General features: G+C 32.2%; 8 protein-coding genes and 1 long non-coding RNA gene across 14 annotated transcripts; 4 read left to right on the forward strand and 5 right to left on the reverse strand.

Annotated features, from left to right (window-relative positions):
* The first annotated feature begins 7,698 nt into the window (after window positions 1-7,698).
* On the forward strand, window positions 7,699-13,655 carry LOC105779415 (uncharacterized). 2 transcript variants are annotated; one of them, XM_012603152.2, is made up of 9 exons: window positions 7,699-7,848; window positions 8,694-10,246; window positions 10,407-10,633; window positions 10,717-11,049; window positions 11,632-11,878; window positions 12,041-12,169; window positions 12,255-12,470; window positions 12,677-12,800; window positions 13,138-13,655. In XM_012603152.2, the coding sequence occupies exons 2-9, from the start codon at window positions 8,696-8,698 to the stop codon at window positions 13,380-13,382; spliced, it is 3,072 nt and encodes a 1,023-aa protein (XP_012458606.2). In that variant the 5' UTR covers window positions 7,699-7,848; window positions 8,694-8,695; the 3' UTR covers window positions 13,383-13,655. The 2 variants fall into 2 exon arrangements, with proteins under 2 accessions (XP_012458606.2, XP_012458607.2); XM_012603153.2 differs by having other exon boundaries at window positions 7,817-7,960.
* Window positions 7,699-29,096, forward strand: LOC105779416 (uncharacterized). Of its 3 annotated transcripts, none has more exons than XM_052629611.1 (9): window positions 7,699-7,848; window positions 24,152-25,704; window positions 25,855-26,081; window positions 26,165-26,497; window positions 27,080-27,326; window positions 27,489-27,617; window positions 27,703-27,918; window positions 28,125-28,248; window positions 28,565-29,096. In XM_052629611.1, exons 2-9 carry the CDS (start codon window positions 24,154-24,156, stop codon window positions 28,807-28,809), a joined length of 3,072 nt encoding a protein of 1,023 aa, XP_052485571.1. In that variant the 5' UTR covers window positions 7,699-7,848; window positions 24,152-24,153; the 3' UTR covers window positions 28,810-29,096. The 3 variants fall into 3 exon arrangements, with proteins under 3 accessions (XP_052485571.1, XP_052485572.1, XP_012458608.1); XM_052629612.1 differs by having other exon boundaries at window positions 7,817-7,960; XM_012603154.2 differs by lacking the exon at window positions 7,699-7,848 and adding an exon at window positions 23,183-23,323.
* A 27,241-nt stretch (window positions 29,097-56,337) lies between these two features.
* LOC105780818 (WAT1-related protein At2g39510) lies at window positions 56,338-60,103 on the forward strand. Its single transcript, XM_012605331.2, has 7 exons — window positions 56,338-56,639; window positions 56,727-56,789; window positions 57,064-57,180; window positions 58,422-58,659; window positions 59,001-59,162; window positions 59,356-59,507; window positions 59,598-60,103. Exons 1-7 carry the CDS (start codon window positions 56,446-56,448, stop codon window positions 59,812-59,814), a joined length of 1,143 nt encoding a protein of 380 aa, XP_012460785.1. The 5' UTR covers window positions 56,338-56,445; the 3' UTR covers window positions 59,815-60,103.
* Window positions 59,991-60,666, reverse strand: LOC105780819 (uncharacterized). Its single transcript, XM_012605334.2, has 2 exons — window positions 60,479-60,666; window positions 59,991-60,375 (listed from the first exon to the last, which is right to left on the reverse strand). Exons 1-2 carry the CDS (start codon window positions 60,563-60,565, stop codon window positions 60,274-60,276), a joined length of 189 nt encoding a protein of 62 aa, XP_012460788.1. The 5' UTR covers window positions 60,566-60,666; the 3' UTR covers window positions 59,991-60,273.
* A 17,943-nt stretch (window positions 60,667-78,609) lies between these two features.
* LOC105780710 (protein ALP1-like) lies at window positions 78,610-82,229 on the reverse strand. 2 transcript variants are annotated; one of them, XM_012605190.2, is made up of 2 exons: window positions 81,897-82,229; window positions 78,610-79,869 (listed from the first exon to the last, which is right to left on the reverse strand). In XM_012605190.2, exons 1-2 carry the CDS (start codon window positions 82,033-82,035, stop codon window positions 78,824-78,826), a joined length of 1,185 nt encoding a protein of 394 aa, XP_012460644.1. In that variant the 5' UTR covers window positions 82,036-82,229; the 3' UTR covers window positions 78,610-78,823. The 2 variants fall into 2 exon arrangements, with proteins under 2 accessions (XP_012460644.1, XP_012460645.1); XM_012605191.2 differs by lacking the exon at window positions 81,897-82,229 and adding an exon at window positions 81,556-81,765.
* A 6,436-nt stretch (window positions 82,230-88,665) lies between these two features.
* LOC105779719 (photosynthetic NDH subunit of lumenal location 1, chloroplastic) lies at window positions 88,666-90,337 on the forward strand. The gene is made up of 8 exons (XM_012603613.2): window positions 88,666-88,832; window positions 88,914-89,010; window positions 89,083-89,166; window positions 89,260-89,333; window positions 89,446-89,568; window positions 89,662-89,733; window positions 89,816-89,912; window positions 89,985-90,337. The coding sequence occupies exons 1-8, from the start codon at window positions 88,767-88,769 to the stop codon at window positions 90,086-90,088; spliced, it is 717 nt and encodes a 238-aa protein (XP_012459067.1). The 5' UTR covers window positions 88,666-88,766; the 3' UTR covers window positions 90,089-90,337.
* A 20-nt stretch (window positions 90,338-90,357) lies between these two features.
* LOC105779718 (ABC transporter B family member 20) lies at window positions 90,358-98,671 on the reverse strand. Of its 2 annotated transcripts, XM_012603611.2 has the most exons (11): window positions 98,091-98,671; window positions 96,603-96,657; window positions 96,325-96,500; window positions 96,005-96,205; window positions 94,926-95,185; window positions 94,538-94,848; window positions 94,195-94,415; window positions 93,780-94,120; window positions 92,852-93,639; window positions 92,520-92,761; window positions 90,358-92,290 (listed from the first exon to the last, which is right to left on the reverse strand). In XM_012603611.2, exons 1-11 carry the CDS (start codon window positions 98,487-98,489, stop codon window positions 91,061-91,063), a joined length of 4,224 nt encoding a protein of 1,407 aa, XP_012459065.1. In that variant the 5' UTR covers window positions 98,490-98,671; the 3' UTR covers window positions 90,358-91,060. The 2 variants fall into 2 exon arrangements, with proteins under 2 accessions (XP_012459065.1, XP_052485574.1); XM_052629614.1 differs by lacking the exon at window positions 96,603-96,657 and having other exon boundaries at window positions 98,091-98,206.
* An 11,800-nt stretch (window positions 98,672-110,471) lies between these two features.
* LOC105781062 (uncharacterized) lies at window positions 110,472-111,585 on the reverse strand. The gene is made up of 4 exons (XR_001129475.2): window positions 111,354-111,585; window positions 111,173-111,259; window positions 111,002-111,074; window positions 110,472-110,884 (listed from the first exon to the last, which is right to left on the reverse strand). It is a non-coding gene; the product is annotated as an uncharacterized LOC105781062 (long non-coding RNA).
* Window positions 111,586-134,305: 22,720 nt separating this feature from the next.
* LOC105780905 (receptor-like protein 15) lies at window positions 134,306-140,140 on the reverse strand. Its single transcript, XM_052629265.1, has 6 exons — window positions 140,044-140,140; window positions 139,796-139,939; window positions 136,399-136,850; window positions 135,444-136,324; window positions 134,798-135,356; window positions 134,306-134,362 (listed from the first exon to the last, which is right to left on the reverse strand). Exons 1-6 carry the CDS (start codon window positions 140,138-140,140, stop codon window positions 134,306-134,308), a joined length of 2,190 nt encoding a protein of 729 aa, XP_052485225.1.
* Window positions 140,141-144,179: the final 4,039 nt, after the last annotated feature.

The following is a 144,179-nucleotide window of genomic DNA, read 5'->3' on the forward strand; positions in this document are numbered from 1 at the left end:
AAAACACAATAAATTTTTTTGGTTGGTGTTAAGAAAAATAATTATCTAGATGCAAAATGATCTCTAATGCAAATTAATCCTAAATGTAATGTATGCAATAAAATGTATGAGATGAATTTAGCAACAAATTCATAAGCTTCAACAACAATAACTTGAATAGGCTAGAATAATCACATCAATTAGCTTAATTCATTTTCATCATGTTTAATCTTGCTCGGAAAATATTCCATGACTCCTTGATCTTTCATGAACTTGAAGCCAATATTAAGTCCTTTCAAAATCTTTTACTTAGAAAAATATGCATACTATCATGATCATATTTAATTAAGGGTTTCTTAGAATTCATGTGAAGTAACAAGGATTGGGTCGGTTTGAAATAATTTAATCACATAAACCTAAAAGCTATGCAAGGTAATAGAGCTTGTTCAAGTTATTACAAACCTTAATTTATTCTAGGTCGGATACAAATTAAGCATGCACCTTTCAATTATTGTGTCCATTAATCATCATATGGTTCGGATTAAGCAATTAATTCTAATGCATTTAGTCACATTTTAATGAATGAAATACATGCATGATTTTAATTGAAAGCATGAACGATTGAGGCACAAAACACCATGAACATGAATCAAAAGAACTTCATCAAATAGATGTAATTATTCTAGCTAAACAAAATTAAGATACCATTGATGATGAAAAAACAACAGAACAAATTGCAAACATGATTAATAAAAGTAAAACAAAGACAATGAAGAATAAACTCTAATTGATTTGGCAGTCCTCTGGAAATCGATCGTAGTGGCTTCCTCCAATCCTTGTGTTTGCTCATTCATAAAGTGCCCCCCCAAGGTGGCCGACCAAGAGAGTATTTTCTCAAGGAATTGCTAGCTAAGGGAAAGGGAAAATGGGAATGGCTTTGCGTGAAAAGAAGAGGAAAATGAAATGAGAGAAGAGAATGTAAAGTGAAGAATGATGGATGAGGGACGTAAATGGTAGTATTTATAGTGGATGGATGACTAATAGGTTTACTAAAAATAGCTTTGAAATCCCTTAGGTTTTTCTTTCCCATGGTCGGTCATGAATTGTGGAGATGGAAAGTTGTTGGTTGCTTGATTCATGCATGAAATCATGCAAATTGGTGGACGATTTCAAGGGTGAAAGTGATGTGCTGATTTTTTTTATTGATTTCCTAGTGTAAGGACCTTCGAATAAATCTCCCAAAAGTTGATTTTAGGCTGTTCATATGCCTTTGCTGAATTGGGCTTCTCTCCCCCTTGTTTGGATGATTTTGTGACCTAATTAGTTGTCAGACTTATCCTTCATTTAAACCATCTTTAATTGGATCAATGTGACATCTTCATGACCCAACTTGCATGTTTTTGCCGTCCAACTAGAGTAGGAATAGTCTCATGTCCATGAAAAATTTAAAATGAGCTTCTTACTTTATTAACTCCATGGTCCCACAGCACATTAAAATAGATGAAATTAATATGTAGCTTGAATTAATTAAATTATGCACAAATTTAATACATAAAAGCATAAAATTGTATGCTTTATTTAATCATGTCTATTATCGTAATATGAACAAAATTCACCCGATTAACTATCATGTTCTCAAGACTACATCATTTTTAAGTAAAAAGGTGTATCAAACTCTATATAATTAGAGTTTACAACGATAATGTACCAAATAATATTCTTTAAAATATTAAAAAACACACATGACAATTATTTAAGAGTACTAATAAAATAAAAAATTAATACTAACCTTTATAAAAATGGTATAATTGTAAAAAAATCATTATACTCAATTATTTCTTGTTCCTTCCCACTAACATAGGTAATTGTAGAGCATACATTAAACATGGGAGTTTGGAAAGCATCAAAGAAAGTTGAGACCCACGCAATGAAAGGTTTCATGCTGATGGATGGGGAGCCATGCCAAGACATGCCATGTGAAGTTATCTAAATTATTGAATTTTAAAACCAAGTAAAATTTATTATAATTTCAATTTCAATGAATTACTTGGCCAATTTAATTAAAAAAATACAATCACGTGGATTAATTTTACATAGTGCCTTTTTATTTTTATTTTTAATTTATAATGAAAGTAAGAATAAAAGGAATTACAGAAGAAAAATGAATATCATTCCCGAATATTTTCAAAGTAATAATGATTCTTACTAGAAAGCGTTAAACTAACGCGGACGTATATTGATATTGATTTTATACAATAAATCTCAAAATTATATATGTGTATTGGTTAAATATATAATATTATATATAAATTATGTTTTAATTTATTTTTCATAAATTATTAAAATATTTAATAATATAGTTCTCATATTAAATACATAAATAATATGAAAAGAAAATGGTGTATTTATTTCTTTAAATGTATACAGTTGAATAATCAAAAAATTCATGCATATTTTAAACTACAAGTCAAATTTTCATGTGTATAATTGGACCAAATCAAAATTTATGCCTACTTTGAGATTTATTCCAAAATTTTAAGATTAATACTTAAATTTATCATTATACTTTAGGTGGAAATTAAAATCTGTCATTATGTTTCATTTTGATTAATATTTGTCCTTTTAGTTATCACTTTATTTGGTTTGATTGAATTTTTTATTAAAATTTTATTTTATTTAATTTATCTATTTAAAATAACTTGAAGATAAAATTTAATAAAAATATTTTTATATTTTATTTTAATAATAAGTTAATCGATATTATATTCAATAAAAAGATTATTTTATAAAAAATCTTTATATATTATATTTTTCAAATATTTATTTCATTAAATAAAAATCATGTGTTAAATTATTATATTTTAATATTGTATAAATTATCTTATTCTTAAATAAAAGAATTTTTCTTATTGAATTTTGTTTTCAAATCATCAAATTTGATATTTATTGGTAAAATTTGATTTAAAACTCAGTGTCAATGGTGAAATTCAATAAAATTCAAACTATAGTTGAAAAAATTCAATCACACAAACAGTGAGCGATAATTTTATTCATATTTTAAAATTTAATGGCAAATTTCGATACTCACCTATACCTATAGTATAACAACAAAGTTACGTTTTAACTTGAAATTTTAAGAAGATATCTAAGAAAAAATATATAATTAATAAGTTCTTTAAAATAATAAGACTTAATATAGCATTTGGTACTTGAGTTTGACATTTTTTTTCTTAATTTGGTGCCTAAACTTTTTTTTGCCCAATTTGGTATTTGAACTTGACAATTTTTCTTAATTTGGTACCTAAGCTTCTCGGTCCTGTTTAGTACCTAAACTTGTCAAATGTTATACAAATTATAGCAAAAAACTAGTAGTGTTAGTTTTTTTCTTTATAAGGAGATAAAAATAGCTAATGTATGACCGACGTGTGGTAGGTGATATGAAAATTAATGACATTTGAAGTTTCATTTGTTTCGCTAAACAATATGCTTAAATTTACTTAACGAATGAATGTTGAAGAAGAAAATAATAGTTTTAAAACTCAAAATAAAATAAATTCATTGTGTTAAATTAAAAAATTAAACTAAAAGTAATGGAATATTTAAACTGTAAAAAGTAAATTCTATGTCACCTATCACTTGTCGGTTATATATTGATTATTTTGCTACCTAATAAAAATATATTATTAGTATATTGGAGTAATTTATATAAGGTTTGACAAATTTAAATGCCAAATTAAAAAAATTAAATACTAAATTAAGAAAAGAGTTTACAGACAAGAAAAAGAAATCCTAGTCTCAAATTAAAAAATTAAGTAAAATTCAGATGCCAAATAATTAAAGAATTCTATAAACCAATGAAATCCTCATGGCCACTTAATAAACCTTTTATGATTAATTTTACTTAAAATTTCCGGCTAAGTAAATAAAATGGAGTAATATTTAATGCATCTCATGCCTACTTAATAAATCGCAACAAAAAAATATTGAGTAAGAAAAATAACAGAAACTTCTAAATAAATTATAATTAATTTTTTATTATGTTTAAATAATTTTTTAATATATATATATTTTTCAAAAACAAAACATCAAAGTAAAACATAAATTTATCTGTTGTGTTTTGCCATTGAGTTGGGAACATCAGTCACCACAATATCATACATCGTCCAACAAGGTTCATTAAAGACTTTCCATTTAACATTCATTCTCATGGCAATGTTGGCCATACCGTCCACTATTTTATTCGTCTATCTTGATACATGTATCACTTGAAATTCTTCTATCCATTCTAATAAATCTTCACTCTCCCTCCTAACAAATTTTGGTCTCAAGTATGACCACTCAACAGGTTAATTGCCTCTATACAGTCCATCTCTAAGACAATCTTCTTGACTCTCTTCTCCCATGCTACCTTAACTCCCTCAAAAGCCTTCCACATCTCAGCTTCCAACACCGGAAAAACCCCCTTAGCCAACGTCCCCCATTGTCCCTGATCACTCCCCCCATTGCAGTAACAGACGAGTCCACTCCCACAGTTGCATCAATATTTACCTTTATCCACTCCCCTTCCGACACCTCCCATTCCATTGTTTATGTTATCCAACCCCTTTCGAAATAATATTTATTTGCAAGTAGAGAAATGGTGCATGAAATTGTACATCAAATACTATTTGTTTGATCAAGTAGGTTTAATTTGTTTAAATCCAACCTTCGATAAGAGTTTTATTATTTGGACTAGTTGGGTCAGCTAAGATATTTTTTTTATAAAAAATTAAAAATATATATAAATATTATATTAATATTTGGTACATTAACAAAGTATTTTTTTACTTTACAAGTAGTTTTAAAAATTGTCATGTATTCTTCTAATATTTGTTTATTTTAATATTTTACTGTACTTTTGTAAGACACTTGTCAACCTTAAATCCTATTTATGGAATTTAAAACTCTATTGATACTATGAAAAATATTTTTCCTAAATATTAATGTGAAATGATTTTTATATGTATTTATTTATTTATAATGAAACAAATTTGCCTAATTAGTTTAATGACTTAAAAAGCGAGACAAATTCGCTTGTTTCACATAAAATAGTAATGAGAGAAATACGCTTAATTCACGTAAAATAATGATTTATATGTCAAAAAAGCTCTTAAGAAAATATAACAAAAAAATCAATTAAGCCTCTATATTAAACTCTCATCCAATTAAACTCCAGTCGTTAGTTAAAATAATCAATTAAACCCCTCCATTTAGGTGTGTTCAAACGGTCGGTTCGATTATTAACAGAACCGAATTACTATTAATCGAATTACCTTAAATGTAAAAACCTTTAACCGTTAACCGAACCAAATTTTTTTCAAATACATTAACCAAACTGAAATATTTCGATTAATTTAGTCGATTAATCGAAATTTATATGTTTTTGCCTTTTGGTTAAAATAAGTATAAAATATATAAAAAAAATATTGCTAATGTTCATTTTTTTAATAGTTAAAAATATATTATATATAATATATATTATTTATTTCGATTAATATAAAAAATAATAGTTCAAAAATACATTGCTAATAAAAAATGTTATATATAATATATATTATTTATTTCAGTTAATTCAATTAATTACCCGATTTCGAACCGAAATAACCGATAATTGAAATTTTAAAAAATCATTAACCGAACCTCCAACCGAACTAAATTCGACCGCTGATCGATTAACTGAATTAGATCGGTTTAGTCGGTTAATTCAGTTTTAACCAAATTATGAACACCCCTACCTCCATTAACGGCTTCCATCATTGACCACGTTGACAATTAAAATAAATTAATGAACCAATCAAATGGTGACATGTGGTAACTTTCGGTTTAATCTAATATTTTCCTATAAAAATGATTAAAAATCAGAAAAAAATATCAAAAATATAAAAATTATGAAAATGGATATAAACTTATAAAAATTATAAAAATTATAAAAAATTATAAAAGTAATAAAATATATTTTAAATATTTTAATTTTTATAAAAGCATATTAAAATTCTATAAAAATAATAAATATTATAAAAATATAAAAAATATTAAAAGTTTTAAAATTGATATAAATTGTAAAAATTATAAAGAACCATAAAACTTGAACTGGATCAAACTGGTCGGTAGGAATGATCAGAGTGAAATCAATAAGGGTATCAGTCTGGAGAAAGTGATTAGATCAATTGTCCTATGAACCAGACGGTTGAACTAATTTTTTTATTAAATTGATTTGGATGGATCAATCGAATAGACAAATTGATGGCTTGATCGTTTTGACCATCGGTCTGGTTCTAAATACTTTGGCCAAAATATTTCATTCTAACATATACTAATAGTTGTATAATGAAATTTTGATTTGATAAAAAATATTAAAAAAATAAAAAATCGGCTCAACTGCCCGATTCCCAAGTCAATCGGTCTAATGGCTTTCCCCGGACTGGTACCCTTGCTGATTTCAGGTTAATCGATCTAGTTCAAGTTTTTATGTTTTTATTTTATTTTATAATTTTTACAAGTTTATATCAAATTTAAATTTTTAATATATATTTTTCATTTTTAAGAATTCTAATATGTTTTTTAATTTTAAATAAAATGAGTTTTATTAATTTTATAATTTTGATAAATTTGATAATTTATTACAATTTTATATTTTGTAATATTTTATAATATTTATAAATTTAATAAGTTTATATCAATTCTAATATTTTTATTTTAACAATTTTTTCTGATTTTTAATAAGAAAATATTAGGTTAACTAGAAGTTATCATGTGTCATCATTTAATTGATCCGTCAATTTATTTTAATGATCAACATGATCAATAATAGAAATTTATTTGACCGTTTTAATTAACGATAAAACGAATTTAATATTTTTTTTCTATATTTACTTAAACCTATTATTATGGTAGTGTTTGTCTCGTTAAGAGGTTCATATCTTCGTAATTATTCCTAAAATATAAAATTGGTTGGAAAAAAATAATTATTTCTTAAATATAAGCCGGAAGTTTATAAATTTTATCAAATATAATTTTTTAGTTTCATTATAACTTAAGTGATATACATTTTATTCTCGTGGTCAATATTTTAAAAAATACTTGCTTTTTATTATTATTATTTTCGTATATAATAAAAAATACCAACCCAACTTACGCTCCCAATAAAATATAATAAGAAGTCCTATGAAAATGAAGTTATTTCTTTTCATTCCATGTAAGTATTAAGTAATAAATAAAATATATCCACACTATTAATAAAATTTTAAATTAAACTGATATTACGAGTTAAAGGGACACCAATTAAATTAAGAAAGTTACAAGGATGTCATTTCATAATTAAAATAAATTATATTATTCAAAATATTTTAATATTTTTATTTTAACAAAATAAATAAAAATACGTATATAATGAGATTTAAACTCACACAAATTAAATTAATAAAACTTTATATTTATCATTCAACCAAAATTCAAATTTTTATTTTAATATTAAGTGTTTTCCACGAGGTCAACATATTTTTATTGGACATGAATCTAACCTCGACGATATAGTTAAAGAATAAAATGAGTAATACCGCGTCACAATGTTAATGTGATAGAATTTTTAGTTAGTAATAAATTCGTTATATGTTAGTAATAAATCTATTTCCGAATATTTTTTATATTCAAAATTTTTAAAAATTTAGGTATTCCATTATTTCTAGGGATGAAATTAGGAGAAAAAGCGAAGAATAAAATGGAAGAGAGTTGAAGACCAAGATTTTGGTCCTAACTTTGAAAAGTCTTAAGCCAACACACCCAACGTTAATTTCTCTCATAGGGTTTTTAATTTTCTCTCCTATTTTCCAGGTATCTTTTTATTTTTCCTCCTTCCCAAACTGTCCTTTAACTTCAGTTTTCATTTCTTTTTTCAATTTTCATCTGATTTCTCTAAGAGCAGATTATCTCTTCAGTTTCTATGGTAAATCTGTTTCCTTTCTGTTATGATAATTATTATTTTTTAAGAATTTCCGCCTGCTTGCATCTGTTGCTGACTTTGATTTTGATTTCTTTTAATAATTTTTGTTGGTTTCTGTGTGGATGAATATGCGGTCAACTAACCTGGCTCTTTTTTTTTTTTTTTTTAAATCTTTAAATTTTGTACCTTAGAAATATCGATTTGATCTGTTTTAAGGAAGTGAGGAGAACTTATGCTTTTGGACTTAATTTCTGTTGTTGTAAGCTTAAGAAGTTCTGATTTTTATTGAGAAAATTGTACATTGGTTACTTTAATTGCTAATGTTAAGACGGTTGAATTTAATTGTTTTCTTTATTCAGTTATTAGCTTTTGATCAATTATATTGTTTAGAAATTTTTATAACCTTGTTCTAGGCTAATTTTAATTTGAGCATAAATTCAAAGTTTTTATGTGTTTTGGTGAACTTGAACTACCAGAGCTCACTTTTATGGATACTAGATTAAGAATATTACTGAAATTAGATTATAAATTCAACACTTTTATGCATTTTCTTGTATTTGAGCTATTAATGTTGTTGAATTTTCATATATGCAACCTTTTTTTTCTTTAAATATATATGTTAAATAGGTTTCTAATTGGTGAAGTAAGAGTGTAGCGAGTGTTGATAGAGTTCTGAGTGTGGAGGTACGATACAATCTTTGAGAATTGTTGGCTCATAAATATTTTTGATTGATAGATATGGGGTGGCTTAGAGCTGGGTCAAGTGTGGCAAAGCTTGCCATTAGGAGGACTTTGTCTCAGGGTGGATCATATGCTGCAAGATCACGCATTGTTCCTTCACAGAGTCGATATTTTCACACCACTGTCTTTAAATCAAAGGCACAGACTGCTCCCGTTCCTCGCCCTGTTCCACTTTCTAAGCTAACTGATAGTTTCTTAGATGGAACCAGTAGTGTATACTTAGAGGAGCTTCAAAGGGCCTGGGAAGCTGACCCAGATAGTGTTGATGAGTCGTGGGACAATTTCTTCAGGAATTTTGTTGGTCAGGCTGCCACATCTCCAGGAATTTCAGGCCAGACCATTCAGGAGAGTATGCGATTGTTATTGCTTGTGAGGGCTTACCAGGTTAATGGTCACATGAAAGCGAAGTTGGATCCGTTGGGTTTAGAGGAAAGGGAAATTCCTGATGATTTGGATCCAGCTCTTTATGGTTTTACTGAAGCTGATCTTGATAGAGAATTCTTTTTAGGTGTGTGGAGGATGGCTGGATTTTTATCAGAAAACCGACCCGTGCAGACACTTAGGTCGATTTTGACTCGGCTTGAACAGGCTTACTGTGGAAGCATTGGGTTCGAGTACATGCACATTGCTGACCGCGACAAGTGCAACTGGTTGAGAGACAAGATTGAAACTCCAACACCAATGCAGTACAATCGCCAGCGGCGCGAAGTCATTCTTGATAGGCTTATATGGAGTACACAGTTTGAAAATTTCTTGGCTACCAAGTGGACAACAGCCAAGAGGTTTGGGCTAGAAGGGGGTGAAACTTTAATTCCTGGAATGAAAGAGATGTTTGATAGGGCTGCTGATCTAGGGGTCGAAAGCATAGTTATTGGAATGCCTCATAGAGGAAGATTGAATGTGCTAGGTAATGTTGTCCGAAAGCCACTTCGTCAAATATTTAGTGAGTTCAGTGGTGGTACAAGGCCTGTGGATGAAGTTGGGCTTTACACAGGAACTGGTGATGTCAAATATCACTTGGGAACTTCCTATGATCGACCAACAAGAGGTGGAAAGAGAATTCATTTATCTTTAGTTGCCAACCCCAGTCACTTGGAGGCTGTGGACCCTGTTGTTGTCGGAAAAACTAGAGCAAAGCAGTATTACTCCAATGATGAGGATAGGACCAAGAACATGGCTATTTTGATTCATGGAGATGGAAGCTTTGCTGGACAGGGTGTTGTCTATGAAACTCTTCATCTTAGTGCACTTCCAAACTACACTACTGGTGGAACTATACATATTGTAGTCAACAACCAAGTGGCATTTACAACTGATCCAAGGGCAGGAAGATCTTCACAGTATTGTACTGATGTTGCCAAAGCTTTGGATGCTCCCATTTTCCACGTAAATGGAGATGATGTTGAGGCAGTTGTCCATGCATGTGAACTTGCAGCTGAGTGGCGCCAAACCTTCCATTCAGATGTGGTGGTTGATTTGGTCTGCTACCGTAGATTTGGGCATAATGAGATTGACGAACCATCTTTTACACAGCCAAAGATGTATAAGGTCTGTAGCCTATTTACCTTTTTGGCTATTTATTTCCCCGTTAGGCATGTCTTAGTTGGTCCTACCCCCCACCCCCCCTTTTTTTAATATGTTCCTGAGAAATTACTTGAACTTCACATATGTAAATTCTTCCTTCTTTTTTTATTTTCCCCTTCAACAGATCATTCGGAATCACCCCTCAGCACTTCAGATATACCGAAACAAGTTGTTGGAGTCTGGGCAGGTGACAGATGACGACATTGGTAATATAAGTCAGAAGGTCAGTACAATTCTTAATGAAGAATTCTTGGCCAGCAAAGATTATGTTCCCAAAAGACGGGACTGGCTTTCTGCTTACTGGACGGGATTCAAGTCACCTGAACAAATTTCACGTGTTCGGAACACTGGGTATTTTGGCTTCTTTGTCAATTTCAACTTTCATTTTGGTATCTCTTACTTATACTTGCTGATGAAACTTGCATGTTATGCAGGGTTAAACCCGAGATATTGAAGAATGTTGGCAAAGCAATCACAACCCTTCCAGATAATTTTAAGCCTCATAGAGCGGTGAAGAAGGTTTATGAACACCGTGCACAGATGATTGAGACAGGAGAGGGCCTTGACTGGGCTATGGGTGAAGCACTTGCATTTGCGACCTTGCTGGTGGAAGGTAACCATGTTAGGTTGAGTGGTCAGGATGTTGAAAGGGGTACATTCAGTCATCGGCATTCTGTGATTCACGACCAGGAAACAGGGGAACAGTATTGCCCTCTGGACCATGTTATCATCAACCAAAATGAGGAGATGTTTACTGTCAGCAATAGGTAACCCTTTTAATGCTTTGGACTTTGTGTAATAGCTAATTTTTCAGTCCATATAATACGTGTTCTCTGATAGTGACTGTACAAGATGTGGTGATGTATTTGACTATTTGTCTTGGAAATCCTTTAAGAGGAAGAGAAGCCATCTATATTTTACGTTTTCAAGGAAAAATAGTAAAATAAAAAAGAAGAAAAAGATTCCTTTATTTGTGTAACTATTTGGTATTAAGGCTAATTTGGAATCTATTTATGTAGTTATTCCAAATTAAATATCAATTGTGCTCTGCATTATGGCTTAGCTTATTGAGAACTTTTCCACTTGACTGCACCTTATACCTGGAATTTGGTTTCTATGTGGTTCACTGTATGCAATGTGTACAAGTTCAGAATTTTAAGTTGATCTTTCACTTGCAAACTTACTGTTCTCTTCTTTATGTGGCGATATCTTTGCTTCTCCTGCAAATTTATGTCCCTGCTGGAGAATTGTTTGATTGTGCATTTTAATTTTGTGTGGCATTTTTACTTTTGAGCTTTTTGTTAATTTTGGATTTGTTTTTCTGAGCAACATGTGGTCTTTGAGTGCAGTTCTCTTTCTGAGTTTGGTGTGCTTGGATTCGAATTGGGTTACTCGATGGAGAATCCAAATTCATTGGTTATGTGGGAAGCTCAGTTTGGTGACTTTGCTAATGGTGCTCAAGTGATATTTGATCAGTTTATAAGTAGCGGGGAGGCAAAGTGGCTGCGTCAAACTGGTCTCGTAGTGCTGCTTCCCCATGGTTATGATGGACAAGGTCCAGAACATTCAAGTGCACGACTAGAGCGTTATCTTCAGGTATTCCCCATGAAATAGCATGCATTGTTCTTTGCATCATGATTTAGCTTCATCATCCTTTATTCAAAATCAGGCTGTGCTCCCTAGGATGTCATTTTCACATAAAAATAAAAAAGGGGACTCATGGTGCATTGATGACTACATCTTTATAAATTTTTGCAGATGAGTGATGACAATCCTTTTGTGATACCTGAGATGGATACAACTCTTCGTAAACAAATTCAGGAGTGCAACTGGCAGGTGGTTAACGTTACAACACCTGCTAATTACTTCCATGTTTTGCGGCGTCAGGTCAGAGCAACTAAAGGTTATTAATGATGTTTCAGCTTCGGGGCTAGTCTTGCCATTTCCTTATCATTCTTCTCTCCTATTTCAGATACACAGGGAATTCCGTAAGCCTCTTATCGTGATGTCCCCCAAAAACTTACTTCGTCACAAGGACTGCAAATCAAATCTCTCTGAATTTGATGATGTCCAAGGCCACCCTGGTTTTGATAAACAAGGAACCAGATTTAAGCGACTTATAAAAGATCAGAATATGCACTCCGACCTTGAGGAGGGTATCAGACGGTTGGTACTTTGTTCCGGAAAGGTATGCTATGCCCTTGGTTTCCGCTCTTTTCCCCCTTGTATGACATATAAAAGCCGTTTAATTCTGGAATTTTATCTTTTAGAGTGAAGCAGGCAACTAAGATTCAGAACGTGTGTTGTTTTGTTGGGCTTTAAGTGTAGTTCTCTGCAGGTTTAATGGTTCTGTGTCGTTTCTTAAGACCATAATCATGCTCCATCTGCTTTCAGGTCTACTATGAGCTTGATGATGAGCGAAAGAAGAACAATGCTACCGACATTGCTATCTGTCGTGTGGAACAGCTTTGCCCATTCCCTTATGACCTAATCCAACGAGAGCTTAAGCGATATCCAAGTATGTTGTCCAAGCTTAGACTAAAACTTGATATATAGCAATTCTAACTGAACCTAAAGACGCAACGGTAAACATTGTCTCTTTGGGAATTTAGTTGGGTCCGAATGCTAATTAAAAGCTTGCTGCTGAAAAAAATTTGTTTGATTTGTTAAAAATGTATATTCAATTTAGATACTCGTCTCTCTCCATCTCTCCCTCTTTTGTTTATAAAGAAACTTGATGTCCTAATGTATACTGATAGGTTTAGTAATTTTTCATGTTTTGCGACCCTTTATTTCTTTTCCTGCTTTTTTGTTTTTCCTGAAACTGAGACATGATTTTGGGTTTATACTTTCAGATGCAGAGATTGTTTGGTGCCAGGAAGAACCGATGAACATGGGTGCATACAACTACATCGCCCCTCGTCTTGCCACTGCAATGACTGCTTTGGGTAGAGGAACCTTTGATGATGTCAGATATGTTGGCCGTGCTCCATCTGCTTCCACTGCTACCGGCTTCTATTCCATGCATGTGAAGGAACAAGCGGAGCTCGTGCAAAAGGCCATTCAACCTGAACCGATCAAGACCAATACCACTATCTGAAGCTTTGCGCAAAATCATTGTTGAAAAACTATAGTATTAAAGCAATGCTCAAAAATAACATCCGGTGCAGAGCTGGAAAACTGTTAGGGTGTGTTGTTTCGATGAGTCATGTTTCCGCTATTCCTTCTCTGCTAAGGCACCGATACATGAAGGTGAACTGATTATCATAATTTTCATTTGTAATATTTTTTGGTTTTTTTAAACCCTAACAGTATAAACAATGCACCGGTTCCTTTTATAATGCAGAAATTAAACGACCTCTCAGGTTTCATATATTCTGGAAATAAGATTTTACTCTTTTTTTCCTCTAAATTTTTTAAAACTCCTATTTTCTGTATTAATTTGGATGATTTTCAAGGATTAATGGTTATATTCTAATTTTTCAAATGAAAAAAAATATAGATAGTTGATATAATCATTTTTAAAAGGTGGTACTAACAGATTGAGATAAGTTTTATTCATTTTCTTTCTGTATGATAAAAATTTGAGATTAGATGAAAATACACAAACACTCCTAAGGTTTATTTATTAACTAAACTTTAAGTTAAAAAATAAATTTGCCTTTTATCTTCACTTCCATTTAATAATATTCAATTAAAAATAAAAATATAATTATTTATAAAATTGTTTTAATTATTATTAAATTACATTATATTTTAATATAAACATATCTTAAAACATAGCATATTTTCAGTTAATACTAAATAATGACATGCTTACAAAAGGATAAAGAAAAAAAAGAAGAAAAATCTATAATCTAAAAATCTATAAAAACACGAATTCGGAAAAAAAATACAATTGTAGTGATCATCAATATATTGTATTACTGATTTCACAATTTAAATGTTTTTATTTATAAAGTTTTATCACATTTATATAAATATATATACATATATAAGAATTTAACCTTATTAAATTATTTGGTTAATTAAATTTATTTAATAAAAATACTTATCATAATTATAAATAATAATTTTAATTATTGTTAAAGGATTTTAAGTTTTAAAATGTTTATTAAATAATTTATATAGTAACATATAAAAATATTTATCATAATTAATATTGTATTTGTAGTAATTATTATTATTATCTACAAACTATATGGAGAATTTATTGATTAAGAAAATAAGAAAAATGGGAATGGAAAAGCAAGGACTATTAATTTATGATATGTCCCCAAAAAAAAATTGTATTGCACAAACGCTGCTTAATGATAATTACCAAACTTAAATATAAAAATCACGTGTAATATACACGACATTAGAAACTAATAAATATAAAAACACGAGTTTGACAATTTTCTAATATGGGATATATGCTTTAATTATAATTTGAAAACATTTTTATTATATTTGAATCGTTAAACTTATTAATATATTTTAATTATGTTTAACAATTAGAATAATAAATTAAAAGATAATTAAAAACTAATTATGGAAATAAATGAATAAAATAATGTTGCATGTGACATGAGAAATTAATAAATGAAAAAAGAGAGAGAAGTAACTACATATTATAATTGTTCAAGAGAGAGATAAAAATAGATTAATGATTAATGTTTGAATGAAAAAATAGTACCTAAGAAAATTGCATTTTGAATATATATATTAATTTTTTACATAAAATTTATAATATTATATAACTTTAATTTTAAAATATTATAATTGATATTACAATAAATTTTTTAAAAATATTTTGATTTTATTTCTAAAATATAAATACTATAATAGTAGGTTGTGTGAAGTCTATTTTTATACATAGTATCATACTTAATTTTAATTATATATTAGTGAATGTAGATTGATAATTAAAACTAAATATTGTGATCATTAAATAATTTATTGTAACATTATTTATATTTTAAATATTTATTTCAATTCTAATAGTATATTTAATTGGTAAAAATAGTGATAAACTTAAAATATTAAAAAAATTAAAATTTATCTTAAGCAAAATAGAATGACTTATTATGAAAAAATACATTGCAGAACACCATTAAGAATTATATAAAAAAGTAGAGGGGTTTTTGTTGCAAATTTTCCCTCCACAAGCGATTACGATCTCTCCTTATCACATGTCAACCCTTTATAGTGTGAACACACTAGAAATTTAATAACATTATAATATATAAAATCAGCTCCTAAGAGGAGAAATTAGGGTAAAAGAAAATTCTATTTACCTTTATTTAAAATTATTAAAAGGGACAATTTTGGTATTTTAATGAATTTAATAAGTTAATCCTTATATTTAAAATATTTAATTAACGTTTTTTATTAAGATTTTCCTATCTTTTAAACATAAAATTGAGGTTTTTCATTAATTATTTACTGTAAAATTTACCTAGTTTCGTGAATATTAATGTCATTATCTTATTCTAGTATTTATTTATTTATTTTATATTATTGAAGTAAAAATGATACGAGTCACAAAGGCCTTAGATGCATACACAAAAGAACGAGAAAATCAAGTTTCACTTTCTTGTTTTCAAGAAAATCAAGAAACCGAATCTTGGCCTAATCTTGCTGTTTGGAGCGATTTCAAGAATCAAGAAAGTCAAGATTTCAAATCTTGGAAATCTTGGTCCAAAAAACCAAATCTTGCAGCCAAAGCGCATTGGATCTCCGTTACGAGCATCAACGAATCAATTTCGGGAGAGAACGGATTACAAGCCCAAGTTCTTGAAGACAAAACCCAATAAGATGTTCCAAGCCCAATCTAGAAGTTTAAATTAGACTTAGCTGAAAATCAGGCCAAATTGTCAAAGTGGCCCAATTTAATTCTTTAAATACTTAATTTTAATTTTTAGACTTTATAAATAAATTTCTATGTAAAATTCAGTCCAAGAGGCCCATTTAAAGGCTTTGGACGAAATTCCCTTGAAAAGTCAACAAATTAGTTTTTTTTTTTGTTTTTTTTTAGTTTTCCTAATAGGGTTAGGAAAATAATTAGAAGGCCTATATATATGGCTTGACCAGCCACCCTTAGATACTTCTCAAATATATTCAAAATTTCAGATTTGTTTAAGTGCAGAATTCTCCTTGAGTTTTTCTCCAAGAATTCTCTCTTTATAGTGTGAACACATTAGAAATTTAATAACATTATAATATATAAAATCAGCTCCTAAGAGGAGAAATTAGGGTAAAAGAAAATTCTATTTACCTTTATTTAAAATTATTAAAAGGGACAACTTTGGTATTTGAATGAATTTAATAAGCTAATCCTTATATTTAAAATATTTAATTAACGTTTTTCATTAAGATTTTTCCTATCTTTTAAACGTAAAATTGAGGTTTTTCATTAATTATTTCTTGCAAAATTTACCTAGTTTCGTGAATATTAATGTTTTATTTATTTATTTTATATTATTGAAGTAAAACCTAAAATTGATTACATGGAAAAATTATTATGTATTTATGACATTAAAGAGTTGAAAATTAAATGAGAATCATCTACTTTAAATAATTAGGTAAACATTTTGTATAAATGATATGAGAGAGTGAATCACACTACTTTCTTTTATATAGCATTACAAACTTTATTTTAATTATAATGTACGTTTCCAATTTTTCATTGTAACTATTTTTTCTATTACACTTAGCAACATTTTCCATTAACATTTATGGTTATAAATTTTCTCATAAATTCTCTTTACCCATGAATATTTTAAATAAGAGCGTAACACCCTCATTCGTCTCCGTCACCGGAATCAAGTTACGAGATGCTTAATAAATAACAGAATCGGAACATGTAATTTAATTCAAGTACATATTCAAAACAATCTTAAATCATCAATTCATCAAACAAATCAAGTCTTCAATACAAATTTGAACTTAATTCGAGCTTACGAAAGCTCTAAAATCAATTTCAAAACAAACAGGAACTCATTTAGAACATTTCAGAAAAGATTGAGCAAAAGTGTAAAACAAGGTCACACGAGCGTGTGTCCAGGCCGTGTGACGAGGTCGTGTGGACCTAAATGTAAAATCTTACAAACATTCACACGACTGTGTTGCCAGGCCATGTGAGAGACTGTGACTTTGTTTAACCAAAACCACCTTGATAATACAGAGCACACGACCATGTCACTTGCCTGTGTGTTAGCCCCTATGTGCCAAAATATGCCTTTTAAATCAAGTCACACAATCAATTCTTACTCATGCCATAAACAAGCCTTTAACCATTCATTAAACCTGTTCAAAATATACCCAAAATACAACTTATAAAACTACCCTAAGTGCCTAACCAATATGCCACAATTGGCACCTCAATTCAACAATAAACAACACTTTCAATCAATTCTTTTATACTTGTACCAACACATAGCATTTAAACTACCTAACATACCATGCTTTAAATTCTAATCCAATACCCAAGATTCAACTAGAATTAAGTCATACTTGTGCTTAGCATGCAATATAAGTACCAATTTCTACCATGTTAAAGTTGACCATAATGCCAACCTAATAACCTATCATTTCACAATAAACATAAGCTTACTAAATAAACTATAACCTCCCAATATCTATCATCAAAATACCACACTATAGCCATAAACCAAATCATGTATTTCCAATTATTTCCATATGTAACATAATCTAACAAACCAAGTATCTATATGATTCCATCACATACCAAATTCAATGGTCACATTCAAAGATATTAATTCATGTCATGATTGACATGACGTTAAATGTAGTAGTTATTTCAGTCTATTTTCACACTTAAGAGGTTTGTTTTCTAGCCAATTTAGTATTTATTATTTCATTTTCGGTATTTAGTAGTTAGGATTAAAAGTTAATAAAAATATGTGTTTTTAACACATTTTATGAGTGTTGATGACCTATTAGGCTGACAAGGGCCTTAGGTAGGGTTAATTTGTGTATTTAAGTGTGCAAGAGGCTTAATTTTAGACCCAATTGACGTAGGAACTTGGAACGAATGATGCACAAGCTTCTCGAGCCGTGAAAGCACGAAAAAAACGTCCACAGCCATAAAAAGACTGTTGTGGCATGACACACAATGTCTCTGGCATGACACACACCCTGTGTTGAGCCATCACTTGAATGTGGGCCACAAGCAAGGATGACGTCGGCAACTGTATTTTGGCAGATTCTCATAGATTTTATTCTTTACTTGCACCTAAAGTATTAGGGGCATATCGAGCATAAAGTGCATATATTTTAGCCTATAAATAAAAGGCTTCTATATACAAATTAGGGCATCAATCAATCAAACCATCCATCCATCAAACACAATTTTTGGTTTTCTTTTCTTTTTGTTTAGTCGGAAATTTTCTATTCCGATGTGAAGACAATAGCGAGCGGAGATTGCTCCAGATCCGCGCTTCAATATATATATTCACAAGCATTCTCTCTACTATTCTATTTTATTATTTTATTTATATTTTGTTAGCCTGATCAACTAATATTTGTATGAATATTAGAATAAATCTTGTGCTTTATTTATATCATGCATGTTTCAATTATTGAACTGATTAATTAATCAAGTCGATTAATTAACAAAAGGATAAGGGTTCATAATCAGATTAGTTGATATATATACGTTCCTAAACCCCAGGCTTGACAACCCTAGGAAGTTATCATAGGGGAGATGAAATCGGGAGATAAGTCGAACTGAGTAAATCATACTTTATCCTGTTGGAGAAAGCGAGGTTGGGAGATAAATGAGTATCCGCCGATTAATCAATTAGTAGAGGCCGAGAGGTAATACTAGTTAATTAATAGCTAATTCATATTAAAACTCGAATTTTGAAATTAGTTAATCTATTTATTTACTAATTAGAGATTTAATTGATCATAGGCTAAAGGCTCACGTTGTCAACACTAGGAATATGAACTACACATCGATATAAACCATGTCAGTGAAGTACAAACTCAAGAATGGAAATGACTCAGTGTATGCACATATCTTATGTGTTTTATTGAGTCTATAATTTGGTTTATAATTTAAAGGGTAAGTGGTCATATAAATGAATTGGTAAATGAACTATAAAATATTAGTTAAAGATTTCATTATGGTTACTCTCTATTTAATTTCATTGAATATAATGTTGGTTGATTTAAATTGTAAGTTTAATTCTTGATGTATTTGCCAAGCTTTTGTAAGCTTAACGCGTAGGTAGGGACTCGAGTTAAAGCTCTAAAGTGAAGATACCATATCAACTCATCACATCTCAAAGCTCAGAAGAGAGTATGATTTTGATCTTTTGGTTATAGATTATGGCATGCACATAGTTTGATGCAAAGCATATGGACAAGATTTATAGTGTAAATACTTGAAGAATCTTGATCATTTTGTTAACCATACAAAATTAGTTAAATTTTGATTGAGTTATATGTGGAATCATATGATGTTTTAATGGAAATTTATGTTTTATAGTGTTTAAAAGTGATATGGAATGATTGATGATAGTTGGACTTGGTTTTTGATGTTTCAAACATGTTTTAGGTATTCTGCCTTCAGTGTCACAACATCAAAAATTAGTGTCACGACATTGGACATGTAATTAGAGTAATTTGTTTTCGATGTTGCAACATCAACATTCCAGTGTCGCAACATTGACCCTGTTTTGACCCGAATAAGCCCCGCTTGGTCCTTGTTTGTAACCAAACTTTAAAGAAAGGTTAGAAATGACTTGAATAACTCCAAAAGAGTCTATTTATGTTAAAACAAAGTTTTAAAATTGATGTTCGAGTTGAGTAGCTTTAATGTCCAAATGTGACATCCTTTGCTCGTGATATATTGGTTAACTCCGGGTGAGGAGTGTTACATCTACGATCTCGCCACTTCGCCTTTTAACGACCTTCAACACTCATGCTATTGTCAGCCTCCCCACCCCAATTTCCTCTAATCATTTTTGCTAATAGTATGCTAAAATAAACCCTCAAACCTACAATAGAAGAATCAAACTTACTAAAAATATGAACTACACATCGATATAAACTACGCCGGTGAAGTACAAACTCAAGAATGGAAAGGCTAAACTTTAAAAACTTTAGAAAATTTTCAAATCTAGTAATGAACAATAGTCTCCAAAACCCAAAGATTTATAGACTTTTTGGTCTAACGAAGCTTCTTGAACACTCTCTTTCAAAATCCAAAAAGAACGCTACATTTAGTAATTTCAAACATTTAATGACAAATAACAGTTGGAAGCATTTCTCGATAAAGTGTTGTAACACACAATCATTAATGCACGTTTATGCATGTGCATGTCCTGAAGCAGTATGGACTACACGTGCATCCAACACAGAAACCCTATCGTTTCAAATTTCGACCATTGCATGTTATTTCCCTTAAAATACCTCAAAGCACTAAATGCCTATAGCATATCGAGACAGACCACTATATAACCTCCCTCTTGGTTTGGGGGAGGGAAATTGTTATACCCTAACACCTCGGCACACCCCTCAGCTTAACACTCATGAGAGTTGCACTTATTAACCACCATCCATGCCTTCAACCATTACGTTTCATGAGATAATTGAAAGTATGTCCAATTGTCACCCTACCCAGGCTTATAGTGGCAAACCACTTGGCCACTTGCCTTTTACTCCTGTAGAAGCTCGACACGTGGGACCTCAGGACTAAAGCTACAAGTATATAAAGTCTGGGGCTCACATAGGGCAGAGGATCTCTCTCTCTACTCACATAGAGCAAAGGATCTCTCTCTCTCTCTCTTGTTCTTCCACTTTGAGTGGCGGCTCTCTGCCTTGCACCATACGAGGTGAACTGCCTATCCTCGCCACCATCTTTGCCTTGTTTGATCCACACATCAACAAATTTCATTATAAAATGATATAAATTTTTAATCTCGTAATCAATATGAAAAATTATCTATTACATGTTTTACTTACTTTTTATTGTTTTGGTATATAAAAAAAATGTAAATCAAATTTAAAATCTCACTAAAATATAATAAGTAAATCCTATAAAAATGAAGTATTTCTTATCATTAATTTTCATTCCAAATAAATATTAAGTAAATTTATTCATACACCGAGCTACCCGTTCAGGCTTAAAACCTGCCCGAAATATGAAAAGGTTTAGACAAAAATAATAAATTCAAAAAATAGGTTTGGATAAAATTTTGAATCCATTTTTATTTAGATTGAGTCTTGGACAAATTATTTTTAGCCCGAGGCCGACTTAGTTGGCCCAATTTTACATTTATTTAATATATTTATTGACATTGATATAAAATTATAAAACCATTAAGGCCAGATCCATATCTTCCCTACAACCATTAAAGTCAAGACCCACTAAGTTAAAGTCGAAAGCCATATTTACAAAAAGTCTAAATCTGTCCATTAAATTGAAATTTCATCCTTTCCTTTGTATAGAAAACCCCAAAAAGTTTGTGTCATTCTTCTGTTTTCAATTTCTCAATCCAATCATATTTGCTTCATGTCTTGCATTCAACTATAATTAGCGGATCTATAATTTCTCCACTTCTCTTCTTGTTGTTACCCATTAAAAACATGCTCTACATTTTGTTTAGGAAATTACCTATGTTTAGGAATACTTCTCAAAAGTGTTTCCCAGAAACACTTTTGTTACGGTCTTCATTTTTCTTAAAGCTTTTGTGCCCATAATCATGTTCAATGCATGATTCTCCAAAAGAAACACCCTTAAGACGTGAAAATCTTGGAAAACCTTCAACATATCTGTGCCTGATACATCGGATAATGGCTTGAGACAATTATTCAACGAGTCTAAGAAAATCTAGGCGGGCCGGGTTAAACCCAAAAAATACTAATATTGTTTGGGCAGATGGTCCCTTTGGATGAACGTTTACTTCCAGTGCGATATGTTTAGCTTTTTTTTTGTCTCACGCTACAATATCGTTATAGTATCTAATCTTATCGTCGCTGCTTTTTTTTTTACACTAATTGTTAGTAAATATATCGCCCATCTAAAGGAACCCTAAGTTTAGGTAAAATTCTCAACCCATTTTTCGGATCAGGTCTATGTTCTACATATTTAAAAATATCTTATCTCAACCTGGTCTGAATTTATTAAGTAAGAAACAAAATTTCTACATATATTTAATAATAACTCTTTATTACTTCAAAAGAAAAATAGTAATAAACTCTCTATGTAGCCTCGAATGTTTAAATTTTTTTATATCCAAAATTTTTAAAAATTTGCTGTTGTCTAAATTTAAGAAAAAAAGGAAAAATTGAAATTTAGGGACTTCATTCTGGATAAATTATACTTAAATTTATTAAATTATTAGTAAATTTACGTTTTAGTCATTCAACTTCAAAAAGTTATAAATAAGCATTGAACTGTTTGAAAGTTTCTATTTAAGTCACTAGATTGTTAAAATCACAAATGTATGTGCCCTTTTTGTTCACATTGCCTACTCCAATCGAAATCAATCATTCCCACTAACTTTTAAAGTTTAATTTTTTGTCATGAAATAGCTAAAACGTCACAAATTTGTATACCAAAATCTAAATAAATTTCTTCTCCAATCTCCAACATTAACTACTAGACCAACTTGGATATAATATATGTTATTTTATTCATCGATGAGTGTTGATCTATGATTAAATTGATACTTGAAGCTTGTTAGTTGGACATTTGAAAAGAAAACTTAACTACTGAGTTATTAAAACTTTTCTAATAGTTTAACGACTTAAATAAAAATTTTAAAATGATTTAAAGACTATTTTATATTTTTTTAAAATTGAAGGACCAAAATATAAATTTGGAATAGTTTAGCCTTTCACTATTTGAAGAAATTACGAGAAAAAGCGAAGAACAAAACGGAAGAGAGGCTTTTCTTTCGGCCGAAAAAAAGAGAGTTCAAGACCAATATTTTGGTCCTAACTTAAAAAATAAAAAGTCTTAAGCCAACACAGCCAACGTCAACTTCACTTATAGGGTTTTTAATTTACTCTCATATTTTCCAGGTAACCTTTTATTTTTCCTCCTCCCCAAACAGTCCTTTAACTTCAGTTTTTTTCTTCAATTTTCATCTGACTTCTCTAAAATCTGATTAACTCTTCAGTTTCTCTGGAAAATCTGTTTCCTTCCTGTTATCATTATTACATTATTATTTTATTCTGCTTGCATTCGTTTTTGACTTTGATTTTGATTTCTTTTAATAATTTTGTTGGTTTCCGTGTGGATGAATATGCTATAACAGGTCAACAGCTTGGCTTTTTTTCAAGCTTTAAATTTTGTTTCCAAGAAATATCGATTTGATCTGTTTTAAGGAAGTGAGGAGAATTTATGCTTTTGGACTTAATTTCTGTTGTTGTTACGCTTAAGAAGTTCTGATTTTGATTAAGATTGTACATTGGTTACTTTAATTGTTAATGTTAAGACGGTTGAATTTAATTGGTTTTTTATTATTCAGTTATTAGCATTTGATCAATTATGTTGTTTAGAAATTTTTATAACCTTGTTCTAGGCTAATTTTATTTGAGCATTAATTCAAAGTTTTAAGTATTTTGGTGAACTTGAACTATCAGAGCTTTCACTTTTATGGATATTAGATTAAGAATATTACTGAAATCAGATTATAAATTCAACACTTTTATTCATTTTCTTGTATTTGAGCTATTAATGTTGTTGAATTTTCATATATGCAACCTTTTTTTTTTCTTTAAATATATATGTTAAATAGGTTTCTAATTGGTGAAGTAAGAGTGTAGCGAGTGTTGATAGAGTTCTGAGTGTGGAGGTACGATACAATCTTTGAGAATTGTTGGCTCATAAATATTTTTGATTGATAGATATGGGGTGGCTTAGAGCTGGGTCAAGTGTGGCAAAGCTTGCCATTAGGAGGACTTTGTCTCAGGGTGGATCATATGCTGCAAGATCACGCATTGTTCCTTCACAGAGTCGATATTTTCACACCACTGTCTTTAAATCAAAGGCACAGACTGCTCCCGTTCCTCGCCCTGTTCCACTTTCTAAGCTAACTGATAGTTTCTTAGATGGAACCAGTAGTGTATACTTAGAGGAGCTTCAAAGGGCCTGGGAAGCTGACCCAGATAGTGTTGATGAGTCGTGGGACAATTTCTTCAGGAATTTTGTTGGTCAGGCTGCCACATCTCCAGGAATTTCAGGCCAGACCATTCAGGAGAGTATGCGATTGTTATTGCTTGTGAGGGCTTACCAGGTTAATGGTCACATGAAAGCGAAGTTGGATCCGCTGGGTTTAGAGGAAAGGGAAATCCCTGATGATTTGGATCCAGCTTTTTATGGTTTTACTGAAGCTGATCTTGATAGAGAATTCTTTTTAGGTGTGTGGAGGATGGCTGGATTTTTATCAGAAAACCGACCCGTGCAGACACTTAGGTCGATTTTGACTCGGCTTGAGCAGGCTTACTGTGGAAGCATTGGGTTCGAATACATGCACATTGCTGAGCGTGACAAGTGCAACTGGTTGAGAGACAAGATTGAAACTCCAACACCAATGCAGTACAATCGCCAGCGGCGCGAAGTCATTCTTGATAGGCTTATATGGAGTACACAGTTTGAAAATTTCTTGGCTACCAAGTGGACAACAGCCAAGAGATTTGGGCTAGAAGGGGGTGAAACTTTAATTCCTGGAATGAAAGAGATGTTTGATAGGGCTGCAGATCTAGGGGTTGAAAGCATAGTTATTGGAATGCCTCACAGAGGAAGATTGAATGTGCTAGGTAATGTTGTCAGAAAGCCACTTCGTCAAATATTTAGTGAGTTCAGTGGTGGTACAAGGCCTGTGGATGAAGTTGGGCTTTACACAGGAACTGGTGATGTCAAATATCACTTGGGAACTTCCTATGATCGACCAACAAGAGGTGGAAAGAGAATTCATTTGTCTTTAGTTGCCAACCCCAGTCACTTGGAGGCTGTGGACCCAGTTGTTGTTGGAAAAACTAGAGCAAAGCAGTATTACTCCAATGACGAGGATAGGACCAAGAACATGGCTATTTTGATTCATGGAGATGGAAGCTTTGCTGGACAGGGTGTAGTCTATGAAACTCTTCATCTTAGTGCACTTCCAAACTACACTACTGGTGGAACTATACATATTGTAGTCAACAACCAAGTGGCATTTACAACTGATCCAAGGGCAGGCAGATCTTCACAGTATTGTACTGATGTTGCCAAAGCTTTGAATGCTCCCATTTTCCATGTAAATGGAGATGATGTTGAGGCAGTTGTCCATGCATGTGAACTTGCAGCTGAATGGCGCCAAACCTTCCATTCAGATGTGGTGGTTGATTTGGTCTGCTACCGTAGATTTGGGCATAATGAGATTGACGAACCATCATTTACACAGCCAAAGATGTATAAGGTCTGCATCCTATTTACCTTTTTGGCTATTTATTTCCCCATTAGGCATGCCTTAGTTGGTCCTACCCTTTTTTTTTGTTTTTTAATATGTTCCTGAGAAATTACTTGAACTTGACATATGTAAATTCTTCCTTTTTTTTTTTTTCAACAGATCATTCGGAATCACCCCTCAGCACTTCAGATCTACCGAAACAAGTTGTTGGAGTCTGGGCAGGTGACAGATGACGACATTGGTAATATAAGTCAGAAGGTCAGTACAATTCTTAATGACGAATTCTTGGCCAGCAAAGATTATGTTCCCAAAAGACGGGACTGGCTCTCTGCTTACTGGACGGGATTCAAGTCACCTGAACAAATTTCACGTGTTCGGAACACTGGGTATTTTGGCTTCTTTGTCAATTTCAACTTTCATTTTGGTATCTCTTACTTATACTTGCTGATGAAACTTGCATGTTATGCAGGGTTAAACCCGAGATATTGAAGAATGTTGGCAAAGCAATCACAACCCTTCCAGATAATTTTAAGCCTCATAGAGCGGTGAAGAAGGTTTATGAACAACGTGCGCAGATGATTGAGACAGGGGAGGGCCTTGACTGGGCTATGGGTGAAGCACTTGCATTTGCTACCTTGCTGGTGGAAGGTAACCATGTTAGGTTGAGTGGTCAGGATGTTGAAAGGGGTACATTCAGTCATCGGCATTCTGTGATTCACGACCAGGAAACAGGGGAACAGTATTGCCCTCTGGACCATGTTATCATCAACCAAAATGAGGAGATGTTTACTGTAAGCAATAGGTAACCCTTTTAATGCTTTGGACTTTGTGTAATAGCTAATTTTTCAGTCCATATAATACGTGTTCTCTGATAGTGACTGTACAAGATGTGGTGATGTATTTGACTATTTGTCTTGGAAATCCTTTAAGAGGAAGAGAAGCCATCTATATTTTACGTTTTCAAGGAAAAATAGTAAAATAAAAAAGAAGAAAAAGATTCCTTTATTTGTGTAACTATTTGGTATTAAGGCTAATTTGGAATCTATTTATGTAGTTATTCCAAATTAAATATCAATTGTGCTCTGCATTATGGCTTAGCTTATTGAGAACTTTTCCACTTGACTGCACCTTATACCTGGAATTTGGTTTCTATGTGGTTCACTGTATGCAATGTGTACAAGTTCAGAATTTTAAGTTGATCTTTCACTTGCAAACTTACTGTTCTCTTCTTTATGTGGCGATATCTTTGCTTCTCCTGCAAATTTATGTCCCTGCTGGAGAATTGTTTGATTGTGCATTTTAGTTTTGTGTGGCATTTTTACTTTTGATCTTTTTGTTAATTTTGGGTTTGTTTTTCTGAGCAACATGTGGTCTTTGAGTGCAGTTCTCTTTCTGAGTTTGGTGTGCTTGGATTCGAATTGGGTTACTCGATGGAGAATCCAAATTCATTGGTTATGTGGGAAGCTCAGTTTGGTGACTTTGCTAATGGTGCTCAAGTGATATTTGATCAGTTTATAAGTAGCGGGGAGGCAAAGTGGCTGCGTCAAACTGGTCTTGTAGTGCTGCTTCCCCATGGTTATGATGGACAAGGTCCAGAACATTCAAGTGCACGACTAGAGCGTTATCTTCAGGTATTCCCCATGAAATAGCATGCATTGTTCTTTGCATCATGATTTAGCTTCATCATCCTTTATTCAAAATCAGGCTGTGCTCCCTAGGATGTCATTTTCACATAAAAATAAAAAAGGGGACTCATGGTGCATCGATGACTACATCTTTATAAATTTTTGCAGATGAGTGATGACAATCCTTTTGTGATACCTGAGATGGATACAACTCTTCGTAAACAAATTCAGGAGTGCAACTGGCAGGTGGTTAACGTTACAACACCTGCTAATTACTTCCATGTTTTGCGGCGTCAGGTCAGAGCAACTAAAGGTTATTAATGATGTTTCAGCTTCGGGGCTAGTCTTGCCATTTCCTTATCATTCTTCTCTCCTATTTCAGATACACAGGGAATTCCGTAAGCCTCTTATCGTGATGTCCCCCAAAAACTTACTTCGTCACAAGGACTGCAAATCAAATCTCTCTGAATTTGATGATGTCCAAGGCCACCCTGGTTTTGATAAACAAGGAACCAGATTTAAGCGACTTATAAAAGATCAGAATATGCACTCCGACCTTGAGGAGGGTATCAGACGGTTGGTACTTTGTTCCGGAAAGGTATGCTATGCCCTTGGTTTCCGCTTTTTTCCCCCTTGTATGACATATAAAAGCCGTTTAATTCTGGAATTTTATCCTTTAGAGTGAAGCAGGCAACTAAGATTCAGAACGTGTGTTGTTTTGTTGGGCTTTAAGTGTAGTTCTCTGCAGGTTTAATGGTTCTGTGTCGTTTCTTAAGACCATAATCATGCTCCATCTGCTTTCAGGTCTACTATGAGCTTGATGATGAGCGAAAGAAGAACAATGCTACCGACGTTGCTATCTGTCGTGTGGAACAGCTTTGCCCATTTCCTTATGACCTAATCCAGCGGGAGCTTAAGCGATATCCAAGTATGTTGTCCAAGCTTAGACTAAATCTTGATCTATAACAATACTCGGTGAACCTAAAGACACAATTTGAAACATATATGTCATTTTGAGAACTTACCAGGGTTTAATTGCTTCTGAACAAATTTTGCTCAGTTTGTTGAAGTCGTATATTCGGTTTGGATCCTCCTATGTCTCCCATCTCTCCTCTTTTGTTTAAAGAAACTTGATGTCCTAGCTATATATACTGTTAGGTTTAGTAATTTTTAATGAATTGTGATCCTTTATTTCTTTTCATGCGTTTTTGTTTTTCCTGATATTTTCTGTTGGTTACTGTCAGACGCAGAGATTGTTTGGTGCCAGGAAGAACCGATGAACATGGGTGCATACAACTACATTGCACCTCGTCTTGCCACTGCAATGACTGCTTTGGGCAGAGGAACCTTTGATGATATCAGATACATTGGCCGTGCTCCATCTGCTTCCACTGCTACTGGCTTCTATTCTGTGCATGTGAAGGAACAAACCGAGCTTGTGCAAAAGGCCATTCAACCTGAACCGATCAAGACCAATACTACTATCTGAAGCTTTTCGCAAGATCATTCTTGAAAACTACAGTATTAAAGCAATGCTCTAAAATAACATCTGGTGCAGAGCTTGAGAACTCTTAGGGTTTTTGTTATTTCGATGATCGTCATGTTTCTGCTATTCCTTCTCTGCCAAGGCACCGAAACATGAAGGTGAACCGGTTGTCAAATCGTTGATTTGATGCATTTTTTTTTTGTAATATTTTTTGGTTTTTTTAACCCTAAAATTATAAACAATGCATTAGTTCCTTTTATAATGCAGAAATTGAACTACCTTGCTCTTCATTAGGCTCGACTTCTCAGGGCAACTATGGGGAATTAAGGGTCCAGTTTCATATATTCCGGAAATAAGAAAGAAAAAGAAGAAAAAATAAAAATTTCAAATAATTTTCATGAGTTTTCAAGTATTAATAATTACAAAAGCCTTAAATTCTAATTTTCAGGAAGAAATTTAATCACTTTTAAAAGGTTGAGATTAAAATTTGACATCTACAAATTTGACTTTATCTTCAGACTTTGACTTTATTCAAATTCTTGAAGTACACTTACTTTTATCTCCCGAAGTTAGATAAAGAATAATAGGCTTTAAATTCAAAGATAAATACACCTTCTATTAATTTGCTTATTATTCTCTTCACTTTTTACTCTTATTTTTATTCAATAATATTCAATTAAAAAAATCTAATTATTTATAAAAATATTTTAATTATTATTGAATGGAACAATAAATTCCACCCTATTTTAATATGAACATATCTTATTTTCAATTTATACCATATAATAACATGCCTAAAATGAATGGAGTAAAGATTAATAAATGAAAAGTGAAGTGATTGCATATTATAATTGTTCAAAATAGGACCAAAAAAAGGTTTCGATTCATGTTTGAATGAAAAAATCAAGAATTTGATTCAAATTGACAAAGCTGAAACTTTGAAAACGTTTATATTTCAAGTTGAAGTCTGACCATAAGATAAGAAAAAAACATTCTGATAGCAATATTTGTTAGTTAAAGAATGAATTTTAACTCTTTTCTTAGTTAATTTTAATGTCTGGATAATAATTGTATGCGTATAGATTATTTATATATTTATAAAAAGTAAGATTGATGCGCAGGAAGTTTCCTTGTTTGCTGCCGTTATCTGTAACCACTCAGGGACCTTTGTTCGGGGAGTTTCTGCTTCTCTCCCTTTTGTTTCGGACGCATGCATGGCTATCAGAGAGGTGCTGACTGATGAGTGTTGTGATAAGCTGCTCATCGAGTCGGACTGCAAGCCTGTTATTTTGGCACTGAATTGTCCAACGCCAAATTTGGGGTCATTTTGCATGACTGTGTTTCGTTCAGCTCGTCCTTTCATTATATGTCCTTCCTTTGATTTCATTCAACAGCCAATAAAGCGACCATCAGCTTGCTCGGGTGGTCTTATTATCTTTTGGTCATCAATTTGTTAAACTTTAGATTTGGGTCCTTTTTATCTTTGTCCAATAACTCTTAAGAGATATAAGTTTAGGTGTACAGAGTAAGCTTATCGATTTGGGATTTAAAATTTCTCGATTGTGAGTTTACTTAAGTACTATTTTCGATTTTATTAATATTTCTTCTTTAAAAAAAGAAATAATAAAAAACTACTAAAAGAAATAATAAGAAATGTAGCTTTTTTAATTATATAAAATGTAAACTACTAAAACAATCTCATAAATACAATGTATTTAATTTATAATTTAATTTTAAGAAATTTTCTAATTTGGTGTAAGTGAGACCAAGCTCAACTAAAACCATTATATAAAAGTCTGATATGAATGATACTTATATTTTCTTTTATTTTAAATTAAAGGAAGAGTAAGAAAAAATTCTTTCATCATGGAGGATGATCTCTTTTGTTATAAACTCATGCTTGTTGGATAAAAATATGTTGGCTTGGTCAATAAATTATTCAAAAATCAACTTGAACAATTATGTTGAAGTCTTTATTGATAATATATAGGTTAAGAGCGTATTTGATGGCAGAGCTAGCAGACTGATAGATTTTTTATAATTTATAAAATTTTAAATTAATAATGGTAATTAAAATGGTTAGACTTGGACCAAGTATAGTTGAAAGCTAGAATAAGGCTATTTGTTCTTTTTTGTTGATGATAGCTAGAATAAGACTTTAAACTAGACATAATGTAGTAGGATTTGTTTGAACAATCGCATTTCAGATGGTCTTTTTCACCACAATCAACATTCATATTCTTGAAAAATCTTTCCCTTGCTATTACTTGAAGACATATCCAAATCAGCAAAAATAGGTTAAGGATAAGGAAGAAAATTCCTCACCATTAGCGCTTCTGTTTACACTCAAATGAATTAATTCCTCTTCATAATGAAGTTAATAATAATAAAAAAAAATCAAGTTTTAAAGGGCAAATTGTGAAATCTTCAAAAGAAAACAATAAACTTAAATGCTCTAAGAGGCCAGCCAAATGGACGATGTAATTTGTAATGTTAGGCCAAATGAATGAACGAAGTGCGCAATCTTTACAGTGGGTTTGGATGGGCGATGGAATGCGGTGTGTTTAACTTATTTTTTATCCATCGTTAAAGTATTTAATCTCACCGTCATCACTGTTTTTACACTAACCGTAAGTAAACGCATCGTACATCCAAACCCATCCTTAATTAATTTAATAGAAAGTAATAAAAGCAACAGAAAAAATCTCAACTCTAAAATCAAAGAAAGTTATTAAAATTTTTTTAAGAAAACTTGTGGCCAAATTTTAAAAAGGACGAGCTTTGGTACATTTAGGGTTCTAAAACTATTGGGGGCAACAAGACAAATATTTGACGAATAAAAATCCGATTTCTATTTGTCATGATTGGCCAACTTTTTAAAATAAACATACACTTGATAAATTTTAAATAAAAATAACTCTCCCAATACAGTAATATAAAATTTGGTTTTGCAAGTCTATATTTAGGGATTTTTACCAAAATATTACAAAAAAATAAAAAAATTACCAAAATATTATACTTTTTTTATTTATGAAAATAATACAAAAAAACAAAAAACATAAAAAAAAGCTGCAACGATGTGACAATACCCTGAAGGAGGGTATCCCATAGGCGGCACCAAATGTGCCCCTCCCATAAGCGGCACCGATGGTTCCCCTCCCATAGGCGGCATTGCCTATATATAATGGGCCACCCGGCTGGTGGGTGGGGAGAAGAGAAGGAGAGGAAAAGAAGAAGAAAGAAAGAAAGAAAAAGAAAGAAAAGGAAAGGAGAGAAAAGAAAGAAAAAGAAGGAAAGAAAAGGAAAGGAGAAGAAGAAAAAAAAAAGAAAAAGAAGGAAAGAAAAGGAAAGGATAAGAGAAAAATGAAAGAAAGAAGAAGAATAGGGAAGGAAGGAAAAGAAAGAAAAAATGTAATTTTTTTATTAATTTAAATTTTTTGTAATATTTGTGTGTAAAAAAATTATGTTATGTACATTGTACGTGTTTTATTATTTTATTTAGCATATATATATTTTATGAAATTTATTTAGCATGAAAAAATTCATGGTATGTACATTGTATGTTGATTAGGAATTTTTTATGAAATTTATTTAGGATATTGTAATTAGTTTTTTTATAAAAATAGCATTAAAAATAAAATGATAAAAAATATGTTTAAGAAAACATAAAATACGAAAAAAACAGAAATTGTATATTCACCAAAAGTAATAAAATCCGAAAAATGGTATATTTAATAAATTTCAAACATAATGCACTGAAATAATGTAAAATTATAAAATTAAAAATTATGATATTTTTAAAATAATAAAATGCAGAGAAAAAATACGAACAAATGACCAAAGTAAGAGTGTTTTACTAAATTTTTAAAAATTCAGAAATAATTAATACAAATATTTCAAATAAAATGTCTTTGAAACAATATAAAATAATAAAATACGAAAATAATATATTTTTATTGAAAGTAATAAAATTCGGAAAATAATACGAGTAAAGGGCGTGAATAAGGGTTTTTTTACACTAAATTAATTTAAAAACACACTAAATTAATAAATTTCAAACATAATGCCTTTGAAATAATGTAAAATTATAAAATTAGAAATTATGATATTTTTAAAGTAATAAAATACGGAGAAAAAATATGAAGAAAGGGCCGAAGTAAGAGTTTTTATTTCAATAAAAATGCATATGTCCACTATTTTTATTTCAATAAAATGCATCTTTGTGTCTCATTTGGAAAATATTCTTTTATTTTTTCCATTTCATTCGTACTCATACCACACAGATGATTATTCTTAAATTCATTTGTTCTTTTGGTCTTCCTTTATTCTTACAACAGGTCTCCGAAAATCAATGATACAAGCGAAGTTGCTGTTGACTCAGAGTCTCCTTTTGAGCAGGATATGTGTCCAAAGGAACCTCAGGACTTTGAAGATGATCGAGATTGTAACTTATCTCTTGATTTGTTAAGGATGGTAGAACAAGATGAAAAACAAATCATACCTCACCAAGAATCAGTGGAAATTGTGAGCTTAGGAGACAAACAAGAAAAGAAAGAGGTGAAGATGGGAGTTTGCATCACTGCAGAGACAATGCGAGACCTCATTGAGTTACTCTAAGAATTCAAAGATGTCTTCACATGGTTGTATCAAGACATGCCTGGTCTAAGCACTGATATCGTGGTACACCGACTTCCCATAAAGGAAGAATACAAGCCGTCTGAATAGAAACTTCGAAGGATAAGGCTCGAAGTCCTGTTAAAAATAAAAAAAGAGGTCAAGAAAAAATGTAATGCTTGTTTCCTACAAGTGGTTAAATACTCAGAGTAGGTAGCTAATATAGTTCTTGTCCCTAAGAAAGATGGGAAAATATGAATGTGTGTAGACTACAGGGATTTAAACAAAGCCAGCCCGAAGGACAATTTTCCATTTCTTCACATCGACACCTTAGTGGACAACACGATAGGTTATTCACTGTTCTCCTTCATGGATGGCTTCTCTGGATACAACTAGATAAAGATACATCCTGAAGACATATAAAAGACCACACTTGTATCCATGTGGGGAACATTTTGCTATAAAGTGATGTCAATCAGACTGAAAAAATACGGGAGCGACGTTTTAAAGAGCCATGGTAACTTTGTTTCATGATATGATGCACAAAGAAATCGAGGTTTATGTTGATGATATGTTCCCAAAATCTCGAACAAAAAAGGAGCATGTACAAATCTTTAGGAAATTATTTTTGAGGTTGAGAAAATTCCAGCTAAAGTTGAATCCAACCGAATGTACTTTCGGGGCTACGTCAGGAAAATTATTATGATTTATAGTCAGCGAGAAGGGGATCGAGATTGACCTAGATAAAGTTAGGGATATACAGGAGTTGCCTCCGCTGCGCACTCAAAAGGAGGTTCGAGGTTTCTTAGGAAGATTAAATTACATCACCCGATTAATTTCACAACTAACCGAGAAATGTGACCCCATATTTCGTCTCCTTAAGAAACATAATCCAGGTTTATGGATGAGGAATACCATAAGACTTTCAACAAGATCAAACATTACTTGTCCAATGCCCCAGTACTGATGCCACCTAGCCCAGATAAGCCACTGATACTGTATTTGGCAGTATTTGGGAATTTTATGGGATGCGTGCTTGACCAATATGATGAGTCAGGGAGGAAAGAAATAGCAATATATTACCTCAGTAAGAAGTTTACTGAATGTGAGACAAGATACTCACCAATTGACAAGTTGTGTTACGTATTAATCTGGACAACCCGAAGACTAAGACAATACATGCTGTACCATACAACTTGGCTCATCTAAAAAATAAATCCTTTAAAGTATATGATGGAGTCAACTGTGTTGAATGGAAGAATGGCTCGATGGTAAATTCTGCTCTCCGAATTTGATATAATCTATGTAAATCAAAAGGCATTAAAAGGGAGTTCAATAGTGGACTTTCTAGCTAGCAGAGCTCTAGAAGATTATGAGCCTTTAGATTTCGATTTCCCAAACGATGATTTGATGTATGTTGCGACCATTGAAGAAGATACTCTAGAAGAGTATCATTGGAAACTAAAATTCAATAGGGCCTCAAACGCAATGGGTAACGAAATTGGGGTAGTCTTGGTATTCCCAGATGGAGATCATTATCCTTTTACCAGTAAACTTGATTTTGATTGCACAAAAAACATGACAGAATACGAAGCATGCATTATGGGTATCCGTGCAACCATAGAACTTAAGATCAAGGTGCTAGAGGTATATGGGGATTTTGTAGTAATGATCTATCAACTCAAAGGTGAATGGGAGACGAGGGATCCCAAGATGATCGATTATCAAAGGCTAGTCCTTGAGTTAATTAAAGAGTTTGATGACATCACCTTCAGCTACCTCCCGTAAGATAAAAATCAGATGGCTGACGCCTTCGCTACTTTAGCTTCCATGGTTAATATAAATAAAAAAGAGGATGTAAAACCTATCTAGATGAGCATTACCCATTGTTACAACATCAAGGAAGAAGAAAAGGATGATCACCTTTGGTACCAAGATATACTGCAATATGTAAAGAACCATGGATACCCTGAGCAGGCAACCGAAAATGATAAAAGGACGCTAAGAAGACTGGCCAATGAGTACGTCCTAGATGAGGAGATCTTATACAAAAGAAGAAAGGATCAAGTGCTACTAAGATGTGTAGATGCTATTGAGGCCAAAAAAATCTTGGAAGAAGTCCATGAGGGTGTTTGTGGAACACATACTAATAGTTTTACAATGGTCAGAAAAATCATGAGATTCAGATATTATTGGTCCACCATGGAAGGGATTGTATCAATTACGCCAAGAGATGTCATAAATGCTAAATCTATAGAGACAAAATTCATGTGTCTAATTCACCTCTTCATGTTATGACTTCTTCATGGCCTTTCTCTATATAGGGCATGGATGTCATTAGGTCGATCTCACCAAAAGCTTCCAATGTCATGAAATCGGTAGTTAGCAAATTTTTAAGAAAGATATCATATGTTGATATGGAATTCCAGAAAGGATCATATCTGACAACGTATTGAATTTGAACAATAGGATGATATTGGAAGTCTGTAATCAATTCAAGGTCAAACATCACAACTCGTCACTATATCGCCCAAAAATGAACAGTACAATAGAGGTAGCCAATAAGAACATTAAGAAGATCGTGGGGGAAAATGACAGAGCCTTATAAAAATTGGCATGAGAAGTTACCATTTTCCCTTTATGCTTATTAAACGTCTGTCAGAACCTCTACCGGGGCAACGCCTTTCTCATTGGTTTATGGAATGAAGATGGCTTTGTCCATTTAGGTCGAGATTCATTCTCTCTAAGTTTTATCAGAGTCCAAGTTAGATGAAGCAGAATGGATCCAATCTCGATATGATCAGTTAAACTTGATCGAAGGGAAGAGGCTAAAAGCTATCCGCCATGGTCAAGTGTACCAAAAACGGATGATGTGAGCTTATGACAAAAAAGTTCGCCCCAAATAATTCCATGAGGGGGACCTGGTATTGAAAAAGATCTTGCTCATACAAAAAGACTTCAGAGGAAAATGAATATCGAATTAGGATGGACCTTATGTGGTAAAGAAAGCATTTTTTGGAGGAGCATTGATTCTCACCGATATGGATGGTAAAAACTTGCCGAATCTCGTGAATTCAGATTTAGTCAAGAAATTCTTTACCTAAAAAAAAGAAAAAAAATAGAGAGGCCAAGGGATTTTGAGTTGAAAACCCGGGAAATGACAATTCAAATTTAGATTGAGCATGTGGTAATTGTGTCTTCTCATAGATGTTGCATCTTGGGGAATTAATAAAGTACTCTAAACTTCTCAGTCACATATCAGAGTCAAAATGGTCGTCAAGAAGTTTGTTCAGAGAAGCTCATGTTGCGATATTTGAGGCACCTAATTTCATTTTACTCATTTTTTGTTTTAACAATGTTTGCTATTTTGATTAATCTTTTCATTTCGAGCTTTGTTCCCAATAAATTTCAATCTTATCCATTGTTACGACCTTTTTGAAGCATTTTTACATTGAAATAAAGATTAATGGACTAACAATATTCAACTAAAAGGATTTCTGCATATTACTCTGAAAGGTTTCTAAATAGTACAAGGACCTGAAACAAGGCCACTAGTTAGAATTAACCAAATCTAAGGGTTGGAAATATCTGGAACGAATAATTTAAATTGTGATTACTTCTTCGGGTTTTTTTGTCAAAGATACCAGATCTAAACAAGAAGGCATAGTAACACATCAGTGATAGAACCTTAACGAACAACGAGCCATGTCAACCTAAGCACTAAAAAAGGGATCATTCTCGAAAATGACATTCTGCATTCATACAAATATCATTCATAGACATCTAGTTAGGAGCATTTGATTCATTCTGATCATAACATCCTAATCTCTTGGCATAAATATAAGCCTATGAAATGGATTCTACAGGTCATATTCCTGGAGAACGGTGTAACAGATCAGTGAAACCATAAATCATATACCCTAAAGTTACAGTGGATTGGGTTGAAGTCACCATAGCAAATTTTATCTCCTTGAAGTTGCAGTAGAGCAGATTGAAGCTACAAATCCTATACCCCTGAAATTGCAGTGGGTTGCATTGAATCTACCATAGTAAATCTTATCTCTCTAAAGTTATGGTGGAGAAAATTGAAGCTATAAATCCTATACCCTTGAAATTTCAGTGGGTTGGAATGCAACTACGATGGTGACTCTTATCTCCCTGAAGTTGCAGTGGAACAAGATGAAGTTACAAATCCTATACCCCTGAAGTTGCAGTGGGTTGGAATGAAACTATGATGATGAATATTATCTTTCTGAAGTTGTAGTGAAGCTAGATGAAGCTATGAATCCTATGTCCCTGAAGTGACAGTGGATCGGATTAAAATGAATCTTATCTCCCTGAAGTTACAGTGGGTTGGTATGAAGCTGCAACAACAAATCTTATCTTCTTGAAGTTACAATGGAGCAAGACAAAGCCATGATATTAAATCATGCCTTCCTAAAGTTGTAGTGAAGTAGATACAGTAAAGTAGAGTAACCAAGGCACTAAAAGAGTGGGTTACTTAAAAAAGAGAAGTACTAGAGAAGTCAAGATTCAGCGGGGCCATACAGAATTAGTCCTCTTTTAAGGTTTTTGCTCCCTTCTCGTTACACGACAACGAGCAAAGAGGGGCAACTGTAATGGCCCAAATCTATCCGGCCCTAACACAAACAAACAAAAAGACCAAAAAATAAATAAATAATAACAAATTCTATTTACAAAAAAATATGTTGGCCCAAATTACAAGCCCAAACCAATACGAAACCCTAAAAGGCCAAAAACATAAAAAAACAGAAACCCTAGTTTCCCTAAGGCCTCTAGCGTCGCTCCCCCACCACGTCAGCATGCTCGCACCCCAAGATCTGCTTCCCCTGTCACCATTTCACTAAAACAGAAAGGGGTTTGCTTTTCCACCATCGTTGACTTGGCTCCTTGCCACAGAGATCTGCAAAAAAGAAAAAACAAAAATAGAAAGTATAAATGGCAGGAACAACGAAAAAGAAAAGAAAATATTATGTAATATATGGCTAAAAAAGCCATAACAACGGATGTATTGTTTACAGGCAAGAAATCGAATAAAAAAAGAATAGAGTTTTAAAAAGGTAGCTTTTATTTTTTTCTATTTTTGATGCAAATAAAAAAAAAAGGGAAACACATTTTTTTACCTGTTTTGTCGCGCCTCCGTCGTGAGGGTCCTCTTTTTCAACTTGAGAGGGCTCCGAATCCCTTGGGATTCGACGAAAGCCTCGGCGAAAAAGGGAGAAATCGAAAGGTTTCTCTACTTTTGGTCAGATTTTAGTTGAGATTTTGGGGGTTTTAACCTTATATTCTCGTTTTACGTGTTTAAAGGATAAAAAAGACTTTTGTTAAAAATTTCGGCCACCGGAGTCGGCGGTTGCCATTGCTGATGACCGGTGGCCATGGCAGAGTGCCGACGGCCTTGTGGCCGGACATGGAGGGCTTTAGTGAGCAAAAGAAAGAAGAGAATTTTTTTTTTAAAAAAAGTCTGAAATGTTGTTTTTTTAATTATTTTTGACTTAAATAGGATCATCAAAACAGTGTTGTTTCATCCAAGCCCTAAATGCCCCTAAATGATGTCATTTTGAGGGCCGACCCGATCCGGATCTACTAGGATCTGCGTATTTTCATGGGAAGGGTCTAATTGTCACCCTAGTCCTTCCGCCTTTAAGCCTTTCGCAATGTGGTCCTAATTTCGCCTTTTTTTTCTTTTTTAGATTATACCATTTAATTTTAACTTGCTTTCAATTTAGTCCTCAGTTTGCTGACCTTCTAGGGAATGACGCGTGTCTTGGGGTTTGAAATAATTACCCGTTTGGTCCCTATTTATTGTCGCATTTTTTATTTTAGTCATTTATTTATTTGTTTGTTTGTTTTTATATATAATTTAAGCTTTTAATTTCATTTAAATTTCAATTCAATCCTTCATTTATTTAATTTCACCCTTTATGAATTGTTTTTTTTTAATTTTTCTTTACCTTTTAAATACTTAAAATTTATGTTATTTATATTTCCTTTTATTATGCATTTTTACCCTTATTATTATTATTATTATTATTATTATTATGATAGTAATTATAAATGATTATCGCTATTATTACTATTAATTGACGTTTTACTATCATTATAGTTGCATTATTATTACTCACTAGCATATCATTTTTATTTTATCTTTTATTTATTGGTTCATTTATTTATTTACCTATCATTTTAATATCATCATTTCATTTTTACCCGCTACTATGTTACTTTATTTTGCTAATATCCATGTCGCGTATCGTGTTAAAACATATTCATCCATTTTATTACTAGGCCTAGACAAATTAAAAAGCATATCGTTTTAAAAGGTTGCATCCGTTCTAGCTAATGAATAGGAAATATTTGAAACCAAGACAATGTTCATTATTTTTTAGAATTTGGGGAGTCAGGCTCCTAACTTACGGAGTATGGCCTCTTTCTAAAACCGAAGTAATTGAATATCCATTTAAAAAAAACTAGATTTAAGTAATGATCAAATTGTGATTATTCTTACTTTCGAGGATTCAAAACATCGTGTCCTAACTTACGGGGCATGATCTTTTCTTCTCGATTAACTTGAAATAAGGCCTTTTCGTGAAAATTAATTTAGCTAAGCGGTATTTTAATAATAAAATCATGCAAAGAGGGATCATATGTTAAATTCTCTTCAAATTTTTAATTTTCGACATCAAAACATCAAACAACCAACTAGGTACCAATTTTGGGCGTTATGAGGGTGCTAATCCTTCCTCATATGTAACTGAGCCCCGAATTCATATTCTTGGATTTTGTAGGCTAAAAATTATCGTTTTGGTAAAATCTAATCTTTTATTAAGATGATTAAATTTTGAGGTGACCCGATTATACCTAATAAAAAGTATCGATGCGACCCCATCTTCGTTTTAAAAAATAAAAAGTCGATTCAAAAAAGGTTTCGGCAGCTATGATGGTTGTTGTGATTGTAGAAAGAAAGTTGCAAAGAGAGTTTTAGAGTGCTAATTTTGCCCAAAATATTAAAAAAAATTAGAAGTCCCCAAATGAAACTTTTAAGCCTTTATTTATAGTGGGAAACAGAAGTAGGAAAAGTTACTTGAATGTGGATAATGGAAGGTAAGTTATATGAATAATGGGTATAAAGTCAGTTACACCCTCTTAAAATATTTTAGCAAGCAAGGCCTTAAGTGCAAATGTATTGTTTCTTCAATAAAGACTTAAGGGGGAAACACTTGTATTCCAAATAAAGGTTAAGAAGTGAACTTCTTAGCAATATCCATGTCCGAGCATCCAAGTCATACTCTCCAAGACATCCCAAAAGTGAAACAATCCAGGAATCTTGCCAACCTTCTAAAGTTGTTCTCAAAGATGCTCGTGTGGAGAACAATATTTCTCAGTTAGAACAGTTTGTAACTAAAAACAAACATAATTGCAAATGACTATAAATGAAAAGTTGTAATTCAAGTTGTACCCTCGGCCAACTTTGCAAATTTAATCCAATGAGCTTAAATAAATTGTTAGGCAAAAGAATTCAACTTCAACTTTAATCCGCGTGGTTTGCTGGCTCTTGTAATTAGAAACCTAGACTCAAATGATTTTACCCATGGTATGATTGTTGATTATGGTGGATTGGACGTGCAATGTGTGTGGATGCAAGGTGGGTATACAGATGGTGTTAACTCTTCCAACCTTAAACGGAATCAACAAATAATAAATTCCTGATCATGCCAATGCGACATGATTGAAAGGCAAATTAGAGGTTATGAAGTATGATTTGGATTGCATTTTAGTTTATGCTTTAATTTAGAGCCATGAGTTTCTAACATTAATGCTTCTTTTTATAAAGATATCTTTCATCTAAATCCCATTGGCTCAAGTAGATAAAACATTAAACTATTTATTCATTTAATCTTTCTCATCCCACCATGCTTTATATATAATATTACAGAATTGACTTCCAATAGTTAAATAAAATATCATTTGCATCACAATCTATTAATGTAATCTGGTTATGATACCTGCTGAAAATTTAACTAAATTTTTTTGGTCAATACAACATCATATTTTAAATCTATGGAAATAATTATAAAAGAAATATAAGAGTTAAAGTATGAATTTGGTAATAATTTTCACATTGGGTTTTGATTTTTTTATTTAAATGAGTCTCTAAATTAGGTAATTATTTTCAAAGTAGGACCTCAATTTTTTTTTGTTTGTTAATCCATGAACTTAACAATTATTTCCACATTAGTGCCTGCATTTTTTGTCTAACTTTTTTTAAAAAAATCATGGTTGGACAAAAAAATTAAGGCTCTACGCGAGATCAATTGTTAAGTTCAATGATTAATTTGAATAAAAAATATTCAAGTTTCAATGTGAGAATAATTGTCTAGTTCAGGCCTCAAATAGTGCATTAACCCAATGCATTTATATTTGTATTAAACACATATCTATTTATATTAAATTGCTTTTTTTTTAAATTTTAGAAGAAATAATATCTATACTATTATTTAAGCTGTGATTGAGTTAGTGTCACAAGTCAACTTGTCATCAACTCAATTAAGAAAATTATAAAATAACCTTATATATTTTAAATAAGTTATATTATTACAATAACACTTTTATCTTTTTTATTTACAAAATAAAAATAAAAAGATGCAATTGTTAATATTTGAACCCATATCATCTTTCTTTACTACTTCAACCAAAACTTTACTTTAAGACTTTTTATTACATAAATTGTTTCACCCACATTGTTTGTATATATTGATAATATCTTGATTGAGTTGATGTCACAAGTTAACTCAAGAAAATGACAAACATTTGAAATTCATTTAATATTATTAATCTATTTAAATTTCTTTTTAGTTACAATTTAAATTAATTGTTTTTATTTTAATTTCGTACATATTGGACATGCGCTGTTGTTGTTATTATTTTTAAATATTAAGTTTCATTATTTATTGTATATTATTTTTAAACGCACGTTTGTGTTTAAAATAGGTCGTGTAATAGAATTTTTAATTATTATTTATGTTATTTTTAAAAGATAGTTTTCAACTATGAATCTTTGGTATATTCTACGTGTAATGATCCAATTTGTGGAGACGAAAGTGAAAGCGAGATACAAAGTTTAAGGATGTGGATTTGTTAATTGTCGAGTTAATGTTTGCCTTGCCTTGACGCGACGAAATTATTTTTGTAAAGGCACCAACTCACGTGGAAGTGTCTGCCAATATTGAACCATTGGCCTTATTCTATGCTCAATATGCGGTATTCATACATTCCCCTTCCCTACAAACATATTGCCTCATATCAATGTTCTCAAAGCCTTTTCGTTTTTAAAGAGATGCATACAGCAACCCCCAAAAGTATCTCCGATTTGAAAATTCTAGACATGGATTATATATATAATATAAAGAAAACCTTAAATATGATATGTGTAGACACTTAATTTTGTTAGGATTTTTTTATCCAAATTTCGTGGCAAGTGGTCTTTAAGTTTCTGAAATTAAATTTTAGACTTATTTGAATTTATGGTTTAATCTTAAAACTCAATTGAATTTCGGTTTGGTTTTATGGATTAGATTGAATATTTCAGGAGAGGTCTAATAGCATGATTTTAGAGTTTTAAACAGAGTTAATTGTCCCATGCATTCGTAAACTGTAACTTTTATTTTGAATTCATCCTAAACTTTAAAATATTCGATTACATCTCAAACTATTGAGGTTACATCAATAAAGCCCTCTCATTATTAAAATTGTTAATTTATCCGTTAAATGAGATGTTAAATCTTATGTGGCTTAGTTTAAAATAAAAATATTAAAGAAAAATGAATATTGTAAAAATCTTAGTTTTGAAATTTTTGAAACTTTTACAAAAGCTTTATCATTCACTCTACTTTTAAATTTTGTGATGGTGTTTTACTTTTCTTCAAATTTTTATTTTAAATTATGCCACATAATAATTTGAAGTGTTATTTAATGTTGAATTAACTATTTTAATAATAGAAGGATCGATTGATATAACATCGATAGCTTGATGATGTAATCGAATGTTTTAAAATTTGGGAACTAATTTAGAATGAAGGTCATAATTTAAGGATGTATAGTGCAATTAAATCTTTTAAATGTATTAGGATATTTGTAGTTTCATTTTATTTTATTAGGAATTTAAGTAAATTGATAATTAGGAGTTTAAGATTTTTAACATATAATAGCTTAGATAATTTAATAGGATAATAATTTAGATTATAGCATATAATGACTTAGATTTTGTATATTAGGATAATTGGAAAATTTATCTACATTAATTATAAATGAAGATTGTTGAGATTAATTGAGCTTCTAAGTTAATTTGATGTAAGAGACATGTTTTGGTTTTTTTTTTTTATCATTAATCTCATTATAGATTCTTATCGTATATGTTCTTTTTGATACAATGCCTATAACTATCCATAGTCCCTCCCCAACCCTTAAATAAGAGGATAATGCGCTTCAGTGCACTCGAAACCACATCCTCCTGCACTAACAACAATATTAATGTCAATTGAGCTAAGATTCAATCGACTTTGGTATATTTGAAAATGATGTGATCAGTTGTTTGTTATATTATATAACTATTTCAAATAATAAAATGTTTGGTAGGGTTGTTTTTCAACAAGTTAAGTGACATATTTTTGGCTAACATGGGTATTAGATTTCAGTTCTCACCAATGTGAGGTTGGGTTTTAAATATCACAGTAATTTTACTCATCTTTAATTTTTTTTTTCAACTTCAATAAATAAAAATTACAAGGAAGCCTGAATAAAAGAGAGGAGACTAACTACTTTCTCATACCGGCTCCAAGACCTTGGAAACTTGAGGAAACCCATTTTCTATCAAGATATTTGATTTACTAAACATTTCTTCTTCTTCTTTTTTCAGTTAATCATGTTCTTTACCTTTGTGTTTTTATTAGTTTCTAATTTATGCAAATACTAGCTTCTTTGTTTTTTTAATCTTGTTTGCATAATATATATTTTTTGTAATATAATTGAATAATTTGGATTTAGAAGTGATTATCTTTCACCTTCCATTCCTCACTGTTAATCCTTTGATTTTTCACTCAATTTTGCAAGTTTGATGCGATAGAAGGAAACGATATCGTGTCTTTGTTTTGATATGTACCATAGAATTTGGAAAAATAAAAATAAATAAATAAATCTCATTAGTTATCCTAAAAGTAGGTTGTTCCTATTTTGATTTTTTTTTTTAGTCATCATTGTTACTTACATTGCGCAAATTGATCACTCCTCCATTTTCTCTCTATTCCACATCATTGATTAATTTCCACCTAATTATCTTTTTCTCCTTTTCCACGTCAAATGTGTCTCTAAACCTTTCTTTCTCTCTTCTCTTCTATTTTTTTGTTTACATAAAGATCGACTTGGAAAAAGCTTATGATAGGTTAAGTTGGGACTTTATAGATGATACTTTGCAAGACATTCGGATTCTAGATTCTTTAAGGGTAATGATTATGAGATGTCTTAGCTCTTCCCGTATGCAACTGAGTTGGAATGGGCAACTTTCAAATCTGTTTTCACCTTCGCGTGGCATCCGGTAAGGGGATCCTTTGTCACCTCATTTGTTTGTTTTGTGCATGGAAATGTTGGCTCAAGTCATTGCATTGGAAGTGAATGATGGAAGATGGAAACCTATTAAGTTAAGTCAAGAAGGGCCGGTGATTAGTTATCTATTCTTTTTTGCAGATGACTTAATTCTTTTTGCAGAAGCTTCGATGGGTCAAAGGGGAGTTATTAATTCGGTTCTTCATTGGTTCTGTGTGAGTTCAGGACATAGGTTGAATCGAGATAAAACACAAGTCTTTTTTAGCAAGAACGTGTCAACTATGATGGCTATGAATTTGAGCAATGGGTTGAGGTTTCAGAGATTCAATGATCTTGGTAGCTATTTAAGGGTTTCCTTGTTGCATAAACGAGTTTCTAAAGAGATTTATCAATATTTGATTGATAGAATGTGCCATAAACTTTTGGGTTAGAAAGCAAAGATGTTGTCTCTTGCGGGAATGACCACATTGGAGAAGTCTGTTCTAGCTACTATTTCAACATATATAATGCAGACCATGTTGGTTTCCAAGAGAATGGGTTTAGAGTTGGAAAAGATAATACGTGGGTTTGTTTGGGGACCACGGATGCAAGGAAAGAAATTCGCTTGGTTGGTTTGGACTGGCTGTGTAATAATGTGAATGAGGGAGGATTGGGATTACAAAATATGGTGGATTTGAACCACTCTTTCCTAATGAAATTATGTTTCCAAATTGCTCAGAATATTGATCAGTTATGGGTCAAAGTTTTGCGCAACAAATATCAGTGGCAATGAGTTCTTCCGGAATCTATCGCACAAGGGGCTGCTTGTGCTTGTGGAGGGAAATATCTCAAGTTTGGGATTTTGTTAAAAAAGGTGTGTGTTGGAAGATCGGAAATGGGAGGGCTATTGATTTTTGGAGAGATGTATGGCTTTCAGGATCTAGCCTCTTTATTGAGCATGTCAGGGTCCCTAGGTTTAGCCCAACCAACTTCATTATAGTGAAAGATATGATGGATGAGGATGGAAGGTGGGATCAGGATCGAATACAATGGTTGTTGTCTGATGTTGGTATCTAAAGGATAGTTGCGGTTGTACTTCCATTTGCTATTGATCTGAATGATATGTTGGGTTGGAGGTGGGAATCAAGGAGATGTTTTAGCATCAAGACAACTTATGGTTTTTTGCAGGATAACTAGATGACAGTTGATTTCCTATGGAAGTTGGTGTGGTAATTTAAAGGGCCACAAAAGGTGATGTCCTTTCTTTGGTTAGTGTTGAATAATGGCCTTCTTATGAATGCAGAAAGAGTACGATGACACATTATGAAATAGGCTAGTTGTAACAGATGTGGATGTGGGGTGGAAGATGCGAATCATGTGCTACAAATTTGCTTCGGAGCAGTCACTATATGGTCTATTGTTATTCAGCCTTCAAAACTTAATGAGTTTCTAGCATTGAATATGAAGGGTTGGTTATTAATTGTCTTGGCCTAACAATTTTCCCATGGTAAGCAATAAATAGAAAGTACTTTTTGGGATTATATGTTGGGGACTATGGAATCGGTGGAATAAAAGAATATTTTATGAGGAATTTGAGGAGAATGAGGGGTTGTTGCAATGGTTTTTATGATTTGCTGATGGTGTTAGTGCGACTGGGTGGCTACATAGGCAAATAGAAGAGGTGAGAGAGTGAGGTGGGAGGTGTCTGAAGGGGGTGCGTCAAGGTGACTACTAATACGATAGAAGGAAATGATATTGCGTCTTTGTTTTGATATGTACCATAGAATTTACAAAAATAAAAATAAATAAATAAACCTCGTTAGTCACCTAAAAGTAGGTTGTTCCTGTTTTGATTTTTTTTGTTATTTTAGTTATCATCGTTAGTTACATTGCACAAATTGATCACTCCTCTATTTTCTCTCTATTCCACATCATTGATTAATTTCCACCTAATTATATTTTTCTCCTTTTCCATGTCGAATGGGTCTCTAAACCTTTCTTTCTCTCCTCTCTCTTTTTTTTTATATACATAAAGATCGACTTGGAAAAAACTTATGATAGGTTAAGTTGGGAATTTTATAGATGACACTTTGCAAGACATTGGGATTCTAGATTCTTTAAGGGTAATGATTATGAGATGTGTTAACTCTTCTCGTATGCAACTGAGTTGGAATAGGAAACTTTCAAATATGTTTTCACCTTCACATGGCATCCGGCAAGGGGATCCATTGTCATATTATTTGTTTGTTTTGTGCATGGAAAGGTTGGCTCAAACCATTGCGTTGGAAGTGAATGGTGGAAGATGGAAATCTATTAAGTTAAATCGAGAAGGGCCAGTGATTAGTTACCTATTCTTTTTTGCGGATGACTTAATTCTTTTTGCAGAAGCTTCGATGGGTCAAATGGGAGTTATTAATTCGATTCTTTATTGGTTCTGTGTGAGTTTAGGACATTGGTTGAATTGAGATTAAACTTAAGTCTTTTTTAGCAAGAACGTGTTGACTATGATGGTTATGAATTTGAGAAATTGATTGGGGTTTCAGAGAGTCGATGATCTTGGTAGCTATTTAGGGATTCCCTTGTTGCATAATCGAGTTTCTAAAGAGATTTATCAGTATTTGGTTGATAGAATGTGACATAAACTTTTAGGTTGGAAAGTGAAGATGTTGTCTCTTGCAAGAATGACCATATTGGCAAAGTTTATTCTAGCTACTATTCTGACATATATAATGCAGACCATGTTGGTTTCCAAAAGAGTGGGTTTAGAGTTGGAAAAGATAATACGCAAGTTTGTTTGGGGATCTACGGATGCAAGGAAAGGAATTCACTTGGTTGGTTGGTACTGGCTGTGTAATAATGTGAATGGGGGGATTGGGCTTACAAACTATGGTGGATTTGAACCACTCTTTCCTAATGAAATTAAATTTCTAAATTTCTCAGAATATTGATCAGTTATGGGTCAAAGTTTTGCGCAACAATTATAAGTGGCATGGAGTTCTTCCGGAATTTATCGTACGAGGGGTTGCTCGCGCTTGTGCAGGGAAATATCTCAAGTCTGTGATTTTGTTAAAAAATGTGTATGTTGGAAGCTTGAAAATGGGAGGGCTATTGATTTTTGGCAAGACGTGTGGCTTCTGGGATTGAACCCCTAAATTGAGCATGTCAGGGTGCAACGCCATAAAATAACTGCTACAACGCAACATAGCAAGTCTATAGTGCGGCACGACCCTTGTGTTGAGCCATAACAACCTATGTTGAGTTATAGTAGCTCCTGTGTTGAGCCATAGCCTGAACTTGGGTAACAAGTAAGGATGATGTTAGCGACCGTGTTTCACAAGATTTTAAGATATCGTTTGATATCAAGCATTTATTAGTATCGGGGGCATATCAGGCATAAATTGCACACATTTTGCCTATAAATAATAGGCTCATGTACACAAATTAGTGCATAGTCTTAAACGGAGACAATTTTATTTAGTTTTTAGTTTTCTTTCCTTTTATGTTGGCTTAGTCGGAAGATCTTGTTCCGCTGTGAACACAATTGCGAGCGAAGAGTGCTTCAGTACTGCACTTTAATATATTATTCATGAGCATTCTCTCTACTCTTCTATTTCATTCTTTTATTTATACTTATTTAACCTGATCAATTAACTATTGTGTGAATATTAGAATGATTTCTCATGCTTTATTCATATCTTACATGATTCGCTTATTGAACTAATTAATTAATTAAGTTGATTAATTAACAAGAGGATAAGGTTTCATAATAGAATTAGTTGGTATAAATTATGTGTTCTTAAAACCTAGGCTTGACAACCCTAAGAAGTAACAAAGGTTAAATGAGGTCGGGATACAAGTTTGTCGAGTAAATCATAATTTATTTCAATGGAGAAAGTGAGGTCGAGAGATAAGCGAGTATCTGCTGATTAATTAATTAGTAGAGGTTGGGAGTAGAGGTGATCATGGGCTAGGCTGGGTTCGGGTCGGGCTTAAGTAAAAAATTTAGGCCCGTTTGCTAGGCCCTAGTCTGATTCGGCCCGAAAAATTTGCCCAAGCCTGGTTCGGATAAAAATACTAAAACCCGGGCTCGACTTGGCTCACCTATACTAATTTTTTTATATTATATTATTTTTTACATAATTTTTAAATATATATAATACATCAAAAATACTAAAAACATTAAAATAAATATTTCTGAACAAATTGAAAATAAATTTTAAAATTTCTGTATATTTAAATAATACTAAGATAGATGCAACTTAAGAAGAAAATATCTCTAAAATAATAACAAAATTAACAATAAAACATGTGTTATACAATATTCAAACAATAACAACATAATAGTAGCAACATAATAGTGAAATGGTAGCAAAATAAGGAGAAAATATCATTAAAATGATAAAAAAATAATATTTTTTTTTCATTTAGTGAATTCGGGCCGGGCCAAGCTCGGGCCAAAAATGTCTTACCCGAGGCCCGACCTATTTTTAAAACGGGCCTTATTTTTCTTCCCAAGCCCATTTTTCGGGCCTATATTTTTGCCAAAACCCTCCCACTTTTCAGGTGGGCCTTCGGGACTGGCCGGGTGGCCCGACCCACGAGCAAGTCCCATGAGCAAGTCTAGTCGGGAGGTAATACTAGTTAATTAATAGATAATTCATATTAAAACCTGAATTCTAAAATTAGTTAATCTTCTATTTATTAATTAGGGATTTAATCGATCATAGGCTAGAGGCTCGCATTGTCAACACTAAGAATAGGAAATTTCATAGGTTAATTTAAGTTTATTGATTTAATTAGTTTAAGCAATATTTTAATTTGTATTAACACTTCTAATTTGTGACTCGATTAGACTAGTAATTATTTTCTGTAATTAGTTTAATAATAGTTTCTCCAATATGCAATCCCTTGGGTACGATCCTTGGAATACTTACCGGTGTTCCGTTGTAACACTTTTATATTACAATTTGACCCGTACGCTTGTGAACACCACCGATTTAATTCTATATATTTTTGGTGTGATATTTGTACTATAAACAATAACACGTTTATAGGCAGTCAATTACATTTACTTTTCATCTATCATGTAATGTCAATGAGAGGATATCATTTACCCATTTCTTGGGCTATGAATTCCACTATTGTGAATGATGCTACATACGACAAAAGTTGTATACCCAATGCACTAGCTTTTGGTCCTTTATCTATTTAAACTTAGGTTTTTACTTACATCAAAGTATACAAGTTACACATACGTAGTCCATCACTCATTTAAGATTAAGGTCTGTCACACAATAAATGTCACAAGTGAATGAATATATAAACAAATTCAAGATCTATTCTACTTGGGTCCTATCTGATGTACTGCTGGTCCACTCAGTCATATCTATGTCTCTATCTTCTAGGAGTCATCCGCTCCGATGCTCAATATAAAACATCTCCCCAATTGGACTTGATAGACGACATATTAGTCTTTCAATTGGTTTTCTCATTTTCGATTAGACTAAGGACATGTTTAGGCTCATCTACTAATATAAGTTGTATTTCCGTGTTACGATCCGACCATGTAATATCGCTTAGTATTAGTTAAACATTAGATAACCAGTGAGTCAGTATTTGTTTCCATTTTGCTTTGTATGCAAAAATCATTAAGGACAATCTATAAAAGGTATTAATGTAATTAATAGATATTATTATTAAACCAATTTGTTCGAAAAATACAAATGTACATAAAAAATATCCTACACTTAAGGCACCAGATCCAACAACCCAAACCTATTCCAAGTGATTCAACTAATGACAAGTGGAAAATCTTTAAGGTAATTAATTAAAAGCAACGTTATTTATTCAATATACATATTACTGATATTAGTTGAGTTAATTTAAAAATATTTGTGATTATATGTTCTTAGTATTGTTTTGGGGCATTAGACGAAACCCACATCAAAGTTTGACTGCCACTTGAAGAAAAACCAAGGTATCATATAAGGAAAAATGAGGTTGCCACTAATTTTTTAGCGATATGTACCCTTGACATGAAAGTTACATACATGCAACCTAGTTAGGAAGGGTTGGCTACTGATGGGAGAGTTCTTTGAGATGCTTTAAGTAGGAGAAATGGCTTAAAAGTGTCTAATGGTTGTTATTATCTTGTTGATGTGTTTTTCACACATTCAAAGGGTCATTTTCTCCTTTTAGAAGACAACAATATCACTTAAACAAGTGGAGAGGATATCAACCTACCAACCCTAAAGAGTTTTCTTCCCTATTTCAAATGAACAAAAAGATATATGGGTCTGAGGATTGCTAACCGAGGGAAATTACTTATCTTAAATTTCAAGTATATTAAATGACCTTTGTATTATATTTTGGCATTTGGACTATTGTAGGTAACTGATATGTAATGACCTTTTGATGGACGAATAATCTATGGAAGTAGCAGTAGATATGCTACTCAAGTTAAATGTTCTAACTTCGAAGTAGATTGTGAAGCTATTATTATGAATTACTTTTAAGTTGATCTAATCATATTTCTATAAATTTTTATTCGTGACGTTTTGGATGCCACGATTTAGGAATGCATATGGTTTTAAAACACAAAATTATGCCTTTTAATATATATATATATGTATATATTCAAGTAGGTAGTTTATAAAGGAAACTATGCCTTAGTTAATACACATACTACGAAAACTTGATCCAATGCAGGTATTTTCAAATTGAAAGTATTTGTTACTGATGTTCAGAAAAATGTACTTGCTAATATTGAAGAAGCCCTTTTTTATGATTGTTGAAGAAATATAGTTGAGGAAGAAATGGGCACATTATTGAAGTAGAAAACATGGAGTTTATAGAAATTACTTGCTAGCAAAGCCTGTTGATTGCATGTAGTTATTCAATATCAAACACAATTTTGATGGAAGTGTTGCTAGATATAAAGCTAGGTTACTGCCTTGGGGCTACTCACAAATGGCAAAGTAAGAATTTAAGGGAACTTAGAGTTTAGTAGTAAATGATAACATTATGAGAATTATCTTGACTGTTTCTTTCACTAAAGGATAGAGGCTTAAATAGGTAGACATTAATAACACTTTTATAAATAAGGATCTGAAGAAGGAGTTTTACATGTTGCAAACATTAGGTTATGAACTAGTTGATTCTAGTAGTGAACAACTTGTTTATAGATTGTACAAAGCTTTGTATGGTCTCAAACATGCTCCAAGAGCTTGGTTTGAGAAATTTAAGCAATATCTTACCTTACATGGTTTTCAACAATCACAAGCAAATGTAGCTTTGTTCATTCAAAGAAATGGTGACAAGAAAGTGTTTCTCCTTATCTATGTTGCGTAGTTATCATTGGAGATGATTCTGCATCTATTGATGAGTGGATAAAGTTGTGGATGAGCAATTTTATTTGATAGATTTAGGATATTTAAATTCCTATCTTGGGCTTGAAGCTAAATTAACTAATGGTAATGTGTTGTTAAATCAGAGAAAATATGTTTTAAAGCTTCTTCAAGCAACATGGATGGATGATTGCAAACCCTTTCCTACACTTATGACTAGTTCAACAAATCTCACTAATATGTATCGTGAACTCTTAGAAGATCATCATTACTAAAGAAGTATTATGGGAAAACAACAATAATTATGTCTTACTAGACCATCCATATCTTATACCGTGAATAAAGTTAGTCAATTTATGACTCCGCCTAAATATATACATTAGAGAGTTGCTAAGTGAATTCTTAAGTATCTCAAGCGGACTTGTGATTATGGTGTTGCATTTAGACTTGCTAAACAATTGAATCTAGTTGATTATCCTAACATAGAATGAGAAGTAGCATAGATAATAAAAGGTCCACTTTTGAATTTGTAGTTGTTGATGTGTGGGATCAACAAAGAGGAGACACAGAAGAAGGAATGATAGTGATGACGGAGGCCGATTTAACCTATCTAGGCAGAGAGTCGAAAAGTGTAGAGAGTGGAAGTAAAAAGATGAAAGCTGAGAGCAAAGTGGTAGAGTGTAGTCAAGAGTGTTAAAGAGTTTATCATTCTTCGTCGTCTTAAGGACTATTTATAGGCGAGGTCTTATGTTAGGTGGCATTAACGTCGCGGATTCGTTATTAGACCATCATTGTGGGACGCGTGGGGTGGATGTCCACGATGGACGAGGATGTTTATGGTGGAATGTATCCTATCATTTCCTTTTAATTCATGGTACGGAGTGGTTGAATCCACATGGGGTTTGGTAACCAAAAGGATCACATTCTTAATAAAAGATTGGGAGCTTGAAGGAACGAGTGGTGGTGCCCTTCCGGAGGGAATGGATGGCTAACTTCATTGAGCAACTTTCTCCTATTTTGGTCTAGTAGCTAAATCAAAAAGCAGAGCTTCTAATGGCCTTCCGGTCCTCAACGGATGGGGGTGCTCCTCAAGTGGCTTGCCATGCTGCCACATGTCCCAAATTATGGAGGGCTATAATAGTAGTATTTCTAATCAACAATTTAGTATCATGGAGTTCAAAGAAGTAGCTCGTGGTTACTTTATTAACCTTAGAGGTTGAATATCCCAATGTTGCAAGTAGTGTGTTAGAGCTAGCGAAGGGAGCAATCATTGTTGCATGAACTTTCTATAGTTTGTCAAATGTGCCTATTGTTTGGTGTGATAATGCAAATGTAGTTACAATATCAGGGAATCATGTGTTCCATCAAGATCAAAGCATGTGGAGTTACAAGTACACTTTTTAAGAGAATGTGTAGCTAAAAATAAGCTTGGGGTTAACTATGTCCTTGCATGTGAGCAAGTTGTAGACATACTGACAAAGCCATTGTCTGTTCTAGTGGTTAGTCATTTCAGAAAGAAGCTTGATGTATGTTCTGGTGGAGAATTTTGTTAAAAAAAGAGAAGTCAAAGGGGAACACTAGATTATAAGTTGGAAAGTTAGTCCTGTATGCTAAGTGGTTACTTGTTAGTTTGTTTGTTGTACCAAGAGGTTAAGTAGTTTACAAGCTAGATAATGTTTGAGTCCCTTATATAAAAGCATAATTGTACAAGTCAGAAATAGATGCTTCATCATATATCAAACTTCTTCTCAGTTTTCTTATCTTTTCTTCTTTGTTTTCTCTCTTATTTTCTTAATGATATAATCTCTTTTTATATTGAATCTTAAATGTTGTTTTGCTAATACTACCAATTATTGCTACCAATTTCTTACTTTCAAAGTTAGTTCATGTGTTTGAATTGATATGATTATTGGGTGTGTTGTTAATTAATACATTAGGTTATGTAATTAGTGCAATTAATTGAGTTAATTACATTGATAAATAAAATTTAGATTATTTTTACTATAAAATTAGATTAGTTTAATTTGATTACCCTTTAGATTAGATATAATTTGATTTGTATTTAGGTTAGATGTGATTTGATTAATATTAATTAGGGTAGATGAAATTAGTTTTAGGTTTAAGTTAAAGAAAATTTTAATCTACTTAAAAGTTTAGAATAGGAATAACTATGTTAGAATCTCAAAAAATTAAGTCTAAATAAATAAAAATCCGTTAAAATTATATTTTTTTAAATAATACTTTGAAAAAAATTATGATGAATAATAATCAATATCAATTCTTGTGCTCTTAAAAAACATTTTTTTTTGAAATAAACGCAAACCCAATTAAATCTCAAGCCAACATGCTTACTCTGTACACTTGGCCTTAACACTCTTCAACTTCGCTAGTACTCAAAGCACTTATGTGAGCAATAAGAACATCAAAAATAGAAACAGGACAAGAACTAAAGCAAGACATGACTGCAGAAGATAAGGCCACCCGAGCGATATGATGAGCCACCTTATTTGCATTTAGTTGAGTCCAACAGAAGTACGGATGTTGAAATTGAAGTCTCAATAGATAACAATCGTATAAAAGCAAGCCAAACTTGAAAAAGTAAAATTGCTGCAAATTTAAGGCTATAACGACCTCCAAACGATCCGGCTCCACCTCAATATTATCCAAGCCCAAACTTTTCAACCAAGTGATGGCCTCTCTAATAGACATAGCCTCTGCCAGCCGTGATTCCATTAACAGGAAGAAATCTTTCAGCTAGGTGCGGACCTCTCTAATAGACATAGCCTCCGCCAACCATGGTTTCGTTAACGGGGAGAAACCTTTCAGCCAAGTGAGGGCCTCTTTGATAGACATAGCCATCACCAGTCGTGGTTCCATTAACGAGGAGAAACCTTTCAGCCAGGTGAGGACCTCTTTGATAGACATAGCCACCGCCAGTCGTGATTTCATTAACGAGGATAAACAATGTGTGAAAGCCCTTACAAACCCATTGTTCAAGTTTTAATAATAACTTATATGTTTATTTTTAACAAATTAATTTTAATTTTAATTTTAAGAAGGTTAGTAAACTAGTTAAAGAGTTTCTGAAGTTAATCAATTTAGTCTTTGGATCTGTTATTTGATTTATTCAATTTGGTCTTCAAATGTGTTTTTATTTATTCAATTTGGTCTTCAAATGTGTTTTTTATTTATTCAATTTGGTCTTTGGGTGTGTATTCTGAATTATTCAATTTAGTCCTTAGACAAATTTTCTAATCTATTTAATTTGGTCCTGTTGATGATTTGAATATATTTGTCCTATGTTTGTTTGATTAATGCTCTTGCATGTTTAGTTTAGGCTTAGTTTATTTCCAAGCATGACCTAAACCTAATGAAGACAAATAATTATAATTAATTTGTGATATGTAATTAATTTGAAAATAATTTAATGATATAGGAAATGAGTTGTTGTAAAATTGATTTTAAAATATTTAAAATTGAATTAATTTAATTTTGTAGATACTAGAGTCAAATTTAAGAAAATTATAAATTTAGATAATAATGAATTAAACCCTAATAAAGTGTCACAAAATTTAAAAATATTAATATTTCCTGACACATAACTCAACACTCTACCCTGTAGAATTTTTTAACATAATTCTAAAATGAGTAGATTCATGATTAATCACATCTAACTCTTTTTAAAAAAATTAATGGTTACTACATAAATAAAAAGATCTTGTGAAAGTCATCTACTTGGATTCAACAATGTTTCGTATAGGCAAATACCACTACTTTTATTTTGCTTTTGCTTTGCTCTTAGTTGCCAATCTTTTTATGTTCGAGTTTTCTTTATGTGAACAAAAAGACAGTTTTTTTTTTTAATTATTATTATATAATCTTCAGAACAGTTGATTTTAGTGGAATCCCAACATTTACATATCTATAAATAATTAAACAGATTATATTTGCATGAGAAATAATGTGTATATAAGGAAGTTGAGATTGTGCTTCATTTTTTACACCAATATAAAAGCTTGTTGAAGAAAACAGAGATTTTGACAAAACCAAACCAAAAAAAAAAAAAAAAGCAACACTGTGAATGGGTTATCTGGCCAAGACTTTCGATCAAACTAAACCATTTGTAGCTGTAATCCTTTTGCAGTTTGGGTTTGCAGGCATGTCTTTAATCAGTAAGTATGCTTTAAACCAAGGCATGAGCCAACATGTTTTGGTCGTCTACCGCCACGCCGTCGCCACTCTCGTCATTGCTCCTTTCGCCCTTGTTTATGATAGGTTTCATATTTTTCGACCGATACTTTTAATCATGTTATATTTATTCATTGTGATTGTCCATCATTTAAATCAATGACTCATTTGCAGGAAGATTAGGCCAAAAATGACCTTGTCTATCTTTGTTAAGATATTCTTACTAGGGTTATTGGAGTAAGTACCAAGTTTTATGTTCCTAACCATTGTAGAGGTCTTTAGTTGACAAGTCGAGTAAGTTGCCGATATAGTAGGCAAAGATCGAGAATCCTTTGAAAAACAAAAAGGGTGTTAGCGGGCATCGGAATTCCGTTTTCCGTTATCCTTCTCACATGGTTCCTAGCCTTTATATACCGTGATCTCAATGACTTACTTGACTTGTCACCGGCCGACATCGATGATCTTATCGAATAATTGGTCTGAATATAACACCAATTCACTTGATTTTCAGGCCAACAATTGATCAAAACTTATTCTACAGTGGTATGAAGTATACTTCAGCAACTTTCACATCTGCAATGTGCAATGTTCTTCCTGCATTTGCATTTACCTTCGCCTGGATCTTCAAGTAACCGAATTTCCAATCCCCTTCGTATATGCAACTTCATAGTATTTCAAGGAAATGGCACCTTAAAACCTAAACATTGGTACAATATTTAAAAAAGTTTAGACAATTTTTAAGCTTTAAAAAAATCTAGGGCTGTCGTTTAACTCTAACGTTCAAAGTCACCAATATGATCAATTTTCCAATTTATAATATATTTATTTATTTTTATATATTAAATATAATATTATACCGTAAGTATTGTAAAATACGAAAAATTTTCTATGTTTAAAATTTCAATAAATATATATATAAAATTTGACAAAATTAAATATGTATATATTATGTGATCCTTAAAATGAAAGGTGTTGATTAGTCCAAGTAAATTTGACCGGGTCTATGTTGTTAACATCATTTATATTGACTCAAAAAATAAGTTTAAGCAAATATAAATAATGCTGAAGCCATACATAAGCTCAGTGCAAACCCAACCAACCGATAAACATATCTAATTTCATCTGTATATATATGTGTGTGTGCGCGCGCGTTTGGGTTTGGGTTTAGGTTTGAACAAAGTTTTAAATTTTACTTAACATTTTTAACTTTTGAGTTAAGCTTGGGGAAATACAAGTGATGTTGACGTTAATTATAGGTCAAATTTGAACTCAAACATCCCATTAGCTTCGTTCAAGAGTCGAGTTTTCCACTTAAAATCTAAAACCTCACCCGATTTTTAAGGGGTTTGGACAAAAATATTAAATTCAAAAAATAGATTTGAGTAAAAAGAAAATTAGGCCCGTTTAAACTATGTGTCAAGTTTAGATTCTAATATTCAAAGCTTGTTCAAGTTTATAATATGTATTTTTTAAAACTTTATTTTATATATTATGTATTATACATCATACTAAAATTAAATATATTATATCATAGGTAAATATTAAAAGTTATGTTATTTTTAAAAAATTGATAAAGGAAAATTTATATAATAGTAGCAAAAAGTACATATACATAAATATAATTACTATATATGACGTAAAAATAATTTTCTAAAGAAAATAATATGAGTGGACTTTTAACGGACTTGAATTATTATATTACATGTAAATATGGGTGAGTTCATATAAAAAAAATTTGAGCTTCAAATCAGGTTATACTTAGAAAATTATATATAATATTAATACCAGATATACTCAACTTAATCTAGTCTCTTTCCAACTCATTAATATCTTTATATGGTTGAATATATATATATATTTGTTTGGCAGGCTTGAGAAGGTTAATATAGGAGAAGTTCATAGCCAGGCAAAGATAATAGGAACCATTGTGAGTGTGGGAGGAGCAATGCTAATGACTTTGATAAAAGGACCAATGTTGCAGTTGCCATGGATTAAATCAGATGATGGCCATGCCTTCTCCAGTGCTGCAACTCACCAATATCCCATCAAAGGCGCTATCATGATCACCATCGGTTGTTTCAGCTGGGCCGCTTTCATCATTCTACAAGTAAACCTTCTACATTTACATTCATTTTCTCTTTTATCACGGCTGCGGTGATGGTTGTTGGTGTTCTTGTTTAGACAATATTGGTTAGTAGCGGTTTCAAGGTAAAATGAAAGGATATGAGTAGCATTCAGTTTTGGTTTCAATCTGTACAAGTCTGTATCAGTGAATACCAACATGTTACAAGATAAAACTAAAGGGTCAAAGCAAAAATGATGTACCTACTGGTATGCCTACGATACGGCATTTAACAGATGTTATGATTAACTACAGTGAACGTATGGAAGGTGGACAGTATTTGTTTCATTTGTCATAAAGATGTAATGCGTGGTTTTGTTTTGTAGGCCATTACGCTAAAATCATACCCTGCTGAGCTTTCCCTAACAGCTTTAATCTGCTTGGTGGGCACCATTGAAGGATGCATTGTAGCCCTAGCCATGGAAGCTGGTAATGCTGCTGTTTGGTCTATTCATTTGGATGCTAAACTATTAGCTGCTGTTTACAGTGTGAGAACCTCCCTCCGCGATTGCACCAGTACGGTCATATTATATGGTTTTGGTCTCTCTATCAATACTCAAAATTTAGAGATTTGCCCTCTAAAATTTGATCCCTCTTATCAGTCAAATTAGTTAACACCGCTAAGGTATGAAAAAAATTCAACATACCAGACACTCACTTGAATGTTTTGTGTGGTGGCAGGGAGTAATCTGTTCTGGAATTGCTTATTATGTTCAAGGGATGGTAATGAAAACCAGAGGGCCTGTTTTCGTGACTGCTTTTAGTCCCTTGAGCATGGTGGTTATTGCAATTTTTAGCTCATTTATCTTATCAGAGATACTCTACTTAGGAAGGTAAATTATCAGTTCCATTAAATTCCGCCATGGAAACTGCTAAAGAAAGCTTCATAATTTCTGTAATTATGGTGTCATTCTTTTTTATAGGGTTATTGGAGCCATTGTTATTGTTATCGGCCTTTATCTGGTTTTGTGGGGTAAAAGCAAGGATCAAACGTCATCAAATCAAGAGATCCAAACGGAAGGATCAAATGATCTGAAAATGATTCCCGCCATTGATGAGACAACAAAGGTTTCAAATCAAGAACTTGTTGTCCTGGATTTAACCTCCAACAAAGTGACACCTACTGATGAATATGTCTGATGATATGAAAAATCAGGAGAAAGAAACAGTTTTTTTTTTAAAAGATTAAAACAAGTTTTATGAACCCTAAATTCTCCAAGAATGCAAAGTAGAGATTAAGCTAATGAATGGCTATAATAACTAAAATCATTGTAAAGTGGGTTCTGGTGTTTAATCTTCTTACTTATTCACTGTCATGATCTAATTCACTCACAGTGAATCAAATATTATTCCACATAGAAATCAGTGAATATTAGCACTAAATAATGTAATCAAATCTCCAAAACTACAATCTATTAAGCTTATGATATCAATCCTCCTTCAACTTTTTGAGCATATTCTTCACAGACAGACGATGATTCATTTTGGGTATTTTAAGATTCAACTGAAGAAGAATCTTAATAACCTCTAGAACCCAAATATCCATCATTGTTCTACGAATCAAATCACAAAACAGCATTTAAAAACAAACCAATGGATTCAACTTTGGGACATGTTTTTTGTTTCATCATCATTGGATTGATTTGGTGTACCGAATTTTTGCTTGAAAGAGTCCTGCCTTTGCATCCACATCATATGCCCCTTCAAATCCAAAAAAAAATCAAATCCAATTAAACGATTGGGAACCCAGAAATGGGAGAATTTTTGCAATCAAAGGCAGTTTTTTTTTAAAAAAAAAATTTACCTGAAGAGCAGCGGCCCAAGCAATGAGGAAAGAAGCGAACCAGAACCTTTTGTCTTTGATGAGAGTTTGGACATCAAATTTTGCCATAAAACCCTAATCCAATAAAGCCTTTCGCTTTGTTGTATTTTTAGGGTTTCTGGATTTGGAGTTTTTTTTTTTTGGGGGGGGGGGGGAGGGGGGAAGAGGGGGCTGGTGTTATTTTGTTTGGATTGAGCTCTTCTATGTTTTCTTTCCCTGCAGTTTGATACAGTTCCTATGAGATGCTGCCACCTAACCAATGGGTTTTTTTTACCTATATATTATAAAAAAAAATAAAAACTAAAATGGTATGTTAAATAGATTATATATCAAAATGACACATCCAAGCTAGTGGAGGGTGGTGCATAGGTGACACTATTCTAAAATTTTGACACATTTGAGTTAAAAAATAATAATAATATTTTAATAGTGGTGCATGATTGATAAGTGGCACCACTTTGTCCAGAATGGTATATAAGTGATATTTTATACGAAAGAGGTATGGTGTCTATTTGATAGGCGGCACTAGTGACTCCTATCTGATAGGTGGCATTGGTGACCCCAATCTAATAGGCAGCACCAGTACCATTTTCCCCCTCTCCCCATCCAGCTCAATTTTAGTATCAGTTAAAAAAAAGTAGAATATAAGGAAGATGAGAGGGAGAAGAGAAGAAAGAAAGAAAATGTATTTTTATTTTTATTTTTATTTTTATTGTTATTGTTATTTTCAAATAGAATATATTATGATAAGAAAAAAGTATTTTGTTAGTATTATATAGTTTGTTTAGTGTAATTTTTATGTTTTGTTTTAAAGTTATTTTGTTTATTGTGATATGTTAGTAAGTTTTGTGTTTAGATTAATTATTTGTTTAAGGTTTATTGTGATTTGTTAGGTTATGAATGTTATGTTTTAATTTTTTTAATATATTTGAAAGTTTTTATGTCAAGAACTATTATAAAGTAATTGTTAGTTAGTGATAACAATAGAAAAAAATAGATAAATACTAAAAATATTTTTGTCATAGATATTCTTAGAAATGGCAATAAATTTGATATTGTCTGATGAGATAATAACTTCAGCACAAAGGGAGAAAGTTGATAAGATGATGAGAGAATTGCATGATTACAGAATGAAACCAGAAGAAGACATCGTTCAACACCTTATTACCGTAAATCAAAATATGCAAGAAGTGTTATGGAAGGGTCATGAACTAATTAGAAAGAATAAAGTGTAATACTTAACCCTTAAAGAGACATTAATAGAACGAGAGCATCAAATCATTTTAGACCAACTTTGGAAGACATTGGTACCACGAACCTATTGGAATCTAGTTATATACTTCATGAAGTTTATATTCTCTTGTGGAGCAAGGAAAATAACAAGACAAAGTGTAGGTTTACGAAAGTTGACTGTAACAGCCCGATTTTCAGTGGTGTCGAAAAACAGTGATTTGAGACCACCAAATCCAACGAGTAAGCTCGTAAATTTTATTATTTAGTATTTAAGAGTCAAATATGATTTTAGAAATATTTTTGAATTAGTGATTCTTGTTTTAGAATGATTTATTAGGTTAAGTGATTTTGAAAATGAGGTATCGAGACCTCAATTTCATAAACTAAGCCGTAAATATTTACAGAGTGTTATTAAGGTAGTATTAAGGTTTCATTAGAAAATTTTAACGTTTTGATAGTTAATTAATTGAAAAGGACTAAATTAAAAAGGTGCAAAACTTGCTAATTAAAGAAATAGTGATTAACTAGCTTAAGTGGTGAATAAGGGAGAACTAAAATGGCAATTAGACACACTTAAAAAGGTTGAGGCGGCATAAGTAGAGAGAAAACAAAGAAATTAGGTGATTAAAGGGCAAAATGGGAAATAAAATAAAATAAAATTTAATTAGATAAAAATGAGATTTAAAAGAAATCTAGACAATTCTTCATGAATCTTCAGCCAAAAACACCATAGGAGAGTCCCCTTAAGCTGGTTTTTCACATTTTTCTACAAGTGAGTTCAATTCTTGCCTTTTTCTTGAAATTTTTATATTTTTAAGCCTTTTTACAATTAGGTCCAACTATTTAATTCATTAGTTTTTTTTTATTTATTGGTAATTTTGAAAGTTACCATGGATGAATACTAGATTTTTTTTTATGAAATAACATGGTTTTAGAGTTTTAATTTTGTTATATGATGATTTTATTAAGTGATTTTGATAGATATTGATTTTAGGACCAAATTGTGAAAACATTAAATATTAGGGTTTGGTATTAATTTTTTTATCAAGGCCTGTATTATAGCTTAGAAAATTTATATAAATTGTCAATTGAGAAAAATTAGTTCATTTGATGGACTAATTAGTAAGGGACTAAATTGTAAAAATTGTAAAAATTAGGGTAATTGTGTAATTTTGAAAATTAAGGGTGTTAATTGTGAAGTGAATTGAAACTAAAATATGTGGTAATGAACGGAGAATTTTATATTTTAGAACAAGAGCCCGTAGACAATCATGAAAAAGGGAAATTAGCAGAATAGTCCATGAACTACTACAAATTTTACAATTTAACCCAAGTAAGTTAGTATGGTTAAAATTTAATATTTATTTATTAAATTGATGAATGGTATTATGTATTTATTCATAGTTATTGTTGAAAATAAAATTATTGTTAAATTATGAAATTGAATTGATTGTTCAAAACTAGTGGAACGCGGGATTGAGTACAATCGTTCTGTGACAAAGGATAAATTGACGGTAAATGCAAAGGATGAATTGATGGCAAATTACCCAAGTAGATCGAGGTTCAGCATTTGTTACGAACATTCGTGTTTACTTTCCATTTAGCTCACGCAAGCTTCTATTAACTCATATGAGTTTCTGTTCAACCCTAATGGGTTTTCGTTCAGCTCTTTTGAGCTTCAATTTAACCCTTATGGGTTTCTGTTCAGCTCCTATGAACTTTCGTTCAACCTTTTTGGGTTTTTGTTTAGCACTTATGTGCTTCTGTTTAGCCTTCGAGCTTATGAAAATGATGTACTCATATTCTTAAGTCGTTCTCCGATTCGGTAAGATTTGGTAAGTGACATAAGAAATTGATTTGGAAGAATTATTATTGTTATTGATATTGATCCGAAATAAGTGTATTCATCGATTGAAATTGTGATTGACAGAGAAATTACTTTAAATGAATTTATTTAATTTGATGTGTTGTGTTGTGTTGTTATTGATATTGTTCGGTAAGGTTTATGTTTTAAGCCATCGAACTTACTAAGTTTCATTAAGCTTACTTGTTTTCTTTAATGTCATTGTAGATTAACGTGAGGTTGGGAGATCGGATCAACACATCAAACCACACTATCCAATTTAATCCGGTAGCTTTTGTAACGTATACTTTGGTTTATATGGCATGTATAGAGTTAGATTGGTTTGTGTAAATGTTAAGAATTACATTTTGTTATATTCCCAACCAACTTATATATGTGTTTGGAGTACTTAGGTGATGGATGGTTTATAAGTATATAGGTGAATTGACTAATGTAGTGAATTAGAATGTTAGGATATATGTGATAATATGACAATATTAGAGCTAGGAATTGGTTGTTTTGGGGGCATTGTTATGGCCTATGTGTATGAAATTTGAGATGTTTAAGTTGAAATCAAGAATGGGTGAGAAAAGTAGCCTTGAAATGGCCTATTTTCGTCCACATGGGCAGAGACACAGGCGTGTGCCTCAGCTGTGTGTGACACACAACCTAGCACATGGGCGTGTGGTCTGGTCGTGTATCCTCTGCATCTATAAAATTTAGAAACAGAATAACCAAGTTTTTGCACTTGGACATGTGACTTGGCCATGTGACCCCTACACTCTATACATGGCCTAACACACGAGCGTGTGGCTTGGTCGTGTGGCCCAAGTCAGAGAGTTACACGGGTTGGGACATGGCCATGTGCTTCATATCGAATGCCCAGACGGCTTAAGACACGGGCGTGTCTCTTGGCCGTGTGATCCACACAGCCTGGTCACACAGGCGTATGACCCCTACTCCTAAGAAAATTTTGAAATTTTGGGAAAAATTCTCTGAGCTTCTGGTTTAGTTCCAGTTTATTTCTAATGCGTATTTTGGGCCTCAAGGGCTCATACAAGGGACAATATCTGTGATTTATAATTGGTTTTTGATATGTATATTAAATGTTATGAAATGTTCATATTTGACCTGAATAGCCTGGTAATGCTTCGTAACCCTATTCTGGCAACGGATAAGGGTTAGGGGTGTTACATTGACTGGGAAGCAAAATATGTTTGACATACCATGGATGGATAAATTAGTTAGAAAATTACCAAGAGAATTCATAAATTCAATACCCGTTATAAAGATTGAAGAGGAAGAAAATCTAAGGAATTTTCAAATTGGATCGTAGAAGATGAATTTGAAGATAATTTAGAATTTAATATAGAGAATTTCCCAGAGGAAGATACAAGATCAAAGATGGAAGAAAACGTAAAACTAAATTTTTATATAATTTAAAAATTGCATATTGATATAATTTTGGTCTCTTTTATTCATTAAATTTTTATGTAAGTATTTTTATGTTGTTCGAAATTGTTATGAGAATTTTTGTTTATTTTTTAACAGATTGAGTATTGAAAATGGATAATCAATTTTTCGTATGCGTTTATTACAATGGAATAATCTTGACAACAACCGTTGGATGTATATTTGAATGCTACCAATAAATAGCAATGAGATTTAATAGAAATGTCTCATTCAATGATATGAAGGAAAAGATTAGCACAAAAATTGTTAGACGTTGTGGGAGAAGGATCTCGAAACTTTTCTACAAGTTTCCAGTTTCGACAGATCCCATCAAATTCACCAAAATAGAACTTGTAGACGATGAAGACGTGGAGACAATGGTCACTATTTATTGTAGGAATCAGAATGACCAAAATGCACCAATTCAGTTATTTACTGAGTTAGCTGGTGTGGAGCCAACTGAAGATCTGACTGCATTAGGTGAAGAACATGGAGCTCAGAACCGTGTATGGTGGCTCCAATATCGTACGTTAAGAGTGAATCGACTATACGCGGGATCGATATCGATCATAATGTTGCACCCGATATTGATGTGGTTGGTGATGATGGATACATTTGTAGTGATCCTTGTGATCACGAGGTCGATAGTGATAGTAATCTCGATGTGGACGAGGTCCCCGATGATATTGACGACGAAGACGTGAATGATGATGGAAACATTAATGCGCATTCAGTTGGAACCAGATTCGACGTATTGTGCTACACAATAATCTTGGGCCACACATGTTGCTCATAAACCCCGATGTGGCACACGTAGTCGAGTTTTCGGAGTATCCTGAAATACTATCTGCTCACCAGTTGGCTCTAGATTTTGATCCTGAGGAGTTGTTCGTAGGCTAGAGACTCAAAAGTAAGGAAGAGTGCATATTTTCTATTAAGCTGTATAGCATAAATATATCAGTACACTACAAAGTCGTAGTGTCTAAACCGACATTATATATTGGGGAGTGTTGAAAGTCGGTAGACGGCTGCAATTGGTGGGTATGAACTGCATTTATCAGAAGTCGCAGATCTGGGAGATTGAAAATTTGTTGGGCCTCACACATGCACATCAATATGTATGACAGAAGATCATCGAAAACTTGATTCCAAAACTATCTGTACGTGTATCATGTCAATGGTGAAGGACATGCTGACCATTAAAGTTTCGGTTTGCCGAAATGCAGGCACAATTCCAGTATCGAGTATCATACCGAAAGGTGTGGATAGCTAAATAGATGACAATAGAGTAATTGTACGGGGATTTTGATGTGTCGTACAATAAGCTACAGGGATATATAGTCGCTATGCTGGAGTACGTACCAGGGACTGTCATTGAGTTACAAACACGACCTTATTATGGCCCGGATGACCAACTGCAAGCTGGAAAAAGAATTTTTTATCGAATGTTCTGGACGTTTGATCAATGTGTGTGCGCATTTCCCCACTAGAAGTCGTTTGTGCAAGTAGATGGGACCTGACTATACGGGAAATATACACAAATCTTACTTCTTGCGATTGCTTAAGACGGGAACAAGAACGTGCTCCCGATAGCATTTATCATTGTAGATAAGAAGGATATAGAATTGTAGGAATTCTTCCTTACCAGTCTGCGAAGGTATGTTATTAGCAACGATCATATTTGCATTATCTCCGATAGAGGGAAATGATTAATTGCCACTATTAGGTATTCTGGTGTGCCATGGAAATCTGTTTACTGCATCCGGTACATCGCGACTAACTTTTATCGAGATTATAAGAATGCAGACTGGCGGAGACAAGTTGTGAGAATGGGTAAATGATAACCTTATCTTTTCAATATAAGTTTTAATATTTTAGGGAAATACTGTAATTTATCTTTTCTTAATACATATACAGCGCACAAGCTAGAGCCACACATTTTCTGCCAAAGAATGACTCGACTTGATAGTGACATGAAGGGTCAAACGAACACATCTTTTCGACAGTGGTTGGGTACCATAGAGCCCTGACAATGGGCTCAAAGTTTTGACGAGGGCTTAGGCTATGGTCATATGACCACAAACTTGGTGGAGGGGATCAAATCTGTAATGTTGAAACACGACATCTTCTGATTTCATCTGTCTTCTCAGCTACATTCTACAGGTTGACTACCTTGATGCCAAGAATGGGTCAGCAACAAGTCAACCAGATGGAAGCGGGACACGTGTTTGTCAAAGATGTCAGGGATGCAGTGGTTACAAACCGTCGGATGGCGAGGTCGATAAATGTAGAAGTATATTTACAATGTCTTGAAACATTTCGAGTTACGAAGACTATCGGTCGTCAACCCAGTATACCACCTAGGTCTTATGGAGTTGATCTACAAAACAGACAGTGCGATTGCAAGAGGTTCCAAACACTTCATTATCCATGTGTGCATGTCGTGGCAACGTGTGCTAAAGTCTTGCTCAATGTTGAACAATTTGTCGATGATTTGTATACCCTCGAGTGCACGTTGCGTGTCTGGGAGAATGAGTTCCCCGTCCTGCCTGACCTGTCTACGTGGGAGGTGTCTTCGACGACTTTCAAGCTTGTCCCAGACAAAGGGTTGCGTAGGAATTCAAAAAGTCATTCGCAATCATCCAGAATCCATAATGAAATGGACATTAGGGAGAAATATGACGGTAAGCATTGTGGATTGTGCAGATTAGTTGGTCATAATCAGAGTAAATGCCTGCAACGAAACTACCATATTGGACAATCATCACAATCAGGTAGGAATTGAGCTTATGTAATCCAATGTACCTAATTTATATTACAAAGTTTGTTCCAAGTTTTAATGTTGTAATGTATTTAATTAATTAACAAAATTTATATTACAAAGTTTGTTCCAAGTTTTAATGTTGTAATGTATTTAATTTATATTACAAAATTTATGTTACAAAGTTTGTTCCAAGTTTTAATGTTGTAATGTATTTAATTTATATTACAAAATTTATGTTACAAAGTTTGTTCCAAGTTTTAATGTTGTAATGTATTTAATTTATATTACAAAGTTTGTTCCAAGTTTTAATGTTGTAATGTTATAATGTTGCAATTAATCTAATTTGTGACCACAAAGTTTGTTCCAAGTTTTAATGTTGCAATAAATCTAATTAAATAAATACAAAGATTGTCTTTTTCTTGATTTATATTTTTTCTTTTACGTTGTGGGTGATCGCGGCGATCAACATCCTCTTCAGTCGCAGGTAGGAGTGTGCGAAACACAAAAGAAAAATTATATGCCCCAAACACCATTGATAAACTTGAGCCAGAAGGAATGCTGTACTGCGGTGGATACGACCCAGGAAGATTGGAGTAATGCAGTGGATACGGGCCGAGAGGAGTGCTGTACTGTGGTGGTACTGGACTAAAGATATCAAACCCGAAATGATATCCGTGTCTTGACGAGCCCGAAAAATAATCATTCACCTACAACTCCGGATGATAAGAACTATCACTGAAATATATATGCGATCACTCGGGCTCGGGCTCGGGCTCTGGCTCTGGCTTTGGCTCTGGCTCAGCCTCTATATCGGGCATTGGCTCGTATGCCCCAAGTCGATGCATGAGCGGAGGGACTACAATCGATTGCCCACCAAGTAAATATGGTTTTCTTGTACTAGAGTACCATTGTATGTACTCTAACGATGGTTGCAAATCGAAAGAAATATCTATCTAAGGTCTCCGCGCCATCCGATTATCCCACACTGCAATATATCTCTGGTGCACAACCCCCCAATTATTTCTATGTTTTCTTCTCTTGTTAATCCCATGAATCTTCCCCAACTATATTGGCGGAGCCAGGATATACTGGATGCAACCAAACTGTCGGAGTACTCGGTCCCTGTTATACCACTCGACTATTTAGAAATTGATAATTTGTGCGTTAATGCACCACAAGTGAGAATGAATGTGGGCAGATGAGGGTATAACAGCCGCAATTTCTGGTCTCCGATGCGGCATCCAGATAAACTGCACGATTAATAACATGGTTAAAATTTAACACGGTTCGAGTAAGAGATACAAAGTAATTACATGCCATGAATATTGGAATAGCTTATCCCTTCTCCGGCATGTTGTTCAATCATCAGACGATATATCGGGACAGTGTATGACCTCCCGATACCCGGATTGGTACTCCATCTACGAAAATAAATTACATGTTTGAATAGTATCATTAGAAAAAAATGTCAATTAATTGCAGTAACAAATTAAATTTTATCACCTGTTCACTAGTGGAAATACGTATGCTTGGTGCTTAACTGATGCCAAGAATGGCATCCGATAAAGAACCCATTACTGTAGCAATATAAGGCATGCCCGCCTATGTCTACGGCATCAGGCTTTGTCGTCCAACAAAGCTCAATATACAACATAGCCAGAACTGCGGAACCCTAACTATACGAGCGAACATTCTGCAAATTAGTTAATAGAGGTAAATACATCAAATGAACCCTATTGTTGTTCACATCCTGCATCAGTACACCCTCTATAATATGCATAATGTACGCTCGAGCTGCGCACATCACCTCCTGCTCAGTGGCATTAATTGATAAATGTTCAAAATTGGCTTTCATCCATGAAAATCTCAAACTCGTAAATTTGGACTCAACATCGTTGGGTGAGACTCCTAGTAGGCTATAACAAAGGGCAATTGGCTCAGCTATCGTACTTACGCTCTTTACGGCACTCTTGTCGATTGGGAGCCCAAGTTGCAATGCAACATCCTCCAGAGTGAAAGTGCACTCCCCACACGGCAAATGAAAAGTGTGGGTCTCTAGGCTCCAACGCTCGACCAATGCGGATATTAAATCGTACCACAAATCAAACGTCCGGATCAATGCTACTAACCCGAATTCGGCTAACTCCAAGTATGACATCAGTCATTCATTCGGGGGATATCTTAAACCATTCACCCGACCCCTCAATGCGCGGTACGGGCCCTGACACTATTAAATTACAGAAAATAGTTATTATAACATAATTTATTTTCATAAATGACGTAGAACTTTTTAAGGGAACCCGTGATTAACAAATAACAATATATTACTATATTATTAACGTGTTTGATATGTGATCATCGTTCTTAATCAATGAACTCATTGCAATACCGCAATTTCAAAACAAATTTCGTAATTAATTTCTAAGTTTGATGCATTTTAGATATTTATCAAAATACCTAAATTTTATATATTGTCATTAATTACAAAAATACCAAATAGTTTTGTCCACATCATTTTTTTTGCTGTACTACATTAACAAAATAAATATATCTTATAAATTCTAACTCAAACTCCAACTCAATGGTCCCATTCACAAATTTCATCTCAATGGTTTAATCTTTTACCTACATAAAAATAAAAAATTATATTAAAATAATAAAAATAACATGCCAATAAAAAAATATAACATAAACTATCTCAACATAATAAATACGAATATTTTTATTATTATTTTAAAATGATAATAAGTAAAATGTATTGGTTTAAAATATAATATATATAATAACATGCCAACTTAATTATTGTCAAAAAAATTTTTTTTTTGCATAGAAGGATTCAAAAGAAATTTCATTTATAATATTTATAAAAACATAAAATAAAATTTAAAAACATAAACTCTTATTCTCAATTATAAAATCTTAAAAATTAGAACATGTAAACTATTATTCTTAATTTATCTCATAAATTCTAACTCAATAGTCCCATTCACAAATTCCATACCAATGGTCTCGTCTTTTACCTACATAAAAATAAAAATTTATATTAAAATAATCAAAATAACATGCCAAATAAATTACATAAAAATAAATCTAATCAACCTAAAACACACATAACAAATAAATTACATAAAAAATAAAACATCCTTTATACATAACATAAATAGGCTTTTTTCCTTCGATAAACCTTAAAAATAACTTATGAATGAATGAAAATATAAAATAAATACAAGCATACCTTAATAGCTCTTTTAACCAAATAATACCTTACAAAATAAAATTAAAAATTAAATCCGAATTAAATCAACAATAACAACAAAAACAAATTAACATTTATTTATAACAAAAAAATTACTAAATAAAAAAATATATCTTTTATGATTTTTTTTAAACATCAAATCTTCCCTAAATAACAAACTCTCATTTCCTTTTTTATTTATTTATTGTTCCTTCTCTTTCTCCTTCCCTCTCTATATTCTGTTTCTCTTTTTTTTTCCCTTCTCGCTCTCTCCTTCTTCTTCTTCTCTTCTTCAAAGATTTTATTCTCTCTTCCAGCAAAAAATGGGACATTGGGGACCTTATAATGGTCCCCAAACACACAACTCACGGGCATGCCATTTGACCCGTCCCATCGCTGACAAGTCGCAGGCTGGTGCCGCCTGTGGAAATGGTGTGACCAATGGTGTGCTGCCTCTACAGTAGGCGTGACCAGCCGGTGCCACCTCTCCAGCAAGCATGACCACTACTGCTCAGTTGTGCTGTCCCATCTATGACAGTGGGTCGAGTTTTGGGTCGGGTTTTATTCGTATTGGGTCGTATTTGACCCGTATTTTTTTATGTGCCTCATATTTAGTTGCCTTTACTAGTTTTTTTTTTTAATTTCAATCAAATTTATCAGAATTTTAGGGTGGTGCCGCCTGTGCACCACCCTCCACTTGTTTGGATGTACCATTTTGGTACATAATTTATTTAACATGTCATTTAAGTATTTTTATTTTATAATATATAGGTAAAAAAACCCAATAAATGTCCTTTCTCTATTATAAAAATTAAATTAAATTATTCTTTCTATTATTTCATAAATTAATTCAGTAATTGTATTATTAAAAAACTAGATAATATTTAACTTAAGTTGTGATTTATTTGTTTATTTATCCCATAAATAATATAGTTTGAATCATTGTTCTACCAAAAAAACCAAATAACATTAAGCTTTAACATAATTAACATTTATTGTTTAAAAATAGGAGGAGAGAAGAAATGGAGATGTTGATCGTGATTCCGGTGTGCTATTGTGGAAACTCAATCAATTTAAAGACTTATTGGTCCAATGACAACCCAGGTAGGAGGTTTGTTGGGTGTAAGAAGTATGAGAGTGGGTTTCAAAATCCATGTTGTTTTCTCGCCTAGTTTGATCCACCATTGACGCCCTATTCACGAATTGTGTTGTTGGGTCTTCTAAAAAAATGAAGAGGAGGGAGAGAAAAGCATGGTGTGTGGTGCTGTTATCTGTAATATTATTGTTTAAATGAAAAACCAGCTTATGTGATAGCTGGTATCGTTGTTGTTGTTGAAATGGAAAACCTATTTATGGTGATGTTATTTAGTTTTGGGTTTTAAGCTAAATTCTTTACATTTTCTCTAATGATATTGATTACATAAGAGTTGCAGTTATTTTCCAATATCATTAATAAAATTCATTAAGAATCCATAAAACAAAACAAGTGTAACCCATTGTCACTCAACAGTCGATTAAGTGATGGCCTAATATGAAGCAAGCGGCTTAACTAATACAACAATGGAATACAAATCCAACATCACCATAAGTTGCATTTTCAACTATAAGTATACAACAATATGACATCCACAGGAAAATGGGATAAAAGAGACGAAACAATATTCCATGCAATTTTGGCAATACTTACATATTTTGTACAGATGAAAGAAAAAGCATAAAACATTGATAGAAATTATACTTCATTCATTAATTAAGGCCAAACTGTTTACAAAAAGAAAGGTAAACTATTGTTAAATTTGCCTACAATTCAATACAATTGAACTCGTTTGAATTGTAGGAAAATTTACAAAAAAAATTCTACTATTTGTCTAAGTTTAGATATCAATGGCAATAATAGTCGAATTTACAAAAAAAAAAAGAATATGCCTAAGTTAAGAAATCAGTAGTAGTAATAGGCAAACTTACACAATAAGCTCAAAACAGTTAACAAAATAAACTTTCGGTTCACAGTCTCATCGATGGGTCTAAGATAGATGACTCTTGAGTAGAAGGCATCCATCTAACAATGTTTGGTTCTCTAACTAGTTTTCTCTTGAATGAAAGCTTTTCTCTTAGGGTAGCTTCTTGGTAAGTTGGGGTAGCTTCTTGATGAGTTGGGGCAACCACTTGGTTATGAACACCAGCTTTGTGTCTTGTGACCTACACGAATAAGTGAAATCCATCAAACACTTTGCATATTAAAAGTAAACTAATGAAGCCAAGGTATATGACTTACTGGAATGTTCTAGTCGAGTTTCCCTTGTAACTCTTCTTATTATGGCCTAATTTATTACATTTATTGCACTTCATTTCCACTCTTTTCTTGGTCAGCTTTGTTGTTGTTTGTAGTTCATCAAATTCTCTCCTTCTCATCTTAGTAGGTCTGCTAGGTGGCCTTCTTAGTGTAGGAGGCAGTATTGGCAGCATGTCCATCACAAACTCCCATTACTTAGGACTTTTTACTGGCCTGATGAAGTTGGAGTAAATGGCAAGCTGGGTTTCCTTGGTGTACCAAGTTTGTACATAAGTTTCAAGGTCCTCATCTTTTAAATGAATGACAACCACCACATGCATGCAAGGGATGTCAGTGATATCCCAATTTCAGTAGAAGTAAGAATTCTCAACTAGGTCCACAACATGCTGACTATCTAGACCACATTCAACCTAATATCTGTCCCCACCAGCACGTGATGGAACACACCTAAAAAATAGTCACTGAAACATATCATACTCAAGTAAAGACAACATGTGATGAGCCCCACCAGCATGTGATGGTAGAATAAATACATATAGATTAAAAATGATCTATTTACCTCAGCGAATATTTCATATTGACATTTAGATTTTTCTTGATATTTGGACACAAGTTTCCTTTAATTTCTTTCAGCTTATTGTTTCTTCTTGACAATCAACCTCATAATCTTGGTCCTAATTATTTCCATCATGGTCAGAATGGGCTTCCCTTTTGCTTCCAATATCACCTACCAATAGGTAACATAAATGATTATGAAACTTGCTCCTTAATAAACTGCATATAGAAAATAATAGGGGTTTACCTTGTTAAAGCATTCACAAAGATTATTCACCAACATGTTAGACTGACTCGTAAATGAAAAGTGGGACCTTGATCAGTGAGCAAGGTTATTTCCCTTCAACCAATCATAAGCATGTTGATTGGTATTCTTCAGTTCAACTATGACATCCTCAAAATCTCTTAGAGTGCTTGCTCTGGCAGCTTTCCAAAGCAAATCTTCCAATTCCTTTATTTTGAAACCAACTTTCTTGAAATTGGCATGTAGGTGTCTAACACAGTGTCTTGTTTTTGCATTAGGAAACAACATGGATATTGCTTCTACAAGTCACTGTAAATAGAACATAAACAATTTAATTCTTTGGCATACATCCTAAACAGAAAAAGCATACAACAAAAGAAACAAATAGAGTTTTACCTTTTGTTTGTCAGACATGAAAGATATCTGATATGAGTCTACAATTTCCAAGTCCAATGTGAGCAACTCCAAGAACCAGCACCATGATGCTTGATTTTCACTTTCAACAGCAGCATATGAAATAGGATAAAGTCCATTATTTATATCTAACCTAGTAGATTCTAGTAGGTAGCCACCAAAGTAGCCCTTCAAGAAACATACATCTAAACCTATTATCCTCCTACAACCAGCCTTAAACTCATCTTTGCATGCCTATATACAAACAGACATCCTTTGAAACAACTTGTTATCTAGATAACAGATTGTTTTTGTTCCAACATTTTGGGTCCTAACCTCCAACAGATGCTCATATATCTTCTCATATTGTGCCTTATAACCTCCTTCAAGTAAATCCACTGCCCGAAGTTTAGCCTCCTACATTTGGTTAGTAAGGCAAGGCAAAGAAATCTCTTTTGACATCTTGTTGCAACGATGTCAAAGAATAATCAGGATCAACAATGAACTTGTCTTTATAATGTTGAGCTAGCCAAGCTGAGGTTATATTCTTATTTTTATAGACCTTAGAACAAGTATGGTTGGAGTCTAAACTCCTAATTTGCCAAGTCTGGGCATTAGGGTGTAGTCTAGAGACCCATATGTACCAAGAACAATTTGACTTGTAAATTGCCTTTAACCTCTTTTGATAATTTATTGGGAACTTAATAAATAACTATTCAGCCTACCATACTGCTTAACAGCTTCTTCTAGACTGTCTTTGGTCAAAAATAACAGTCCAACCTTAAGTTTTGGATTATTCATGTCACTTTTTAAGATAAACTCAAGCCAATTTTGGCTATCTGAGTCAGATTCATGTGCACTATTTAAGGTTTCAAAATCATCACTATCAGACAGTTCCTTTACTTCTATATCATCCATGTTTAAGCCATCTCGATTAACCCTAACCTTATCTCTTACATTCATTCCAACATTATTTAATGTTTCAGAATCATCACTATTAGACACATCAAAATCAGACAATTATTCTTCACTCTTATTAAATTCATAATCAAGTAAACCTTCCAAACAAATTTATCAATGAAGGCAGTGACAGACAATAACCAAACACTTTAATACAACCTAGGCAATGGCAGATAATAACCAAACACTTTAATACCAAAAAAAAAATCAATTTCTGACATGTACAATAAGCAAACACTTTAAAACAAACAAATCCATTTCTGTCATGCACATGTCATACACTTTAATACAAACAAATCCATTTCTACCATGCACATAGCAAACAATAATCATAATCAACATTTAAAAATATTTTGACAACTAGGAACCGATTTGTCATATTTAAATCCAAATAAACTTGATATTGTTGGTCATAAAATAGGAATTGATTTGTCTCTTTCCTAAGGATATATATATGCACATGGCACACAATATCTTTATAAAATCCAAATCATCATACACTTTGATACAAACAATAATCATATTTGAATCAAGATTTAAAAATGTTCTTGAAAATTAGGAACTTATTTGTCATATTTGAACCTAAAGAAGCTTGATATAAGTAGTCATAAAAATATGAATTAATTTATCTATTTCCTAAAGCTATATGTATGCACATAGCAGATAATAACTTTAGAACAATCCAAACCTGCCATACACTTTAATAACCAAAGAAATCAAAATCTGCCATACACTTTAATACAAACAATAAGCATACACATTGCATAAACCCCATGCAAATGCAACATTTTCAACAAAGAAATCCAAAAAAACCTAAACTCAAATCCCCTTAAATCCAAAAAATCATAAACCAACAAAGAAACTTACCCGTTACAGTGGATGAAACAACATTGGTTGCTTCTCTTCTATTAACCATTGAGGCCCTAAACCCTAACCACTAATATCATTTGTTGCATTCTTTTCTCCCTAAACTCGAAACCCAAAATATCAATCCTTCAACCTTCAATCGTTCAATCTTACTCTTACTTGAAAGTTTTAACCCTTCAATCATCCAACACTAAACCCTAAAATATTAATCCTAATCGATTTTCTTTTTTCTCCTTAATCCCAATCGATTCTTTTTTTTCCTTAATCCCAATCTATCTTTTCTTTTCTTTTCCCTAAATTTGTCCAAACCTTAGACCATTCGGCTCTTTGTCCAACGTGGAAAGTTAATTGGCCACGTCACCTGTCCTGTTAGGCCTGTAACGGAAAATGTTAATAGGTGATTGTTTTGTTACTTTTCGATAACGTTAGTAACTGATTTATTATTTTTTGAAAGTTGAGTGACTGAGTTGAAAATTGAGTGACTATTTTATTATTGAAATCAATAAATTAAGATAATTACATAGATCCCCTTAATATATTTAAAATTTAATAAATAAATTAAACACATATTATCATTTTAATTCTACTTGTGAATTCTTTTTCATTTGCTCTTTTAATTTTATTTTCATTTGAAAATCTAAGGATAAGGTTTAGGATATTGAATTTCCACATTAAAGTCACACTTTATGTAAACAATGCATTAGTTTCATTCACATTTTCATTAATCACATCTTATTAAAATCTGAAACTTGAAAATTACCAAACACCACTTATCAATGTACTTCCATTCTTTCAGGAAAAAATTACTTTTTACGTAAAAAGTTAATTTCTTTATTTAAAGGATTAATATTTTTATCTATGCTTCAATTATTTATTCACATCAAAATTTATATATATTATTTATTAACAACAAAATTTATGTATAGACAAGTGTGATATTAAGTTCATAGGCCGATGCAGCAAAGTATATACTATAGCTTAAATACAAGATGATAAATGAGATAAATTTATTAAATATCATTTATTGAAGTTGTCAATTTTTAAGTTTAGAAAATTAGTTGATTTGTGAGGATTTTTTGATAGGATTTAGATATTTCTGGGTTGAGATGTCTTTATAGCGTTCGAAGATTTATCTTTTAGTTTCGAAACACACTTCGAATCACTCGATTTCGAGTTTGATATCTTAAGTTATGATCGTTTTAGTAAATACTGCGCAAGCAGAATTTTTGAATGGGATTATTACGGAAATTATAAGTTTCAGACTTTTAATTCGAAGAGTTTTATGTTAATAAAAAAATTTAGTTTAAATTAGATTAATTAGAGTTTCAATATACTTGAGAGTTTTATTTGGACATACGTAGTTAATTTATATAAAAGCATCTTCAATTTAGATAATTTATTATTCATTCAAAGCATCTTCTTTGAGTTTTTCTCTTCAACAATTTCTCTTGAGTTTTGTTTAAGAAGATTTTTAATGATCGGATCATGTTCAAACTTTTTCTTGCCAAATTTTTCTTTGTTGGAGGGAAAATTAAAGTAGTTTGAAGAGGTTGTAGATTTATCTGGTTTAAAAGACTCCTAAACACTTCTACACGCCACTTTTCATCTTTTCCATCTATTTTATTTCGTTTTTTTTTCTTATTTAATTGTTTCTAATCTTTGATTTGGATTCTTTGTTATTTTTATATCTTTTATTACTTGTTTTAATTGCTGCCATTTTTAATTCTTAGATCTAATTTGAATTTGTTTGGTGTGTCAAACGAAAAACCAACTAAAAAAATCAAATGAAAAAAAGTAATGAAATTAACAAAAGAAATTGTATGAGCAGCCATTCAAAATGCGTCAATAGTGCTTGACAAAAAAAAAAAAACTATAAGGACATTAGAAGCTCCAATAAAAAAACCCAAAGAACGACCATATGCTGATATGCTAAATATATATAGATAGATATAGAGTTGTCCTGGTCCAGAACAATTGCCTAATTCCTTCACAATCATCTCCTGAAAGACATCTCCTTGCACCCTGATTCACGAACCGAAGGCAAAAGTTGTCCATCTTAAATTCCAGAAAATTCTTTATTTCCTTTTTAAGTAATTGCATTTGATATGGTGTCCAAGACAATATGACTGTCCATTAATCCTTTAATTATATGAAAAATCTTTTAAAAAACACTCATGCTAAACACAAATCTATATCCAACATTCACTCCCGAGTGCGAGTAATATAGAATCCGGCAGCTGATGTGGAGAACACCAGATAACATCAAACAACCTATACTGTCAAAAATGAAAATAGATAAGCTGCTCCAAATATTAGTCCAAATTGTTCAACTAACAAAGGCAAATGAATGGAAACTAATACCACGGGACTCATTTCGTTCGTAGTCAAGCTACATAACTGTTACATGCATTACAACTATGTCGGACAATCAGTTTTTCTGAGTGTAGAAATCAAGAATACAATGCGGAGGGACAGCCAAAGGATTGTTTCAAGATAGCAACTTTCCAGTTATGTAGAGAGAGAGTTTATCTCTCATGATCATGGCGGACTGGTCAAAATATTCACAATTTTGTCGACGATAACCAGTATCGTGGTGATGGGATAATGACATATCATCGAAAACCTCGTCCTCCATATCAATAAGAATATTGTGTAACAAGCAGCAGACAAGAACAATTCTTGGCAATCTGTTCTTATCAGGCATCCACATTACCCCGTGTATTATTCTCCACATCTCCTTGAGCCTCGCCAGAGCCATCTGCGCGACCATTCTGGTTGCAGCATGTCTTTTATTGAACTCGATTTGGAGATCCGAAAGGCCTTTCCCTTGATACGGAGTTAAGAGCCACGGCAATAGCGGAAAGCCAGCATCCCCTATTATGTATTCTCCTATTTCCATTCCTTCTGAAATGTTTAGCTTCTTACCAGTTAGTCGTTTTCCTTCTTCAGAAAGTCTGAAGAAACCTGAGCTCCGGAGGACAACGGCATCGCTTAAACTTCCAGGCCAACCAGCAATCACATCACGAAGTCTCATTTCCGGGTCGACAACTGCCTGCAAAATCATGCTGTAGTTCTTCTCTCGGTCAAACCAGACGTTATTTGACGGGTCCATTGTAGGTAGAGTCATAACAACATGTGTAATATCTATTGCCCCGCAGCAATTAGGAAGCCCCCGGATTTTTTCGAACTTAGACTTTATCTGCTCCATCTCTGCTTCTGTTAAAGGCCAAGTGAGATGGTGCAGCCCTTTTTCCTCCATTGCTTCCACAAACCGCCAGGTTATTTGTGAAACAGTTGACTGATTCATCCCAAAAGTATCACCGATGACCGATAACGATTCACCTGAGCTAAGCCTTCTAAGGGCGACAGCTACTTGATCATTTAGAGACAAAGGCTTGCCGTTTATATCGGTGTAGCTTGATTGCCGAGCCATCATATCTTCCTTTACCAAGGAACATATGTAGTTGAAAGTCTTCTTTGAAATTCTGAAAATTGATTCAAAACTTCTCGAACCTTTTGATTGAGATAAAGGACCTAAAAGGTGACATGAAAACAAGGTTATATCAGTGTAAGATCATTAACTTTTGAAACTCAATCACTAACAACATATCAGCCTCGACATTACTGTTTTACAATGCCAAGCCACCAAAAATCTGTTATTCCAATCACCACAAGGCTCACTGCGTATCAATGACATTGTATTCGGACTATTGAATTTAAACAAAATCACATGCCCCGAAGGAAAATTTTCAAAACAAGATTGAACTGCACATACTTGTTATGTTTTCATCAAACATGCTGAGATTAATCAGATAATTCACAATGTTCTAATTGATTTCCAGTCTATCCTCAAGTTCTCTTCTTGTTAACAACCAAGAATTTTAAAGCATGTTAGCGACTAAGAGAAATTGATGAATTGATGATAACTAAATCATTGTACAAGCTGTTTTTGTTGTCGATACATAAGTGCAAAAGTACCACATATATTGAAATTTCATATTGAAGGTCAAGTTCTGAGCACAATGTGCATGATCAGGTAAGATCAATGCAAGCAGTCTTTGCTGTCAGAACCAACATTGATAGGCAAAAATCCCATTAAAGTCTAAGAAACCATTAATTTCGTAACATTTCAGCAATTATTGGTAGAACCTACTTTGAAAAGCCAAACTATGCCACGGCAATGCGATTTACCCAACCTCTAGCTCTGCCTGGCTCTTAAACTTGGTTTAATGTCATGTCTTAAAGCAAATTGTTTGTCATTATGGTTTCTCTAAGACCACTCTATCTATACAGCTGAATCTCCCTAGTTTTAAGATGATTGAAATATGTGTAAGGTCATTCCATCTTTGTAGAACACTTCATTGACTACTTCAAGCAAACAACCAGTTTTAAATCTAAAACAACAAGTTCAAGCAAACAACCAGTTTTAAATCTAAAACAACAAGATGTTCTGTAATACGAAATCATTTGAACATGGCAACGGCTCATCTCAAGAAACAAACATCCTTACATGCAAGGAACATCTAAAACATATGTTCTGTAACTCCCAAAAAAAAGAAGTTAATCCAGGACTTTCTCAAATTTCTTTAAGCATAAGGGAGTAAAACAAGTAAAAACGAGCTGAGGAGACCGATTGACAAGTGTTTCTAGATGCACACGCCAAAATTCAGGATCAATTTGTTAGGGTCAAATTCAACTCTCACCCAGCTGATAAAATGGTAATACTGATACAGGATCCTATTCTGATGACAATAAAAATGTGGACATGATCTATGTTGCTCCGACTGTTCATTTTTCTTAAAGCACACATGTCCAGAAATCGTGCCTACCATATAACCAGACATGGATATAAGGAGTATGACCGTAGACACAAGTTATCAAGCCTTGTACCCATATTTTCACATGCAGTAGACATGAGTACCTTACTATGACCCTTAATAAGGACCCTCTAAATACGTAAGAAAACATAGAAAAAACTTTGTGTACTCATGTTGGTCATATATCCGTATCACACCCGAGTTCAAGTAATATAAGATCTGATTCATATCCAGTTGCCCTTAAAAAAGGCCTCTGCCAACTTATCAAGTAATATTTACTAAGAACAACATATCCGAACTACCACAAAACATCAATTTACTCACTAAATCTGTAATTTTAACCCATGTTATAAATCTGAAATTTTATCAGAAACAGTTTAAAACACAAAACCCAACAAATTACCTCGTTGAAACTGCATAGGAAACAGGCACCGACGGAATGTAAAAGATAACCCAATGCCTAGCAATGCAAACAATCTAGAAAATGCAAAAAATATCGAATATATAAAGGCATTTTCAAAGTTCAAACTTGCAAATAATGTAAAGCAGACATATTATTACAAATTCAACCAAATCAAAAGAAACCTATTCGGATCCAAGTCATGAAATTTCATCGAACATAAAGTAAAACCAATAACAGCCCTTGTAATCACCATAACAAAAAGTATAAAAACTGAAGATATCAAAAGACAAATGCTTAAACAATAGGAACTGTTGAGAAAAAAGGAATGGTACTGTAATAACCTGAAATCCTTTTAGAGAAGTCATCCCACCAATCCAAAGGCTGAAGTTGAGACTCCAAAGAAGAAGAGAAGACATTGTGGTCAACCACTTTCTTGTCTGCTGTTTTCTTTCTTCTCTTGAAACCTCTAATGGGTCCCATTGAAAGAAAACCCAACAATGAAACACTAAACTCTGAGATGAGTTAAGGAACTTTAAAGAAACCAACAATCCGAGAGTAAGAGATTTGAGGTCGGGTTTCTGGTTTGGGGTTCCTTTAAAGCATGCAATGATATATTGTTGAATGGAGTAAAAACTAATAGGAAAAGAGATGGTAAATAAGTGAGGAACTGTGACGATGGTGGAGGAACTAATTTTCCCCCCTTAATTGAAAGACGGGCCATGGTGAATTTCTTTTCATTAACTCAACTACCCTTTGCTTTTTTTACTTCTCTAACTTTTAAAACTTTCGGAATATATAAATACATAAATATTTTCAAAAAAAATATAATACCATATATAAATTACATCGTATTTTATATAAAATAATAAAAAATACATATACCAAATAAAAATTTACTCAAATTTTATACTAAAATCATCAAAAGGATTCTAAAATTTCCTTCAAAAAATTTCCTTTTGAAAAAAAAAAAATCCACAACCCAGTTTCTTTCTTTCCAAACACATCTAGTTTTCTCTACCTTATATTTTATCCATATTATTCTCTTCAATGCTTGATATAAGCACTCTCTTACTTCCGAGTTCCCAACAAACCATGAAATCAAATAATGTAAAATTTTGAAACCCTAAAACTTACTATTTCTACTTGAGTCATGAGATTTTAAGTGTCTTATGCTCTCCATTTATGCATCACTCTCTTATTCTTCATTTTAGGTTAAAAGTATGTTATAAGTCTCAATACTTTTCATAAATTTGGAATTTAATTCATGTATTTGTTAGGAATAAACTATATTAAGCAACGAACAAGTAAAATAACGAAGAAATTGAAAAGATCGAACACAAATATTTTACGTAGAAAAACCCTCTAAAGAGGATAAAAAATCATGGGTAAAGATGATTTTACTATAACGGCAAAAACAAAGAGTACAAATATGGAGATAAAATTAAACCCCAAAACTCAAAATAATAACTCTCAAAACATAAACACAAAATTCTCTGAAAGCTTGTAAAAGCTAATACCTAAATGTGTAATGAGTTATTTTTCTAGGGTGGAAAAATGGTCTATTTATAGGCTAAATTCATAGGTCAAATAATATTAAAATAACTCTCACTAATCAGAGTTTTTAACTGGAAAAAAAAGCCAAAAAAATGCGAGGCATAACTCCACAAATCTCCACATTAACTCATATTTCCACCACGTCTTCTTTGCCAAAGCCCGCCACCGGCTTATCTCGAAGCTAGAAGACTTCTAGTCTTCGGCTTGTGCACTACCAAATTAAAACTGACCTGAGTCTGATTTCTACGAACACAATACCCTATCTTTTCAAAACCTACATCCAAAAGAGAACCTCTCTTATACAAAACGATCATATCTTTTCCATCATATAACCAAGTTGTCTTCGCTTTAAACAAGTCGACTTCGACTCATTAACAGATGAGGGACGTCATGTTTCACCGGTCATCATTGATCCTTTCAGAATATAAAGATTGTCAATCTTTTTACCTTTCATCAAAACGAGAGCCTTACGGGATACCTTAATGCCGCTTGACTCAATGTTAATTCTACAACCCTTCGAGTCCAAATTTCCAAAGGGTATGAAATTTTTCTTTAAGTCAGACACATATTTGATATCTGACAGTGTCCTAATTGTCCCGTCGTGCATCCTTCTTTAAACAATACCAATATCGGTTACCTTACTAGGTGAACTATTCCCCATGCACACAACTCCACCTTCAATTGTATTGTATGTGGAGAACAAGTCCCTGTTGGGAAACATGTGGAAAGAACACCCTGAATCCAAGATCCACTCGAATATAAGCTTGGAGCTTTCACTTGTTGACACCAACAAGAAATCATCACCCTTGTCATTGGCCAAATTAGCACTAGCTAAATCTTCCTTGCTGCTTTCAACAACCCTTTTATTTTGTAGTTTATAACAATCTATCTTGACATAACCTAACTTCTGACAATAGCGACATCTCTTATCTCGCTTCCTTGATGCTACCAAAATCGAGGCTTGTCTATTTGACTTACGATCCAAACCAAACTCATTGTCGAGTTTTCTTTGCTCAATAGATGTCCCTTCACTTCTTTGAACGAGAGTCTATCTCTACCATAAATCAAGGTCTCCCTAAAAGACTTGTATAAATGGGGTAAATAGCACAATCATAGCATAGTTTGGTCTTCATTGTTAATCTAAATCAAAAAAATTTTAAAATCATTCAAAAGAGTAAAAAAGTTACTGATGTGACCTCTAAGATGCTCACTTTTGTCCATGTGAAACGTGTATAGACGTTGTTTCAACACCAATCGGTTAGCTAGAGACTTTGTCGCATATAGGGTTTCTAACATTTTCTATAAGATGTATGCCATTTTCTCCATTAAAAGCTCCTGCAGCACATTATTTGTTAGACATAATTGAACTGTGGATAGAGTCTTTTTATCTAACCTATCTCATTCTGATTGATCCATGTCTGCAAGCTTCTTTTCTGTAAGGACCTTCTCAAGGTCACTCTGAATCAGAATTGTCGTCATCCGAACTTGCCACAGATTGAAATTTGTGATGCCATTGAATTTATCAATATTAAACCTTGTTGTTGTCATTTCTAAACGAGTTGATTGCGGAAATTGAACTAGCTCTAATATCAATTTGTTGGGGATAAACCCGATTAAGCAACGAACAAGTAAAAGATTGAACACAAATATTTTACTTGGAAAAACCCTTCCGAAGATGATAAAAAATCACAGGTAAATATAATTTCACTATAACGGAAAAAACGAAGAGTACAAAGATGGAGATAAAATTAAACCTTGAAACTCGAATTAAGAACCCTTTAAACGTAAACACAAAATTCTCTAAAAGCTTGTAAAAGCTAATACCTAAATGTGTAATGGGTTATTTTTCTAGGGTGGAAAATGGCATATTTAGAGGCTAAATTCGTAGGTCAAATAATATTAAGATAGCCTACACTAATCAGAGTTTAAATGGAAAACTAAAAATAGAGTTTAACTAGAAAAGAAAAAGATGAAAGAATGTGAGCATAACTCCACAATATTTTTTTATACAATACCTAGAGTTATCTATAAATCATCCTAACCCGTGGTGCGATCATATCATAAAAAAGTTGATCTTGCAAAAAGATCGAAAAGGTCCCGTCAAAATCTTTGAAATAATCACATTAGCAATTAAGATTAAAGAAAAGAGAATTGAAGATGACAAATTGAACAGAAATTATGATTTATTTTACCCAACCATGTTTGAATTATTCACTTCATACAAGATTGATGTTTCTCTAAGCTCTCGTTTGGTCAAATCCAAAGCTTGATTTAGTGTTGATGTCTTGAGAAGAGCGTCCTTATTGTTAATCCGATCATGCACTCGATACACATGGTCTTAAAGAAGAAGTCTCTAGATTTCATAATCTTCGGCACAATGGAAAGTTATACACATTTTAGTAGGATTTATAAGATTTTTGGTGTTAGCATTTGGATGATACTTGTGGGAAATGCCATTTCCCATTGCTGCCTTTTAGTCCAATGAGAATTTCAAACTACATTTAGTAGTTTGACTTCCAATTTCACCCCTTATTTTTCTGTTTGATAACCAATTCAACATATTTTAAAAAATAACCAACTAAATAGAAATACTTTTATATATAATTCAAGCAATGGTAGTCAAGATTAATTGTGTAACCTCCCCAACCCGGCTTAGACATTAAGCTCAAATTCGGAATATTACATTGATCATCAAAATGGCCCAACAGAACTATCGGAAATTAAAAATAGTTGTTTAAAACATTTGCTTTAATTTATGAAGCAAACTTAGTGTGTTTCAGAAGTATTACACTTTAGTTTCAAAAATTGGTTGATATTAATGATTGTTTTGCAAAAGTCGTATTCCAGTATTATAAATGAATATGTTTTTCAAACCTCACTTACTTAGCCATGCAGCGGAAAATTGATATCTCGTCATAGTTTTAATAAAAACCATATTTCATGCATAGATAATTAATATCCATATTTCAACATCCTATAATTAAATTAAATGTCATGCATGTTATATAAATCCCAAAACCTAAGTCCCATGCCACAGTTCAAAACACATAAAACAGTACAACTTTTGAATAACGGGAATTTCAAATAATAAATCCAAAATACTCTCATAAAAAAATCTGAGCCGAGACCTTCCGGATGTCGTGTCTGCGTCCTAACCTGATGGGTTATCTGAAAAGATAGAAATTAAAAGGGGGTGAGCTTATGAAGCTCAGTGTAAGTCCCATCATAAGTAAATCAGTGCAAACAGTAGTTGACTCATACAACATAGCAATTTTCAGAACAAACACACTCATACAACGATCAGAGTATCAATTCACTAAATCAACACATCAATATCACAATATTTCAGAATTCATAATTTATGTATGCACATGCTCATGAATGGTGATGTAGTTTCAATTTATCATGAAAGCATGATATTTAGTTAAAACTCTGATATTTGCATGCTTTTCTGTTTAGAAAACTATTACTTTAAATGTTTCCACTGCTTTGCAAAATATTTAATGTGTTCATCAAGTCTTTTCTTAAATACCTAAAAGTCATTTTTCTAAAACTTCACATTAATAGTATTGTAATTGAATTACTAAGTAAAGTTGGTTCAATGAATGAATGTTTTTTCTAAAAATAAAATAGCGATATTTTTTCATACAAATCATCACAAGTAAATAAGAATAGCTTTACAGGATCACTTCGGTGATAAATAACGTCTTCAACTTAACTGAAATTCTTAGGTCGGGTCGGGTCGGGAGTAATAGACAAATACTATAAAAGAGTTGTATTGAATTCTTTGTAAAGCTTGAATATGAGAGCTGATGTTTGCTTACATAATTTTTTTTTTACATTTTGATGTGTAATTTTTATGGGTTGATATAAATAAGAAATCACTATTTAGATTTTCTTTTCTTGATGAATGATTTTATAATATGAGCTCAAGATCTTAGCATTCCATTTCAGGATATATTCTATGAAAGGCTTATGATCACCTTCTACTTTTTAACACAGTAAAGAAAAAATTACTTGTAAATTTTTAAAATAATAATTTTTAAAGAAATATTTAACATAAAAAATAAAAACAGTACAATGCCTATGAAAGAAATGAAACATATATAGGTTGATTATGAAAAGGAAAATTTTAAATTTCATAAATTACAAAATATAATAGCTTTTTTAGGCTATGTTTGATAAATTAAAAAATTTAAGTGTTGAATTTAATTTATAAATTTTGTTTGGTATATTAATTAAAATTAAATATTGAATATAATTAGATTGTTTGATAAATGATAATATAATTGTAAAGAAATATAATAAAATAAAAATAATTTAAATTGTTTTCTATTAAGTGATAAGTGGTTCCACATTTTTCTTGCAAAAAAAAATCTAACAAAAGAACATGTTTAAAAATTAAGTTGCTGAAATTATTAATTTTGAGTTGATTAAAATTTTTATCACTTGGCTTTAATTTCAGTTTATTTTGGGGTTTCAATTGAGCTTTGTTTAGATTAATTTTATGGATAGTGCTTTTGTAATAATAAATTATATAACATTAATACAAAAATATTATAATTTAAAGTTAAATATGTATAATGATTAGTTATCTTAATTAAAATATTTATGAGATTTTTTATATAATTAAATATACATTTTAATTGCTTCAGCCATTAAAATGTTTGTAAATTTGATTTTTTTAAATTTAATAACGTGACAAAATCCGAATAACAAACACAATTAGCACAACTCAATTCATGTATTTATTTATAATTAAATCTAATATAAATAAAAGACGAATTCCGCAAAGCGCAGTTATATTCTTAGCATATAATATAACAAGGTATATGTTATGTTATTTTAGTAAATTTATATATTTTTAAAGATAATTTTAAAACTTTTGTTATCCATTAAATTAAAATGTTTAATATTTTATAAAATTAAAAATATTTTGTAATAATTAAACTTTGATTAAAGGTTAATTTTAAAGGTTAAAAGAATTCCATGCTGTTAAGTTATAAATATAATATTTTATATTTTTCAATGATTTTGAATAAAAGTTAAATATAATAATTTTAATTTCATTTTTTAACAAAAAAGTCATTTATTTCAAATTTTAATTTTAAAACTAATCTTATTATATGTTCATATCATAATCGCTCCTGCATTGATAATAATGTCGATGTCAATTCGCTTAGGACTCGATAAACAAATCAAATTCCCATCTAAAATCAAATATCGATCCATTAGTGATAAAGTAGTTATCAACCTATTTATTTTATTAACCTTTTTTATTTTTGGAAAATTTTGTATTACTTATTTTATTAAACATAAAAATATTTCTTTTTCAATGGAATAAAATATTTTATAATTTATCAAATACACTCTTAATCTAAAACAAAAATCATTCAAGTTCTTTTTTGATTTGCAGATTCTAACATTTGAAGTTGTTTTGTGAAAAAAGAAACTGAATTGTAAAAAAAAGTTCAATGATCATTTGTAAGTGACCAAAATGTAAATTTATTAATAGTTTAGCGACATATTGTGCGATTTACCCAAAAGGGAAAGAAAAGTCCCCACACATCCATCCAATAGGAACCAACATATCCAAAGGCTGTTTTGAGAGGTGGCTGCTTCCTCTTCTTCACATAGTCATCCAAACCTCAAAAACCATGGCAGTGGCAATGGCGATGAATTCAGTTTCATTGAACTGGGTTCCACCTTCCTTTACAAAGAAGGTTCTTCTTATTCTTTCCATTACCTTCATCTGTTTTTATGTCTCTCAAACTTGATTCTATTTAATCGTTTCTATTTTGCAGGCAAATTATGTGACAAACTCCACTGAGCTAGCCCCACCTGCTTTTTCTTCGCAAAACTCACTCACGTACACCAAAGAAACCATTTCCAATGAAGAAAGTAAGATAAACCCATTCATAATTTTTCTTTACTAACTCAATCACATGGCATTTACCTTTGCTTCAATTTCAGACAATTGCAAGAGAAGACTGTTGCTCTTGGGTGTTGGAGCTATTACAGCTAATTTACTCCCTGCAAATTCCCTTCTAGCAGAAGGTAATGTATAAATCATTTTATAACCTTAATTTTCGTAAATAATTTTTGTAACCTTTTTTTTTTCTTTTTCTCTTGTTTTTGGTCGTTTGACAGAGATACCACAAAACTATCGAGCTTTTGTTGACATTCCAGATGGGTATTCTTATTACTACCCATCAGATTGGAGGGTAAGTTGGTTTTTTTTTTTTTTTATCATGGATCCAAATAGAGCGACCACAACGTGATGTTATGATTTTTAAATGATTGCATGACCAAAAATACTGTCCTGGTTTTTGTAAGGAATTTGATTTTAGGGGACATGATTCAGCATTCAAAGACAGGTTTCTTCAACTGCAAAATGTAAGGGTGAGATTCATACCAACTGATAAGCAAGACATCCATGAGTTGGGGCCAATAGAAGAGGTAAAAAAGAAAATTGGATATTGGTTTCCTTCACTTTTTTATCAAGGGAAAAACATAAATAGGGGGTTTTACTAAATTTTGATTTGTTTACAGGTTGTTTACAATTTGGTGAATCATGTTTATGCTGCACCAAATCAAATGGTCAATATACTTGATATGCAAGAGGTTTGTTCATAATAAATACAACTTTTATTTGGGTTGTTAAATTAATCAGAAAAGAACCTGACATGTTTTGAAAAAAATGCAGAGAACAAGTGATGGGAAAAACTATTATACCTTTGAATATGAACTCACCTCTCCAAACTATGCTAGTGCTTCTTTTGCAACAATAGCTATTGGAAATGGTAAATTCTATTTACCCGGATTCTTCATTTCTGTTAAATTTTCTCATGGACTTGTATTTTTGTTACTTACAGGGAGATATTACACACTGGTTGTTGGAGCACTTGAAAGACGGTGGAGAAGGCTTCGAAACAAGCTGAAAGTGGTGGCCGACTCCTTCAAGGTGCTTGACATCTGAAGACCCCCCAACTTATCTTTTCATTGTATATAAACCCCGAAACATACCATTGGTTTTGTTTTAGTTGAGCGTCATCGTCAACCTTAATTATTTCTCCTTCTTCCATTATTGCGTACCATTATTTCTTCAATTTTGTAATTGAGGCTACCACGAAGCCTCACCATGTATTATTGCATCTCCTCGACATGATACGAGCAACATTAAAATAATACGATTGCAGATAATCGGATCTATTTCGTGCACATGAAATGCTTTTGCAGAGTGTGAAATATAGAAAAAGAGGTTCAACTGAACATTTATTTACAGAGATTACAGCAATTTTTACCTCCTAAGCTTTCTTTAAGTAATCAAAAGTTGAAAATTTTACAACTAAAGTACATACAGCATTCAAGCTTTGGAGGGATCAGAGTTGCAAATTTTCATAGAAACGAGGGGGAAAACCTGAAAATCCCACAAACACACCTAAATGCATATCAACCTTTCTTTCTGAACAATAAACAAAATTTAATATACCTTGGAGGCAAAACACAGCCTTAATCTAATGCCTGCTTTCCCCTGTAAAGAATATGTGGATCTATCCCTCAAAAGCTACCCGAATTCCGAAACCCCTAATTCTGAATTGTCATACTCGTGAATGGTGAGTAACTATGTATTGACAAGTACCAGACAGAAAAGTGGGGGAAGTGAACCACACTCTACCTTCAAACAATGTAACTACAGCTACCGATCTACCTACCCACTGGAGTAAACATTGTTATGATGCTTCAACAATCCGGACATGCTCTTGGTTCACCCACTCGTAGAGAACATCTTTACAAGCTGCATCATCCCCGTTTTCCCTTCTGATTTGGGATTTTTTCAACCGAGAGAAGTGAAGCTCACAGATCGGTCATAGTTCCAGCAATTCAAATGAGTGAAATGAGTAATATACAGAAGAACTGATGCAAGTCACAATCAATTGCAAAGTCAAACCTAAACCAACCGATGCTGACGCAAACCTTTCCCGAAATGAGGTTGCGTTAAACGAACATACAAGCCATTTTTTGCTAACAAAGAATCATGTGTCCCTTCCTCAACAATTCGACCACCGTTAAGTACTACAATGTTGTCAACATGCTTCATCATTGCAGCTCTATGGGCTATCAAAATGGTTGTTTTGTTTCCCATTATCAATGTGTCAAGTGCCTCCTGCACCACTCGGCTTGACTCAGATTCGATGGACGAGCTAGCTTCATCCAATAATAAGATGGGAGCATTCTTCAGCACCACTCGAGCAATAGCAATTCTTTGTTTCTGTCCTGGAGTCAAATCCACACCCCTCATACCCACATGTGTATCGTAACCATGAGGCAAGCTGCTGATAAAATGGTGAGCATTAGCTATTCTTGCAGCCTCTTTCATCTCGGATTCGCTAGCATTGTGCCTTGCATATATAATGTTTTCCCGGATTGTAGTCGAGAAAATAATTGGCTCCTGTTGAACAAGACCTAAGTGGTTCCTCAACCACCTCAAATTGTAGAGCTTCAAATCCCGTCCATCAAGTAGAATCTGACCTGCAACTGGATCATAAAACCTCTCTATTAGAGATATTATGGTACTCTTCCCAGATCTTGAAACTCCAACAATGGCTACAGTTTGTCCCCCATTAACTTTAAGACTGAAATTGCTCAATACCAACATTTCCGGACGAGTGGGATAGCAGAAATCAACATTTTTCAGCTCAATGCTTCCATAGACGTTCGGTGGCTTCAATGCTGAGTTTTCATCTGGCTCAATTTTAGGGACTCGGTCAATAATTTCAAACACTGAAGCGAGAGATTTCCGCCTTTTAAGTATGTATGGTGCCAATCCAAATGGCTCCACCAGTGCAAAAGTTGCAAAAGAGAAAACCATGTACTCCTTAAGCGCTGTAGGCAGATCTATATAGCTTCTTTTAACAGAGAGTGCGGTGTACCAAAGGAGCAGAGCATTGCAGGCAAAAAGAAGAAACTGTGAAAAGCCAAATGCAAACCCTATTGCCATTCCATGAAAGAAACTCTGTTTCAATATTTTCTTCAACTGTAGCCTGTAGAGGTCCATTACCTTATTACCAGCACAAAATGCTACAACAGTGTAAATGTTCCTCACTGCATCCTCGAGGACCAATGATGCCTTCCTATGCATCTCCTGGATTCCCTTTGAAAATCCAGCGAGCCATAATTTCTGCAACATTTAAGTAGGCAACGATTAAGAAATTTGGATAAGGACAATCTTCCCTCCAAATTCAATAAGAAATGAAAAGGCAAAAGTATAGAGGAGAAAAAGAAGAAAAGACAATACATGGAACAGGAAAATTTAAGAAGCACAAAAATCCAGAAGCTCCCATGTTTTTTCGATAATGAAGTAAATAATAAATATATATGTATATATGTGTGGATACATATATGCAAACCTGTGCAAAAGCAGAGACAGCTAAGACTGGAAGGGTTGCAAATGCCACAAGTGCCAACCGCCAATGTAGCAACATCCCAATTAGTATAGCAACAATAACAGCAGCACTATCCTGTATAAATATTGAAAGCCGATTGCTAAAAGCAGCCCTTACAAATGTAGCATCATTTGCCAATCGCATGGACAAGTTATCAGGGCTATTCTCTTCGTTATCAAACCATCCAATTTCGTTCCGCAGCATTGCTGTCACATGACAGACAAAACAAGCTAAACAAGATGCATAAAATTCAGCATTCAAAAAAATTTGGAGTATTAATTTCTAGATTCAGATACCTGAGAACATCATTCTGCGCACCCGTTCAGTCATTTTCTCCCCCATAATGCCAAAGTAGAAGTGTTGCAAGAAGTTGGCAACAACAGTCACTATACCCATACAGGCAATTATCAAACACCACCTGTCTACTTCATCTTGTAAATGATGATGTTCCTGACGCCTATAATATGCCGTTACTATCAGTGCAATAGCATATGCAAGAAGTGGATTGAAAGAGCCAAAGATTGCTGCACCAATGCTTCCCAAGACAGCATAGAGCCACTCCGCAAAACTAAGCTGTGCCAACCTCCAAAATGACGGAGCTTCCCCATGATGCACATCCTTTGCTTCCTTAACTTCCATTGGGATATCATCAGAGTAACTGAGAGGCCGACTAAAAGTCTGAGAATGCGAACGTTCATTCTTAGGATCAGATGTCAGAAGGGGTGATACAGGAGATTCTGGGTCCGAATCATTTGATTTCTGCTGCTGGGCAGACTGAACATCAAGTTTAGGCAACTCTGGAAGTCTCCTTTCAAAACTATCCTGCCTCCTAATTGATGGTTCCTTATCACCAGCATCCACTGATAAGCCATTTTCCAGCATCTTCTCTGGTGGTGGACTATGAGCTTTAGGTGATTCTTGTGAGTTAAAAGCACCATCTTGGGGCCGAAATATACCATGAACTCTTTGGAGAGAAGGTGATTTGACAAACTTTGGAGATGAAGATTCTTGGAAGCTGTGAACTGATGAAGAATCCTTTTCAATTTGGAATGTTGACGTCTCCTTGTAATTCCTAACTGGCATCCTGAAAGAAAATAGAAAATAAACCGTTGTAGAAATAAAAGAGCATCCTTTTTCAATCAAAGAAAAACCACTAACAAGTAATTAGAATTCCAAACATATGATTTAAGCCTTCTTAGTAAAAGCACCTATAGACTTAATTACCTCCTTGGAAGTTTTGCAGCCTCCTCACATCTGAGGAGCTCAGCATACAACCCATCAAGGGCTAGTAACTCATCATGTGTACCCATTTCAACCAGCTGACCGTCCTCCATCACAGCTATATAATCAACATTTCTTATGAGACAAAGCTGCCGAGCTATTATTATAGTTGAACGTCCCAACATGAGGAGATCTAGAGCTTCCTGAACAGTTCTTTCAGCTTCAAAATCAAGTCCACCAGTAACTTCATCAAGCAGAAGGACTGTTGGGTTCAAAAGCACCGCTCTAGCAATAGAAAGTTTGATTTTCTGTTCTTCCGTTAATGCTAAGCCAGCCCTCCCCACCTTAAATTCATAGAAAATGGTTTCAACAAAATGTGCCGCAAATGAGAAATAATCAAGACGGTAAGATGTTTCACCTGTGTCTCGTACCCTCTCTCAAGTGAACTAATGAATGTATGTGCCCTTGCTATTTTTGCAGCTTCTTCAATCTGATCAAATGTAGCATCTCGCCCATAAGCAATATTATCTTTTATGCTCAAACTAAGCAAGGCAGGTTCCTGAGTAACGAGTCCTATTTGGCTTCTCAGCCATTCCAGCTTTAGGTTTTTAATATTCTCACCATCTAGAAGAACTTCCCCTGCATGATGAAAAATAATCATTTAAGAATCATGAAGGTTGACTGACCACCCAGCAATGATTTCAAAACTTTAAATAACATGCCACTGCAATGTGAAATATAAAATCATATGGCCATCATACCTAAGGTAGGATCATAAAACCGTTCCATGAGTGGGATAATACTGCTTTTCCCAGAGCCATTTCTACCAACAAGTGCCACAGCCTTTTTAGCAGGTACAGTGAGATAAAAGCCACTCAGTATAGGAATTTCAGGTCGAGATAGATAACTAAAATACACATTCCTAAATTCAATATTTCCTTGAATGGAAGCTAGGATGTTTCCCTCCTGGTTCAAACCAGAGGATGAACGGCTAATCATCTCAAAAAGTCTAAAAGCAGCAATTCGACCTTGGTCAAAGGAATAGAAATTTGTTGCAGCTTGGTTCAGCCCACTGTACAGCAAAGAAAGGATCGGTAAGTCATAGAGATTAAATGAAGCAGGAAAAAAGAGGAAGAAATAGATGCTTACAGGCCACTTAAAATTACAGCAAAAAGAGCTGCTATGATTTCACCACCATGAGCTTTGTGATTTGTGACAAGGAACCTTCCAACCCAAAGTTGTAAGGCACAAGAACATATCGCAAGCCCATATGTAAATCCAAGCCCAAGCCCTTGCACAAGACTAATCAATATACCATATCTCAAAGTGGCTTGTAATGAGGTTGCATATGAATATTTGGCTAAAGTTTCATTTGTAAATGCATACAAGGTCCTGACATAAGAGACTGCCTGCAAATAACAAGAACTCTATGTATATTAGCATCACTTCCACACTGTGATTCTATGTAGAAAGTGAAGTTCAAGTAAGAAGCCGAAAAACAGTGTCACCATTTCAAGAAATTCGACAAAACACAAAAAGGCATCATATTTTAATCAAGTTCCATCTACATTTTGATTCACCTTCTTTACTCCAGAAAGCAGAAGGCGGGTTCAAATGAAATTTAGATAAAATTGTTTTAGCTACTATAGAAACTGCAAATGAGCTTTTGCAGGTTAAAAGCAGAGGCCCAAAATTTGGATCTTTGGACAAGAACCTCTACAGAAAAGCTAATTGACAGGTTCGATAGAAACTCCAAATAAACAAAAGATGATGTGTATATACACATATATGTATATATAAAATTTTTTAGCCCCAATAAAAGTATTCAGTTAATTCAATTTGACAACAATTGTCAAAAGCAAGCAGCAATTTTCCCACAATGCCGTCTGGCCAAACACTCAAAAAAAATAAGCATCTAAAGCTCCCTATAAATATTATATCAAGTAAGCATTGGTAAGTAACTTTGCCGTCATTTCTGTTTTGAATACAACTAACTAGCAAAGCTTAGTTTAGTACTCCACTCCTGAAGTGATCACACATTTCCAAAGAACATAACCATAGGTCCCTTGTATTAGCAGCCAATTCAAACAATAACAGCATTTTTAGACCAACATATATCATTTGGACAAGTCATTCCAAACAAATATTAAGCAAGTAGCCAAATTTTCATTCACTAGAGATCGATATTAACAAAAATAAGTCAGGAGGGGGGAGAGAGAGAGAGAAACCTGTTCAGCAATGCTAGCTGCCTCAGCATAAGCATCTTGAATATTCTCAGCAAGCCTGTGAAGAAATATATTGGATATGCCTCCAGCAGCAACAATGAACGGACCAGTAGCCAGAGTTATGAGCGCAATTTGCCAACAATTGACAAAACCAATAATTAGACCACCGAAAAATGTAGCCATGTTATGAATGTAATTCCCAACCTGTATCATTAAAGGAATACTAGGATTAGAGCAGACATTTATAACAAAATCCAACCCAAGATTAAGTTAAATTACAAAAGGGAAGAACCACAGGTGAAGCAACATGTGGCTGAACATACTTTTTCACTAAGAGCAGACTGGATGAGCAGCACATCACTCAATACTTGACTCACTATGTCTCCATTATTCCCATAAGTATCAAAAAAGCTCATATCTTGGTTCAATAATACTTGAACATATCTTGACCTAATAACAGCAGTCTGTCGCTCTCCCGTCAGAATCCAGCATGAAACCTCTATTTCACAGAACAAAGTCAGCAAAAAATAGCAGAAAAGTTGCACCAATCAGAAGAAAACAAAAATGAAGCACTAACTGATTTGGATATGAACCAACCTACCTATCCAGCCAGCAGCGAAAACACCCGCAGCAATATAAACAATAGTTAAAGAAAGCTGCAGAACAAGAATGAACTAGTTGGTGACACATGCAATTACAAAACAGCAGGCCCTCAAGGAAACTAAAAATTATAGTTGATTATAGCAAGCAAAAAGCAGATAAACTAAACAGAAATTCAAGAGTCAAAACACGATTTTTCTTTTGTCCATGTGATTTGCACTTATATTAATAATTAATATCTTTAAGAATAAAAACAACCTAGAGTTAACCTAGTAGAAAGCAAGTTTCTAAATCTTCATAGTAACGATTAAAAACAAATATTGTTCACAAACAAGCAGAGAATACTTATATATACTCAATTTACATGCATGAATAAGAAGACATCTACATGAGAGAGAGAGAGCAAGTGAGTGCCTAATTAACTTGAAGCACCAGCAGAATCTAACTAGTACTGCAACCAAAATCCGGTGGTTTGATTTGAAATTAACTAACTCATTGCATTAACAACTCCTTTCTTTATGTAGTTCACTATCCATCCAATCCCCGTCCCTTCCTTTTACCTTTCCACAAATGTACAAGTCTCAACTGGTCTAAAATAAATCACATCCTTCACTTTGGAATAATATGCTAATATTCCATAGTGGTGTCTAGCATTTCCAATGTGAAAGAAAGACCCTGCCCCAACCTAGAGGGAAGAAAATGAAGTTAAAACATCCACCCATAATATCAAAACAGCAATGCCCGATGGTAAGAATCCCATACAAGAAATAACCATTAATCTCAAATAACAAAGTTTACCAATATAACATGCTCTTTTACATCAGAAATGTTTCCAGACAATTAACTTCAAAGCTAACTCTCAGCCACCATCCCCTCAAGCTTGATGTGAAATACTGACCTCAATTAGGTGTCAAGTAGTAAACAACAAGCCATCAATATCCTAACACTACCATTCTGTAACTAAATAAACCAAGTCGAATATGTAAAACTAATAAAACAACTCACTTCATTGTATTTGCCACCTAAATAGAAACAAGTAATACTCAAACTTTCGCCTTTAATATTGAATCATAAACATTACGCCCCACCCCCACCCAAAAAACAAAACAAAGTTTCTGCCATTTGCAAACCCCAGAAACCTAAAAACCAGAACTTCAGGTACCTTGCCATTTCCAAACCACGTTCTCAAGAATCAAACAAATATATAAGAAACAAACAAACAAACAAAAAAGCAAAGGAATTGCTTAAATTCAGAATCAAAGGTTCCATCTCCCCTAATTTTCGAAGCTTTCTAAAACTAAAACATAATAGTTAACTAAATTCCCAAAAGTTTGGAAAAAAGAAACCATAAAATCCAAACATTTTGTTACACAAAAGTCATCAGTACTTCACTCTAATTATCAAAATTATTAACTAAAGAACTAGCCTAAACCTTTAAAATCCCTTCCCAAAAAGGGTAAGGTTTTTACTTACTAAAAAACACACTAACCTCTTTGAACCTCTCAAACTGCTCATCCATTCTGTCTTGCCCCTGTTCTGGTGGCCCAAGTCCAAGAACCTGAATGATCTTCGCAAAACAATGTAAGTAAACAACAAGTGCAGTCCCATGAGCTGCAGCAGCAAGGGATCCAACGATCATGAGAACCCAATCAAGCCTGTCAGCACAGGCAAACAATCCAGAGAAGGGCACAGCGGCAGGGGGCGGTTCGATCTCTTCTTCCTCTTCCATCTCTTCATCCGCCTCCACCTGTGCCGCTTCACCAGAAGCTTCCGCTGTTGTATCCAAGTACGGAGACGGAGATTCCGGCGGCTCCGAAACCTCCGAGACTGGTGTCAAAGGTTGTATGTGGGGTGGTGACCACCCAAAAAAACCTCTTGATACCATCATCTTTAACGAAAACCCAAACCCTAACCCTAACTATCCTTTTCTTCTCTAAATTTAGCAGAAATTTCAAGCGGATCTGCTAAATTAAGAGAGTGGTTTTTAAAAAAATCAGATATTTTCCTCGTTGGGTAAAAGTTGGGGGGAGGGGTTTTATTTAATTTGGTTTTTTAAGTTAAAATGACGACCAGGTCAATAAAGGCAGATGAGAAACAAGAAAAATGGAGACAGCCATAATGAAAAGGAAAATAACATATTATATTAATTTATTTATTTTATTTAAAATTCTATAAATACGAAAATAATATAATTATTATTTTTATACAATACTTAAAACTATCCTTAAGACCCAATTAACTATTATTAAATTATTTTTAAATTTACAATATAAATAAGAACATCAATCATAAATATATATAAATAATAAAATCTAACCACACATAATTAAATTAAAAGTCTAATTATAAAAATATTCAAATCTAAATTTTAAATATTAAAATAATTATACATAATAAAACTCAACAACAGAGGATTTTATTATTAAATTCATTTTACCTTTTGGTTCTTGATGATTCTATATATTTTCAACGGTCAAGTGCCGGCAAGAATTTTTATAAAATTATATTCCATCATATAATATATATTAGGTTAATCCAACCAATCAACATAATTTACGTAATTTTTCCTTAAATAATCACATTTCTATTTTTTAATTTATTGTATTATTGTTTTCCTTTCTTTTATGTATTATTACTTTTTAATTTATGTTTTCCTTTTTATATTTTATTTTAAAAATATTTTTATTGTTCATTTTCAGTTTATTTTATACAAATAAACAAAAAAGGGAAATCATAGTTCGTGTATTTAATTTAATTTTAATTAATTAATTAATTATTAAAATATATTAATTTACATTACTTTGTAAATATATTTTTTCTCTTTTCTTTAAAATCTTGTAAAATAAATTATTCATGAACTTTTAATACTCGTTTTATTTATTTCATAATTAAATTGGTTCAAATAAAATTTATATTAACTAGAGTGTCATTTTATAAACTAAAAATTAAGTGCTTAAAAATTAAATATGTTTATTAATTCATTCAAAAATTAAATAAGCGAAAATTAATATTTTCGATGCTTTACTTGTTAAGCGTGTTTGATAATCCCTAATAAAAAACAAATGCTAAAATCATAAAAGAAAATTATATTTAATAGTTTCTTAAAAAACAAGTGGGACATTTGTGTTTTTATTTAATTTTATAGTTTCTTAAAAGATAATTTTAATAATTAAATGTAATGTTTTTACATTTTAAATTTAATCCTAATTTTTAATTATATTTTAAATTTAAAATAAAATGTTATCTTTTTTACTTATTTTTTATAAAAAATAAAAATACTTCGAGTGTGGGCTCGAACCTATTGAATCAAAACACATAACTAGAAAAAGTTTTCTTTTTGGGGTGAAAATAAAAATTCTCTCTTCTTTAATACAAACTAGAGGTGTTCATGGGCAGGCCCATAAAAAATTTTTGGCCCGCGTACTAGGCTCGGGCCCGGCCCGGCCCTGCCCGAAATATGGGCCTGAAATTTTGTCCAAGTCCGGCCCAGGAAAAAATTCTTAGGCCCGAGCCCAGCCCGGCCCGGCCCGTTTTTTATAAAATAAACACCAATTTTAAAAAAAATTAAAATATTTTTAAAATATTTTAAAATATAAAAAAATATATTTTTTATTATATATTCGGGCCGGCCCGGGCCCGCCCGAGGCCCAACCCGTTTTTTAAACGGGCCTCATTTTTTTGCCCAAACCCATATTTCGGGCCTATATTTTTACCCAAACCCTCCCATATTTCGGGCGGGCCGTTGGGCCGGGCCGCCCGGCCCATGAACACCTCTAATACAAACCGATAAAATTGTTATTCTGAAAAATATGTTTATAAGTTGAGAATAAATTCTCTCTATTTTTCAGCAGAGTAGCAATCTCTTAAAAGTTGTGTTAATAACTCTACCAGTGTCATCTATTTATAGAAAGAGAAGGTAGAACCCTTATAGAATTGTAGAGGTTTATTTTAAATAGAAAAACAACATCCTACTTAAAGTAGAAGAGAGATGAACAACTCACTCTTATATTTCTACTAGGGTTGCTGCCCCTTTCATCTTATATGAGAGGTTTTGGGTCTCTCTCACATCGCCTTCAATTATAAGTGTTTTCTAGGTCTTTTTAACCTAGTACTCTGTAATATGATCCAACTAGATTCAATTTTTTTATTTCTCAAAATAAACTTTAATATCTACATATTAAATAATTTTCTCACCCCAATTTTACTCAATTAAATTTTTGATAAAATTTTGATGATTTTACCCTTAGTAAAATTTCGAGAAAATTCATTCAATATGTCACAACTCGACATGTTCACTATGGAATGATTTATTTTCATTTTCGAGCTTCAAAATAGTCCAAAAACATAAACTCATTCTTCCATCATTTTTTAAGTAATTCTATACAATATTGCAAATTTCCAATTCCATTTTTGGAAACTTACTTTCATTTTCAAATGATTCCATTTCTCCATTTCGGGGAAAACCATAATCATTCATGAATGTTTCCCATTTCTCCTTTTTTATTCATTTCATTCATTTTTATTCAAACATGCAATTCATTTCTGATTTCAACAAGCTAGCAGAGGAACTGATTAGACATATAAAGTTAAAGCTCAAATCATTTATAATTAAGTTTCGGTTTTTTGCCTATTAATTATAAACTCATTTAGTCATGAAGTCATTCCACTATAGTATCGTAACTGAGCTCTCCCAACGACATACCATTACGAAAGCAACTACTTAGTGTCCGTTTAATGACCTTTTATCATTAGTGTGTTACTCTCATAGGATATCATTGATCTCTTTGGGATAATATTCATTCTCCCAAGATGATCCTATTTTATCTAATGGTAACATTTACATATTCTTTCATGAAAAGTCAATTACTATTAATTAGTGATCAAGTCATCCATCACAAAGACGGACGACCCGTGGCCACATTTACTTTTCATCAACCATGTAATGCCCATGAGAGGATATTATTTACTCATGTTTTAGGCTATGAATTCCACTGTTGTGAATGACGTTACATACTACAGAAGTCGTACACCCAGTGCACCAGCTTTCGATCCCTTATCTATTTGAACCCAGACTTTTACTTACATTAAAGTGTACGAGTCACGCATACATAGTCCGCCATCCACTCAGGATTTAGGTATGCCACACTATGAACATTACAATTGAATAAACCCATAAACAGATTCAAGATCTATTCTATTTGGGTCTTACCTAATGTATTGTTAGTCCAGTCAGTCACATCTATATCTCTATCTTCTAGGAGTCATCTACTACGATGCTCAAGACAAGGCATCTCCCAAATTGGACTTGATAGACGAAATATTAGTCTTTCAGTCGGTTTGCTTATTTCCGATTAAACTAAGGACATATTTAGGTTCGTCTACTAATACAAGTTATATTTTCATATTACAATCTGACCGCGTAATACCACTTACTATTAGTTAAACATTAGACAACCAATGAGCAACATTTGCTTCTATTTTGCTTTGTGTGCAAAAACTATTTGAGGACAATAATACAAAGTATATTAATCGAAATCAATAAATTTATTTTATTAACCTATTTGTTCTAATAGCACCACATGGATGGTCAACGCTGATCAACAGTGATCAACAGTCGGTCAATAGTTAGTTAAATTCAAAGGTATTTTAATTTAAATTTAATATTTTTATTTAAAATAAACTTAATTACCACGTGGCACATTTGTGATTGGTTTGATGTGCCATGTGGCACATTATGATTGGTACCATGTGACAACTGGGTTTTTTAACACCGTTACAAAAAAAAAAAGATGCTAAATTGAGTAACATAATGATAGTTTAGGTACCAATCTAAAAAAAAAAGTTTAAATACCAAAATAGAAAAATATGTATAATTCGAAAGCGAAATTCAACATTAAGCATAAAATAAAAGAGATAAAAGGTGCGGATAATTTTACATATACTTATCATATTTAAAAGTTATTATATGTATATAAATTTATTTTGATACAATATATTTATATAAATTTGAAATGCAAATAAGTCTGTTTGATTGTTAGTAAAATATTTTCCGTAAAATGATTTCTGGAAAATGTTTTACTTTTCGTAAAATGATTTATTGGAAAATATTTTCTAGTGTTTGATTGAATCATGTAAAATATTTTTTTTGCTTGATGATTTTTGAAAATATTTTTTGGAAAAGTTGTTTTTACATATATTAATATATATTAATAAATTTTATATTTTAAATTATTTTTACATTTATTGCAATGATTTATTTATAATAATACTCAATTATTAAGCTACAATATTAATCGTTATAAATTGAAAAAAACTAATATCAAATAAATTATTTGTAATTGTGTTAAAAAACAAGTATTGAATAATTAAAAAACAAGTTCTTGGAAAATCGATAAATGTAAGCGTTTTCTAGGAAGTGAAGGAAGGAATGAAGGAGGCGATAGAGAGGAGAGCACGGAAAATGTCTTACGGAAATTGAAAGGGTAAGACATTTTCCCTAAAATATAACCCATTTTTCCTTGTTTTGGAGTTCATTTTCCAAATGGAAAATATTTTCCGCCAATCAAACGCTGGAAAAGTTGGAAATGATTTTCCGGAAAATCAATTCCGTCAATCAAACAGACCCTAATTTGTATAAATTTGACTTTAGATATTTGTACATACTTATGCCATATTTATATTATTGATTAAATTACACTAGTAGTCCTCTAATTATTAATAAATTTTTTTGGCCACTCAATTATGAAAATTATAAAATGGTCACTTAACTATTAGTAAATTTCTTTTTTGGTCACCCAATTATAAAAAGTTACAAAATGGTCATTCAACTATTCAATTTTATCTTTTTTGGTCACCAATGGCTAATGGATGTAGCTTTTAAAATTGGCATAATAGCAACTTTAACCCTCAATATTAATATATTGCGTCAATTTAGTCTCGATTCTAAAAAAATCCAACCCTCAACATTTACACATCGTGTAAGTTGGTCTTTTTTGAAGTTTTGCTTTTCTTTGTGTAATTTGGTCTTGATTTTAAAAAACAAGTTTATCAGCTAAATTTGATTGAAAATATACAATAAATGGAAACATAAAAAAAATCCAAGATAATAATTTTTATCTTTTCTTATTCTTTTAAATTTAACCCCCAACGTCATAAATTAAGAAAAGCAAATCTGCAAAAAAAAAAAAAAGGATCAGATTACACAATGTGTAAATGTTAAGGGTTAATTTGTTAGAATCAAGATTAAGTTGATATAATTTATAAATGTTGATGGTTAAAGTTGCTATTATGTTGATTCTAAAACCTACCATCGTTAGCCAGCTGGTGAAAAAAGAGAGAGATAAAATTGAATAGTTGAGTGTCCATTTTGTCACTTTTCATAGGTAAGTGACAAAAAAAAAATTAATAATTAGATGACTACTAATATAGTTTACCCTATATTATTTTATGGTATTGTATTTTAATTAATGTTATCGTTATTGATAATATATAATTATATGATTTACAAAGTGCATTTCATGCCTCGTAGACAGACAGAAGGAGAGGGAAAACGAAGCTGGTTTCCAAGCGTTGAAAAACAAAGAGTGGTAAGGAACTAAGGATAGATTGGGAGACAAACAAAATCTAAAGAAACATGGGCTTAGATAAAATGGTTCAACTAATTCCTACAACTTTTCTTCCTTCACTTTGAATCTATTTTTAAATTAGATTATGTTACTTCAATAATATTATCTTGTGTTTAGTTCAGCGGTAGAAAAACCTTGAAAATATCGGTTAAAGAATTTAGAGATAATAAATTATTAGTTTTTTTTTTTAAGATAATAGATTATTATTATAAAGTATTTGATACTATAGTCTTGAAATCGGATCGATTAATTGGTTGCATTGAAAATTAATGATTCAATAAATTCAACCGATATAAAAGTTTTGGAAGAAGATTGAATCGACACAAATTTGGTAGAACCAAGTACAAATAATAATTTCTAAAACATTGTCTGATCATGAGACATGTTTAACAAATTGATATATATCAATTTTTCTAAATGTAACACTTGGTAACTTTTTTTTTTTGAAATTAGAAAAATTAAGTAAAGCTCTTGTAAAATTATTCATTCTCTTATTTAAAAATAAATTATGGGAGTGATTAAATATTATCAATTGATTTAGTTTATTGCTAACTTATATACTAAAATGTGCGTAAGATATAATACTCCTATCAAACGTAACATAAATTTATTCTATTAACAAAATAATGAGAACTCAAACCAGTAATTAGTAATTAATTTTACCAAATCAACCCTAAAACTTAATTAAACACTAAAAGTCAACATTTATAACTTTTGTTAGATGTAGGTACCATATTGGATAAAAATTATATAGATACCATATTAAAAAATGTCAAAAGTTTATGTTTTTCTTTGTCAAAAGTTTCTCTTTTTGTTACATTCATAACGATATGTACTGCTTGCTCTTTTGATAGTGATTCTCACCATGGAAAAGGATTTAGAAGGTCTCAATATAGATGATGGGGAGGAGGAGGAGGCTGTGGTTCCACTACTCATTGATACGGCTTTACAAAAGGCAACGTATGAATACTGTTTGGTGGGATGTTTTCTGACATCGAGTGTGGTTCATTTTTCTGCAATGAAAACCAGAATGGCAAATCTGTGGCATCCTCTGAGGTAGGGGTGAGCAAAACTCGATTCGACTCGAAAAAATTGAAAAAAAATCGAATTTCGAGTTAAACGAATCGAGTTATTCGAGTTAATCAAGTTATTCGAATCAACTCGAATTTTTTTTTCAAATTTCAAGTTCGAATCGAGTTGAGTTTTCAAATTCGAATAACTCGAATAATTCGAATATCAAACTATAATATTTTACATTTTTGCCCCAAATTCCCAAACCTTTTTACTTTTCTCTCAAAACTTTTACTCCTTCCCACTTTCCCTCCAAAACTTTTACTCCCCTCCCTTCCAACCCCCCAATCTACCCAAAATCCATTTCCGACCAAAATTTTGCTCTCCCATTTACTTTTTCTCAAAATTTTACTCCCAAAAACCCTCAAAACCTTTTATTTTCCTCCAAAATTTTTACTCTCTCTCCCTTTTCCCCTAAAACTTTTATTCCCTTCCCATCCCACCTCTCATCTACCCCAAATCCTCCCCCCTCCAATTTTTTTTAATATTTTCCCTCTAAAATTTTACTCCCCCCTATTTACTTTCTCTCAAACTTTTATTCCTCAAAATTTTTTATTTTCCCCCTAAACTTTTACTTCTCACCCTTTACTCTCAAATAAAAAATCAAAATTATCCTAAAAAAATCACTAAATCTACTATTTATATTATTAAATTAAAATTTACATTTTATATTATTTATATTATTGAATTGTTTAGTCATATTGAATATTTATATTAAAATCAATTATTAATTATGCCATAAATATTCGTGTTAAAATTTTATATTTGTATTAATTTCACATTTTATTTTTAAAATAACTTTTATTAAAAAATCATATTTTTACATTTAATATATTTTTAATTCCAAAATACATAGTGATAAAGAATATGAAGATAATTGAAACAACTAAGCAATCAAAGAAGCTAACCAGTATATAAAAAATTAATAAATAAATTATAAGGTGATTAAAGTTAATAAAAAATTTGATTAATGTGGACAAATTTTATTACGATGGGTGACAGTGGTTACAAGGACCCAAAATTATTTTTTAAAATTTAACTCGAATAAATATATTCGATTCGATTCGATTCGAATTCCATCTCACTCGACTCGATTCGAGAAAACTTCAAATAAAGTTAGGATGATAAAGTGAGATTCGAAAACTCGATTAACTCGAAAATTTTCGATTCGATTGATCGAATGCTCACCCCTACTCTGAGGGGTGTTCAAATTACAGATCTTGGGGGAATATGATATTTGTTCAAGTTTTTCCATGAAGTAGATGTAGATCGAGTGGTGAATGGATGTCCTTGGACTTTCAATAATCATCTTTGATTATTCATAGGCAGAAAGATGATGATGATCCAAAGTTGGTGCCATTAGTTTTTTTGGCTTTTTGGATCCAAATTCATGATTTACCCCCAGTTTTTTTACGTAAGCCGTTGCAAAGCAGCTAGGCAATTTTGTGGGTAGATTTATGGAATTCGACTCGAAGTAACTGAATAGGGGGCTCATGAGTTATCTGAGAGTTCGTATAGAGATAGACATCAGAAAATCATTAAAAAGAAAGAAGAAAATTATGCTTCACTCCTTGAAATTCACTTATGCAAATTTTTGGTACGAAAAACTTAAATTGTTTTGTTTTTTATGTGGATGTTTAGGTCATAGTGATAAGTTCTGCCTTGCCAGATTAAATTTCAAAGATGAAATCATGGAGTTTGGGTAGAGTATTTCTTTAAAAGCAGTAATAGGAAGGGGCCATTACTGCAAGAATTGTTTGGCTGCGAGAGGAAGGGGATGATGCACCTAAGGAAACAAATTAGTTAAAATATGAGTCAGGGAGTAATTAGTGGGAGGAATGGAGGATTGGATTTGGAAATCATATCAACCTGATTCTAGGGTTTAATTTGGAAGGATGTCATAATATTGATTTGGCTAATCAGATTGGTTCCTTTAGTGCAATGGGTTGAATCCATATAGACCATGATGTTGAAGATGATCCAATAGTGCCTGTTAATAGGAAGAAAAAGCTCATAATTGAAATGATAGTTCCTAATGTTTCTATTTCTACTTATTCATTTGAAGCTTTAGTTGAGCAAAATAATGCTTACCACAATCAGATATCGGCGGCTGCCAAGGGGTAAGCCGGCTGAACGCAATGAAACTTTTATCATGGAATGTACGCGAATTGGGGAGTTTGCAGGTTGTTCAAAGGCTTCGATTTATGTTGAAGTCTATTAATCCTCAAACTGTCTTCTTAATGGAGACAAAGTTAGATGGGATGTGAATGGAGAAAGTGTGTAGAAGGTGTGGTCTCACAAATAGGATAAACGTCCATGCGAAAGGTTTTAGAAGAGGTCTTAGTATTGCATGGAATGGAAATGCACTGGTCAGCATTTAGAGTTTCTCTAAAAATCATATTGATGTTGATATTCAAGAGGAAGTTGGAAGTTAGAAATGGAAGTTTACGAGTTTTTATGGAGCCTCAATCGTTAGATATAAAGAAGACAGTTGGAGTGAACTTCGACGCCTTGGGGAAAATTGTGAAGTCCCTTGGTTGGTTTGTGGTGATTTTGACGAGATTCTGTGTGCTCATGAGAAGGTAGAAGGAATACCAAGGGAAGAAAGGTGCATGGAGAACTTTCGAAATGTGCTTGAGGATTGCCAGTTATTGGATGGAGGTTTCTCGGGTTCTTAGTACACTTGGGAGACAGGTAATTTACCAGAAACAAATATTAGAGAACGGTTGGATAGGGGAGTGATGAATATAGATTGGTTAAACTTATTCGCTAATTATTTTATTGATCATTTACCTCACTCTTTTTTGGACCATTTTCCATTGTTAATCCAAACGAACCAAAGAGAAAATGAAGGAATATGTAAAAAATTCAGATTTGAAGCATGGTCTTTTCTGGAAGATTCATGTGAGGTGATTATTCGAAAGGTGTGGGGGTCTGAATCAGGTGATGTCTTATCTAAATTGGTTTATCTTAAAGTAGCCTTATAGGAATGGGAGAGGAATATAACAAGGAAATGGGACGAGGAGGTTAAAAATCTAAACAACAGGTTGGGATTACTTTTGGAAGCTGAGAGAGGTGATGCAATGCTTGTGGAAATTATTGGCATTAAAATGCAGTTGAATTGGGAGGTGAACAAACAAGAATTATACAGGGAATAGAGGGCCCAAGAAAATTGGTTGAAAATAGGGGACAAGAACACGACGTTTTTTCATAGATTTGTATCTCAAAGGCGACATGTTAATCAAATTAGAGGCTTGGAGAATGAAATGGGCGTGATCCAGCATGAAGAAGAAGAGATGGAAACAATTGCTCGCAATTATTTTATCGATCTTTTCTCTTCAAGAGGAGTGGAAAATATAGATCATATCCTTTTTGGAGTGGAGAGGAAAATCACTGAAGAAATGAATCAGATGTTAACGACGCCTTAGTAGAGGAAGAGATTTTTGTTGCTGTTAAAAGCATGGGACCAACGAAGGCAGCGGGTACTGATGGTTTCCCTATGATTTTTTTATCAACAATTTTAGCATATTATTGGACGAAATGTAAGTGAGTTCTATCTAAGTATTCTGAACAAAGGTATGTCTTTAGAACCTTGTAATGCTACTAATATTGTTCTTCTTCAGAAAACTGCTTAGCCAACGAATTTATCAAATTTTAGGCCTATAAGTCTATGATTAGTCCTTTATAAGATAATTTCAAAAACGGTAGCAAATCGCTTCCAAAAAGTTCTAGATTGCTTTATAGATGAGGCTCAAAGTGCCTTTGTCCCAGGCAGATTGATAACTGATAATGTATTACTTGCTTATGAGGTTCTACATACGTTCAAGAAAAAAAGAATAGGGAAGAGGTTTTTTACGTTAAAATTGGATATGAGTAAAGCGTACGATCGTGTTGAATGAGATTTTTTTACGTCAAATGTTATTAAAGATGGGGTTTGCTAGTTCGTGGGCAGTCTTTATTATGCATTGCATTGGTTCAGTCTTATATTTGATTGTGGTGAATGGGTGTGATGGTGAGAAATTTAAGCCAACAAGAGAACTAAGGCAAGAGGATCCTTTGAGTCCCTATCTTTTTTTGGTGCGCATTGAAGGGTTATCGTCTTTAATGTGCTTAGCCGAGAGGGAAGGAATGGTGAAGGGGGTTAGAGTAAGTTGAAGGGCCTCCCTGATTTCCCATTCAATCTTTGTGGATGATAGCATATTGTTTGGGGAGGCTTCAAATCAAGGGGCACAAGCATTAAAGAATATTCCATAGGAGTATAAAGAGGTTTCAAGTTAGTGTGTTAATTTGCAAAGTCTATGATCTTTTTATAGCACAAATACAACTGATTAGATCAAGAGCTCAGTTATGCAATTGTTGAATGTTAGAAATTCTTCAAATCCAAAAACATATTTGGATCTCCCTAATATGGTCCGACAAGGGGAAAAATTGGCGTTTCAAGGTTTAGAAGATCGTATGAGACAAAAAATTGCCAGTTGGAGCACTAAATTTCTATTGCAATGAGGTAAATTTTTTTTCATAAAATCAGTTCTCCAGGCTATCCCAACTTATTCCATGGCTTGTTTTTTATTGCCAAAATCGTTATGTTTTGAAATGGAGAAAATTTGCGCATCCTTTTGGTGGCAGAAAAATCATGGAAAGAGGGGGATTCATTGGTATGCTTGGAGACAGCTTTGTGAGCTTAAGGATGATGGTGGATTGAGCTTTTGTGGTTTGGATAAATCTAATCTTTCATTACTTGCTAAACAGGGTTAGCGATTGATTAATTATCCTAATTCATTAATTATGTGTACCTTGAAAGCGAAATATTATCCGAATTCAAACTTTGAGAATGCAAGGCTAGGAAATATACCTTCGTATACCTGGAAGAGCATTTGGGCTGCGAAGGGAGTGCTTCAGGAAGGGTTTGGCTGGAGAGTAGGGAGTGGGATCAGAATTCCAGTTCGTGATACAGCGTGGGTTACAAGAGTTGAAAATTACAGAATCTAAAATAGCGAACGATATTGGGATAATCTTTTGGTAGTGGACTTGATTGATAATATTAGCAGAGAATGGAAAGTGGACTCAATAAGGAACACCTTCAGTGACATTGATGCTAGAAGGATCCTAAATATCCCAGTGTCCAAATTCCAGCATAAAGACTACCAAGTGTGGCGAGGGAAGCATCTGGAGAATTCACAGTCCAAAGCGCATACAAAGCTCTATTACAGCAGAGTAAAGAGGTTACACATGTATACAATAAGGCAGAAATAGGGGATTTTTACAAAAAAAAAAGAAAAAGTGAGGCTTAAAATTACCCTCTAACTGAAAATTACAATATGGCGAATCTCAAAAAGTTATCTTTCTACCCTATGTAATCTACATTATAGAATAGTTACTAATTCTAGTCTCTGTCCGAGATGTGCAGGTGGAGTTGAAACCAGTATCCATGCGCTGCGTGAGTGCCCTGAGACAAAAGATATATGGAATCATTTAGGCTGGTCCTGACCAGAAAGGGTGTCAAGTATAGAGATATTGGAGTGGATTACCTGGTTCTTTGAGCATAACACCAATAACTAGTGTAGAATGTTCGTATCTGCTCTATGGTCTATTTGGACAGAACGGAATAAGTAGATTCATGAGGGTCAGAAAAGATCTGGGAGCACTATTGCAGCTTCAATAAGAAATTATGTTCGAGAACTAGATGGGGTACAGATTCCCTTACCTGTTCAGCGTGTGGAGTCGGAGAGTTGGCAACCATCGAAGCCCCCGTTCGTAAAAATCAATTTTGACGCAGCCTATAGAAAGCATGAGGAAAAATCATGTTCTGGGATAGTAATTCGAAACTCTAAGGGACTTGTACTATGCTAAAAAATGGTCACTAATGAGAACGTACCTTCAGTCTTTGCGGTAGAAGCGATTGCATGCATTCAAAGTATCCAGGTGGGACTAATGGATACGGAGGTTGAAGGAGATGCACTCTCTGTCATAAAAAAGCTGTTAAACGAGAGGGATGATAAATCCGAAATAGGGGCCTTAATCAGAGATGGAAAATGTTTGGGTAAGCAGTTTTGTACCTGTATATTCAAATATTGCCCTAGAACGGTGAACGAAGTCGCTCACTTGCTGGCTGCCGAGGGATTGAAAACAGGAGAACAGTGGTGCCTAAGAGATGGGGTTCCTGAGTTTGCTAGAGAAGCGTTGGAGAGGGATAGGAGAGGTCTGAGTTGTGAGGGGTCTCTAGTGACTGAGTAGCTTTGGGGGAGAGGAAGAGAATGATGAAGAGTGTCTTTAATGTTTTGTTTTTAGTTTTTCGGCTGAAACAAAAATGTTTCTAGAGCACCCTATAGCTGGAGTGGGCTCGTTGTTGGGCCTTCTTTTGTTTTTTCTTGTCTGCAACTTTGTTGTTTTATTTTAGACTGTTTGATCTTGAATACAAATCCAGCTTCTATTTAAAAAATAATATAACAATTAAATAATATTTTTTGAAGTTATAATTCTACTAATTTATGAAAATCTTATTTTGTATTTTTTATTCTTAACTTAAAAATAATATAATAATTAACTAATATTTTTTCTATAATTCTTCTGCATAATGCTTAATTTTTATATATTATAATTTAATTTATCTAGTATTTTTTGATGATATTTGTTTCTCTTATTCATATATTAGTGATTTATGTCATATATTAAACCAAGTAAATTGGCAAGTGGTATTGATATGACCATGAAAGTTAAATTTTCAAGGGTTTTTGGTATAATGAGTTATTTTTCTTCTAATTTTATAAAAAAATATTATTTTAGTCATTTATTTAATTTTTTTGTCTTTTTAACTCTTAAGCTTGCGTTGTTTGTCAAATCACCCCAAAATAGATGAAAAAGTTAATGTTTATTAACTTTGCTGACATACGTGGCAATCCACGTGTATGTCATGTTAGCAATTAATTAAATTTTAAAATTTTAAAACATCAAAAAACTATTTTAAATAATTATAATTTATTAAATTTATAAAAAAATATATTTTTAATATTTTTAATTTTAAAAAATTAATTAATTGCTAACGTGGCAATCCATGTGTATGCCACATCAACAAAGTTAACATTTCCATTTATTGTAGAGCGATTTGACAAATAATGTAAGTTCAAGGGCCAAAAAAATTATTATGCATTTTTTTCACCGTGGGTACTCTTTAAGGAGGTAAATGAGTAGCCATGAAATGTGCTTCATTCCACCATATAATTAAAAGATAAAATACACTTCACAAACTTTAGAAGGGTTAAATGTTTTAAAAGATAATGAATCCTAACGATAATGAAACTCTAATGTAACGAGAGAGGATACGAGTGAATTTTACATTAAGTTAAAAGAAAAAATTGAACATAAATTTGAATAGTAATATATAGGGTATATTTTCATTGAATCCTTGGCACACTTTTAATTTTTAATTCAAATTCATTTACTTAAAGAATATATAGTTTCTCTTTTGGTGAATTTTTTAATTTAAATTTTACAAATAAAATTAGATGTACAGCACATGTTTATATATACATATATCTATATTAAGATCCTAAAATATACGTACTACCCTTTTTAACTCTAATTATAGTTACAAAGCAAAGATTTATACAAGTTGTGTCACCATGTCATTACATTCTCATCGCTTAAAACAGCTACATAATGAGGTAGTAAATTACCCCTTTTCTGAAATCAAATACCCCAAGCTTAACACTATACCACGACTTCCTATAAAGAACTTGACAAAAGTTAAACAATGCTTTCCACCATGATTAAATGAATACTTTTGATGTCATAACCATTGTAAGCCAAGTACTCCAAAAACAAATTATCTCCCACCAATGTAACATCTTTATACCCGATTCGATCCTCTGAACTCGATATAAAAATATTACATTTGGTGTCAAAAGCAATCTTGACTAAACACCGAGTCACTTGAGCAATTAACGGTAAAATTTTAACTTATACAACTTGATATTATCATTACGGATGTTCGGGTACATTACCAATTAACCGATTACGTTTGAAAATGTAATAAATATGGTTTCACTTAAAACAGAGGGCAAGTATCAGTACTAAATCATAAGGTATCAGTACCTAAAACAAGGTATTTATACCCCTAACAAGTATCGATACTAAAATTGACCTCTGAAATTCAAATATTTTGAAATCAATGTTCAAGTATCGATATCTTTACCTCAAGTATTGATACTGGGCCTTAGGTACCGATACCAAGATGTGGTATCGGTACCAAATTGACATTCTATTTTCGAAAATCTTGAAATCAAGCTCCAGGTATCGATACCTAATCCTTAGGTATCGATACCTTGAGTTAATTCAGTCAAAAATACCTTGAAAATTTGCTAAAACCCCCTGCAAAGTTATCAAGTCAGTCCAACAACTTAAAATCATTTTAAAACAATCCAAAACATTCCAACATGATCCAATTTATCCATAATTCATAACATATTCATTTTCATAAGCATCAAACTGGTGGAATTAGACTTTAAACATACTATAATTTTATATAAATTCAACTTAAGCAAAGTTCACACAAATTGGTCAAACTGCTAATTAATCCTCTATCCTTACATCTTTACACTTTGACCCTTAATCATGACATCTACAAAATATCTAATTCATTCTTTTACCATTTTATCCCTACACTTTCTTAGTAATACCTTATATGAATCATGACCTATTTAGTATAAATTGCACCTTTAAACCTTCTTCTTTATTCACCAATTCCATGCCACCATATTTAAACTTTTAATTTCACACTTTTTGCCCTACTTCATTTCATTTTCCTACAAATTAGTCAATACTTTGAGTTAACTTTTCTTGATTCAAAACACTCCAAACCCTCTTTCGATTCCAACTAGATTCCACACTATCACATAGATATTCCTAATAAATTTATTTCCAAAAAAATTTCTCTAATATTGTCGACCTAATATGCTACTGTACCACCTACGGTACCTTGAGGATATTACAAGCAATACACAACTATATGGCTGCCAAAAATTACCTTTAACCACTGTACCAATACCCATTCGCCAATTTGCACCACCCAGCCGGTGGTTCAATCCATCTAGGAACCATTATATCAGAATTAAAATTTATCAATGGCAGCTTAGTAGCAACTGTCGAATCAGTAAGGAAAATCACTACAATAATGCCTAACAAAGCTAAAATTTGGGATGACTTTAGCATGATAATATTGATTGCGAATGTACCATATTCGTCAACCCAATATTATAGATTATGACTCGACATGATGTAGGTTGCATCCTAAGGGTATAAACTACAACTTGTGAAGCTGAATACCATGACTAAAAATATTATAGCAAGTAGGCAACAAATTATTAAATAACTTCTAATCAAATATAAGGATTTTAGTTGGTAACCGAAATCGCCACAATAATCTAAAAATTTTTGCATCCAAATCATAAGACTACCGAAAATTCTTGATCTTATTTTTGAACTTCCTAGCAAGTTCAACTGGATAAGTAGATTTTATTTAAAAGATTTAATTTGGTTCACGAATCCAAAAACAATTATCTGATTTGAACTAACAATGCAACTGAAACCATATCAACCAAATGCAAACCTTGCTCATCCACTACGAACTAGATGAGTTCCTCATTCCAAGATCATCGTATCCAAGTAAGAAGGGGCGGAGCCAGGGGCTGGCAAGGGCCCTGTCCCAATAAAATGCAAAATTTCTAATTTAGGTCCCTTTATAATTTATAAAATTTTACATTAGTAATGGTAAAATTGCACTTTGGCCCCCCAAAAAATGATAAAAAATTTAAATTAGTAATGGCACACAAGACCTAGACAAACGAGCATGTTGAGGCTAGTGTGAATACTAAAGCTACTTTTTCAAAATTTTTATGACACACACGGTCTGAGTGGATTCACATGGCCTAGCGACACAACCGTGGGAGAAGTGAATGACAATAGCACATAGCTTAAGTGATGACACACTGCTTGGACACACGGGCGTGTTCTTGGCCGTGTGAACACTGGAGAAAGGTTTTAAACATTTCTAATAGGCCACACGAGCACATTGAGTTACACGGGCGACTCACACGACTATGTGGCCCAACATGGTCCTCACACACGCCCGTGCCATTCTTTTTAACTTGAATTTTTTCTTTTCACTTCCTCTCCCTTTCTCCTCACTCACGTCGCCGTTCGCCTATTGTCTCCCTTCCTTTTTTCCCCGTCCTTCAACCCCTCTCGTCGCCCTTTCCTCGACGTCCTCTAACCCCTCATCCGTCCCTCTCGTCGTCAACCTCCTCACAAATCGTCGACCATCGTTTTTTCCCTTCAAGACCTCATGCTCGCTAGCGTCATCCTAGCCTATTGTCGATTGTCCTTACCCCATCATTTTTAGCCACCAAAACCCTTAATCATCCCCTCCTTTTCCTTCCGCCATGCCCAACCACCTCCTTCGCCCTTTCCCACTTACAATCAACCCCTTCTCTCCCCTTTTTCCTCACACCACCATCCTTATTGGAGTTCCGTCGTTTCTCACCAATTGTCCCTCTATTTTTTCCCTAGCACCATCGACGATTGTTTCCCTTTCCCTGCCATCTGTCCATCCCCTACCACCATTTGTTATCAACTTTTTTCTTTTTAGTTATTTTATTTATTATTTTTATATTTCCTTTATTATTATTATTATTATTATTATTATTATTACTTAAGTACTAGGATTAAATGTTAGTTCTGCTAGTTTTGGCTTATTTAGTGAGTTGATTCTCATTGGGAGATGGATTGAACTTGGGTCATGTGTGTCATGTATCGAAGTGCTTATCTGCGATATTGCTTTATCTTGGCGCTGGTCTTAGGTAACTCACATATGTAGTGATTGGTGGTGAAAATTCTGTTTTTCTTCATGCTAAATCTCTACGTGACAAATTTGATATGTGTTGGGTTAAATTATTTCGACACAGTTTATCTAGAATTTTTTTATTCATTTTTGCTGATGTATTTTTTTTCCAGGTACATAATGCCGAATACACGAGGCAAGAGTAAAGTACCTGCTTAATCCAAGAAATGAAAGGTTATTGAGACCTCATCTTTTTCCTTGCAGATCGCAACCACTCGCCACCGATACCTCATATTCGACCATCCACCCTATGAAGAGAGGTACCAACACCTGAAGGACAGATCATTGAGGTTTGGGTTGATGTATCGATTGGGAAGCCTTTCAAACTGTGGGTTTATCTGTATGGGTTCATACTCTATTGGAAGCGACTCCATAGGAATGGTTCTTCATGATCGTAGAGCCGACGTATGCTGAGCTTACTCTAGAGTTTTTATCCACATTTTCCCTATATACCATGCTAACGACAGGGGATGAACCACGAGCAACTGGAAACACAAAAATATAGACTTTTTCAGCACCTTTTGAGCCCTAATTCATGCAGTTTCGAAGTAAATTTTGTCGAAATTCATACTTTAATTATAAAATAATTAATTTACACTTAAATTATTAACATATTGAATTTTAATTATTTTTATAATAAATTTTCACAAATTTAGTTTATTTTCGACAGTTTCGCACAAAAGGTGAAAATTGGCTCGGCAAACATCTCGAAAGGCTTGAATCGTTGGGGAATTTTTGCATTGAGTGAACCAAGGGAAAGATTAAATATTTTCCAGCCAAGGACGATCCAAATAATTATTATTATGTGCACTTTATATTTAATTTTTATCCAAAGTTAATTGGGTTAAAAAATTAATATAAAGCCTGAATGAGGAAGTGGTCCAATTGTGCTAATAAAAGAATACTGATCCAACAAGAGAAATGGCAGCCCAAAATCGTCCAACAAGCTGACCCAATCAACTGAATTTTGGTTATTTTTATGCTTGCAAAAAACCCTCAAATTTTCCTTGAAATCACATTCAAACCCCTTCCACTTATTATGCTTTTGAAGATTTGTCTTAAGCTAAATTTAGCAAAGTTTGAAAGATTCAAACTTTGCTACATGTGTGGTCGGCCAAGAGGAGTGTGTGGCTGCTAATTATTTGCTATTTTTAGCGGCCACTCCCACCTATAAATACCCTCTTCACCTATTCATTCAACACATCTCTCATTCCACACATCTCTCTCTCTTTTACTCACTTTCTCCCTTCCAAAACCTCTCTTTGTTTCTCATTTTTCCCTTCTACTTTCCATTATCGATTTATCTATTGGAAAAGAGCCTTCAACCACCTTCGGTAGCAGCATTCAAGTGCTTATAGAAGCCGTGGAACAACAGAACGAGCGGAGAAGGAGAGGAGCAAACTAATCTGGCTTCGGAGAAACACTAGATTTGATTCTAGTTTCCTATCCTTTAATTTTCCTTGTTTATGTTATGAACATGTCTATGAATATTTTTTATGTTGTTATTCTAAATTTAATTAACATGACTTAAATTTAATTCATGTTAGGTTGATTGCATTTCGTCTACTTAAGTTATTAAAATCATGTTTGTGTTGTTATAGGTCTTGGTAAATTGTTTGATTAAGTAAAACCATGATTATGTTATACTTGCATTATAATTGTAAGGTACCTAATGAATTAATTATTAATCGTACTAAAATTATAATTAATTGACACAATACTTAATCAATGTATGTTTAATTTTCTAAGGTAGTGAGGGTTAAATTAGCGACGGTATTAAATGATACTTTAGCCTTGCATAACTTGCAAGATTATTGTGATTAAACTATTTCAATGTAGGAATATATTGTTACTTCACTTAATCTTTTACTTGCTTACTAAAATTGATTAATTATTTGAATTGACATAGTAATATGTTCAAGAGATTAGTTAATTTTGTAAGTCTGTATGTGCTATAGTTAACAAATTACCAAGTTGTCGTGAATTTATTCATAACAACATGAACATTGTTTTAGTAACATTAAGTTAAGAAATGTAATTGATCTAACACAATTATGCCATATTGATTAAACTTGTTTTTCGAAATCGTGTGTTGGAGTTTTTACCTTTTAATTTTCTTAGTTAATTTTCTTAGTTAAAATCTAGTTTTATTAAACCCTTTTCAAAACAAACATTTTTCCTTCACGAAAGTGTTTTTAATTGCATTTCATAAATATTTTCTTACACAGTCCCTGTGAGTACGATAACTCGACATTTACTTGTCACTTTATTACTTGTTGTGATTGTGTACACTTGTACATTTCCATCATTCCAGCGATCTCATTCTGTCTTGGGGGCATCACTCGATATAGTCACACCATTTTAGCCCACACTTTGACTGGTCAGAAGGAGAGTACGAGTGTTGTGGGTACTTTAGACGCGTACTTCTTATGGAGCATGCACGAGTAATACTCAATTGATCTAGCCCATTTCTTGGCCTAGTGCTGTCTGCATCAGAGTGAGCATCTATGGAAAGGATGTAACACCTCTTACCCGTATCCTACACTGGAATAGAGTACGAGGCATTACTAGAACACATACACTTGTAAACGTATTTAACCGAGTTATAAAATTTCATCTAAATTAAAACTTTCAAAATTATTAACATGCTTCTATAACTTTTCACAATATATCCTCAAAATATTATAATCATAATAATTAGGGCCTACGAGACCCGATACATACTCATGCAATTCAATGCTTCATTTTCATTTCATACAATTCGCAATTTCTCGTGCTCACAATTTAAATCATATCACTAGCAATTTCCATTTAATTCACGTACAATTCAATGACATTAAGTTCAACACTAATACGTATTTACCATTTAAATCAACGTTTATCGATTATACCATTCAATAACATATTTATGAAATTCACAATTTTGCAGTGAAAATATTACCTTAACTTAAATAACAACATCATCCTGGTATAAATACACAATCACTTATCCATTTGCTTTAATTCTTTTGGGCCCATTTGTCACTTACCATCCCTAATCAAATTAGGGAACGGTTATGGAAAATTGAGTACTTCACTTCCACTTTGCCATAGTATAACTATGATCTTACGTATGATCACTTATCACTTGTCCCTGATCAGATAAGTGTAGCTAGGCTACCACTTATCACTTTGTCACTTGATCAGATAAGTGTAGTTAAAACTACCACTTATCACTTTGTCACTTGATCAGATAAGTGTAGCTAAAACTACCACTTATCACTTTGTCACTTGATTAGATAAGTGTAGCTAAAGCTACCACTTATCACTTTGTCACTTGATCAGATAAGTGTAGCTACCACTTATCACTTTGTTACTTGATCAGATAAGTGTAGCTAAAGCTACCACTTATCACTTTGTCACTTGATCAGATAAGTGCAGCTAAAGCTACCACTTATCACTTTGTCACTTCATCAGATAAGTGTAGCTAAAGGTACCACTTATCACTTTGTCACTTCATCAGATAAGTGTAGCTGAAGCTATCACTTATCACTTTCCACTTGTCACTTATCACTGATCAGAAGTACTCAAATCCGGCGTTCCGCTCAATTTGATCATTTATTCAGTTTTCGCACTTTTATTTTATTCTCATTTCAACAATAAATATATCTCATCATACATTATATAATTCATGAAATTAACATTTAATCATTAAATTTCAGCCATATGAACTTACTTTTCGTTATCTTTCCACACTCGTTTTCTATGCACATCACACAAGATATAAACATATCATTCAACCATAGTCTCAAGCTAGTGTATTTAAACAAAACTCTTTTTGGGGCTAACCACATGATAAACCTTTTCAATGCATAACTTATAAATTTAACGTGGCATAGTCTAGTTACTACTTGGCCAAAGTCTATGCATGTATACCAAATATGTTGGCCAAATACTCATATAGCATAAGCATTATAAGCATGGATGAGCACAACATTTATTCATGTATCAGGCTTACCAACATGTGTTAATTCATAAACAATTCCTGACATTATTTCATGCCAAATCATATACCGAATATACCATACACACATACTATGAAACTTTATTTTCATACATGAGCTTAGACCATGACCAATAATGCACAAATATAAGCATCATTTCTATTTCATCGTTTATCAATTATAATCAAGCATATGACCAATTATACACAAATCATTCATATATTTCCCAATTTTCCTCCTCCTCCTCTCCATTCCATATCCTTAATGTGTATAACACACTTAAACAACATTATCCATACTATCACTATTTTCCTGTATGTAAATTCAAGCTGTCCGTCTGAGTTAGAGTCACTAATTTATTTATATCTTGAGATACAGAGCTCCAAATTAATATCCGTTAATTTTCCCTGAAACTAGACTCAGATATCTTATTACCATAAAATTTTCAGAATTTTTGGTTCATCCAATAAGTACAGTTTATTCTTTAAAGTTTCCCCTGTTTCACTGTCTGACAGTTCCGACCACTCTTCACTAAAAGATAATTATCTCATTGTACAGAATTCAGATGATATTTCAGTTTGTTTCTTCTAAAAATATACTCATTGAGGATTCTAACCGTATAAATTATAACTCATAATAATTTTTTTGAAATTTTTAATGATTTTCCAAAGTCAGAACAGGGGAACCCGAATTCATTCTGACATTGTCTCACAAAATCTATTATATCTCATGATTTACAATTCCATTGCTTACACCGTTTCTTTTATAAGAAACTAGACTCAATAAGCTTTAATTTCATATTTTATTCATCCTCTAATCCAATCTCTAAAATTTTTGGTGATTTTTCAAAGTTAGACTACTGCTGCTGTCCAAAACTGTTTTAGTGTAAAATATTGATTACCAATTTGACCCTAAACTTTTAATACATGACAATTTAATCCCTAGGCTCGGAAAATGAAATTCTTGAAATATAATCCTTGATTCAAGCCTAATAATTCTCATACATATCAGTAACAACCCATGGGTTCCATGAAATTTCATAATTTTTCCACAATTTCAATACTTTTCAATTTAATCCCTAAAACATGTTTTCATCTAAAATTCTTTAATAAAACACCTTTAAACATCCATTAACATCTCAATTTCATCATAAATAACAAAAATCATATGAACTTATCATTGGTATCTTCCAAAACTTTCAACAAAATGAGAAACTAGTAGAATACTAAGTTGGACCTAATTGTAAAAGTATAAAAATATAAAAATTCCAAGGAAAAAGCAAGAATTAAACTTACTTGAAGCTAAAATATGGAAGACCAGCTCTAAACCCTCTTCCGTGGCTGTTTCCCACCGAAATTTCAAGAAGAAATGGTCTTGAAATGCTTAAAATAAAATTTGGCCACATAAACTTTATTGTAATTCCAATTTTGTCCTTAAATACATAAAAATCTTTGATTTTTTTAACTGTATGCCATCTCAGCCACTTAAATTGGTCCATTTACTCTTTTAGTCCTTACTTATTTAATTGTTAAGCTATTTAATCACTTTAGCAAGTTTTGCATATTTTCAATTTAGTCCTTTTTAATTAATTAACTGCCGAAACATTAAAATTTTCTGACGAAACTTTAATACAACCATATTGACACTCCGTAAATGTTTATAAAAATATTTACGGCTCAATTTATAAAATCGAGGTCTCGATACCTCTTTTCTTCAATTCCTTGACTTAATAAATTTTTATAAAACACAAGTTACTAATTCAAAAATCTCTTAAAAATCATATTTGGCTTGTAATTATTAATAATAAAATTTACGAGCTTATTTTCTGAATTTAGTGATCTCGTACCACTACTTTCGACATTTCTGAAAATCGGGCTATTACATAGTCTTTTTAGCCCCTTCTAGCTTCTAGAATTCAATTTCTACATTTTTATACAAATTAGTCATTTCCTTAATTAATCACTAAATCAATAAAATTTTCATATCAGTATTTTCATGCAACCTTCCTATCATAATGCAACCCATGTCATAATTTTAATTTTTAAATTTTTTTTCGTCAGATTGGTGGTCCCAAAACCACTGTTCCAACTAGACCCAAAATCGGGCTGTTACAAAGGACCTATCGATATGGGTCCATATGTGACATGACTGGTTCATTACTTCGGCCTCCTCAAGACCCCTGAGTAGATTGGTACTCTTAGGATACGTTTGGTTCGCTGTAATGGAATAGAGGCGTAATAGCAATTCAATTGTTTGGTTGAATGTAATAGAATAGATGCGTAATAGTATTATTGTGTTTGGTTGAATGGAATGGAGGTGTAATAGCATAAGGGAAAAAACTAAAATGACTAGAATACCCTTAGCAGAAATTTGTTTAGGTAAATGATTATTGTTATTGTTATTAAATTTTAATAAGATTATTGATATCAATAATAAATAATTTAATCATATTTTAACATAATTATTATTAAATATATTTTAATTAAAATATATAATTTAATAAAATTCTTAATAATCAATATTCTTATATGAATTTACTAAAATCATAATATATGATACTATAAAATATAATTTAACATAATTATTATTAAATATATTTTAATTAAAATATATAATTTAATAAAATTCTTAATAATCAATATTCTTATATGAATTTACTAAAATCATAATATATGATACTATAAAATATAATTTGAAATAATTATTATTAAATATATTTTAATTAAAATATATGATTTAATAAAATTCTTAATAATCAATATTCTTATATGAATTTACTAAAATCATAATATATGATACTATAAAATATAATTTGAAATAATTATTATTAAATATATTTTAATTAAAATATATGATTTAATAAAATTCTTAATAATCAATATTCTTATATGAATTTACTAAAATCATAATATATGATACTATAAAATATAATTTGAAATAATTATTATTAAATATATTTTAATTAAAATATATGATTTAATAAAATTTAAAATAATTATTACTAATAAATTTTCTTATATGAATTTGTATAATTTAAAATAATTATTATTAAATATAATTTAATAATAATATATAATTTCATAAAATTCTTGATAATAAATTTTCTTATATGAATTTGTATAATTTAAAATAATTAATATTAAATATAATTTAATAATGATATATATTTTCATAAAATTCTTAATAATAAATATTCTTATATGAATTTACTAAAATCATAATATAACTTGAGAATTATATTCTGCATAAACATAATTAACTTATATTAACAAAATGTTAGATGAAAATGAAATTCTACATCATAATCCATATGTTATATAGTTTTACAACATCAAAAAGTTTGAACATTGATTTTTAATGGTTAGAAAGAAATCTTCTGACCCATTCCAACCGCGCATCAGAAGGTAAACTAAAGAAAACGAGCATTTGAGTTGGATGATCTGGAATTTTACTCAAAGCTTGATACCACTCATCCACGGTTAAACCTTCAATTTCCCATAAGGTTGAATATAAATTTGTAGCTTTCTCTTGGATGATCTGGAATTTTTCTGACTTCTGTTGAACTATCACATCGGAGGCAATACTCCTACTGATTTGTTCGCCAATGGCCCGCATGTTTTTGGCCAATAAAGTGACAGCCTCATTAAATGAAGAAGAAATATTATCACGAGCATCAGAATTCTTCTTTTTCTTGTTTGAAGATGAGGAGCCCCCTTGGTCTCTATCTCGTTGCGGCTCCGTAGCAGAAACATCCATGTCATCCAAAGAGACGTCAGCTTCGCAGTCATAGAATGAGTTTCTTTCTTCATTCATATCTGTAGTAGGTACACCCTCAGCATTTATTTCTTCAAGAACATCAGCGGCTATTTGAGCATCTTTCCCAGTCGCTTGATCTCTTGCGTATATGGCAGTAAGCTGGTCGTAGTAAGGGAAAGTACGATGTCTGAATTGAGCGACTTCTTTGTGACTCTAAAAAAAATGAGGAAATCATATTAGTTATAAGTTTGGTAAAAATAAGATAATAAAGACTTGAAATAATTTTTACCTTTAAATAAGAGTCCCAAACCGCATATTCAGCAACAACGAGCTGCCTATGCTTGTCCCAACCAAAATCGCTATTGTTTTGGCCATTAAGCATGTCATACACGATTGACCACTCCCTTTTTAGTAACCTAATCCTCGATTCAATTTTAGGTTTAGCCTTCAACATTGCATTTGGTAAAGCCTTTTCTAGCATTTTTTCCAACTCATTTAAATAACCGGCTTTGAACCCGGTATCAGCATTAAATGTTCCAACATTGTGCAAGTCCACCATGCAGGAAACCAATGCTGCATCTTCTTCTGGAACCCAGTTCCTTTTGGTTCCTCGAGAAGCTTGAGAAGAACCATTTGATTCTGGAACACCTGACATAATTATCTTAAGAAAAAAAAAACAAATTATATTAATTACTATTGATATCATGAATCAAAAGGTGAACACTTTATAAAATTATAATTAAGTTCAATATCATGAATCAAAAGCTCAATACTAAATTTAAAATTATAACACATGCTGAATGAAAAGAAATTAAATTATAATTCAACAAGTTTAGTATAATACAAAAATTAATTCAAACACCACCAAAGTTTCACAAACTAGATACATAAAATAACATAAACAAATTAACTCAAACTCATTTTGTCCCTAAACCTAACTAATTTCTAGATGCTTGCCATTCATTGAACATTTGGTTGGCTAGTTCCATCCTCCAAGTAGCCCAAGCATCCGATGGATGAATATTTGCGATATTCGGTTTATCGTCATCTACCACATTACTAGGTAATCCTTCTCCCACATCCGCTTCAATAGGATCAATACTCATATGGGTTCGAATAAAATTATGGAGCAAAAAACATGCAATAATAATTCTATTGTGCACCCTTACAGGATAGAATGATGGACTCCTAAGTATTCCCCATCTAAGTTTTAATAACCCAAAGCATCTTTCAATAACATTACGGGCTGAGGCATGTTTCATATTAAAAAACTCTTGGGGAGAACTTGGTTGATAACCTTGACGCCACTTGTTCAAATGATATCGTTGTCCTCTAAAAGGTGCAAGAAATCCCTCACAATTTGTGTATCCAGCATCAACTAGATAATAACAACCTATAAAATAATTTTTTTAAATTATTAATTTAGCACAAAAAGTTTAATCTTAATGAATAATTCAAAGTCCTCTAACTATCCACTTTACCATGAGGAACTTTTAGTCCATGTCTTCTACTAATGGCATCTCGAAGAACTCGTCCATCGGCAACTGAACCTTCCCAACCAGGAAGAACATAAAAAAATTGCATATCAGGTGTACAAACACCTAGCATATTTGTTGCTATGTTACTTTTTCGCGTTCGATATCTAGGTTTATCAACTGTTGGAACCCTAATCTTGATGTGGGTTCCATCAAGAGCACCTAAGCAATTCTATATCACATGATATAAAACCTTGAGTTAGAATATAAATTTAAATCTAAATCAACTAAATGTTGTACAAGCTATATATAAAACTCAGTCCAATACCTTAAACCATTTCCACCTTGTGTTAGAAGAATTAGCTGTAATTGGCTCCGCCTTTTTAAATAACACATCTTGCAAGCGTATGACAACATTTAAAACACTATGAAACGCTTTGCTAATAGTTTTCCTGGACCTACTAAAGTGATGCTTAATAACTCGATTTTTCAGGTGATGGGAGATGATATGTAAAAACATTGCCACTTGCTCATCAACAAGCATGTTTCTTGATGACTTCAATCCCCCTAACGATTCTAACATCTCACATAGTTTAAAAAAGGTAATTCTATTCATCCTAACTTGTTCAATACATGTCTCGTCACTAGCATATACAAGCCTTTTCACATAATCCCAATTTGCATAAAAATCTAATGTATAGGACCTAATCCTTGGTCTATAAGTATGTAGGCTAAGGCTGGCACCCATTGTAAATAAGAACCAAATCGCAATTCTATAGATTTCCAACCATATTGTCAATGCAATACCAATTCTTTTACGCCTCACACTTTGTGCAATTAAAGGCAGACGAGCCATTACTGCAACATATTAAAATTAGAACACACTATCAAAGAATTGAAGTTGCAATTACACATTATCAAATAAAAATAAACAATACAAGTTTAGAATCTTTACGAAGCAAAAAAGTAGAACTTAAATGATATCGTTGCAACTTTAATTTCATTTCTTTATCAATCACCCAAACAATAAAGAAAGAAAACATATTTAAATACATTTTCCATAAATTTGTGAGGTGAACTAGATACAAATAGTCTATAGCAATTTCCATAAATTATTCGTCTTGTAATTAAAATTTGTAGGTATATGTATAATTGACCTAAAATTAATTGTTGGTATTTGTTAGATTATAACTAACTCATTATAATTTAAAATTATAAAGCATGTTCAAAGTTTGAAGATTGATTAGTTTATTTATTGATGATTAGTTTAATTAAGGTTTTCTAATTTTAAAACAAATGAAATAAAGAATGAGGATTTGGTTTAATAATGAAATTGAAGTTTTAAAACTTTTATAACATTTTAAATTTAAATTTCATTTCAGTATAAATATATATAATTGTTTTTGTAAATTTAATCTCATTTACATCTACAAATAATTATTAAAATGTAGTATTGTATTTGCAATTATGATTGTGAAGGAAACAATAATTACACTTTTGAGATATTTTGTGCTAAAGTTGAATTTATGGGGAAAAAGTAGGTTTGATATTTAAATTGACTTAATTTCACTTTCAACTTCTTCTAAATTCGCTATTGACATGTGTTATAGTTAAAATTGTTAATGTGATATTTTAAAATTAAAAAATTCACTTCATAATTATATAAAAATAATATTATAATGAATTGAATTAAACAAAAATTTTAATATTATTATCAAGTTTAAAACTAACGTTAGCATTTTAATCGGTTAAAGTATCTAGGCTAATATTAATGTACCAAATTATATTAAAATATAAAGATTTAATCTTAAATTTGAACATTATATAAGCATCGAAATTGAAATTTGATTGTTTTTACATAATTTAAAAGCAGAGAGCTTATTAACTAAAAAATCCTTGTAAAATAATTCAATCATTATTTGAGTCTTTAATAGAAAACAACGTAATTAACCCTTAATCAAATATAAATAATAGATCAAGTAATTTGATTTCAAAATCTAAAGAATATTAGAACTATATCCTACTATACTTGCAATTAATAATCCCCAAAACAAGCAGGAACCAGAACAAATCAAGAACAATATCAAAACAAATGCAACAATTTCCAGTTTCATCTTCTAGTCACTAACAACAAGAAGCTAATATTTGAATTGAAAAAACAACACTAACAACAATTTCCATTGTAAACTCTTTCAAAAAACTGTCTGAATTGAAATGGCAAATCACAAGTTTAAACTTTTTCAAATTCTCCGGATCTAGACAGCCTAAAAGCACATACAACTAGGTGAGCAACTTAATACTGCTTCCATTGTACAATGTTCTTTATAAGAGCCACATAATACCAGACTGGATCAGTCATTAAGCTAACTTAGAAAACAAAGCTATAATTGCTCACTGCCTCAAGTCTGCAGTTAAGCCTAGCATTCAATAGTTATGGAATCTGAAACGCACAATGTATAAACATCAATACAGACTCTGATTTTAGAAGACATTGTGCACAAGACACAATTTTATCAAATTTATTTTAGAAGTTAAACCAGAAGTTAAACATCAATACATACTTGCCCTTTTGCCTTAAAACTCTTTGGATTAGATAACAAAGGAAAAGAAACAGCAATCTTCCATGTCTCAGATGTAAGATCTCTACCAAACCCAACACCATTCCACCTAAGCTAAGCAAAGAACGCAGTAGATAGTATATGTTTGATGCATATAACCTGTTCAACTAGTTGTCAACTTAACATTCTAAGTTTTTCTCACAAGTTTATTTCTTTATCAGATCGCCTTCTATTTTGCAGATCTAACTGGAACCAAATCTAGCCAAAAGAGCAGAGCATTACTTTTCAGAGAATATGCGGGTTAGAAAAGGTGCAACTGTGTTATTACAATTCCTCTCATTTATCTGGCCAACATAATGATCATATGTAGATAACCATGTTGTTCAATGCCTTATCAACTAATAGGGGAGCTGTATAATGGTTATTCCAAGATTAGAGGCTTGGGCTTCAGGAGATTTGAGAGCCTTTGGAGAGCTAATGATAGCTTCTGGTCTAAAATCTATTAAAAACTATGAATGTGGTACGATCTACATTTTCTGTTTCTTAGTTGCACTGCTATGCCTCTAATTCCAAAAAGACCAAGACGCAACAAAAACAAAAATTTTGATACTCTGGAAAACTAAACTGTAACCAGGGAAATCGGGGAAGAGCGCGATGAACAAGAACCTGTAAAGAGAAAAGGGAAATCGATTAACTGAAACAAATATTAAAATACAAACAAGAACCGAAACAAAGATTACAAATATTTCAATTTTTTCTTCAATTCTCTGTAATAAAACTATTTAGCCCTAAAATTCAACAACTATTTCAATCGAATAAGCAATACAAACATTGAAAATACCTATGGAAAACTAACCTGTAATGAGCAAATTAGGGAAGAGTGCGATGAAGAAAAACCTGTAATGAGAAAAGGGAAATCGATTTTAAGTGAATAGTGAAAATACCTTTAGAAATCGATTTCTCCTTCTTGATAAAATGAAGAAAATCAAAGAAACGATGAACAATAATCGATGACAGAGTGAGTGGAAGGGAAAAGAAATTATCTGTGTAAGTAGGCATCGGAGAATCGGAACGTTGAGGACGAGGGCAAAAAATAGAATAGCAGAAAACAAAAAACGCAGAATGGGTAATCGGTGCTGAGGGGGCGTATTCCTATTATGCGCAATCAAGGTATAGGGGAGTAACCGATTTAGGGGGGATTGGGATTACAGCGAACCAAATGGCCGTTTCCTAGTGGGCCCGTTGCATAGGGGGAATACGCATGCATTCCCCCCAACCAAACGCGTTGTTAGTTTGGTTGGGGACATGGCACTACAGAGCTTAAGTATAATGAAACATATGAGGATGGTCGCCCGTCAGCCCGGGGCCTTCGATGATTAGTATGTGTTGCTACATCCGACTTAACAGAATGAGGGTGATGAACATCTAGACGATGACCTCCCACCACCGCCGCGACCCATTCCTAGTCCTCCTTTGAGTCACTCTGCTGATGCACTTGCGCATACAGTTACACTTGAGGATATCTCTCGTCTTCAACAGTAGTAGTTAGAGTGGATTGATTGCATTGAGGCATATTTACAATGGATGTGCCAACATTTCCATATTTCTTCACCCGATCCCTCTACTGTGCCTTGCGATCTTGACATCCCACATGATGCCGATCACTGACTTTATTTAGTTTTTTTTTGTTTTTATTTATTTTTAGTTTTATTTTAAGTTGTACTTTTATTTTTTATTGTTGGTTGTTTTTATTTTATTTTGAGACTTATATGTTTTATTTTATTATGCACTTTACTATATTTGTTTTATGAGTTATTTTTCTATTTTGTTATCTCTTTATTTTGTTTTATTTTATTTTTTCTATCTTCTTATTAGTGTGCTCGGAACATGTACTTCATTTAGAATCTCCTAAGATTCTGAATTTCACTAATCCGACGAAATCATCCAAATTCAGGACAATTTCAGTTCTCTCCCTCTCTTATGATATTTTGCTTATTGGTTTTGGAATTGTTTGTATATTGAGGATAATGTACATCTTAAGTGTAGGGAGGATGTTATATTCTTATGTGATATAGTCCCTGAATTGTTGTTTGTGTTTAAGTAATTTTCTCAAACCTATCATTAAAGTTAAGTTTCTTTAATTTGGAGTTTTTAGTGATTTTGTTTTGATATAATTTGTGGATTTTTGTGCATTGTTTGATTTATATTTTAAGACACGAGAAAGTCAAACATGATAAGTTGTTTTTCAAAAATTATTGTTTTAGGTTATCTCCTTGAATTAAAGCATTATCTTGAAACTTTAAATTTACAAGTTTAACATTAAAACTATAATTTTTTTTGAGCTTTTGAGCCTATAGAGCATACATTTTATTTCGCGCACAATTTATTTTTGATTGTGAGTATGTTAACTTGATTTGTTATTTTAGAACTTGCTTCAGTGATACATGTCAATATCACATTATTAATTTGACATACTGAGATGATAGAGGCACTTAGAATTTAACTCGCTTAACCTTTAACACAACTTGTCTTTTGTATTATCCCTTAGTAAACTCCGTTGATCCTAACACATTTTTTTCTTAACAACCATTGGTGTTAAACCGTAAACCACTTTAATGTTAAAACATATTTTTTATTGACTCCCTTTTTGTTGAAATTTGATTTGGCAAGTGTCTGACTATGTTTCATCATTTGCATTGCTGAATTTTCTTTTTGTTCTAAAAAAAGGAGAAAAAAACCAAGAAAAAAATTGGTTGAGCATGAATCGCGAGTTTCATGTATAGAAGCTTACATCCGTCCTTTATTTTTTATTGATGTAAATTCTTTTAATTCAATAATTGTTTTTTTTTAGTTTGGTAACTTATTAACTTGATTTCAATTGTAATAAACTCTTCTAACATTTTTCGTACCCTTAACCTAAGCCCCGTTACAACCTTGTAAAGACCTCTTGATTGGTGTGTTATCTCGGTCTATAATGGTGGGGATTTGATTTTCAAGCAAGTTTTGAGCCAATATTTCTTGAAACTTAAACACTTCTTGTTCGACTATTGAGTGTATAGTACTTGAAACTTAAACACATTGAGTGCTTTGAGTGAATCTTTAGTGAGGATGTTATTTCTTGTTGAGTTTGAATTTCATGTAATTATTGAGATAAGGAAAATGCCTAGTGTTTTTAAGCCTTAACAATCTCTGCTTGAATTGCTTTTATTTTTTAGTGTCATTTTAGTTTGAATTTTCAATGCATGATTATCTACAAATTATCTTACGACATTATCGATGAAAACAATAAATTGAGGGAAGTTGACTTGATTCTGGTTTGAGACTTTTGTTTGAGGACAAACAAACGCTTAAGTGTGGGGATATTTGATAAGTGCTAAAAGTAACATATTTTAATCTCATTCTTAATGCGTTTTGGGGTGATTATTTGATGTTAATTGTGAAATGATACGTTATAAGTCTAGATAATTAGGACAAAACTCTTTTTAGACTAAAAAAATTGAATTATCTTCGAATTTGAAATAGAAATGAATGGAATAATTAGTTCTAGTTATTAAATATAAATAATTAGTTCAAGCTATTATACTATAAAAAAATAATTATTTTCATTTTCTTTTTTAATCATGAATAAATTCAATTTTTAGTTTTAGTTTTTAGTTATCTTATTCTTATTATGGTTATATAAGATAGTCTAATAAAAGGATAAGAATCAAAATGAAATTAAAGAAAAAAGATGCAACCCATAGAAATGAAACCCAAATCATAATGAGAGACTCCTTTCTTTTGTTTTCATTCATAAAGACAGAAGCTAAGACGAAAAAAAGAATCGACTATTCGAGTATTCCACCAAATTTCCAGAGAAAATTGAGAGTAAGAGGGACATATATATGTTATGGAATACCCATCTATATTGAATTGTGAATGCAGAAATGATAAAATATTTTCTGATTGGACCAAATAAAAATTAAAATGGGTCTCCGATAGAGACGAAAATTGATAAACAAACAACAAAATAGGTAAAGACCTTTCGATATAAGAATCTGTATCTATATCTACTAAATTCATCTTTTTGGCATAAAAAGAAAGCAAATAAATAAATGAAAGAAAACAAACAAATGAAAGAAGGGGGAAAGGGGAGGGGGGGGGGAAGGGGGAAGGAGGGCCATCCTAATGAGATCCTAATCTCAAGACACAAAAGGGGACATGGTAAAATTGGTAGACGCTACGGACTTAATTGGATTGAGTCTTGGTATGGAAACCTACTAAGTGATAACTTTCAAATTCAGAGAAACCCTAGAATGAAAAATGGGCAATCCCGATCCAAATCCTATTATTTTATTATTTTACAAAAATAAACATGAACAAAGGTTCAGCAATCGAGAATTAAAAAAAAAAGGATAGGTGCAGAGACTCAATGGAAGCTATTCTAACAAATGGGGTTGATGTTGGTAAATGAATCCTTATATCTAAACTCTAGAAAGGATGCAAGATATACCTATTTTTTTTTGTAGGTATACTAATGAAAAACTATCTCAAAAAAGACGAACCGAATCCATATTTTTTTATATTATATTATATGCAAAATCAATTTATATTTATATGAAAATATGAAAAATAAAAAGAATTGTTGTGAATCGATTCCAAGTTAAAGAAAGAATCTAATAGAATAGTCATTAATCAAATCATTCACTCCATAGTCTGATAAATCTTTTGAAACACTGATTAATTGGATGAGAATAAAGATAGAGTCTCGTTCTACATGTGAATATCAATACCGACAACAATGAAATTTATAGTAAGAGGAAAATCCGTCGACTTTAAAAATCGTGAGGGTTTAAGTCCCTCTATCCCCAACCCTAAAAAGCCCGATTGCTGTCTATTTATTTTATCTTACCCTTTTTGTTAGTGGTTCAAAGTTCTTTATATTTCTCATTCATCCTATTCTTTGTCGTTTTACAATCAAATCTTAGCATAGCGGAAATTTGTTCTTTTATCACAAGTCTTGTGATATATTGTGATATATATATGATATATGTAGGGGATCAAAATTAGTGAAAAATGAGGGAAAACTGAAAAATTGGAGCAAGCTACAGGAGCTACACAGCCTGACCCATTCCACACGGCCATGTCGTTTTCACGAGATTATACACTAAACAGTGGAAAAACACAATTTTTAGGTTTTTTTGGGCATTCTAAGATGTATATATGACAAAAATAGCAAGGTAGAAGTGAGTCGTCATAGAATATTCAAGAAAACAACTCAAAAAACACCATTAAAGTCTATTCTGAAGCAAATTTCCGTCAAAATTGAAGATTTCCAGTTGATTTTTTTTGGAGATTATCATGAGTTTCTTTGTTTCTTTCAATTATATTGTATCTTGGATGTTTTTTATTTTCAAGTATGGACTAATTTTTTAAATACCGAGGGAGATGAACCCTATGAGGGATTCTGTCGTTTGATTTTTATTTTACGTAATAAATTCTTAGTTCTTTTTTCTCAATTATGTGTGCTTAATTCTTTGTTTAATATTTCTAAATTATTGATCCACGTTTAATGTGCTTAATTCAGAGGTTGAATAAACCCTGTTTAAGAGTAGATATTACGTAATTGAGTGGAATTGCATGCAATAGGATAACATAAATCTACCAGATTAGAGTCAAATCTAATAGGAGAATCCATAGCACGAGTTAATGCGATAATAAATGTTTTAATTAGAAAGAAATTTTAATTAATCAACCTAGAGTCAGTTGCTCTTATGCTCGAAAGAGATATTTGCATAATTTAGGAATTTCTATGGATCAAGATTGCATAATTTAGGATTTCTACGGATCAAGATATTAAGTAAAAAATTGCGTAATTTAAATTGATAGTGACAAATAAAATCTAGGTGAAATTTTTCCTAACTATTGTTTTTGCTTATTGGTTATTAATCGGTTAGTAATTAATTTAGTTAATTTTTGTTTTTAATCAATCGCTCGAATTATTCAATTAAATAATAAAAAGAAAATACTTACTAGTACTTTCAGTCTTCGTGGGAATGATATCTGTATTCATCGTAACTATATTATTAACTGATAAGTGCATCTGACTTACTTGAATTTTTAATTCCGTGGATTTTAGTAGACTGGTTTTTTCTTATCAAAACCCTAAAAAGTAAAATGGTAATAAGGGAATCCAAAATGATTAGTTTATTACCTTGTTGAAGAAACAAATTGTTAGAAGACCTTAATTATGCAGATCGATCAAAATGAAGAAACTGATCAATTAAACTTGAAAAAATAGAAAGTTTTAAGCGGGCTGATAGTGCCCTGCAGTTTCCTTGTCCAGGGAAAACAAAATTCATTTCACAAAGTGCCGACACTTCTGTAAACCCCCACATTCCACAAACCAAATGAAGGAATCTGTAAGCACAAACTTTGTGATTATATTCCAACTATTGCAATGACCAAGGATCTTGTGTTTCAAACAGGACGAAGCCTAATAAGATTCATTATCTATCATGTTTACATAATCAATTTGCAGAGATAAATTTCTATAATTCAGTTATCAACTTGGATTGGTTAATTTTTCTGAACTAAACCAGAGTATTATGGAACTCATTATTTATACTAATAATAAAATATACATGGTAAGCTTTAACTTATGCTTAATTGTTACATGGCCTACCAACACGGTTTAGCACAAGCCTTGTGTACAATACATGAAATGAAATCATAAGCAGGATAATATATACGATTTTCAAAGAAATTAAACCATCTTCTTCGCCAGTAAGGATTCAGATAGAGAATAATTATGGAAGTAAGAAAGAAAATGATGTATGTGGTGCTAAATGTTACGGAGAAGAGCACAGGATCAATACCATACCATTTCTCCTTACTTTGATCTACGAATTTTATCAGGGGATGCGGTGACACGATGCTACAGTTCTGGTTCAAGGGCTGTCCACAAAGAAATTGATTTCCTTCGTAACTGCTTCTATCAAATGTCCCAAACTGAGCTTTCATATCTGGAATTCTACCTGATAAGTTGTTGTATGCCACACTGAACACTTCGAGGAAATAGAGATTGATCAGTAATGAAGGGATTTCTCCACTCAACATATTGTGTGAAAGGTCTAAGCTTTCAATTTGGGTGAGATTTGAGAAAGATTTCGGGATTGGTCCCGTCAATTGATTGTAGGATAAGTTTAGTGTGTGAATCCAGGCTAGATTTCCAACCTCGTACGGGATCCTACCGGATAGTTTGTTACATGACAAATCTAATCCCGACATGAAATTAAGAATGCCACCTTTATAGGTGTTGGATCTATGTTTTGTCAAGAAGTCAACTTCCACATTTGTGACAGATTGTTCGGCAGTGCTGTGAAGCACATAATCCTTCTTCAAAGTTCCATATCTAAAATATGTAGTATAATCCCATTCATTAGAAACTTTTTAATGTGAAATGTCCAAATCCAAATAGCGAGGCTCAATCTTTCCGAACCTGATACCCTGGAAACAGGGGGGAATTGACCCGGAGAAGGAGTTGAGGGAGAGATCCATCATGCTTATTTGTTTCAATTCACATAGTTCTTCTGGAATCAAACCACTTAGAAGATTTTGACTCAATAAAAGAACTTTCAAGCTAGTCAACAAGCCAATAATACCAAGGATGCTCACTGAAAGATTGTTATCCCGGAGGTTTAATACCAAAAGCTGTGAAGTGTTGAGAAAAGCTTCTGATATTGATCCACTATATTTGTTCCCCTGTAAGTATAAGTGCTGTAAACGAGGGCATAAGGGGAGTGGAGCAGAAAGGAGATTATGAGAAAGGTCTAAATAGTACACAGAACGCGAAATGCCTTCACATTGGAACTGACCCTCCAAATAATTGTTCCGCATCACAAGTATATCCAGATACGTCACATTACCTATCCAGTTACCAATATTCCCTGTCATAAAGTTGTAACCAATGTCCAATAGCGCCAGGTTGCCAAGTACCCTTCCTTTTGCTTTCACATTTGACAGATTCCCACTGAAGTAGTTGTTCCTTAATTGCAACACACGTAATTGAGTCAAGTTGTAGAGCATCGGAAAAATCTGTCCATGAAGTTTGTTACCAGATAACATTAGAACGCGCAAATCATTGCAGCCGACAGTTAGTTCTTTGGGGATTTCTCCAGAGAAATTATTGTAAGATAAATCCAGTACTTGCAAATTTTTCATGTCACCAATGGAGGGTAGCAGATCTTGCTCAAAAGCGTTTCTTGATAAATCTAGATACTCCATGTGTGGAAGGATTTTCCCAATATTCTCCGGAAGACCGTGAATTTGATTGCCTGATACATCCACCATAACTGCGTTGGTCATAGCGAATGGTGGTAACTGAAACTCCCCGAACAAAAAGTTGTTCCTTAGTTTTAGAATTTCAAGGTCGGCATTGTTTACAAGCAACCAACCAGGAAAACTTGCACGCAACTTGTTGTGAGAACAACTATCTGCAGGTGGAACTGGTGGCGGAGAAAATTAGGAATGCTGTTGGTATGATTGTTGAGACTACAGTTAGACAGTGCCAAAACCTTCAATTGGAACGAGGGAAACCACCCTGGAGGATTCTCAGTATCAATCTGCAACTTACCATTGTTGCTTGCGAATTGGAGTACCTCAAGCTTGGATTGAGTTTTGAAGGAGCTTAGTGAGAATGAACCCTCAAAATGGTTGTAACTAAAATCAAGATACCAAGAAGATGTTAGGCTGTGTATCAAAGACGCTGAAAGGGTTCCACTAAAATTGTTATCTGAGACATCCAACAACCCAATAAACGTTAAATTGTATAGACATGGGGGAAGGATTCCTTCAAAGTAGTTTTGGCTAAGATCCAACTCTTGTAGTCTCTTCAGTTGGCACAGACCTGTGAAAACCATAAACAAATGCATGCTTATACATTCTCATTTATAAATTACTAGTTTATGATTTCATGTATTTACTTTTTTAATTAGTTTTCTAAATAGTGTAAAATTTGAATATAATTAAAATATATCAACTTATTCAACAATTCAAATATTATAAATAAAAAAATTTAAATAGTAGAATTAAAGTATTTCAACCTATTCAACATACAATATAATTTTACTTCATGTAATTAATGCAAAGCAACATTATTTACAATATAATTCTAATAAAAAAATTCTAATATTTATTAAACCATTTGTAAAAACTATATTATAAATAAACTCTTCAATATTCAATTTATTATTTATAAAATTTTATATATGAGATAAAGGTACTTATTATATAAATAATTAAAGTTTACTATTTAAAATAAAAATAAAATATATATTTTATTCTTTGGGTTAATGGTTTCAATATTTTTATTATTATATAAAATCATTTATTAGTGAAATTTTCTAATCAAGTAAAATTTTTGAAACAATTTATATTAGTAAAATTAAATTTTTATTTATAAATGTTATAAAACTTTAAAATAATAAATTCAACAATATAATAAACAAGAAAAACTATATTAATTAGTTCAAAAGTTTCTCCATATTCATATATTTATATATATATATATATAGGGAGAAATCCACTTACACCGATGTAAGTGTAGAATTAAAGTAGTTTAATACCTTTTCGTATTTTGTATGATTAATATTTTAACAAATTAATCGTTGAATTTATTATTTCATTTATATAAATCATGCACATTAAATTAGATGCAAATTAAAATTTTATAACTATTTGTTTTAAGTAAAACTTTCAACTCTACACTAAATATATATATATATATATATATATATATATATATAGTTTTTAAATCTATAGGATGGAAATATTAAATGGGTTTAAAATTTACATGCATTATTAAGTATAATTATATCGATAAATTTAACAGTTGAATTAATTATACAAAGAGATATATAAAAGTATAAAATTATTTTAATTTTATATCAAGATAAATGAATTGGTTCCAAAATATACAAAGTAAATTATAAATCACCAATATTGTGATGTTTTATTTCTCTACAATATTTCTTTTGTTTTTCAATATTATTTTACTTTTCGGATTTTTAAACATCTTAAATTTATTTTGTATCCTCTCTCATCTTCATCAATTCAATGGTTATTATTATTCAATAAAATTTACGCACTTATCTTAAGGTTTCACAACATTTATTTATTAGGTAAATTTGAAATAAAATAATTATTTTTCCTTAAAAATTATCATCATTTATTTATATTTACTTTTATTATTTTTATCAAATTTTAATTAAAAAATCAATTAAGTCCCTCCGCTTATAATTTCATCATTGATCATATTGATGTTAAAATAAACCGACAAACTAATAAAATGGTGGCACATGACACTTCTAGTTTAATCTAACAATTTTCCATAAAATGATTAAAAATAAAATAAAAATCAGGAAAATTATAAAAATATTAAAAATATATTAAAATTGGTATAAACATATAAAAATTATAAAATATATAAAAATAATATAAACTTTAAATATTATAAAATATAATTTTTCTATAAAATTAAAAAACATATTTAAAATTTTATAAAAACAAATTAAAATTCTTAAAAAATTATAAAAATCATAAAATTTATTAAAATTGATATAAACGCATAGAATTATAAAAAAAAATCATAAAAATTGAACTGGACTGGATCAATCTGTCTAATCGGTTAGACTAAAATCGATAATGGTATTGTTTTGTAGAAAGCAATTAGACTGATTGATTTGAGAATCAGGCAGTTGAACCGATTTTTTTAATATTTTTATTTTTTAATATTTTTTGATTGATTTGACTACTTATTTGGTTCTGAAAACCTTGGTCATAATATTTCATTCTAAAATATGCTTAATTGGATAATAAAATTTTGGTTTGATAATATCTAATTGTATCAAAATATTTTATATTATACAATACTTAGCAAATAATTTTCAACTTTTCAAGGTTCAAACTATTGTATTGTACTTAAAAATTGGATATAAAAATTTTAAAAATAAAAGAATAATTTATCAATAAAACGAGAGAGTCCGAATTATTCAAAACATTTTATTCAACATCAAAATGACCCTAATAATATGATGACTATTCTCATTATCCAAGGGTTGGTGGAATGTCATGTATTCATTATGATTTTAAGGGTTTAAATGACTCTTTTATATCATTTTTAATTTTTAAATTTTTAATATGTTTTTATTTTTAAAATTTATTATAATTTTTACATTGTTTACAATTTTATGAATTTTTATAAAAGTTTAAATATTTTAAACATATTTTATTAATTTTATATATATTTGATAATTTTGATAATTTATTAGATTTTTAATATTTTTATAATATTTATAAGTTTTAATGATTTTTCATTTCTTGTATAAATTTTATAAGTTTATATAAATTTTAATATTTAATAATTTAATAATTTAATGATTTTGATAATTTTTTATATTTATATGATTTTTATTTATTCTAAGAATTTTATAACTTTTATAAAATTTTAACATTTTAAATATGTCAATATTAATTTTATACTTTTTTATAATTTATTAGATTTTTATATTTTTATAATATTTATAATATTTATAATGTTTTATAAGTTTATATAAATTTTAATATTTTTAATTTTTATAATTTTTTATTTTTAAAAATATTTTTATATAATTTTTATAAAAATATTAAATTAAACTAAAATCTGTTTATACGTAATAATCTAATTATATAAAACTTCTAATTAATTGATTGTTCACACCGCATTAATTTGACAAAATGGTAGCCTCCATCATTTTTATGTGTCTTTTTATAATAACCAAAAAGCAAGAAAAGTAGAAACGTATAAACTGGTACCTGAGGGCAAAGAAGCAGCAAGTAAATTCCGAGCAACGGAAAATGCCTTAAGGGAGGATAGATTCCCTATATTTGGAGGGATGGAACCTTCCAAGTTATTGTAGCTCAAATCTAATATCCCCAAACTACTGAACCCCATCAACTCTGCCAATCAGTGTAAATCGTCTTCTTCTTATTAGGTATTACAAAAACTTTATGCATTCCATTAGGCTTTCAAAAACATCAAATAAAATAAACCAAAGAAATACCTTGGATTGGCAGAGTTCCATTGAGGTAATTCCGGTACAAATTAAGCACCTTAAAGTTTTTTAGATTCTCTAATTCTGCACCAGGATACACATTCATTCATATATATATATATATATATATATATATATGCATGAAAGAGCTGAAACGGATAAACAAAAATATTCTTCTTTGACTTGTACTTTGTAGTAGTGTTGAGGGTCTAACCCTCAGCATGTCAGATATTGTTTTCTCTAAAAATTCTTTTCTCGACTCCATGACCTACATGCTACTACTTGAGCTAAAGCCTGAGAGACATATGGGTGTTCTCACGCTGAAGGACATTGTCAAGGAAAATTGGAACAATGAAAGGAATAAAGCCGATCAAGCATTTTCTTTTACTAATTAAAGCGTACATACATAAGTACTTACCTACGCTAGAAAGAGGACCTTCCAAGTGGTTGAGCGATAGGTCGAGGTAGACGAGGGACGGAAGTGAGCCCAAGAACTTCATACTGTCCTTATTCATTGCATTCCAGCTCAGATATAGGTACTTCAGCTCCTTAAGATTAGACAGATTTCTAGAATCTATTGACATATAAAATGATAAAATCCCATTTTTGTTAGGAATCATCAACCTAAGCCAAATGATGTAAAGAAAAATAGACTAGTCCTTTTGACTTGTGACATTTATTTGACCTTATATATTAAAGTTCTAAAAGTAATGTGACTTAAATTCAAATAATATTTGAGATGATTAACACGGTTTAGTATCTTTAAGATATTTTATTAAAGAAATCGAAATAAACTTAGATATAGTATGCTAAAAGGCTTGTCAAAAACCAATTCCACTCTTCCAACATTTTGGTGGTCACGATTTATTGCTAGAACTAAAAGTTCAATTAAGTAACACAAGGCCAAAACTGAAAAATGATATTAAGATGTAAAAAGAGTTATAATTCACTACACCAAAACAGGGTTTTAGCGGCACTTTTTTAGGTCTATAGCGGCGTTTTTTAGCGCCGCAAAGATCGCCGCTAATGACAGCGTCGGTAACTTTCGCGGCGCTTTCTATAATAAACGCCGCTAAAGATCAGGAACTTTAGCGGCGTTTTTTTTACAACGCCGCTATAGTCCATGGTCTTTATCGGCGCTTAAATAAAAACACCACTATAGACCGTGGTCTTTAGCGGCGCTTAAAAAAAATGCCACTATAGACCGTGGTCTTTAGCGGCGCTTACCAAATAACGCCACTATAGACCATGGTCTTTAGCGGCGCTTAACCAACAAACGCCACTATAGACCATGGTCTTTAGCGGCGCTTAGGCGAAAAACGCCACTATAGACCATGGTCTTTCCCGGCGCTTAGGAAAAAAACGCCACTATAGACCATGGTCTTTAGTGGTGCTTGTGCAAAAAACGCCGCTAATTTTGGCAGATTTGGAAAGTTTTTTTATTATTTTCAGCCCTCCTGTAAAAACAAATCAGAAGAAACCAAATTTAAACCAACCAAAAGTAATAAATCTATATAATATTTAAAATAAATGTCAATAAATAAAATAAAATTCGTATTATTCTTACAAAAATTGTAAAAGTTTAAATGATAATACCAAAGTCAAAATTGAAGTATATTTACACGTGTAACACCCCTTACCCGTATCCAACACCGGAATAGGGTACGAGGCATTACCAGAACACATACACTTGTAAATGTATTTAACCGAGTTATAAAATTTCATCTAAATTAAAAACTTCAAAATTATTAACATGCTTTTATAACTTTTCACAATATATCCTCAAAATATTATAATCTTAATAAATATGACCTATGAGACCCGATACATACTCATGCAAGTCAATGTTTCATTTCCATTTCATTCAATTTGCAATTTCTCATGCTCACAATTTAAATCATATCACTAGCAATTTTCCATTTAATTCACGTACAATTCAATGCCACTAAGTTTAACACTAATACGTAATTACCATTTAATTCAATGTTTATTTACTATACCATTCATTAACACGTTTATGAAATTCTCAATTCAATAACTTATTCTATTTCATATCTAAACCTTACAACATTAGTTTTTAGTAATTATTTCACATTCATTTCAATTTCCCATTCCATTTTAATAATTTATCCTTCATCAATTTCATTGTCAATTCGTTTTTTTTAATAATCAATTTACGTTAGAGTCTTTAAATACTCACTTTATACACTAAATCCATAAATATTTTTCAATAACTTGTATTCAATTAAATTCAAATATTATTTCACTATTTCAAATTATTTCATTTTCACTTCTCATTTTTACATCATTTTATATTATCAAAATCTATTTCATAAAATTTATCATTATCGACATTAAATCACACACATACTTTTCATTACAATTATCACTACTAATAAACAATTCAATCTTTTAATATTATTAACTAATTATATATAACTATCATTCTTATTTCTTTATTTCAAATTTCACTTTTCACATATGTCTTATCATTCGATTTAGTTTTATCAAGTAACTTTATTTCACTTGCCCTATTAACTTGACTTGGACTCGACGGATACAGATTCCAACCAAACACACCAAGATATCGAGAATCGATGCAGTAGCAGTAACAATATTCAACACACAAAGTGCTGAATCATAATGATATGATAACGATTCGACACACAAAGTGCCGAATCGATACTTGATAATGATATTCGACACACAAAGTCTTTGAGTCGATATGATAAGATAACGAGATTCGACACACAAAGTGCCGAATCGATGAATAACGATGAGTCGGCACATAAGTGCCTAATCAGTAAGCCAACAAATACCCCGTACTCTTCCATATCCTATGGCATGCCAACTATATCCGACTAGCCCGACTAGTTAATAGGGTATTTAATTCACTTTCCAGTATAAATTTCCATCTTAGTTCAGTATCAATTATAATTTCTTATTTCAATCAGTTTCACAGTATTGCAGTAATTCATTATTTCAGTATTTTCACAGTTCAATGCAGTATACATAACAATATTCAGTATTCCGTAATTCAGTTCAGTATCAGTCTCACATATCAATTTCCACTTTCTCAGTTTCAATTCCAATAAAATCCATATCAATCACCAATTTCAATATTCCAGTTTAATTCAATAATTCAATTCAAACCATTTCAATTTCTATTCAATAATCACATTTCAATGCATAACTTATAAATTTAACATGACATAATTCAGCTATTACTTGGCCAAAGCCTAAGCATGTATACCAAATATGTTAGCCAAATACACATATAACATAAGCATTATAAGCATGGATGAGCACAACATTTATTAATGTGCCACATTTACCAACAGACGTTAATTCATAAACCATTCATGACATTACTTCATGCCCAATCATATACCAAATATACTATTCACACGTACTATGAAACTTTATTTTCACACATGAGCTTAAACCATATCCAATAATGCACAAATATAAGCATCATTTCTATTTTATCGTTTATCAATTATAATCAAGCATATGACCAATTATACACAAATCATTCATACATTTCCCAATTTTCCTCCTCCTCCTCTCCATTCAACATCCTTAATGTGTATAATACACTTAAACAACATTAACTATAATTTCACTATTCACTCACATGTATATTCAAAACTGTTTATCCGAGTCAGAGTCACTAAATTATTTTTATCCGGAGCTACAGAGCTCCAAATTAAGATCCGTAAGTTTTCCCCGAAACTAGATTCACATATCTTCTTACCATAAAATTTTCAGAATCTTTGGTTTAGCAAAATAGTACAGTTTATTCTTTAATGTTTCCCCTATTTTGCTGTCTGACAGTTCCGACCACTCTTCACTAAAAATTAATTGTCTCACTGTACAGAATTCAGATAATCTTTCCGTTTATTTCTTCTGAAAATAAACTCATTAAGGATTCTAACCATATAAATTATAACTCATAATCATTTTTGTACAATTTTTAATGATTTTCCAAAGTCAGAACAAGGGAACCCGAATTCATTCTGACCTTGTCTCACAAAATCCATTATATCTCATGATTTACAATTCCATTGCTTACACCGTTTCTTTTATAAGAAACTAGACTCAATAAGCTTTAATTTCATATTTTATTCACCCTATAATTAAAT

This window comes from Gossypium raimondii, chromosome 4 (genome assembly GCF_025698545.1).
Source record: "Gossypium raimondii isolate GPD5lz chromosome 4, ASM2569854v1, whole genome shotgun sequence".
NCBI lineage: Eukaryota > Viridiplantae > Streptophyta > Magnoliopsida > Malvales > Malvaceae > Gossypium > Gossypium raimondii.

What these genes read in the sequence shown, in the direction of transcription:
- LOC105780819 (XM_012605334.2), bottom strand. Translation starts at nt 60,565, where the DNA reads ATGGCAAAATTTGATGTCCAAACTCTCATCAAAGACAAAAGGTTCTGG. An exon ending in CTTGGGCCGCTGCTCTTCAG is followed by an intron (nt 60,376 to 60,478) that starts GTAAATTTTTTT and finishes TTGGATTTGAAG; the next exon opens with GGGCATATGATGTGGATGCA.
- LOC105779718 (XM_012603611.2), bottom strand. Translation starts at nt 98,489, where the DNA reads ATGATGGTATCAAGAGGTTTTTTTGGGTGGTCACCACCCCACATACAA. An exon ending in TTTCGCTGCTGGCTGGATAG is followed by an intron (nt 96,501 to 96,602) that starts GTAGGTTGGTTC and finishes TCTGTGAAATAG; the next exon opens with AGGTTTCATGCTGGATTCTG. An exon ending in AGTCTGCTCTTAGTGAAAAA is followed by an intron (nt 96,206 to 96,324) that starts GTATGTTCAGCC and finishes TTAATGATACAG; the next exon opens with GTTGGGAATTACATTCATAA.
- LOC105779415 (XM_012603152.2), top strand. Translation starts at nt 8,696, where the DNA reads ATGGGGTGGCTTAGAGCTGGGTCAAGTGTGGCAAAGCTTGCCATTAGG. An exon ending in GACTAGAGCGTTATCTTCAG is followed by an intron (nt 11,879 to 12,040) that starts GTATTCCCCATG and finishes AAATTTTTGCAG; the next exon opens with ATGAGTGATGACAATCCTTT. An exon ending in AGAGCTTAAGCGATATCCAA is followed by an intron (nt 12,801 to 13,137) that starts GTATGTTGTCCA and finishes TTATACTTTCAG; the next exon opens with ATGCAGAGATTGTTTGGTGC.
- LOC105780905 (XM_052629265.1), bottom strand. Translation starts at nt 140,140, where the DNA reads ATGAATGTGTATCCTGGTGCAGAATTAGAGAATCTAAAAAACTTTAAG. An exon ending in CCCTGTTTCCAGGGTATCAG is followed by an intron (nt 135,357 to 135,443) that starts GTTCGGAAAGAT and finishes TACATATTTTAG; the next exon opens with ATATGGAACTTTGAAGAAGG. An exon ending in TTGATCCTGTGCTCTTCTCC is followed by an intron (nt 134,363 to 134,797) that starts GTAACATTTAGC and finishes TTGTGCTTACAG; the next exon opens with ATTCCTTCATTTGGTTTGTG.
- LOC105779719 (XM_012603613.2), top strand. Translation starts at nt 88,767, where the DNA reads ATGGCAGTGGCAATGGCGATGAATTCAGTTTCATTGAACTGGGTTCCA. An exon ending in AAATTCCCTTCTAGCAGAAG is followed by an intron (nt 89,167 to 89,259) that starts GTAATGTATAAA and finishes GTCGTTTGACAG; the next exon opens with AGATACCACAAAACTATCGA. An exon ending in ATATACTTGATATGCAAGAG is followed by an intron (nt 89,734 to 89,815) that starts GTTTGTTCATAA and finishes AAAAAAATGCAG; the next exon opens with AGAACAAGTGATGGGAAAAA.
- LOC105779416 (XM_052629611.1), top strand. Translation starts at nt 24,154, where the DNA reads ATGGGGTGGCTTAGAGCTGGGTCAAGTGTGGCAAAGCTTGCCATTAGG. An exon ending in TCACGTGTTCGGAACACTGG is followed by an intron (nt 26,082 to 26,164) that starts GTATTTTGGCTT and finishes CATGTTATGCAG; the next exon opens with GGTTAAACCCGAGATATTGA. An exon ending in TCCATGTTTTGCGGCGTCAG is followed by an intron (nt 27,618 to 27,702) that starts GTCAGAGCAACT and finishes CTCCTATTTCAG; the next exon opens with ATACACAGGGAATTCCGTAA.
- LOC105780818 (XM_012605331.2), top strand. Translation starts at nt 56,446, where the DNA reads ATGGGTTATCTGGCCAAGACTTTCGATCAAACTAAACCATTTGTAGCT. An exon ending in TTCGCCCTTGTTTATGATAG is followed by an intron (nt 56,640 to 56,726) that starts GTTTCATATTTT and finishes ACTCATTTGCAG; the next exon opens with GAAGATTAGGCCAAAAATGA. An exon ending in TATTAGCTGCTGTTTACAGT is followed by an intron (nt 59,163 to 59,355) that starts GTGAGAACCTCC and finishes GTGTGGTGGCAG; the next exon opens with GGAGTAATCTGTTCTGGAAT.
- LOC105780710 (XM_012605190.2), bottom strand. Translation starts at nt 82,035, where the DNA reads ATGGGACCCATTAGAGGTTTCAAGAGAAGAAAGAAAACAGCAGACAAG. An exon ending in CTTCTCTAAAAGGATTTCAG is followed by an intron (nt 79,870 to 81,896) that starts GTTATTACAGTA and finishes GTCACCTTTTAG; the next exon opens with GTCCTTTATCTCAATCAAAA.